Source organism: Excalfactoria chinensis, chromosome Z, assembly GCF_039878825.1.
Source record: "Excalfactoria chinensis isolate bCotChi1 chromosome Z, bCotChi1.hap2, whole genome shotgun sequence".
NCBI classification, from domain to species: Eukaryota; Metazoa; Chordata; class Aves; order Galliformes; family Phasianidae; genus Excalfactoria; species Excalfactoria chinensis.
In genome coordinates this window covers 45,489,172-45,633,350 of record NC_092857.1, presented here as the reverse complement: position 1 = coordinate 45,633,350, position 144,179 = coordinate 45,489,172, and the positions used below count along the sequence as shown (strand labels likewise).

Below are 144,179 nucleotides of genomic sequence, written 5' to 3'. Positions count from 1 at the left end.
CCCTGACATAGAGAGCCACGCCGCCACCCCTCCTTCCTTGCCTGTCCCTCCTGAAGAGTTTGTAGCCATCCATTGCAGCACTCCAGTCATGGGAGCAATCCCACCACGTTTCTGTTATGGCAACTAGGTCATAGTTTGCCTGCCGCACAATGGCTTCCAACTCTTCTTGCTCGTTGCCCATGCTGCGTGCATTAGTGTAGACGCACCTCAGCTGAGCCCCTCGCCTCTCTCCTAATCTCAATACCACTTCCCCAGGCCAATCTCTGGCAGGTCTGGCTTTATCCCCTTCCCCCTTCCTATCTAGTTTAAAGCCCTCTCTACAAGTCCTGCCAGCTCCTGGGCAAGTATCCGTTTCTCTTTCGGAGACAAGCAATTCCCATCAGCCAACCTCAGGTCAGGTGCCGAGTAGACCACCCTGTGATCAAAGAATCCAAAATTTTTGCGTTTGCACCAGCCTCTTAGCCATGCATTTACAAGGTGGCTTTTCCTGCTTATCTCGGTGTTTGTCCCTGCCACCAAAGGAATACTAGCAAACACTACTTGTATGCCTGCTCCATCATCTAACTTCCCCAGCCTCCTAAAATCATTTTTTATAATCCTCAGGCTATTATCAGCAATCCCATCGTTGCCAGCCTGAACTATCAATAAAGGGTAATAATCAGAGGGGCGGATAAGGCTGGGGAGTTTTCTAGAAATATCCCTGACCCAGGCCGCAGGAAGGCAGCACACCTCCCTATGGGTAGGGTCAGGCCGTCATATTGGACCCTCTGTTCCTCTCAGGAGAGAGTCGCCCACAACTATTACCCTTCTTTCTTTCTTGGAGGAGGCAGTCTTCAAACGTGGAGCCGTCCGCCTCACCTTGGGCAAGCTTGGTGGCAGCACTCCCATATCATCATCACTCACCTCTCCCTCTGGTTTCAGTGCTTCATACCTGTCAGGAGCCCTCCCACAAGCTGCCAGTTGCCAGCCCAGGCAGAGCACTGCTGCTAGGTCCAAAAAAACTCTAAAAAGAGCTTTTTTGGTCGCTTTTCTTCACTTTTCTTCACTTCAGTTTCCTTCCCCAGTGCAGTTTTACCTGCTTGAATCTGGTCTCTGAAGCAAATAGAGCAAGGGGAAGCTGGTTTTAGTTTTTGTTTTGCCACTAACCATCCTACTTTATTTTTAATAGGCAATAAGCTAAACTAATTTTCCTGTAGATGAGTCTGTTTTGCCCATGCTGGAGATTGGTAGGATCTCTACATCTTTATACTAGCCCAGCAGATTTTCCATTCTTTGTTCTGCAACTCCCGGACAGCTAAGGAGAGGGAGAAAGAGAGTAGCTGGGTGGGCACATAGTAATTGCCATGGAACACCCACCAAATTCATTCAGCTTTAGAATGTCCCAGATAAGTACATTCACACTACTGACTAAGCAAATTAAAAGAGAGAGAGAATGGGAGAAAGAAAATGGTTGAAAAGGGAGCAATTATTCTAATTGCTTTACTGGTAAAAATGTATTATTAGGATATTTGAAATTCCCTCCAGCCTAAACCATTTTATGATTCTACAATTTGGGTAACCCCTGGAGTCACTTCAGTATACAGACCCAAATCTAAACACTAAAATAAAAATGTATTCTAAATGCTGAAAAAATTTCCAGCCCAGAAGAGTAACTATTCTAAATTTCTTTATGAGTGTTATGTGAATAAAAAACATGTAATGGGTTTGAACTCTTGCTAAGGAAAACAGGTCTCCTGGTTTGTTGGTTTTTTTTTGAGCAGAATAATCAGTGTGTATTCCTATAGCTTCCTTTCTACCTATACAATTACTTCAACATTTTGTGAAGACTCAAACCTACTTCTCAGCACAAGCTAAATAGGCAATTCTTTGCCAGGATCCCTGTCCATTGTGCATTCATGAAAGCAAACATGAATGCCATTGATCCCAGCAGGAAGGCTTGCAGGCCTGACACATTCTGTGCCAAAGCAAGAGCTCTAATTAGTGATTGTTCCGGTTGGGCAGTAAAGGCCTTAACCTTCCTTGGGGAATAATGAGCCAGGCAATGCCTAAAGCACCAGAGTAAGCTTTGGAGAACAGGGAGGGTGCAAAGAACTGTGTTAAATGCACTAAACCGACAGACACAGGTGACCGAACAGTGAACTGTGCACTTGGCGATGAACAGCCAAATGTCTACTATACACAAGCATCATCCAGTTCCTCCTCTGTGCCTGAATTACTAAAAGAATTCTAAGGATCGTATCAGACAGTGCAGTTATTTAAAAGAAAGCAAAACATTTTTTTTTTTGCAGTAGCATTTGTTTTGAGTATCTTCAAACTTTACTGATTGTTTTTATACAAAAGACAGTGTCTGGTGACAATATACAATACTGAATTCTATCCTGCAGAATAATGATTAAAAAAACAAACAAACAAACAAACAAACAAAAAAAAACAAACTCACCAGTTGTAACAGACTGAAAAATAGGCACCACATGTAATTCTGATATTTTGAAACAGTTATCAGGAAAGTCACTTATGTTAATTTCTAAAGGAAATCTATCCAAAAGATAAACCTAAATGGAAAGGCCATTAATTTAAAACATGGAAAACAAAAGATAGCACTTTCAAGATGTCTCATCTTTTCCACTCTAGTTAAACATAACACTAACCTACAGTCTAGCACTATCTGCAAAAATTTGACAAGAATAGACACCTTGGTAGTAAAAAAATTCTGAAGTAAAAATCTAGAAGTAAAAATATGGAGGGCTGTAATCCCCTACAAAGGAACATTTCATTGGTTCGTTTTCTTCCACCTGATTGCCACTTGCTTTCTTTTGTCAATAACTATTATTTAAGTACTAAATATTGAGAGAAAAAAGGAAGAAAAACAGAGTTTTAAAGTACAACATGAAATATCAGTAATAATCTAGAACATAAATATTTCTGATAACTTGAAACTCCAGTATCCAAAGGATATAGCAGAATCATTACTTTGAAGTATGTCATACTCTAAATGAAACCTTCCAGTCAAATTACACTCAGGTTTGTACATATCAAGGAATATAGCTAAATGTGACTGAATAGAACCATACTCAGGGGAGAAAGTAACAGCAAAAATTCTGTGGAGGAGGCACACAGTCTGACCTACCCTAACCCTACTCAGTCTAACTCATCAGACAGTACATAAAACACAGGATGTCTCTTTAGAAATATTGTCATGTTTATTGGCCATGACACCAGCTCCTATAACTAAATCATACCAGATCAAGTTCAGTAAAAATAAAAACTAAGAGGATATAAAATATTTCCTGTTGCACCTCAAAATATGCCCAGTTAAGAAACACAACCAACAGAGTGGATTAGGTAAACGTCTGTGGAAAACTTGTGTTCCTGATTTAAAAAGCAGCAGAAAAGTGTCATAACTACCCCCAGCCTCCAAGCGATCCCAAGCATACAGATCTCTGTATGTAACCATCTCTTCAAGACCAAAAGACTGGAGCAAGAAGGAGTGATCTGATAAAGGCCATGACCAACACAGAGTTACAGTTTCTCCTTGGCCTACTTCAGGAGAAGCTTATATTGAATATTAGAAAGACTTTCTTCACAGAAAGGGTGGTCATTCACTGAAACAGACTGCTCAATGAAATGGTAGAGTCCCTATCCTTGGAAGAACAGAACAGATCTGTAGACGTGGCACTAAGGAACATGGGTTAGTGGTGGAACTCAGTAGGTTAGGTTGATGGTTGGACTTGGCGGTCTTGAATTCTTTCCAATCTAGATGATTCTCTGATTATGTTTAGTTACAGCTGTGAGCAGCAGGTATCTAAACTGGTAAATTAGCCCAGGCAGACGTAGACTTAAAATAATGTATATCTACAAATGTTGGCTTGAGGAAATTTGTAGGTATCTGGCTTCCAAAAAGCTCTTTCATGTAAGTGCAGGTACCACAAAAGCACTACTGAAGAAACACAGCACTGGAAACAACTCTTTTAACTCTGAAAAATCCTATTTTCCTATTTCGTATTTTCAAGAGGAAAGAGAAGCACTGCCCTCTAGAGGAAATTTCTTATTTTCTGGAACTGTGTTACAGCAAAATCAGATTTTGAGATTTTTCTCCATTTCTTCTTCAGTTAATTATCATAAGAAATATGAAAATCTCCATTCAAGACCTTCCCATTTCCACACTTCTCTTTGTCCCACAAAAATAAGTGGAACATACAAATGAAAGGTTATTCTATCAAAAATTGCTAACTTTTCAAGTACAACACATACTGTTTTATTTTTTTGCTTTATAGTTTGTTTTGACAGGCTTTAACATAATGTATCACCCAAAACAAAGTCAAAAGGTTCCTGAGAACTGGATAGAGGTAACAAATTCTTTCTGAATAAAATATGAGAAGTTATTTAGATGGATAAAGGGGAAGCATGCAACACTGCAGTGCTTCATCACAGAAATACTGTTACAGAATGAATCCAGGCCATAAACTAGGATCAAAAAATCACCTGTCCAGCCAGCAGACAGTCAGAAGTGAAAGAAACAACATGGTTTCTAAAAACAAAACAACAACAACAACAAAACAGTATTAAAAAACCCCTCAAACTTAGTCTAGATAAAGCATGTTAGATAGCTTGGATGATTGAAACCAGCAGCTGCAATTAGTGCTCTGATGTACTGCATCTTTCTGCTTCAGTGCCTCTGTGTTTCTAACAGGGCTTTTCTGAATAGAACATGAAACATATTTTTTCCTTATGATCTTTTTGACCCAAGGACCTCAAGACCCTGTGATACTAAGGCACAAAGTTGTAAATGTTTTTGTAACATGCTGCATGAGTAATTGTACACAGACATAAAGTAGTCTTCAGGAATCTCTGTATCATACTCTCACTGATAAAAGCTATTCTGACATCCTATATAAATACAAAGAACAAAAGTGCATATGTAACCAAGTATCAATGCAACGGTACAAGATGGGTCAGAAAAAGATCAGGTCAACAAAGGCAATAATCCTACTCAAATATACATTAAAAACAAACAAATTAACAATCACACCTCTCCCATCTACGGGAAGAAATACAAATCTGTTCCAAACTCAGTTTTGTTTTCGGCTAAGAACAACATAAAAGGTAATATAAATCTAAACAATTGAGTAACAGAAATTTCAACACAGGTTTTCTCAGCTTGATAGCAAGTATTACAGGACTGTTCTAGAAATGCTTCCCATTAGACTATTTCTACCTCACATAAGATCTCTGACATACAGGTTTAACATAGACAGGGGGGAAGAAAAGCACACTAACGCATGATTCAAATCATAGATGTGTCTGTAAAGTACATTTGCATTTTCTACTCAAACTTAGCAGTTCAGTAGGTAAACAGTAAGAGATTTGCAGTTTGTTGAATGACTTTTTTATTTCTCTTCCAAGAAAGTGAGAAGAGGGAAATTATATAGGCACAAATTATAACCTGATCTCCAGGTCAATAGCGAAGAATACCACATCTCTGAAGAAGACAGTCAGCTACTAACTGATACTGCAAATCTTACTCAGGAATCTGCTTAGAAAGGGTCACAATAAATTTTAAAAAGATGGCAAAATAATTAAAAATTGTATTGATATAAAAATAATCTTGCTATCAGCAGTGACAAGCAAGTGACAACCTTGAAAATTCAGCCAATTTTTTAAAATATGAAAATCATTCTGCATATAAGCTCACTAGTACTATCAGTTTAATCATCTGCACATGGCTGCACACTTCTGACAGAACCATCAATAACTGGTAAATCAAAGTGTGACATTTATTTACCAAGCTGCACCAGATGTGGTTAAAGGAAGCCCTATATGCAAGCAATCAAATTCAAATATGTTAAATGTGTTAAAGAACTCCCACATTAATTTGCTCAAAAACCTTGAAATAGAGAGCAACTAGTAGTTTGAAAGAAAATGTTTGCTATTTTAAACAGAAGTCCTTCCTGATTGCATTGTAGTTTAAACAAACGAACAAAAACAGTGTTCAAACTGTGTAGTTGTGACCTTTGTGGACAATAACAAAACTTGCTGTTACAGAAAACATACTGCCCTCTACTGATCCATGTAAAATACAGCTGGTATCAGTAAAACATTAACGATCAGAGGAATATTGCACCTTCCTCCGTTGAACTAGTTACGCAATTCCTTTCTCTACATGAACTTATTTTTCTGAAGGTCATAGAAATTGTCAATGGCTATAAAACTTCCAAATTGGGGGAGTAACTGTAAATAAATCAGAAGACACTTAAAGGAATCACTTGCAGGCAAATTTCCCTAGCTTCCACCTGCAATTTATTCTACTTTTTTGGCTCTTTCATAATAAAAAGGATTATGGTCAGTCAACAGCACTAATTAAAATTCAGTAAGCCAGTAATGCAAACTAGGGCACAGTCTTAATTCTCTTTTTTCTTCAAATAAACTAAGCAAAGTCATTTTTATTAGTAACAGAGGTCAGTCTCTGAAGAGTTCTTTGAACCTGTGGCCAAGATGGATGAATGCCATCTAGTTCCAACCCACCAGCCAAGGGCATTGTTGCCACCCATTGGATCAGGCTGACCCAAATTTCCTTCTAATATATAACCTAAATCTCCCTTCTTTTAATTTAAAACCATTTCCCCCTTGTCTTATCAGTATGCCCATGTAAAAATTTGGACTCCTTCTTGTTGATATGGTTGGACTAGATGACACTGGAGGACTTTTTTGGTGGTCTGTACCTGTCTGCTGAAGACCAGTAGCAACACTAGAATACTGTTTCCTTGATATCTGGAGCTGTCATGAACTCACAAAGCTAAAAATAATTCACCCTTGTCTAACAGTTCATCCAAATCTCCCTGAGCTACTCCAATCCTAGTGTGCCAATCTACTTGCTGATTGCTTTGATGTTCTTTAGTGGCTCAACTCTGGTGTATATGGGCACCTTCAAGACGTATTTGTACAAGTGTATATTTCTTCCCAGGCAGCATCGTCTTTCCATAATGCAGCTGCCAAGATGGGTTTTTCCTCTGTGCTGCCAGTTGTTCTGCTTCTTTGTGAAATCAACAGAGCCTCCAGATCATTGAAATCTTCCATGCCAGAATCTTCTCAAATTAATTTTTGTTTTCCAGTTTATGTAACTCAGTTATTTTCATTAATGTGATTAGCAAAAAATACAGTCTTGCTAGTCTTTAAACGCTATTGACAGCAATTCAACAACCCACAGCCACTTCCATGTTTTGAAGACAGCTTATAAATTGAGAGAATGGGAAGGGAAAATGGATTGAATGGAAACTCTAAAATGTGTAAATTTAATGTCTGGATACATTCAAATCAATCAGGGCAGAGTGGCACCCACTAGTTTTTAAAAATGTCTATTTCTACAGTTTTAGCAGAAGCACCTTACAAAGTTAACAGTCTGTAAGTACTCTCCCTTATCTCCATTTAGAAAGACTTCTGCATGGCTAAGTTGCTCATCAGTCAGTATCAGAGACAGACAACCTAATAGTATTTGGGATTATGATAACAGAAGAAAGAACCAAGGTTTAGGTCTGGGTGAGAGAAGGATACAAGCAGAATAGAATGAAACACATACAGGACTGGGGAAGACAATAGTGGTACAAGAGAGATATATACATAGATGGATTGTTCACAAAGGCTAAATGTCAGTCCCTATCAGGCCTGGACCTATACTGCCCACTTCTGGCATACTTTCCTTGCTCACCAAATGGAACTGAGACCTGCCTGTAACCTATTTGTCCTTCTGCCACTCTACTTTGTAATTCTATAAGAATCCCTGGACCACATTATGAATAAAATCCCCCCTTGTTATTACTATTATTTAAATTACTCTACAGTAAATAATGCAAAGCTAAAAACTGACATAAATTTGGGCTGCTTTAGTAACCTGAATTCAGCCAGTGTGTGTATTTTTATCACAACAGCTTTTTAACTTGACCTCACTTCTCACAGTGAACAAGACTGTATGTGGAGATGCAACCCTCTGGATCTGTACATTAACCAGGCTACAATATATCTAATTGCTAGAGAAGCTAGAAGGTGTGCAGGGAAAACAAAACAAGAGTAAATAGAACGATTTTGATATCATTAGCCTGGTTCTGACACAGTTCACAGTGTTGCAGCAGTAGTATAAACTCACTGTTTCCAGGAGACTGTGGATTCTTCTTTATTTTCAAGGTCCACAAAACTTCTTGTTTCCAACTAGTAGTGACAGATATTCACTACTATATCAAACTTCAGTGGAAGTTCTATTCTAAATATGAGAAAGTAACAGGAACTCAGAAAAGGAAGAAGTAAAAAGAAAGAGCTAAGCAAAATAACTCACACTTTGAAAACTGTGATTTCTGGTGTCTGAGGTTTTCACAATCTCACACAAAGTATTGTGTGTGTATTACAGTATTTCAAAAAGATTAATACCAAAGAGCAGAAATGAAAAACAACTGAAGGCCCACACTATTCAGTTATTACAAGTCAAGGGAACATGAGTATACAATAGAAATAATATGAAATGAAACATATAATTAAAAGGAATGAAAAACATCCAAGTAACTTCACACAAACCAGAAACTCCTAAAATTTTGTTAAGATAAAGGGGAAGAAGTACAAACTATTCTAGCCGCTCGTGACTTTAGGGCTGCAAGCAAGCAATGCTGTCCCTTATTCCTCTACAGAAGCCCTCAGTGCAAGCGATCTCAAAAGGTTTTTGAGATGCATTAGAACAGGATTGTACCCCAAACTAGGGTTTAAATTCTTAACCAAGCATCAGCATATTTGAATACACTTAAAAGTTATAGCTTGGGCCTTGTACCTTGATGCAGCATACAGTTCAGCTGTACACTTTTCACTTTGGAATAATTTGCATAGTAACTCCAGTGGATGCACATGGTTTGGGAACATCATTGAAAATATTCATAGAACAAAAACTTCCGCAGACAGTATTTTGGGAGAAAATAGTAAAATAAATAAATAAATAAATAAATCGAGCTAACAACTACAATTATGGGGAAAACTAACTATGTTTGAGCCATTAAATCTTAAAGCTTGAAATATTTGCCTTTCACTTCATCTTTTAATATAAGGTCTCCTAGCATTCTGAACATTCTGTACATTGTGGAAAGGGATGAAAACGAGAATGACAGGTTTTCCTTAAATAACAAAGGCAAAACAACATCAACAACAACAAAAATTCTGTCAGCAAAACACCAAGGTAAACAAGAAGAACATAACAAGGAGCTGGGGTCACCGCTCCACAAAATAAATTATTCTGTAACCACAGTCAGAATCCTTTTTGCCTCAAAGCTGGAGAAACAATAACACTAACACCACTTTGGTCTCTGAATACAGTTCGCTATTATTGCAAAGCAATGTCAAGCTGTCCTTGCACTCAGTAGATAAAACAAGAAGTTTCTCTTATGAAATACATTCTACAATACTGGATTAGAATGGAAAAGTTCTCATATTATCAACTCTGAAAGTATCCACTGTCCTGATTCAACAGCCTTTCAGGAGATTGCGTTCAGTCAAATTAGGGAATGGACCCCGGGCAGACCTCACACATACTGGACAAGCTACAACTCTAATGGAAAGCGAGCTGTTTGACCACCAGCCAAGGTTCATGAAGTGACCAAACATTTCCTTGAGAAGTGCCAAATGTTGGTCTGAAATTCCAGGTATAAACATGTAGGTAGCATACAGCCACCACTGTGGGCTCCTTCTGCACAGAGAAATCTTTTTTTTTTTCCCTACAAATTCAGGCACCTTAGCAGTATCCTAAACTAGCAACTGGAACATTACCGCAGCCTACTCCCTAAGGAGCCCTTACTAATTTTTATTTGAAATAAGATATCTGCAGCAACAAAATCACTAAGCATTCATATTTATCTTGAGAACAGTAGTTTCCTAAAACTGCAGTGAAAGAGCCCACTGTATGAGCTGCACTGCTCAAACCTTACATTCAACTAAAGCTTTAGGGGATTTATAAGACTGTCCTTAGAAGGGAAGGTGCAGCATTTGTACACTGGGCATATACTCCACTATTCATTAGAAAAGCTTTACAAACACCAAGCTCTTTCTGTTCCCACATTGGTCATTCACACACACACACACATATAAAATGGGTGAAAGCTGTAGTTCTTAAAAATATAAAAAATATAATGTTCCTGTGTATATTCTCTTTAATATCAGCCAGGACCTTAGAAGTATGCTTTTCGGTGAAATGTAATCCTATTTTTATTTTTTTTTTAACAGTTATTTAAGTGTTTATTTTGAAACTCTTTCCAGAGAAATTTTATGATCAATCTTCTTTCTTTCTGAGCATTATGAAAGACTCATTTTTTAATTGTTCTGCTCAAAAATTAACATCCTACTTTACAAGCTCAATTTTCAAGATGCATGCATGCAAGTTCCTAATACAGTTGTGTGGTACACAAAATTGTATTTTATTGGGAGCATAACTGAAGATCTGCTGCAGTTAGAATCCTATCCAAGGCTGCAGCAGCTTGTATCAGAGACAGACTCATGCTCCTATTAAAAGTCGATAATTAATTTCATTTTCAGACCTACTACAAGAGTATATACAAACAGTCACACTCCTACTCATTAGCTATTTGTACAGTAGGTTAAAGTCCTTTATTTTTTTTTTTTTTTTTTTTTTTCCACTGAGATACACCTCACTTGGATACTCACATGGTCATATGTTCCCGGTGTTTCAAGCAGATTTCATTAAACTACCTCATCTTTCAAGGCTGCTTGCTCAAGATACACCAGAGAGAAATTAAGGGTGCACCATTCTTCATCATGTGATGTGAGACCATGGAGAAACTAAAAATAAAATCTGTCTAAAACAAACATATCAAATTTATGCATTTAAGTCAAGAGCATTACTCACATACATCAACTGGCAAACAACATTGCACCTCTTTTGCATCCCTTTTAATACTTTTTTGAAAATGTACTGCAAAAACTGAGGAAACAAATGCCATTAAATGACTCCTGATTACATTTTGTTTTTTGCAAATCAATAGCTCAGAGCACTGAGATTGATTAGAACAATTAGATGTTCCACACACATATATTACTCCTCTTTATTCCTCCAAAGAACCCTAATAGCAGGATAATCTATACAAACAATCAGAAGATAATCTCTTTGCCATGCCATCTTGCAGGAGTGGAGAAGGGGTGGAAGAAAAGTCAAGCAAGCAAACAAACAAACAAACAAGAAACAACTTCAATATAGTCTACAGTTTTCTACAACACAACTGCCCCCCACAAAGGCAGCAGTTCACACTCTACAGCCACCAGTCCACATAGCATATGGGCAGTTATCCACATATACCAGTTACCACCTAGTTTTGGCTATCTGAGTACTATGAGGCACAAAGAACCTTTTAGTTGGAAGCTCTGTCCATTCTGTCCATCTTCATGCTAGTCAAGACTTGCAGCAAGGCAGCACAATGACAGGACAAACAATATGTATCTAGCAAGGAGTGTATCACAGAATCACAGAATAATTGTAGGGGTTGGAAGGGACCTCTAGAGCTCATCGAGTCTGACCCCCCTGCTAAAGCAGGTTCCCTACACCAGGTCTCACAGGTAGGAGTCCAAGCAGGACTTGAATATCTCCAGAGGAGGAGACTCCACAACCCCCCTGGGCAGCCTGTTCCAGTGTTCCTTCACCCTCACTGTAAAGAAGTTCTTGAGTGTAAAGTCTGTGAGAAAAGATGTCAAATGACTCAAGCAGAACTACCCTAAATAAATTGTTCTGTAGCAGTCAACACAGGACAGAACAAAAGCTGATCAACTACAATTATTTAATAGAATCATAGAACAGGCTGAGTTGGAAGGGACCCTTCCAGTTCATCTAGTCCAACCCTTATGCTGTGGGAAAGGACATCTTTCACTACATCGCTTTGCTCAAAACCCTGCCCAAGTTGACTTCCAAAGGCAGGGCAGCCATAACTTCCCTGAGCAACCTATTCCAGTGTTTCACCACCCTCATCGTGAAAAAGTTCTTACGTATATCTAGTCTAAACGTGCTCTGTTTTAGCTTAAAACCATTGTTTCCTACTCAGACACATTCCAATTAATAGACTTTCTTATAAGACATCCTTATATATTGAAAGGCAGAAACAATCACGCACTCACTGATGTCCTTCTACCAAAAAAAATGACAGGACAGTAAATTTGTCGTTGATTTTACAGAATAAACAATGCTCTCATCATTGCAAAGTAATATACAATCCAGAACAGTGCTACGTATGCAGTAACAACGTTTCCCATTTAGTAAACATGAGTTTAGACTGCCAGCTCTCCTTTGGAGTGTTTGGAGGAGGAAAAAAATTATTCCAATATTCCCAACAAACAGTTTTTCTGTCATTTTGCTTTTAAAAAATTTTGATAAAATAATCTATGATTCCACCACGCGGCAGGAATCGTGTCTTTATGCACTTTCATCTCTTTTAGCCCAAGTCCTCCTTAGGGCAACAAAAACAACCCACGGAAAAACCCGCCCTTCACCATCTCAGCAGCCGCGCCCGGAATTCGAACCCGCGGTATTCAGGACGCCACTCAAGCGCAGGCGCATTGGAGGAGCCTCCCTCGACTTCCGGTTGATGGGCTCTTAGCATCAGGTGGCCTGTGCGCAAGTGTGGTTGTAGTAGGGATTGCGTTTCCGCTGGGGAGTCGGTCTGGGCAGATACACTTGCGATCGGTTTAATTAATTACAGCATGGGAAGTGGTCGAGCCAGCCTTTGAAGGCGACTTTCTCTGGTTTCATTTTTGTGCTGATCATGACTCAGTGGCCAGCTCAGCACACAAAGATTCGTCTGAGGACGCGAGCGTCTATGTATCTGCCAGGACCCAGACAGGCCGGCGGTGGTCCGTGCTCTGTGCATGCGCAGCGGTGTCTGAGGCGTGCTGCTGCGCGGACGGGGCGTGAGAATCTGCTGCCATGGGGAAGCTGAACGTGGTCATGCTGCGGTACCTCTCCAAGGAGCACTTCCGAGTCCTAACAGCGGTGAGCGGAGTAGGCGGGAGGCAGGCGGGGAGGTCTTGTCGCTCCGGCACGGCCGCGCAGGCTGCACGCCTGGCGCCTTGCCTGCCCGAGGGGTGTGGGACAGAGCGCTCCGAGCCGGCAGAACTGCTCGTCCACACGGCCCTGGGGCTGCAACCAGCCGGCTGCCGCTTCGTGGTTGGCACTGAACCAGTTTGGAGCCCCCAGTACAAGAAAGAAAGGGAGCTGTTGGAGAAGGTCCAGGGCAGGGCCACAAAGATGATGAGAGGGCTGGAGCACCTCCACTACGAAGACAGGCTGAGGGAGCTGGGCTTGTTCAGCCTGGAGAAAAGAAAGCTGTGGAGTAACCTAACTGCAGCCTTTCAGTACCTAAAGGGAGCCCATAAACTAGAGCAGAGTCAGCTCTTGGAAAGGGTAGATAAGAGCAGGACAAGGGGAAATGAATTTAAGTTGAAGGAGGGAAGATTTAGGTTGGATGTCAGGGAAGTTCTATAGTATGAGAGTGGTGAGGTGCTGGAACAGGCTGCCCAGAGAGGTGGTGGATGCCCCACCCCTGGCAGTGTTCAAGGCCAGGTTGGATGGGGCCCTGGGCAGCCTGGTCTAGTATTAAATATGGAGGTTGGTGGCCCTGCCTGTGGCAGTGGAGTTGGAGATTCATGATGTTTGAGGTCCCTTCTGGGCCATTCTGTAAAGATGGTAGTGTGTATATGCATGAGCAGTTAAATAAGTTATTCATCTGAGAGAAGTGGTTTAGACTCAAGGAAGATCTGATGCAATTCAGTAGTTTAACAGTGGCTAACAGACCTGTTTTTCATTTGCCCTTCTAGGTGGAAATGGGAATGAAGAACCATGAAATAGTTCCTGCCAGCTTGATTGCTTCTATTGCAAGCCTGAAACATGGTGGCTGTAACAAAATTTTGAGAGAGCTGGGGAAACACAGGCTCCTGGCTTATGAACGAACCAAAAGTGAGTTTGGTTTATGTGTTGGGCTCCTTGTTTCACCTTCCTCATGCTGCAGCACCATTGCTTGGCACACATAGACATCTGGACTACTTGCTAACCTCATTTTCTGTGGGGTATAGCCTGGGAGCTTGGATTTGTTCAGCAACAAATGATATTGCTGTCTGCTCAACTGCTGATTCCAGTAGAGCTCATAGGCATGAAAGAGAGGAAAGGAGAGCAGCTAAATCTTTTTTGTTCCATTACAGAATTAATGGAAATATGAAATAAGTGTTGGTGAAGGTAATATTCAGGTGCATACAGAAATCATCCTAAACGTGTTACGGTTTTATCATAGTGCACTAACTGGAAAAGACAGTCATATCACCTGCACCTCAGCAGAAACAGTTACTAAAGTAGTTTTTAGTCCTTCCCACATGTCAAGTAGCAAGCCCCTGTCCATTTCCTTCAACCTTGTAGTTGCATCTCACTTTTGAGTCTGCGTGAAATTTCTTCCCTATTTGTCTCCATTCTTCAGCATTTTAAGTATTGATTTAGAGCCTCACAACAATCTTAAATCCCTGCTATATCTCCTAGGTAATTATCTTCAAAAGTAATGCCATTTCCATGCCATTTGGAGTATCATAACTGCTTGTGCCACTGAGGAGTTGATAATATGGCTTTTATCCAGTTAGCTTTTCTAAGAGTTGCGGGAATTTAAATGTTCCATCGAATTTGGCTGATACTTGCCAAGAGGAAATGTAGTACTTGAGTGTTTTATACCATAAGCTGGAACAAGAAACTAGATTTTGTTTTGTTTTTATTTTTAAAGTACTGTGTCCGCAACAAGGAATGAAATGTTTTATAATTTATTTTTATTTAGCGGTCCAGGGCTATCGGTTAACTAATGCAGGATATGATTACCTTGCCTTGAAAACTCTGTCTTCCCGGCAAGTCATCAGTTCTGTTGGAAACCAGATGGGTGTTGGCAAAGAATCAGGTAATTTAAAAAAACTTTGTAATTTTTATTTGTTTATTTATTGAAGAAAACATGTCAGTATTTTTGCTTGTATTTTGATAGAAGCTTGGAAAATGTATCTCTGGATAGTCATATCAGTTAAACTCTCAAATACCAAGATCTGTGGCTCCTTTCATGAGGCTTTTGACTGCATTTGATTTATTTTTTTATTTGTAAGAGTGTTGTTCCAGTTTGACTATTTTGTCCAAATTTTGATTCATCACTTAAAAAGGTATTTGCTGATAGATGCTAAATGTCTTGTGCTTTGTGAATAATTTTGAACTATTTTATTAAACAGATAACTTCAGTTTTTATGTTCCATCTATAAAATAAAGTAACGTGAAATACAATCAAAACGATTGGATTGCTGTCTTGGTTTCTCTTTCATGTAGGCTGTAATTTGGCACAGCCTGTCTCGCTCATCATTGAAGAAAGAGAGTTGCTGTAGACAAATGGTAGAAATAAAATACAAACTCGTTGTTAAAATTAAGAGGTTGGTCCCTTGGGATTTGCTTCCAGTCAGTGGAGAGTAGGCAGCTTTTCCAGCATGTTACTAAGAACACAGGAGCTTGACATCTGACCTGTGTTTCCTTGTTAGGGAAGTTTATAGTTCCATGCTGTTCAGGTGGCCTGGTGAAATAACTAGTCTGTCCTGATTGTTGGAACCTGTAGTTCTTGAATTGTCTCAGTTTCTCATGCCAGTTACTTTTACCTCCTGGTCTGAAAGATGTTAGATAACATCAGGATTTTTACTAATAGAGAACTACAATCTCTTCAACAAAAATTTCTTCCATCTCATCTCACTAATAGACAATACATAAATGTAGCTCTTTACTGTTGGACTAAGCGTGGTAGAACTTTCTATGCCAGAAATACTTTTTCATTATGGACTTGTCAGATACCATTTATTTCATAGATTTGTGTTGCTGTTTCTCTTCTAGATATTTATATTGTTGCAAATGAAGATGAGCAACAGTTTGCAATGAAACTGCATAGGCTTGGAAGAACTTCTTTTCGCAGTCTGAAAAATAAGCGTGACTACCATAAGCACAGGCATAAAATGTCATGGCTGTATTTATCCCGGCTAGCAGCAATGAAGGAGTTTGCTTACATGAAGGTAGGTGGCCGTTTGCACAGTGTCAACAATTGGTGTAATAGACTGGAAGATGCTTCTCATACTATCTGAAAAACTGAAACAAGTTTTCCTAGAGGATTTCAGTTGTTTGATATTTTTGGACAGATAACATAAAGCTGTCCAGTAATCTGAATATTAATGAAGGCATTTGAGTATGCTGCTTCCATCCTAATGTATTATGTGCTTATCTTGGATTGGAGTTCATCGCGCATGTAATGCTTTATTTTTACAATGTGCTGACTCTTTCCAGGCTTTGTATGACAGAAAATTTCCTGTTCCAAAACCTGTAGACTACAACAGACATGCAGTTATTATGGAGCTCCTTGATGGCTATCCTTTGTAAGTACTGAAGCTTGAATTCTGTTTCACAGAAACCCTAACAGTTATAAGTTCAGTAAGGCAGTAGGGATTGCATTTTTCTTTATCATGTGAGTGAATTCTGACCACAGTAAAGCTGCTTAGCCTGCAATGGCTACTGTCCTGGTTAGTTACAGTCTTACTTCTCTGACCAATTTATCTAAATAAAAATGTGTTGTTTATTCAAAGAAACTAGTGGAGTAGACTTAAGGTATGCATTACACTGAAAGAGCAGTGTGATGCAGATATTAGTGGTGCAGCTGATTTCTATGCAGAAATTGAATATTCTGTTATGTTCAGTACTGAGTTGTATATCCTCTGCATTCTGAGATCAAATTCATGTTGCATGCTGTGGCAATTTAGGTAAGATTACAGCTTCTCAATCCAGAGCTTGTGTTTAAAAATAAAAGGTGAGGGGTAAGTGAGGAGAGTTGCTCTGTTTACTTACTATATAATGTATACTCTTCTTTTTATAAGAATACTTGAATCATTTGAAGCTTTACAGTGATTTAAAAAAAAACTGTATTTGAATGAATAGTTTGGTTTGGTTGCATAGCTGAATGTATTTGATGCTCTACAAAATGTAAAGTAGCATATGTGCTTATCCAGAGATTTAAAGTATAACGTGCTAGAACAAAACAGTCTGTGTTTTGATATGGTAGTGAATATCTAAAATAATTAGTTTAATCAAAAAGTGATTGTCTCAAAATATGACAGTTGAACAGAAACATGGAATAAGTGCCTTTTAAGTAAGTGCCTTTGATGTATTCTGAATCCCCTTTGTTATAAATAATTCCACATCCATCCTTTAGACAGAGTGGTTTCATGTGGGCATCTGTGGTGGAGTTTTACCATGCTCACCCTGTTCTGCAGTTTTAATCTGAAGGAGGTGCTGGGTGAATATTATTTCAAATGAGCAACAGTCTCAGAAGATGCCAGTTACTGTGACTTCCAAATTCGAAGAACAAGGGGTATATTTTATGATGTAAGACCTGTCCCTATAAGAAATACCACCAGTTAATTTTTCTATGTGCACAAAAAAGTTCAGCAGCAGCATGTTTGAGGAGGGTATCACAATACAGACTTCTGGAGCTCCTTTCTAACTTGAATTTTTCTGCCCTTCTGTGAGATTTAAGTCGTATCTATATCTGTTAATTAAGTCCTTCAGGATTCAGAATATTTTATTTGAACTTTCCAGGTGCCAGGTTCACCAAGTGGAAGATCCTGCCTCTGTCTACAGTGAATTAATGGATCTAATTGTAAAACTTGCCAATCATGGTTTGATTCATGGAGATTTCAATGAATTCAATCTCATACTGGATAATGATGACCATGTCACTATGATTGATTTTCCACAGATGATATCAACATCGCATCCAAACGCTGAATGGTAGGTTAAAAAGTTAATGGTATTTTCAGAACAGGCAGGTTAAGTTCTGATAAAAGCAGTCAACTGTGCTTTATGTTTGTAACCTGCCACTCCTACCATTTTTATCATGTGTCCCAAATAACATTACAAGTACAGGTTGATTTATGAATGAGTGGAAATATCTAGGGTAAATTTATGATTAATTGCTCCTCAAAGAGAGTGATTTATTTTGGTTAAGGAATACTTAGTAATAAACTGTATACTATTCAGCTAATTAGCTTTTTCTCTAGATCCCTAATAAGTCATTACCTTGTAAATAAAATGAGTAAAAAACAAGTACACAATAAGATTTTGTCATTCCAATAGATGTAACGACTTCGATTCTTGTTTTTGTGTGTTCCTGTCTTTTTTACAGGTATTTTGACAGAGATGTTACCTGCATTAAGGAGTTCTTTAAGAAGCGCTTCAACTATGAGAGTGACCTCTTCCCAGAATTCAAAGACATCAGGTAGAAAATGCCAGCTAAATCTGAGTTCCCCAGTCTTTGGTGTTTGTGTTAGCTTTATAAAGAGAGCTGATGCCTGTTTGAGATGTTTACAGGAGAACTGTGAAGGGGAGAAAAGTCAAATTAAGCAATTTGAAATATTTTTGTTATTCTTACAGTAAGAAGGTTCCCTGCTTTCAGGGAACTGCACTTTCAGTTACTAAGATGGTAACTGAAAGGTAAAGCATGCCTTAAAATGGTTTGCTTTCTCTTCTGCCTTTCTGCTTGCAGCAGAGGGAAAAAGATCAATGCAAAACCTTGATCCAAATGGTAAATACATAAGACATGTTACAGTGATGCAAAATCAGCTTCTCCCACTCTTAAAAGCCTTAACTGTACTGAGATATTAAGTATTAATGTAGGTTTCAACTTTAAATTTAATTTTCAGAATGGTAGCAAACATGGTGACTTCCTCCTCAAATATTATCTTTGAAGTTTAGACAGTTTGCTTCTGTTAGGCCACATTTTGCTAAGGATTCAAAGCCCCATGTTGTCTCATGTTTCAACAGAGTACACACTTCTTTAATGTTGTGGTAGTTAAAATTTATTTTATGGCACATCCATAGCAGGATTATTTAACATATTGAAAGAAAACCTACTTCTCACTTTCAGAAGAGAGAGTTCTCTTGACATAGAGATTGCTGCCAGTGGATATACAAAAGAACTGCAAGAAGATGATGAACTACTTCACCCATCGGTCTCTGATGAGAATGATAATACAGCAGAGGCATCAGAATTTGAAGAATTTGCTGAGAGTAACCTCAGATTCTTCAGAAGTAATCAGGAAGATAATGCAGAATTAATACGTGAAAAGGATTCTGAAAGCAGAACGTCTGAAGATGCAACGTGTCATAATGAAGAGGCTGATACCACTGAAACTAGTGAAAATCTACAAAAACTGAGTTTGTCAGAGTTGAGTTCTGCCTTAGATAAGGTTGAAGGGCAACCTGTCCACTGTAAATCCAGTGAAGATGCAGAGAGTTGTGTAACTGTGTTTTCTGAGCATGAAAGTGTGCTTGAAGGTACCTCAGAAGATAAGGCAACTCAAGGAGAGTGCTGCATTGATAAGGACAACGAAGGTGATGAATGCCCTGATCTGGTTGACTTATCAGCTTTAAACAAGAAGTTTAAGCCTTACAGGTAAATAATGTTCTTTACTGTCTAACTCTTGTGTTTCCGGCACTACATTCCTGTAAATGAAAATTTTTCAAATACTTAAAATACAACTGCTCTTCAGCCACCATAGCTCAAACTGCAAACTAAACATTTAATTTATTCTTAAAATGGTGCTTTAATGTATTTCCTGATAATTGGTACTGTACATGTAAGGCTTCATATGTATGATGCAGCAGTTGTCTTGTCCAGTACTAGTAACAGACTGCCTTTCATGTGTCCACTATGCAAGTGCCTATTGTGCATTGGTTCTTCCTCCCTGTCATAAATGCCTGTGTTGAACTTAGTGTTAATGTTTCAAATGGAAGTGTTCTGTAGTACTTAGATTATCTGCTAGCAGTTTTCAAATTATATCTCAAAGATATTATGACTAAAATGTGACTATCACGAACACAAAAGGGTGTTAATTTTGCTAGTTGGGATGAAACATTATCTTGCATATTTTAGAAATGAAGATAATATGCTTCATATTGCTGAGAACAAGGCAAGAACAAGGACCACATCAGTCAGCAGTATTGGGAGCTGTTCAACCATTCCACCGGTAATTATTACTGTTATTATTATGTTATTGTTATCTAATTAACTCTGATGCCATCTTAAATTTCACATAGATTTTAGTAGGTATTTCTAAAAATACCATCTGGAATTATTTGATTTTCAGTGATTACTACCATGTGCATGTCAGTTACATGGTCACAGACAAATGGTACTGATAATTTTCTAACTGCTGACATGTGAATTATATCCAACACTTTACTCCATTTGTTGCTCTTTGTTCTGTTACAAAATCTCTACGCTCTTTGTTCTGTTACAAAATCTCTACGCTCTTTGTTCTGTTACAAAATCTCTACGCTTGTGTAAGCAACTTTAATCCACAGTAGCAGGTGTAAGTCATATGATCTTTTCTTTAACCACAGTCTGTACATTAGTCAGTATGGTTACCTCTATTACATTTTAAGAAGTACATTTCCCTTTTGAAGGGAAGAAAGGACAGTTACATGTGTAAATAAATGTATCAAGAAGTGGTATGCTTGGAAGTTGTCTCAAGACATTTGTACAGGACTTCACATTTGTTAGTCATTCGAATTCTTAGTGTAGAGAATGGCTTTGTATCTTCTTAAGGAGACAAAGAATTGGATTTGATCTGTGGAACTGGATAAAGAAGAGCCAGGATGACCTACCAGGAGTTCTTTAATCTCTGAGGTGTGCGGTCTGATGTGTTTTTTCAGTTGTTGGATTTTTGTGTATGTTTGGTTTTGCTTGTTTTTTTTCCCACTTAGTTTGCTAACTGAAGTATGCAGAGTAGCTTTAAATTTCTATAGGAGTTACTTGAAATTATACTTCTGTTCACCATTAGGTGGTAGCAGCGGTCATGATGTAATTCTAGAGACCTGTCAGTGTTTGGAGGGTGTATGTTTATTCTGTACACAGGCACATAACACTTGTTAGAAAATATTCAAATGACATGTAAGTACCTAATATTCTCTTCTAAAGGAAACATAAAAGCACTTTGGCAGAAGAGGGCTTTCAAGAGATGCAGCCACATAAACATCCTGTTTATCCAGTTTGCCTGTCATCCCATTTGTACATTCACACTCTGAGTTAAATGATGTTTCTGCCTGTTGATGTCTTGTTTGAAAGTCTGAATGCTAGAAGTAATTAGTAGAACTAAAGGGGAGGGTATATATATGAGCTATTTGTAACATAAGGACATGATTACAAAACTAAAGTGAACAAAGGCACTGCAGTAGGACCCACTGTGACTGCTGCTATGCTTCTCTATTGTTTATACAGCTTTCTCCATGGAGAAACATATTAAAACAGATTTTCATATTGAACACAGAGAAGGACATGCATAAGCAATAGGGGTAATAGTACTAGGTACGGTCATAACTTGGAGTATTATGCCAAAGCAAAAGCAGTGTGAGTTGAAGAAAATAAAGTATTCCAGAGAAAACAAAGTGTCTGGCTGTGCTTGTAGAAATCTTCTAGGGACTTCTCCCATTTAATTAAAGGAAAAAATGTGAACTATCAGAAAACTAAAATGTAAATTTTTTTGTGTTGCAAGATTTTGTGCTTGAACTATGAATAAAATTGTCTGCTTGCTACAGCGGGAGAAGGAGAGAAGCTGCCTTTAAGGGCTCTAGCTATAAAAAGCAGAGGATGACATCTCTTTTGCTTACATAAGGAGAACATTAGTGAACCAGTTTTAGCTAATTCTGTTAAATTTTCTTCAGGAATTTTTAAGAAATATTTTTAAGGAGAATACACAGGTAATTTCTAAAGAGCTCGTTGTTAAATTCTGATGTGAAACAGACACAACATAAACAAGGTTAATGTAACGTATTGCTTGTTGATAACACTAGAAAGCAAATTACTGAAAGCAAACTAAAGCCACCTTTCCCCCACTCACCCTACTCTGTGTTCTCCCCTCAGACAGCACATGTGAAGATGCAGTGGGTGCTGCGGTCAGCCCACAACACTTCACCTCCCCTGGTGCTCTCTGGTCCCTCTGTGCCCCTGCTTCACGTGGGTCCCCCTGAGCAGTCCCACAGGGTGCAGCTCTCCCAGCATCACTCTGACACAGCCTTCACATTCTAAATGACAAATTTACTACTGTAACTATTACATGATGGATTGATTTTTACTATGGGTACCTTTTGCCATCACAATGCATAGTAGAGCTCAGATTGAAAACAGAAGGGTTAATAGTATGACATTTCTTAAAACTACTGTAGTTTGTTCTTTTTTGTCTTTTTTAACTGGTCCATTGTAATTCAGGTACTTAACACTGAGCTAGATAAAATGCTACTTATTAGCACTATCACTAAAAGAAAATAACAGCACAGGTAATCTTGTACCCCCTTAGATGCTGGAGCCTTGAACAGCATAGCATCAAACTGGAGTCCAGGCCACACACCCATCATGTGTACTTTTCTGTAGCAGAAGTTGTCCCCTTTCAGTCAATCAAACCATAGTCAGACTGTCTTACATGGAAACACCTCCGTTCATCATTTCTGCTGTCAAAGGGAATGATATTTTCATGAGAACTTCTTGTCACTTTATTAGGTAAAGGTGAAGTTACACAGCAGTCATAATCGCTGATACCATCCAGGGGCTGCCTGCAGGCTTCTCTGTTATGAGGAGCTGGCTGAGATTGCCCTGAAGCACAGGGATCTGTGCAGAACAGCATAAGGCTGAGGGCTGCAAGGGTCAGGCTTGAATACACTGAGTTTAACCCTGGCATGGATCACCAGCTTGTCACATAGTGGCCTCCAGTCAGGATCCCTGCTGTATGTCCATGTTAGTAGTGAAAATACAGGATTGCTGTGCTGTGTCTTAGTATCAAATGATTTTCAGACATTTCTGTTACTGAATTCTTTCTTTGTAGGAACTGGTGAAAAAGAAGATAAAGCGTCAGCTGACAAAACAACAAAAGTCTGCTCTGAGACAACGACTGCAGAAAGGAGAGGCAAATGTTTATACCAAACAGCGTCGGGAAAATATGCACAACATTAAGTCAAGCTTGGACGCAGCTAGTTTCTGGGAATGATTTATTGAAACTACTGTAAAAATCAGGAAACAAATAGTACATACAGTTGAAAGAATATTACTAATAAGAAATATTCCTTTTATACAATGGAGCAACAGTTCTTCTGTACAACACTCTGTTTTTCTGGAAGCTAATAAATATCATTCTCATTCCTCTGGCTTTGTTTGGAGAATTTTCTTTTGTGCTTCAAGTTAAAACCACTGACTGTAATTTAAACTGTATCTAGGTGTGATCTTTTAACTATAGAAATTTCCAACAGTATCTTGTTTTAAATTGATTTTTCTGTGTTTATATAGATTAAAAATCTTCCACTTGGGTTTTGGATGTACCTGTGCAGTTAGCAATAAATTTAATTCTTTTACTAACTCACATACGGCAGTGAGAACTGTGAACTTCTCTTTTCAAGACTGCTGCCATGTCTTCTATTATGTTACATCCCAGGGCTCTGAAGACCTAGAAGATCAAATGCTTTGATATATATCTGCACTTGAGATGTGAGGTGGAGTCTTCCTGCAAAAGGATAATGTGGTAAAGTCTGTAGTTTCCAACACTGCACATCTTCTGTTTGCCTGGGGGAAATCAGGAACTTGAATGATGCTTTAGATGTTATGAACACACATCTGATGCTATCTGTTCTACTTTGCCCCTTATACCTGATAACTCAGGCTGTAGTTAGTTGAAGAACTATGTAATTTGAAAAAATTGTCTTGAAGCATGCTCTTGATTTGAAAGCTTCTAGCTTTGGCCTTGCTGTTGCAGTACAGAAGCCAGCATTGTCAGCATCTGTACATGAAACCATGGCAGGCCTGTGATGAGATGCAGGAGATAAATGCTACCTGTAGCATCACAGATGTGGGAAAGCCTGGTGACAGAAGGAAGTCCAATTAAATCGTGGATGTAAGTGATTGCAATCAAGATATGCAAGCCTATTTCCTGATGCAGAGCTCATTTTTTCTGGAGCAGAAGAGAGACCTAAGTTAATTTAATTACATTTCCATTTCAAGCATCAAGGGGAAAAAAACATCCTTTCACGTTTCCAGGCTGTTGCCTTATTAAGAGGTTGTTTCAGTGACAACAGTGTTTCAGTTGCAGCTCTTCATGGTGTGCAATGTTAAGTCTGTGTTGGTAATGGGTTCCAAAAGTACACACAGTCTGTCCCGTTGGATTCAGCTCTGCAGAATAGAAGGGTTGATGGAAATCTTTGCTGTTTATTTTCAAAGCATTCCTTTAAAACATCCATTAGCTGTTTTAAAGATGCTTTAATGGACGGCTGTAAGTTATCATTACCATTTACTGGGATTAGCGAGGGAGGAACAGCCTTCTGGTTACCACTTAATATATTAAGCTTTTTTTTTTAACTTTTTTTTTTTTTTTTTTTTTTTTTTTTTTTTTTTTTTTTTTTTTTAAAGCAGCAAAATTCCTGAAATATCTGAAGTCATTGAAGGTCACAGCAATGTTTACACACGGAGTGAACTTCAGAGTGCTATTAGAGCAGGCTTGAGGGAATGCAGTGGTTAGGACAATAGCGTTATTGACTGCGAGTTTGCTGTTCAGCAGCAGGGAACGTGCATGTGGGTTATAACAAAATCTGTTCAATGTATTTGGGCAGTCATAATGCTGGTTTGTTATCTCCTAAGCAAAATTTGAAAGTGAGGAGTGGATCTATACTGTACAGTATACTTGTTACATGCAGTGGTATGTGTTAATGGAGGTACAAGTTTGTGCCTCGGTTTTCCATCCTAAAAAAGATAAAAATAATTGTTAGAGAATGTGGAAGGCAGGATTATAGTAATTAAACAACACTTTCCTATGGCTTTTTTTCCAAACCAGGAAGACTTCGCAGGAACTGAAATAAAAGTGTTCTGTACCATCAGTGCAGCCCTGATTGGTGCAGCTCGTGGCTGATACACAGCTGTGTGTGGCAGCACTGTGCATACTTCAAGCTTTTGCCATTGCATCTGTGCCTGTCCTGACTGGAATGCTCGTTGAGGTCATTGCACTTTTCTCTTGCACGTTAGTAGTGTAACTCACTGTGTATGGAGTGAGGAAAAGTTTAATTTTGCTATTTCAGTTTATTTTCCTCTGGCCATTAATATCAAAGTCTCATTCCTGCTACAGGACTAAAGGAAGAGGTTACTGTGTGCTGCTTTTATTCCTCAGCAGAAGTCTGCACACTGCTTCCAAAACACTGCATGTGGAGCACCTTTACAAGTTAACGAAGCATCATGTTTTCGATCTTATCCTACAATTTGAGAGTCTCAGGGAGTGAAGGGATTTCCTCGTTCGCTCGACATAAACCAGACCAGTCTTAGCTCCAGCACGCGGTCCTTATCCTGGTGAAACACAGGTCTCTGCCTTCCCTGTCCGCCGGTGGTTGTACTTCGCAGCAGGAAGCTGCACACGGAACGTGCCAGCCGGCTTTGCAGCTCCTCAGCGCAGCGCACGGAGAGGTGGGCCCTTGGAGTGCCTTGGAGTCTGAGGCAGCTCCTGACTGGGAGACGAGGGGGAGATTCCTCAGGAGCCCGGCTCATCAATGAACTGCTGCAGGAAGGCAGTGCAGGGCTCGGCTCACTCGGGCATGAGGACAGCTGGTGGCCGCTGTCTGGTAAAGCAGGACGGAGGTGGACAAAACCCTAGAGTCTTTGCAGCTGGTGATTGCCCGAGTTCTGCCTCACAGAGACCCTGCCGTGGTGTTTAAGGACTGTAAGTACCTGAAAACTGTCCGGCTTCCCTCACAGCGCGTTCCTTATAGCTGAGACTCTGAAAAAGAGAAGTAATAATTAATCTGCTTGTATCTGTGTGTGAATTGCAAGCTATAGTTGTTTTAACTCTGCCCATTGCATTGCTGGTTGTGTTTAGAATTTGCATTTCACAGAATTGATTCGGAACCTTTCCATGGGATACTTAATTGCATCCCTGAAGCTACTCCTGGTGAAAATTTTACTAATGAAGGTCCTGGGAAGCTTTCTGTCAGCTCCTTTCTTCTAGCAGTTAGTCTGTCCTATTAAATTGTGTTTCTTTTTGACTACTGATTCCGTAAAACTAAAAACTATCAAACAACAACAACAAACACCAACAACAAATATCACAATAAATATCACAGTCATTCTACGCTCCAGCCTTCTGATCATCTTAGTGACCCTCCTCTGGACCCATTCCAAGAGCTCTACATCTTTCTTGTGCTGGGGGCCCCTACCCTGGATGCAGTACTGCAGATGGGGCCTCACAAGAGCTGAGTAGAGGGGGAAAATCACCTCCCTCTCCCTGCTGGCCACCCACTTTTTAAAGCAGCCCAGAACACAGCTGGCCTTCCAGGCTGCAAGCACACACTGCTGGCTCATGTCCAGCTTCTCATCCACCAGGAACCCCAGGTCCTGCTTCACAGGGATGCTCTCAAGGAGATCTTCACCCAGTTTGTGTAAATGCCTGGGAATGCCCTAAACCAAGGGCAGCACTCCACACTTGGCCTTATTGAACCTTATTAGGTTTTCATGGTCCCACTTCTCCAGCCTGTCCAGATCCCTCTGGATGGCTTCCTGTGGAGGATGGAGAGTTCAGCTTGGCCTTGTTGAATGCTGACTCACTGATAATGAGGCTCTGGAAAGGAGACAGAAGGTCTGAATAAACAGGGGTGTTTTGTACCTAGGCATAAGATAAGCTCTCTGCTTGTTACAGAACTTGCTTACTTCCTAGCCAGTGGATTATTCATGGAAATGTGCTGAATGTGTATGTTAGAATACAAAAGTCTAGCCTAGAAGAATAGTCATGAGTACACAAAATGAACAAGATGATAGGGATACACAGGATGATGCAGATACACAAGATGATCGTGATCATCACAGCAATAAAGAAATCTTCATGGTATGAGAACCCTGTGTCTTAATGCTGCCTCATGACATCTGGCTCCTGAACAGGGACCATGCACAAGGACTATGAAAAGGGACTTCAAACAGGAGCTCAAACAGAGACTTGGCCTAACTTGAAGACTGACTGGTCCAGAACGCTTTGAGATAAACACAGCAGGTGTTGAAAAAAATATGGAATGCACTGAGATAAACGTAGCAGGTGTTGAAAAAAACAAGGAACGCATTAAGATAAACATGGCAAGTGTTGAAAAAAAACATGGAACATGCTAAATGTGTTGAGAAAAATGCGACAGACATTGAGAAAAATGTGGAAATCCTATACAGGGGAGTGTTGAGATAGATACGGCAGACCAAGGATTCATCATGCCTTACTGCTTCAGTTGCTTCTCGCTGGATGAAGGTAAGCATGCACACTATGGGGAATAAAATGACCCTGGAACAGAAAAAGCCCTAGTCACTTTTCAGTCTATCCTTAAACGATGGGGAGTGTCAATAACATCCCCTGATCTACAGCAAACGCTTGCAAGGGCCACCAGAATGGATCCCTCTTTCACCAGTCAGACAGTTTACAATCCAGAGACTTGGGAAAGGATTGGGGTGAAACTGTGGGATGCATCCACTAAAGGTAATAAGATGATATCTTGGTTGCATGAAACTTGGAGAAAAATTTTAAAGCTTTAAAAAGTCATGTGGACTTGTTGTCGGTTATCCCCAGTCCACCCAAGAATGAAGGAGCCGCAGGGTCCTCCTCAGATTCACCTGCTGTGCCAGCAACTTCTTTGCTACCACCGCTGGGGAGGGGTGGCTTGCCACCCCCACTTCTGAGGGCCTCAACAATCCCTTTGATCCCGGAGGTGGACCAATGGCCCCTATCCCAAGAAAAATTGCTGCAGTTAAATATCCTTGTTCAAGAACAACTCATGGCTGAACATACAGTGCCAACTACAAGCCTGTGGAATTCCTGTCTGTGATCAAAAAACAATCAGGGAAATGGAGACTTACATGATCTCAGAAAGATTAATGCAGTTATTGAAGATATGGGTTATTTGCAACCGGGGCTCCCTTCCCCCACTATGCTTCCACAGTGATGGCTACTAACAGTAATAGATTTGAAAGACTTTTTTTAACATCCCACTGTGCTCTGATGATGCACCATGTTTTGCATTTTTGGTTCCCACTACTAATAATGGGGAACCCCATCGTAGATACCATTCGACTGTGTTGCCTCAGGGCATTAAGAACAGCCCAATCATTTGTCAACAATTTGTTACTGGTGTTTCATCTCCTGTATGCCAAGTCCCTTCTTCAGATTACTGGAAGGAGATCCAGACTTATCATCACCACAACATTTGACACCTGCAGCAACGACAGAGCTGAATACTGCCATCTTGAAGATGACCCAGTAACTGTTGTGGAACTATTTGGTTTGGTTAAAATGGATTATTGTTTGTATTTTAATTATAGTGGAAAGAATCAATCATTAGTTCAGTGAGATAATTCTAGTTAAGCTGCTTATAGAAATTACTCGACTTGATATAATTAAGCCTGTGTGTGTGGATACAGAATGTATTAAAAGTAGGGTTAGCTCTTGCTTTTCTCTGAGTTTTAGTTTGCATTCTTTGCTTATTACAGTGTGTTCAGAAGTGATACGAAATCCTTTAAATCATACTTTTTTCATTAGTAAAGAAGGGGGAGATGTGGGAGATGGGAGGTCAGCTTGGCCTCACCAAATGCTGAATCACTGATAATGAGGCTCTGGAAAGGAGATAGAAGGTCGGAATAAACAGAGGTGTTTTGTATGTAGACATAAGATAAGCTCTCTGCTTGTTACGGAACTTGCTTGCTTTCTAGCCAATGGGTTAATTGTGGAAATGTACTGAATTATGTGTACTGAATGTGTGTTAGAACATAAAAGGCTCACTTAGAAGAATAAGCATGAATACACAAGGTGATAGGGATACACAAGATGATAGGGATACACAAGATGATAGGGATACATGAGATGATCATGATCATCACAGCAATAAAGAAATCTTCATGCCATAAGAGCCCCATGTTGTTGGGTATTGGGTAGGTGGTGCCTGCGTGCACCTGGGGTGGAGTCAGGGAGGTCACGAGTGTCACACAGGGGCGGCCACCTGTACCACTATATAGGGTTTGTTGTGAGGCATTAAACTTGTACTTTTGGCGTTGCACACTGTATGCGAGTCCCGTCTGTTCCCTGTGCGCTGAGGCACGGTACTTTCACACGACAGCCTTGACTTGTCGCCGGATCGGGAGGCGACAGTTGGTGACCCCGACGTGATGTGGTGAGAGTGGTCTGGACTGGTGTGTGTGAGACAGCAACTCCATTATAGTTCTGATTATGGGACAGTGGGTGAGTATGCTGTGGGGGATGGCTTCACGGGTGTGGTGTGAAGTGGATGATGAGGACCGCTTATTAAGTGGATGATGCGGAGAGGTCTGGCTGACAAAGTTTCTCATTGTGTGAGTCGGTTGGCATTAGAGAAAGCAAGCAAGGAGCTTTTTGAGCGAGCTTGTGCAGGGGACAAGAAGGCGCAGAAGCTGCTATCCGCCCTTGGAGCTCTTAGAAAGTTAACTAGATCGGCCAAGGGGGAGCAGGAGTTATGGCGAACCATTAACACCTCGTTGGGGCCTATTGACTACGAGGGGGAGGAGGCGGAGAAGACTCAGCAACAGGAGCTAGATGATCGAGAGGAGACAAAAGAGGGAGACTCGGTAGAAGAGGTAGAGAAACAAAGGGCCTCAGTAGCTGAGGAGAAAACCCCATTATTAACCCCTTTACAGATTCCAACAGCCCCCTCTGCTCCCCCCATGGGACATTTGAAGTGGGGGGAGGATGAGTCAGGAGGGCTCTGGGGTATTGGGGGTTGAGGGTTTATCTGTTTTCCGAGGGAGAAACCGCCAGGACTGGTGGTGGATGCGACTGCCCCTATTCAGCCGCATGTGTTCTCCTCTATGCCATCCCCATACCCTCAACAAAAGGTCTCTGAGGAAACAGACAAGAGAGAGGAAGTGGAACGACGTGGCACTGAGGAGTCCTCGACTAGTGAGGAGGAGGCAGACTTTGAAACGGAGTTAACGCAGATAAAAAAGCTGTTAGCCTCAGGTAGTGAGGCATCCTCGGGCTCTCAAAGTAAAGCTGAGAGCAATCGGGATCTGGGGAGGGAAGCAGCCAAGACTGCAGAACGATGGACCATCAAGGGACAAGAATGCATTCTGACCGGGTGCGATCTGATTCCTGAGATAGATGCCAGTAGATTGTGTTGTTCGGTGCTGGTGGGTTGGGGAGCTGGGGGTCTCCGGGTCTGCATACACATTGTGAGTTTGTTGACTCCATATGAACCTGGAGTTTCTGGTGGATACTGCTGCAGACGTTGCCACACTCCCATTGTGATCTTGGCCTGGAGAGTGGAATCTGGAGCCAACGGTGCAGTTTGTGTGAGGGGTGGTCGAGACAGCATCTGGGGTTGTGGGGGGGAATCAGTGTGCTGGTGCCGCTCGCTGCATGGCTGCAGTTGGTCTGTGTGCTGCTGCTGAAGTGTCACATGGGCGGTTCCAGCAGTCAGCATGGTCACTACACAAGATGTTTTACATTTCAGTTGTTGTTGCATGTGATGTTGTACAGAATTGCCCAGGTTGCCATTCGGCTAACACGTTTCCTGCAGGGGTGAACCCCAGATGTTTCACATTTCAGTTGTTGTTGCATAGGTTTGAGACCAAATAAGGTTTGGCAGATGGATGTCATGGGTTTCCCAGAGTTTGGGTGTTTCCATCACTTGCATATCGCAGTTGACACATGTAGTGGTTTTCTCTGGGCTGTGGCACAATCTGGACAGACTGCCATGCAGTACATAAGAGTGTTGCACATGGCTGTTGCTGTCATGAGTGCACCTCAGGAGTTAAAGACTGACAATGGCCCAGGATATAGAAGTGCACGTTTTGAACACTGGTGTACAGCTTGGGGCATTAAGCATACCTTCAGCATTCCTGGCAACAGCACCGGCCAGGCTATTGTGGAGCGTGCACATCAGACATTGAAGGGGCGTCTTCGTGCGCTTAAAGAGGGGGGAGAGCTGGAGGGGCCTGAGCTGTGCCCAGACGCTCTCCTCCTGCGTGTACTGTTTAGTTTAAATCATCTGGAGAATCGGATGGGAGACCATCAGCTGACTGAACGGACTCCAATAGGTCAGGTCCTGATCAGACCTGATGGAGGGCCATGGCTCCCAGACCCTATGCCACTCCTCGTCATGGGCAGGGGATACGCCTGTGTCGGGACCCCAAGTGGGCCCTGCTGGCTGCTGGCACATTGGGTTAAACTGGCACCAAATAACGAGCCATCCTGTGCACCATGAGGATCCGAACATTTCAGCACCAGTTTTGGTCAACGTCTCCTTGGTTAATGGCTCCAGTGCAGCCAGTGATTTGATGTCAACACTGGCCAGCAGCTTGCTGGTAACAGCACATGAGACAGCGTTGCTCCTCAATGTGCCTGAAGGTACGAACTGGAAATCTAGCCTTCATGCCAGACTGATAGTTCATGAGCAGAGGATTCCTTGTTCCTGGGTAATCCCCCAGCAGTGGACATTTGGAACGATTCTGCACAACAAATATGTTTTTGTCTTGTTATTTGGTTATGGAGTGTGATATTTGTAATGCACACTGGACTGAACTGGAATGCCATGAAGATTCTGTACAATAGTGTTACATTGAACTTGGAAAAACTGTAACTCCATTGTGTACTGTGCTGTTATCTTGAACTTGAATGCATTGTTCTTTTCAAGTTGACTAGGTGTTGCCATACAGCATTTCAAAAATTGTTAGGCAGATAGCTGTTATGTGTTTTCAGGTTTGTAGGCACTGCAGCTGCATCTCTTTGGTATGTTATTGTGACAGCTTAATTGTTTTTCTCATATGTTTAATGTTTGATTTGTTTGTGGAATATCCTTAAATGTGAGAATCACCTTTGGGGTAACAGGGAGTATGCAGGGGAACCTTTACAGGGGCTTGCAGATGATAAAGAGGGGGGAGATGTTGGGTATTGGGTAGGTGGTGCCTGCGTGCACCTGGGGTGGAGTCAGGGAGGTCACGAGTGTCACACAGGGGTGGCCACCTGTACCACTATATAGGGTTTGTTGTGAGGCATTAAACTTGTACTTTTGGCGTTACGCACTATGTGTGAGTCCCGTCTGTTCCCCGTACGCTGAGGCACGGTACTTACACACAGCAGCCTTGACTTGTCGCCGGATCAGGAGGCAACATGTCATGATGCTAACATGCAAAATCTTCCCTTCCCTCCAGCGTATCAACTGCACCACTCAGCCTGCTGTCATCTGCAAACTTGCTGAGGGTGCACTTGATGCCATTGTCTGTGTCACTGACGAAGATGTTGAAGAGCACTGGTCCCAAGGCCAGCCCCTGAGGGACACTGCTTGTGATCGGTCTCCACCCTGACACAGAACCATTGATCATATCCCTTTGGTTGTGACCAACCAACCAGTTCTTAATCCACCAAACAGTCCATCCTTCGAATCCATACCTCTCCAATTTAGTTTTTCTAGATACACAACCTAAACTTACCCTGGCACAACTTGAGGCCATTTCCCCTTGTCCTGTCACCAGTGAGAAGAGACTAACCCCACTCTTGCTATAAGGTCCCCTCTCAGCCTCCTCTTCCCCAGACAAAATAGCCCCAGTTTCTTCAGTCACTCCTCAGTGGGCACATTCTCCAAGCCCTTCACAAGCCTTGTTGCCCTTCTTTGGACCTTCTCCAGCTCTTCCATGTCCCTTCTGTACTGAGGCACCCAAAACTGAGCACGGTACTCGAGGTGAGGCCTCACCAGTGCCAAGTACTGGGATAAGATGACTTCCCTAGTTCTGCTCACCATACCATTTCTGATACAAGCCAGGATGCCGTTGGCCTTCTTGACCACCTGTGCACACTGCTAGAATTATCTTATTAGGTTTTTTCCCCATCCAGATTGCAACCTGTCCTAACAGTTTTCCAACATGGCCACAGAATAGTTGATTTTCATCAGACAGAGCCTCTTCACTTCTGTTCACCCCATTCAAAACCATCAACAGTGGCTACACCACCATAGATGTGACTAACTGTTGCTCCCAAGTAATCAGCATATCTTTGGTAAGACTATGGAAATGCTCAGCCAGGTGTGCTGGGGACTCATGGATATTTCCTCCATCCTGCATGGAGTCCCATTTTTAATGACAGAAGCAATCCTGGGATGTGCCCTGACAAAAGGTTTTTCAAAGTGGTTGTCTTTCTCAGCCCAAACCACTCCACAGTTTTGCTCAGAAATGCCATGATAAATATTTTAGGAGGCATATAATGGAATGTCTTTAAAGGTATTTGGCTGCCTGCTTCACCAAAATGTAAAGCAAACAAAGGCGATCACAGAGCTTGTCTTTCAGATACAGTTGCTATTGGAAAAGACAACAAAGAAAGAGTGTAAAGCAAACAAAGGAGATGACAAAAGCTTTATTTGAGATATAGATGCCATAGAACAGGATAGCAAAGAAAGTGGATTCAACTTACACCTCATAGCAACAGTTTGGAAGAAAGAGGTATGCTGAGGAATGCAGCCTTCTGTGGTTCAAACTATGGCGTGCTAGAAGGAGAAGGGGGGGGGGGAGGGGGAAGAGACCCATGCAGACTGACTGCATACATGCTCTTGGAAGCACTGCTAGGACAGAGAGGAAGTCTCCAACTGCTCCAGGCAATCATGCTCATGTACTGGTTCAGGCTGTGACCTAAGAATTCCACTGCATCTATAGAGCACGACCAATGAGACTGATCATCACAGCCCCATTTGCTTGCACACCTGGGATGACATCAGCTACATGATTATATGCCTACACCGGTTCTGCCCTTGCTGAAAACAGAGTCCCAAGATCCCCTCAGCAAAAGGAGCATAAGGTCCATTTTCCACACAGTCCACATGGACTACAAATTTGTTTTTAACCATCAGAAAGAGACCTACAGCCAGGAGAGCACCCCAATTATACCCAGAAGCTGCATACACCCATGGCAAAAAGTTCAGTGTCCATCTACTTAATGCACCTAGCTGTGTTCCAGTGTTCTCCAGCCCCTGGTGCCCTGGCTGTACCAGGAGCTGAGGCAGCTATTTGGGGATGACTACATGGCAGACTCTGCACTACTCCACAGTGTCATCTCCTGCCTGCATGTCTTCAGACTTGATGAGGAAGAACTGACAATGTGGCTGCGTAGCTCCCTGCGAAGATAGACCACCAGTTTTGTGCAAGAATTTGGATTGAGATGTGCACAAGATGGGTCATCTCCACCAGTCAAGCGCACCCATGCTTCCTGCCAGTCCTCTGCTTCTCTGACCATAAACAGCAGATTAGCAGGGCACTTCCCCCAGTGGGCTTTCTTACCAGCCGTGTCAGGAAATTATCTTCCACACACCCTAGGAACCTCCTAGACTCTGCTGTATTGTAGTCCCAGCAAGCACCATTTGCTTCTTGAATCCTTCTTAACATTCTTCACCTAATTTTGGCAAATGGTGCCAAAATTCAACCTGAATTACGTTTTCTTTCTTCTATCGCTGTTCCTCTGCCACATCAAAATAGCCCTCCAAACATTTAGTGGCAGGAATTTCTTTGGAAAGCAAAATGGAACAAGCTAGTAGTTAACCTCCCACCCATCTCCCTGGATTTTGGAAGATTCTCTTGGAAGCTGATGAACTAAATGGAGAAGGTAGATTTCTCATATTGCAGTGCCTAGGCATTGCTGCAAACGAGGATGTCATTGCCATATTTTTTCTGCCTGGATTTGACTGTGTGTCTACAGGCTTGCGACAGTTGGGACTGGGTTGTACCCACTCAGCTCTTCAAAACCTCCAGGCTTACAGATTCTGATGTCCTCCTGGCATGATTTTTCTGTCTCTAGCCTGATCCTCCCGATTGTAGCTCATGTCAACTGCCTCTTCCCCTTTTCTGCCCCATGCTGAACTAGTCCTGGCCACACAAGCTTTTCCTGCAGCCTCACTGCCTCAGCAGTCTCCAGTGAGCCCCTCTGGATGGGCAGTGTCACTCCTGTCTGCCATCCTAGAAAGGAGGCAGAGCCTGGATTAGGCCTGCTGTGTTCTGGGCAGAGGGGATCACCCTTGCCATGCCTAGCTATTGGAGAAGGATAGGAGAAAATCTCCAAGGGCTGTCTTTGACCTGGTGCGGAAGGAAAGAGTACATGCAGAGGGCAGGGCAGCAGTGCTAGCTTGTGGGGAAGAGTCAGTAGGCCCATGTGCTGCTGCTTCAGAGGAAGACATGGGTTTTGTTGGAGACACTCCAGTGCTGTTTGGATCAGGAGATCTGTCGCGGCTGGGGTGACGTGGGAAGACTTGATCAAAGCCTGAGACGCCACTGTGAAATGCCAACAGTGAGCAGACATAATGGAGGGAGTGGAACGGACTGTGGAAAAACCAGGTGCCATTGTTGGGGTTGGAGTGCTGCAGATGATGATCGCCGGTTGCGATGTCACTGGCACCGGTATGCCTAGGTGAGGGATAGTGACATATGCAGCAGTGGACTGTGACCTCTCGGCCCTCACTGCTTGTTGCTGGGCGCAGACTCTCTCTCAGTCTGGCTTGTGCCTGCACTCAAGCCGAGCATGTCTGAGGTTTGGAGCAAGCAGCAAGGATAGCCTTGGTGCTGGTCTCATGCTCTGTGAGCTGCTGACAGCTGCTCTCAGTGCTCATCCCCAGAGCCACCAGAGCTTCTTCCCCAACCTGCCTGGCTCAGGCAGCCGGGGCACCCAGGAGGCCACAGCAGCAAAGGGAACCAGTAAGGGGACACCTTACCCTGGGCAGCTGGGAGGATTTCCTTGGCGAGGAACCTGGGCACTTGATCCTCCCCTGCAGGCATCAGCGAGTGACCGTGGCCTTCTCTTCCTTCCCTAGCGTGACCCCTGCTGCTGCAGCAGTGGGGTGAGGAGCAGCCCCTCATCCCCTGTGCTCTCCTGCCCACCACAGCAGCTAGAGAGCATGGACACGGAGCTGGATCACCACTGCCCCATTTGCCTGGACACCAGGGATGATGGCAGCTATGTCATGCTGTGCCTGCACCAGTTCTGCTTTGGCTGCATATGGTGCTGGGCTGACAGCAGGCCCACGTGCCCCCTCTGCAAACGCACGGTGCAGTCCATCTTGCACTCAGTGCGTGCGGACGACAGCTTTGAAGAGCTCATTGTCAGATTGCCTGCACAGGAAGGGAGAGCTCCCCAACAGCAACCAGGGGCCACAGGGCAGGTGCCTGCGGTGCCCACCTGGGCAGCCGTGTTCCACCAGCAGCCAGCTGTGCTCCGGCCCCTGCTACCATGGCTACGCTAGGAGCTGAGGCAGATCTTTGGGGCTAACCACATGGCAGCCTCTGAAGTGCTCCACCTTGTTGTCTCCAGACTGCGCATCTTTGGCCTGGACGAGGGAGCACTGTCCCTGTGGCTGCTCGGCTCCCTGCAAAGCCAGGCCACCAGCTTCGTGTGACAGCTGGTAGCCCAAGCTGTGCAGTTGTGCAGCGGGGAGGTGCAACATCTGGAGGCCTCCCATGCTGCCACAGGGCAGGAGGGCAGCCCTGCAGCTACCCGTGGTGCAGCTGCCTCCCCAACAGAGACTCCTGACCCTGGCCCGCAGCCCTCCAGCAGCACCACGGAAGCAAACATGGGGGAGCTTCCTGTCCCCTCAGCTGCTGCCTTTGGAATCCTGACCAGCCTCCATCCATCCCGACTCCGATGCCAAGTGCCCAAGAAGCCGCCCAAGAGGAGCTGGGGGAGGTAGTGCCAGGTCCCTCCAGTGCCAGCACGGGCAGGCAAGCCCCAAAGAGGAGGGCCCACAGCTCTGAGGCCTCTGCACCTCCTGCCAAGAGGCCACCCCACAGGCAGCGCTAGGACACCGCCCCAGCAGCTGGCCAGAACACGGCCGGGCCTGCAGCTGGGCCACAAGCAGCCCTCAGGGGCTCGGACTGTGTCAGACCACAGAGTCGAAGAACGGCCCAGGTTGGAAGGGGCCTCAAACATCAACAATCTTCAGCGCCCCCACCCCGCCACAGGCAGGGCCACCAACCTCCATATCTATTAGACCAGGCTGCCCAGCGCCCCATCCACCTGGCCTTGAACACCTCCGGGGCAGGGCATCCACCACCTCTCTGGGCAGCCTGTTCCACCACCTCACCACTCTCATATTACAGAACTTCCCCCTGACATCCATCCTAAATCTTCCCTCCCTCAACCTAAAACCATTTCCCCTTGTCCTGCTCCTATCCACCCATTCCAAGAGTTGATTCCCCAATAAAATTACATAAAAATTATCCATGTTGCCACCAGTGTATCTGTTAGCACCATGCACAGGGCAGGTCTGACCTCTGCTGGGCCTGGAGGCCTCCCATGCTGCTGCTACTGTTCCCTTGGCACCTCCCACAACACACTGCAAAGGGAAATGTGGAGAGGGGAGGCACTGCTTTACTTCTACTCAGGGCACAAGGTGGGTTACCTCCGCCAGTCAAGCACACCCATGTCTCTACCATGTCCTCTGCTTGCAACCCCAAAGGTTTCACTCCACTCCTACTGTAATGTGGTAACACAATTAACAACGCAGGAATGGAATCCCAGTAGCAAAGTCCTACACTACGGCAAGTGGGGACATGCTCAAATACAGCAGTCGTAGGCAGAGAAAGGAAGGAAGAAATCTGCTTTCCTTTGGAAGGCCCCAGTTAATCTCACTGTTAACCTTCCTTCTGGTTACCATTCAAACCACAGAACCAGCTGTAAGAGCAGAAGGCACAGATAGAGGAACAGCACAACACCCATCTGAGCTTGTAGCCCTGCAGCCAGCATTGGACTCATCCCAAATGGACACATTCAAGCAATGTCTTGCTTCACAAAACCACGCTTCTTCTACCATGAAGAAAAAAAGACCATCACAGAGAAAAGGTTATATTGAAATACTTTATTTCTATCTCACAAAAAGCAATAGTGTTTGCATTACACATGCCTTCCAAATCAGTGCTGGTAATATGCAAAAACAGTTCTCTGAAATATGAAGAAAATAAGCTTTTTCTCCCTTTACAAATGAAACAGATGACTTTGCATATTTTATATATATCTATACGTATACACACACAAACGATATTTGAATCCCCATTTGAAGGCAGGTATTTTACCACCTGCAGTTTTACCACTCACAGAGACAGCTGTGAATTGACATTGTCTTGTATATTACTACAGTGTTTAAAATACAAAGAGCAACCCTTTACAAGTACCTACACTACACAGCATTTCAAATGAACCCATACGGTATTTTCAGGGATACCTAACTTAACCTAGACAGGACTCAGTTCCCACAGAAGAAAGCAGTCTTATGCCTCATATTCAAACTTTTCCAGTCTCCCAAATCTTGGAACAGAAAATCTATGCTTCATTTTTAAGAACTCTCCTCAAATTAGACTTTAAATTCCTTCAGGCTATACCCTTTTTTAAAAGCTGTGTCTTTAAGATTGTGTTATAATTCAGAAAAGATGCCTGTCTCCTATTCTGGATCAAAGTTAAATTATCACATATAAAAATCAATATATTTATTACAACAGCAGGTTTAAACAGCACAACAAAATTAAAGATTTAAATTCTTTAGCAATATGACCTGAGTTTAATATGGTAAATATATATATTTTTTCCCTAGAAACCATGTGACTCCATGCCTCAAAAAAAGTAACAAAAGTCTCTGACCATTTGGTAGCATCTCGATGAAAGCGATAAGCATAAGCAGTATTACTATTTTAAAATCATTTTATGTTTGCACTTTATTGCAAATATCAAACAATGAATGTTCAGCGTGTGGCAAACTGAGTGAACTATGTGACTTGAGGATCAGAGTTCTGTGAGGAGCTAAAATGTCTGTGACCAAACCCAGCAAGTGCATCTAAGTAAGAATGGTCACTTGAGGCAGCATTAATAGAACTTGTGTGCTTCCAGTGGTGCAGTGGTATAAGTTGCTGCTTGCAACACTAGAGGCCCAGGGTTCGAATCCCCCCTGTGGCGTACGTGGCAGAAATGCTGCTCTGCTACACAGAGGGCTCGAATCCCGGGAGTTGGACTCGATGATCTCTAAGGTCCCTTCCAACTCGCACGATACTGTGATACTGTGTAACTTCAGAGTGCAAAGAAAGACACCATCTCCCAGGAAAGCAAAGGAAGGATGGTATAGTCTGTGTCAGACCATGGAATGTTCTACCAAAGGGAGAACAGCTGAAAGATGAACTCAAAACGTTTGCTTAAGAAGAATTTTGGAAGTTACACTTCCTGTATCTGCTGGCCATGAAGATGAAGTAATTACTCTCACCATTTGTTTCCTCACAGCTCTCTCTTACAATGTATGTACAATCTGTCTCACAAGTTTCAAGACCTAAAATTTCTCCTCCCTGTGGAAGACAGTATCTTTCTTCACCTTCTCAGTGCCAAGCCCAGCAGCTAATACAGATTTTACAGCCCAAGCAAGCTGGCTCTCTACCAAGTAAAGGATTTCCACAGACGAGTGGATAAGAAGAAAGTTTCAGGATTAATTTGAAACCTAATGAGCTTGACAGCAATATAATAAATGGGAGTTGCTGCGACATTATTTTCAAAATGCTAATGTATGTGACAGTTTCATAACTGGAAAATTTGTATGCTGAAGAATGGTGAGATCGCATTTACAGGACACAACAAAAGCCAACACTGCTCAGTTGTTCTTCCCCCAGCATGCCTCACTTACCCATGAAACAATCTGTATGACAAGAAAGCACACTCAGCAACGGTATTCTGTTTTCCCATCAGCTCAGGGTTGAGTTGTGCTCAGAGAAACAAACCTTATCAGTCTGCATGACCTCAGCTGGCTCCTGAAGGAAAACAGGCTGTTTATGCTGTCCGGCGTATTGCTTCAATCGCCAGCCATAAGGCACAACAATCATCTCTATGATCAATTACACAGGAAAAAAAACCAAACAACTATACCTATTCTAAACTTCTTCCTTCCGTATGTTACCATCTTTTCACACATTACAAGTCTTACGCTCTGTCCTACATTATTTGTACTTCTTCCATCTCTAAATTTAGAAGAAAAAAAAGGAGGTGAGCTGGCAGAGGGATCAATCCTTTCTCCAGGGCTCAACTGCTTGCTTGCACTTTTTCTAGTAGGCAAATTTTACATCAGAAAATATAAAGAAATATATATATATACAAGCATATTTGATTTTCACCACTATTAGTTCTCAAAAGGCCGCTCATTATGAACTGAGCATACTGGGAACTAACAAAACAAGCAGTGCATAATAGCTTTGAGGACAGTAACTGATGCAGACCATCCAGATGTAAACTGTGCAATTCCAATGTATTAAACAGCAGCATTTCACATTGCAGGAAATGTTGCAGCATCAGCACAGCTTTGCACAGAAAAGATCTTCTGCTGCAAAGTAAGAGAGTCCTAAGATGTACAGAAAACTTTAGCTCTGCAATTTTATTTAATTTCCATAGTATTTTCTAGTTAAAGTGTTGCTGCTGGCTACAATGTGCTTTTCATTTGACCAAAAGCCAAAGAAAGCTCAAAGAACTAGTAAGATTTCATTATCTACAGTAAGGCATGACAGATGTAACTCTTAAAGGGCAGTTCATTGCTCATGCCTTTGCCATTCTAACCCTCGTCAGTTCCCAATAATCTCAAAAAGAGAGGAGCATATTTAAGAACTTCACTTGAAAGAAAGACTCCAGTACAACTTTTAATGAAGTTATAGACTACACGACATAAAATAATATCAAATCCTCTAAAAATGGCATACTGAAAGTATTGCTTAATTAAAAAAAAACAAACAAACACACACACAAAAAAAAAACAACAACGCCACAAAACAAAACAAATAAAAACCCCAAAGAACAGTAAAATGAAAAAAAAAAAATCAGAAATCCCTCTCTCCGATCTTCCAGACTTTCTTGGTACAGTTCACATTCTGAAGATGAGCTGCATGCAATTTCCTTGCAAAGAGCTAACTATCAGTAAAGCGTCTGAACAAAATGTTATAAAATCCTACAGCAGAAGTCAGGAAGAAGAGGGGATCTTCCTCCACAGTTTCCATCTAAAATTTTATATGCCTCAGTACCAGTCAGAGCTGAAGAAAAACAAGTTTGAGAGGATAGAAAAGTGAAAGCATTTAACACTGAGAAGGGACTGCAAAACAAAACTGATAACTATGTACACACAAATATACAAATATGGAGATAGTATTTATGCAAAAGAGGTTTAAATAAGATGAAGAAATAAAACCAGAAGATGTAACAGCTGGCTAATAAAAACAAAGAAAGAACACAGTTAATTACAATTCCATTTTGAAAGGATAGGAAAAATACAGCATGGTTTAAGCTTATCATAGCTTATCGTTTCTGCAAATTAACTGTACAGCCAAGGCTGCAATTTCTTAAATCAATGCCGTCAGTTTGAATTACCTGTAACAAATTCTAAGTGTTACCTTCTTCAGAATTTACTGGTAGATTAAATTTGTTTAGTTCAAACAATTCAACTTCTGTTAACATTTACCCAGCAGTTTACAACTGATCGTGTAATTGACTTGTAATAAGACAACAGGTGAATCTGTTTGCAAGAATCCACACAAGGTGCATTAGTAGTAAAATGGAACATTCAAAAACATCACCACATCTCCACATAAACAAGTACGCTTAATCTTCTATGTGTTGTATGGATATGCGAAGCCTCAAAAATGGCCTTTTTCACTGCTTCTGAAAGGCAGACAGAATGCACAACTGGTATTTTGCCTTTCCAGTGTAGTACATCTCTGCCTTTAGATCCCCTTCTTTTAAAGAATTTGCAGATTTGTCTCACCAGGTTTTTCACAACAGTGTAAGAAGAAAACATTAAATACTAAATGAGAAGATTCCTAGAATTGTGTTAAAACAAGAAACAGTGTACACAATTTGTCCTGCAATATAGGGATATAGGAAGTAACAAGCAAGGGAAAAAAAAAAGTATAAACTTATCCAAACGAAGTGGCTGACACACGCTGACTAACTGCAGAACCTCTGAAACAAGCAATGAAATGATGAAAACTAAACAGTCAGAAGTGGAGAAATCAGTAGTCACTTTAACAGACGAACTACCCTCCTGCCACTTCCAATGGTACTTCTGTGCAGTTGCTCACAGATAACACAGCAACATCAATTAATGGTTCAGTCCACTAATGGGTGTCTTGAGTATGATTTTGTTGTACATCAGATTCTGTAATTTCTGTGGAAGCTACCTGTATTTTTATATTTAAAAAGAATTATTAATTCCACTGATGAGAAACTGGAACATGATTCCAAATTAAGGGTGTAAGTTTCAAATATAAAAATTATGTATCATCACTCACGGGGATGTTTGGTCTACAGACAAAAATGGCTTCGGAATAAATATTTAATCCTGCACATAAACGCTTCAAGGGAAACCAAATTTTATGTGAGACATGCCCTGAGCTATCTAGACTCTCTAATAGTGCAAACAATGTTGCAGCGATGCCTGGTTTCATCCTGGCTTTTGCAAAAGAAATGGAGCAAATGTCCACAGATTTCCTAGTGGCTGGCACACTATAACATTAAGTGCACTACAGCCATTCTTGTAGCTTTGCTAAGTTCGTCTCCATCCACTGGATATTAAGCTGAATTGTGTCAATCGCCTCTTTTACACAATGCAGCTTAGAGCTCTCTTCTGATTTTGACTCAAAAAATGTTTTCACCTGCATAACAAGAGCAAAGAAAGAGTCTTAATTAAAATCAATGCTGGCCAAACAAATAGGTGCAGAAGCAAAGGCTACATACACGTCAGAATGACCCTCCACTCTTTCTCAGTATTATACCTATCAATCAATGGTTACACCTGAAATTCTACCACTCAAATCACGAGCAGCTATCCCTGTCCAATTTTCTGAATGAAAACATTAGACTAAGCCTTAAACCACTCTTAACAGATGAACTTCAGGGCCCTGTTAGGAACGACTCTGAGATTTCTAATGAATATTAACTGGATACTGAACATCCAAAACAGCTTTTTCGGGATTGCTGACAGCTAAAATAATGTAAAGCAATCTTTATGTCCCTGAACACATTCCACAGAAAAGAAAAGCACAGACCATTCACAAAGTCTAGACCAAAGCCTCTCCTTTGAGGACAGGTTGAGAACTGGGGCTGTTCAGCTCGGAGAAGAGAAGGCTGCAAGGTGACCTACTGGCGGCCTTTCAGTGTCTAAGGGGAAGCTACAGGAAAGAAGAGGACAGACTCTTTAGCAGGGACTGTGGTGAGAGAACAAGCGGAAATGGCTTCGAACTCAGGGAGGATACATTTAGGTTAGATACAAGGAAAAAATCTTTTGCAGTGAGAGCAGTGAGGCACTGGCACAGGTTATGCAGTGTTGTGGTGGATGGAGACTTTCGAGGGGAGGCTGAATAAGGCCCTGGGCAGCCTGATCCAGCTGCGCTGTTCCTGTTCATGGCAGGGTAGCTGAACTAGACAGCCCTCAGAAATCCCTTCTAAGCCAAATAATTCTATGATTCTATGATCATTTTTTCTATCACTATTTTGGGAGACAAAGCAATCATTAGGAAACCAAAGCAATATAAATAGATAGCTGTATTTGACTGTATGCCAGCCCTGCCACAGATTCAAAATGCAGACAAATGCATGTTTCTGTATGCACTTCTTATGTGTGGTACAGGATAGGAATATCTGTATATCCTTGCAAAGGGCCTTAATCACTGTAAATAACACATCTTCCTCATCCTCCAATAACCAAAAACAGGATCGGCAATAGAAAATACTATTTTCTGTTTCTTTAAGTCACCAACCTCAAGTAGATGCACCTTTGTTGCAAACTGGGAAGTTGATGAGCTAACGATATTCTGGATAGTATATGAGCCCAGGTGAAACCTGAAATACAAAGAAGAAAAATCAGAAGCCACTTCAATACACAGTTTCTGTGTATGCACGCGTTCTTATTAGTTTGTTTCACTAGAAATCTCTAGAAGCAATTAAATTCAAGTCTACATACCTTTTTTTTTAACAAGGCCTTAAAAATCTAATCCTCAGGACACGTAATACCTCTGAAAATTGAACTTCAGAGCCATGGAAATTTTTCAAACTTCAATGAACAGTAAAAGCTGAAGACACCACACACTGAACAGCAATGTCTGTATTTGTGGTACGCATTCAGATACAATCAAGTTGGCCTCCAGAACTAATTTAGAACCAATCAGTTTTGTAATACTGATTATTAATTAATCCTGCTTGCTAAGGCATGGATTTTCATCTGAGAAGCCTTTTTATCAACATGAAAATGTTTCAGATCAGAACCAGAATGCAGAAATACAGTTTTCCATCTAACTGTCAGCTTATGGAAGATTTGTAGCTCTCCAGCTGGGTACCCTTAAAGGTCAGTGTTGGAGAACATAGTGGTAAAACAAGTGGTATTTTTTGGTTTTGAGGTTACTATAGAAAGAAGGAATAAATGGTGAATTCCCTGGGTCTACTTCTGAATATCTTTCACCACATAAACATCCTACATAATCACCACCGAGTGTACACTTTTAACAGAAATTCAAATCAAGATTTTCTAGAATAACTAATTAGCTCTAGGCTTCTCCAAAGTCCCATCAACTACAAGTGAGATAAAAAAGACACTTTCCAAGTATTTTTGTAAAATCAGATTTTAAAATGGGAATTAAAATTTCAATACAAATATGCTTATATGAAGCAAACTACTTATTCACCGGGACATGATAAGAGTGATCCTTTTGTCAATGGGAGTGTGCATTTCAGCTACATCAAAAGCCTTACTTTCGTGTAAGTTTTTCCCAGTTCTCTTTGACAAAGTCCCAGGCCAGCAAATGTCCAGGCAAACTGTGGCTAATACTTGCTATGATATGCGAGAGCTCCTGCGTCCTGATGACTTCTCCCTCAAGGCTGTTCTGCATTAACCTAAAAGACAAAGTACATGAAAAGGGGCAGGAAAAGAAATCTTACTCCCTATTTTCACATGTACGTCCAGATACTTGTAAGTTAGATGGACAAGACTATGTAACAGAAAAAATAACAAGCAATTTCAGGTATCTGGAGCATACAGATGCTACATTTTATATGCACTTTCATTTCACTTGAGCTTTCATGAACAGAATAACCACAGCTCTTATCCAAGAACATGAGTATTCACTGGTGTTGAGATGAAGTAAATTCTCACAACTTGTAATATAAAAGGCAAATCACTGATGAGAGAGAAAAGCTGTAACCAGAGTCACCTGCCAGGACATGTTTAATGTGCCCCTCACGTAATAATTTAAACTACAAAGAGGCATGGGAACATGGTGTAAGGACAAGGACACAACAAAAAAAGCCAATAGTCTTGATTAAGAAGACATAAATAGAACAATCTGCCATTTGTGTTACTGTTACCACAAAAAAGTTGAATTTTATTTACTACTGCTACAGAGCTTTATGTTCATTGTTTTCTTTGTGTATGTTTCAACTTGACTTACTCCATCATACACATTATTTTGAAGTGAATAATAATATGTTCTTCTATTTATGGAATCCTGTAGAAAACGCCTAGCTAGATTTTATTCAATATGTAGAATTGTTTTTCAACGATAGCACAAAGAAAAAAAAAAAAAGAAAAGAAAAAGAAAAAGATTTTAACACTTAATTTAAGGAACACAGAACTTATTGTCTACTTCATACCACATCATCTTTCTGACATCTTCTGTGCTGGCCAAAGCTTCTATCATTTTGCTTTTCTCTGCTTCAGGAACTGAAGAGGTGTACATCTTTAGGAGGAATTCCCAGCCATTGTTAGTTTTGGCTCCAGTTATAAATATGGCTTTCATGAGATCACTAGGAAGACTACAGGGAAAAAACAAAACAAAACAAGCAAACAAACAAAACAAAACAAAACAAAACAAAAAAAAAGGGGGGGGGAGGGGGAGGACAAAAAATGCTCATCTGAGAAAAGAAGGAAGAAAAGTTATAAAATGAAAAGATTAGCTTGAAAGAGATCCCTCTAATTTCTGCACTTTATTTCCATAGCACTCGTATGCTTGCTGGACACAAGAATTCATGCTATCCTAGCACTTTAACTCACTCAGAATAAGCCATATGATAGCACAGCAAAAGGTACATAACACAGAGTCATTTTCTACAGCACAAAATGCACAAAAACCCAGAGTAGAATAAGTTCTGCAAGATAAAAAGGTACACTTCAACACTGCTAAGAAAGTAATTCTCTTTGAGCATGCAGCTTGCATACATGGATGCAATCTGCGTATGGGTTTGCAGTTATCCTCAGTAAGACTGAAGACAAAATTTTAAAATCTAGCAGATTACCCTCTCATCTTAAACCTTTTAGATGAGCAACAGTGAATGACAGAATGAAGTGCCCTCGGTTGGCAGGGTAACAGGAAGAGGTAGGTAAAGCAGTGAAAGCCCAGTGGTTTTAGTACCTCATTGTTCCATTAGATTTCATCCATTTATCAAACAACTCAGACGCGTTTGTTCTACAGTTTCTTATATCATGGATGCATGCAAAAGTTAGCAGCATTGACCGAAGTTCTCGTTCAGATAACGTCCCATCATCTGTCCAGTGCTGTTGATCAATTTTATTTCCAAGTAGGCGTTCTATTCTGTTCTAAAGGAGGAAAAATTATTAGCAATTGCTAATTCTTACCAAAGGATTTTCCACAAACAACAGAAGTTAAAAAAAAAAAAAAAAAGAATAAAGAACTTTTATAACTGTGGATGTTAAGCATAGTAGTTTTTCTCAAATACATGAGATATGACATACATGTCACAGTCCAGGTCTGCATCTAATGCTACATGTGCAAATTGAAGCATATGTATATGTATTTACATATGTATATGTAAATTCCTCAACAGGTCAAACTCATAGTCACATTACAATCTCAAATAATTATAGCTTCTACATGTTTAACTGCTTTTAACTCCACTCAGTGACAGTAGTGCTCCTTAGTTTAGCACAAACAACAAAGTTTCATCTAAAGCATGCACCTTTTCTGTTTCTGCTTTTGTAGTACTAGCTAGGTGCCCCACCAAATAACTCATTAGCTGAGATATCCAAATGTAAACTGTTATCATCTAATAGAGTCTGTAGGCTGCTTTTCAGAGCAGATAACAACGGCAATATCTTTGAGCAAATACTCAATGAGCAAAATTATTATAGCAGTTGCTTTTTTTTTGTTTTTTTGTTTTGTTTTGTTTCTGTCAAGTTTCCAAGGATCATTTTAAACTTATGCACAAGTACAAAAAGGAAACTTCTAGATAAAAGGGAAGAGCAGGCAAAGCTAAGACTAATTTATAATTTCTGCCACAAGAACTGAACCTAACACCTTCATTTTACTGCTATGTCTTTAGCAGTGCATTATGTTAACCTATCCCTCAGCTGGAATGGGGGAATGATTAACATTTGCATGTTAGTACTTATATAGAAAATAGCACTACCTTTTTTCCTCCTGCAGCTTCTGTATCAATCAATTTGATCTGCAGTCTCCAGCTGCAACAATTCTGGAAACAGTCTTTCTGTACTAGATGATGTCACAGACCCTGCACTATCTTGACCCTTATAGCCCTGTTGTAATTTCCCAGATTCCGCTACCTTACCAGTCCTACAAAAAAGCTGGGGGAAAAAAAAGTCATTACAGAAAACTTAGCACTGCAATATACCATTGCTACCTCACAGGAGTTGCTAAGACTGACAGTAATCTAGAATCCAAGTTTAACTTGATGAGGTTACTGCATGACAAATTCAATAGTCAACTCTAACTTAAATGTAAACGTTACAGAAAACTATTATTTCAAGCTACAATTAACAGAAAACTAGAACATACCATGACACGTGCTGCCAGTTGTTGTTCACCCCTTTTCTCTAGAAGGCTAAAAATAAGACCTAGCTGAAACAAAGCTTGAGTGAGAGGTGCAGTGCTGCTCTCCTCCTTAAGGTAATCGATCAGCTCAAAGGCCTTTTTCAGAGACTCTTTTCCTAGACTGTAGGTCAATGAATAGAAACATTGAAATGGTTTAAGTGATAACATCTGTCTTGCCCAAGTTACAATAATCTCCATTACACTAACAAAGTAATAGGTGAATACAGAGAGTAATAAGAAATGCTTTAGATGTAAACGTTTTTGTATAATAACACCAGCAAGAAGACAGTTACACTAACGTCTTCAATTAACATAAAATGAAATAGGTAGGAAGGTGTAAAAATGACATCCAAAAATATTTATCATAAATGAGGGTACACAGCTAAAGGAAAGTGCTATCCTCCAAGAGGTCTTCTAGAACATTCAACCTCAATACAAGTAGTGCCAACAGTAAAAGAGCAGGGGAGCAGCCAGTAGAAACTTGGAAGACAAACCCGTTTCTTGTCTGAGGAGGGGTACTTATTGACAGAAAAAAAACAACAAACCAGTAGACCAGCAGACAACTAGATAATAATATAATAATGTCTTCTAGAAATGGAAGCTATCAAGTGTCTCTGGGACACAAATAAATGGATGCTGCTCTAAGAAAATTAAAAACAAGAAAAAACAGGGAGATGACACCTCAAACCAATATGGAAGCATCAATGAAACATAAAAAATAAAAAATTGAAAATAAAAACCAGTGAATAGTGTACAGTCTTAAGAAGCTAATGAAGACTGAATAAAAACTTCTTTAAAGCAGCTGCCATTATAACCCAGATTTGATTCTTCCACTTGGAAAAACCTGAAATTCATATTAATTACATTTTCCAATAAGAAAGTCTTACCTTGCAAGGCTGAAAATATTGTTGATCAAATTGGTTCTGTCTTTAGCACTTAAAGCAGTGTGGTTTTTTTTCAACAGATCAATCAGTGTTTGCCAGTCTTCATCATAGTTTACTATGTAATAACCATTCATATCCACATTGAATTTTATCCATTCCACCTCTTCTGGAAGTTCAATGACAGCTAATGGACAGACAGACAGTTAGCAGCAGACACTAAGACATCTGTTCTTTCATACCCAAATGTCTGAAGTAGTATTTCTAGACCTAAGAATTCACTTTCCACTCACTAATACCCCCTACAATGAGGGGGGATGGCTAGCAAAAATATTCCAAGGGAAGGCTCGAAAATATTGAACTGTACTTCTTCATCTTTCCAAGCTACCTCTGACTGAATGAACAATATAATAATCTGCCCCCTGCTGCTGCACACTAAAATACAGCAAAGGGAGAACAATATTGCACGTAACTGCCACAGCACTGTTGCCAAAGCACTGCCAACAATTTTATAAGCGATGCTCTCCTACCCAAAAAACAGACAGGAACACTTTTCACTCATGTTGACTGTGTGTAATAGGTAATAGGGCATACCCTGTTACTCTTGAGATCAGGGCAAGTATTTCAATACGCTAAATCAAGCCTCAGGCTTGATAAGACAGTAACTAAAATTAACACTACTATTCTATAGTCAGGGCTTGTGAGTTATTATGCATTCTACTACTACAGTTAATTTGGTAGAAATTAATCACACCAAAGTAAAAGATTAACAGAATTTATAAGATGCTTTTATACTGAATCCATCGCCACTATTACACCTTTTAACATTGTGCAACCAAACCTGTTAAGTCTCCATAGGCATCTGCAGCCCTTACCAGTTAACAGAGATTTGCTGTCAGCGCTCCTTTCCAACAGCCCTGTCCCTCTCTCACATACACAATTACCAGTGACACATCACACAAACTGACAATTAGGAATGACATTAAAGTGGGTGAAAGGACATAATCTAGTTTCAAAGTCAACTAGATACAAAAAAGGAAAACTTCGGGGAGCAGGAAAAGTTCTTTAATTCAGCTAATACTGCAATTATTGCCAGGTTTTCAACCTGCAGAGCAAATCCAATGTCCTTGAAATTCAGTAAACATTCTACTTGGAACACTTCTGTATGCCTCTCCTTCTCTTATATCCTACACTTCCAAATTTCTACAGTGAACGTACAACTAGTATGATGAGCATGAGATCACCAACAGGAACATCTGAAATCAAGCTACTTACCTATTAATTACAACAAGATCAAGTACACGTTAAATTAAACAACTTTGTTATTCCATTCTGATAATTCACAAAGACTCAAAGTATCCAGGTCAAGTTAAAAAGTTTAGAAATGACTGAGGACTTTGTAAAGGCAACATCAGAAGGACACTACCAATGTACTTATTTACAGCATTTATACAATTTCTAAAGTCACTTCTAAAGGCTGGAAATTTGTAAAATAAAGTAAATAGCAAACATGTCAAGATCAGCTCTATACATCTAATTTTTATTTTCTACAGTTTTATTTCAAATAGCAGAGGCAGGAGTTAGATTTATGAACGAAATGTAATTGCAAGTTAAATACAATGTATGGGAAATTTAATGAAGAAAAAACACTTCTTCATTCAGATGCTGTAAGACAGTGAGGATAAGTCGCTTAAAAACGCAAAAAAATGGAACAAAATGGAACAAAGAGGAAGATATCCAAAATGATTTAAGCACAATTCTACATGACACTGTAAAGCAACTATTCATGTGGCATGGAGAAAACCAGGCCTGAATTTAAAAAAACAAACACAAAACACCAGCACACAGACTTGCAATTTGATATTCAAACTAGCTAATGCAGCAAAAGAAGAGATTTATCTGAAAAGATCAGAGTTTCAAGTTTCACAACAGTTTTCTCAAAAACTTAATCTGTTCCAGATGGAATGCACTCTTGTAACAAGAAACAAAGCAAATAATATTTGAGCTGGAACCAGCTTCTTCAGATTTCAGTACACTGGCAGAGCAACTCTAATTGTACTCACTCCCTGAAGAGTATGCAGCTCAAGACAGTTTGGGTATGCATTAGGAAAGGAAGAGAACAGGACTTAACAAATTCCAGACCTGCCTTTCTGTCAATGTGGTTGTCAACTCTTTAACAACATGGTTTGATGACAGAACTCACCGTAATTTAATCTGGGTCCCTGCAACTATTATGCACTCTATGTAGCTTCATCTTTGCATCCTATGCTCAGAAAGGTCAGTAAACTGTAATACTTAAATTAAAATGGCTTCCAAAGTTTTGAGTCACATACCTGATTTCTGGTCCAGTAAATATGCACTGATGCAATGGGTAAAGTTGCACCTATTAGTCGTGTAGGTGAGAGGAATATCCCAGAGATAACTACAAAGAGAAGCACATATTATGCATCATTTATTATTTGCCTTGAAGGTTGCTGTGTTTTGGTTTTTAATTTTAAGATTTAGCACATTAAAATTACACTGCATGCTGCATAATTAAGTATAAAAAACACTCATATAATCCGAACATGACAGAAGAAAACACATCCATCTTTCTAAATTATTATTCCTATTGTGTTGAGAAGATTTCCTAGAACTTATTTCTTAGTTCCAGCATGCTAAGTACCTTGTCCAAAATAATGTGGACAGAAAATCTTTAGCCGTATCAGAAAAATCCAGTACTATTTTCAGTTCAGTCTAGTGATCTCTCCCTGTTTCATTAAAAACAAACAACAACAACAACAAAACAACAAGAAAACAATTTAGGTTGATTCAAGTACAAGACTCAGATTTCAAATTATGGTAATAGAAACCATAACTGACTGCACATCACCAGTACTGACCGCAAACTGGATGAACAAATGCCAGCTTGCTTCATAATGATGATAAGGACTTGTTTATTTAGAGAAAATATAACTTTAATTGAGGCAAAACAGATTGTAGATATGCATTCTAGTTTGACAGGGGGCCCTTCTGTGAATAACTCACATGGGCCACTCTTCAAAAACTTTCCATGCAGTTCCCAAACTTATATCTGTCAGACGCAGAATAACAATTAAGTCTAACAATCCTTCCCTTCCCTTTCAATCATAAACTGTTCTCCTTCTTCCTCTCAGAAAAAATCAAAACACGTCCCTGTAACTTTCAGCATTTCAAGAGACAAGTTCCTTCCAAGGATCTGATTGTGGAAGAAGATGCAAGGGATTTAGCTCTTAGTAAGACTTCACGTCGTTACTGCATAAAATCACCAACATCTAGAAAAGGATTCAAGCTTATGATACTTAATTTTGCTACCAATACAGTTAAGTTTCAGGTTAGAAGACATATTTGCAGTAAGTTCACCACAATTAACAGCCATCTCACCTCTACTTCTTCAGAATTCATGTATGTACCTTCTTTTATCTTTTGGTACAATTAATATCGCCTGTGATCTATTCAGCTCTTTGCTAGCAGTCAAGCACTGGTGCCATCTTAAAAAATTTTAAGCCTAGGAAGCTTTGGGTTTTATACTTTGCTGTAACGAGGCACAAGATGCACGCTGAACACTGACAGAAAGGAGAAGCAGCTCTACACTTCTAAGGAAAGTGAAACCAACAACTTGTATAGCCTTCTGCAATGCAGCCTTTTACAACTGCTCATTAAGCACACACAACCTCCTGAAATTAAAGGGTATCTTTACCTGTGAAGTTAGGCTCTGGATATCAAATAAACTGATCAGTGCATTCTACCATTTACCACAAATCATCAAGTTATGCTTAAAAGCTTCAGAAAACAAGAAGGAAGCTTACAAAGGAAAGCCACAGAATACTGACAGTTGCTTTGGTGAAAATGGGCATGGATCATCAATTATTTTTCCAATGCAAATATTAGACATGTACATTCCGTGCTAAATTATCTTATTATTAATTACATTACTATCATTATTGTGAGTAAGAATGCCAGAAGGCCTCACTGGATCAACAAGGACCTTCTGGAGCACTTCAGTGCAAAAAGAAAGTCTACAGGGAGCGGAAGCAGGAATGGGTAACCATTATCGGTATTTAACCATAACATCAGGTAGAGCATTGGGAGTTAAAGTGTTAATGCTCCAGTTCCAGTTATCTGTCCCAGAAGAGAAGAAGAATTACATTCCCCAGAGGACTTTGTATTCAGAGCAGATAAAACCCCTGGCAAGGTCACCTGATGCCTATCTTTTCCCTTTTCAGATCATCTAGGCTGCTCATCCTGACCTCATGCCTCACTTCAATATTAATGTAAGGCCTACAGTTTTTGGATGCTCTTTCTCTCATTTAATTTGATTTATTAGCTTCAATTTTAATTACACTCTATTATATTATACTGTATCATAGTGTGTCATCTTGCATTCCAGTATCCTATTTAGTGAATCAATTTGTTCCTCCTCAGATCATTGCTCATGTTTTGTTTTGGGGCCCATCTTTCTACCCTTTTTCCCTTATGCCTCCACTCCGCTCGTCACAGAACCAGGCCAAACCAGCCCATTAAAACACTGACAGGCCCTCAACACAAAAAGGACTCAGACCGTTGAAGAAAGTCCAGAGGAACGCCCCCAATATGATTCGAGGGCTGGAGCATCTCCACTATCAGGACAGGCTGAGAAAGTTGAAGCTCTTCAGCCTGGAGAAAAGAATGCTCCAAGGGGACCTTAGAGCAGCCCCCCAGTACCTGAAGGGAGCCTACAGGAAAGCTGGAGAGGGACTTTTTATAAGAGCATGTAGTGACAGGACAAGAGGAAATGGCTTTAACTGGAAGGGACTAGATTTAGACTAGATATTAGGAAGAAATTATTTACTGTGAGGGTAGTGAGAAACTGGAACAGGTTGCCCAGAGAGGCTGCAGATGCTCTCTTCATTGAGGTGTTCAATTTGAGCAGGGACATGTCCCTGCTTATGGCAGGGGGTTGGAACTAGGTGATCTTAAAGATCTCTTCCAACCCAAACCTTTCTATGATTGTATTTTCTCTGAATGCAAGTAGTAAAAACACAGCACAAAAACACAAGAAAGGTACAAGACAAAAGATATCTCCAAGTAGATTTTAATGGTAGAAAGGGCTATGAAGGTAAGTACCTCGTGTCTGATGTCCAATTATCTGGTTCCACACAATACAAAAATTTTTCCTGATGTAATGAGATGATCTTTCCTTTCCGGTTAACAGTCACTAAAGGAAATCCTTTATGCAGAATCCAGGTTTTCATTAACTTTTTTACATCTAGCGTTCCATTGGTGATCTGTAAAAAAACAAACAAAAACAAACAAAAACCATAACAAGAACATGACAAAACAGGAATACAAATTTTCAAACCTCTCCGCTTAACTTACCAAATAAGTAGTTGCACTATTCTATAGTGCTTTGACACTGAGTGTGCAAATTTCACAAGCAATGATCTAGGGGAGAAAATCTATTTTTATTTTCTGAAGTAGTGTAAATCCTAGGCAAGAAGGGAAAAGAGAAACTGGAAGATTCAGATGGGAGAAACTGGTATGTAGAGAAAATAGAGACAAGAACATTACAGAAGATGAAGTTTAGGAAGCTCTCCAGATCCAACTTGCTCTCCCTGCTTTTCCTGACTCTACTGCTATTACAGTGTTTTGTGCATGCTCCAGAATAAAGACCTTTTCAAAATTCTGACATGAATATTAGAAACTGAATTAATGTGATGACATTTGAATTACAAAATGATAACGCTATCCTTTATATCTTTATATTAAGCATTCTCTTGTAGGAATTCTTCTTTTTTTTTTTTTTTTTTTTAAAACTAGTATCCCACTTAACCAGCCTTTGTATAGCCTAACCCCTAACCTGTTCTGAACTTTCAACATCTGTCTGCACTACAGTATCACCACTGCAGGACAAATACTTTATAATGGCTACATATTGCTGCCTCTCTACTAGCAGAGACAATTGTCCAACCTGAAAAAGACAATATGACCTCTATCTTACAACAGTACATTTTAGGTGGAACTAAGAGGAACGCAAGAAGATTAATGTATCATCATGGAAGAATCATATACCTTTCACCTATTCATGTTGTCTTTTTGTCTGGGTACCCTCATCAGCATCTTACTGCTCACCTTATGGATTCAAGTTGTCTATTCAAGCCAAGATTCAGCATTTTCTTGTTATAAGCTGGAAAAGAGGAGGCTGAGGAGGAACTTCAATGTCTATAAATACTTGAAGGGAGAGTATAAAGAGGACAAAGCCAGGCTCCTTTCTGTGGAGCCCAGAGCCAGGACAGAAGGTAGTGGGCATAAACTGGCACACAGGAACTTTCCCCTGAGCACCAGGCAGCATTTCTGTGCTATGCAGGTGACACAGCACTGGCAGAAGCTGCCCAAAGAGGTGGTTGAGTCTTCTACTTGGAGACTTCAAGAGCCACCTAGATGTGGTCCAGGGCAACCTGCTCTGGATGTCCCAGCTAGAGCAAGGGAAGGAGTAGATGGACCCAGAGCTTCCTTTCAATCTCAGCCCACCTGTGAAAGCAATGAGACATCTAGAACATCTAGATTTTACTGCTATCCAACTGTCTGAGTACAATAGACAGAGAATCTGAAAGTGAAAGGCTATCCAAAAAAGTAAGAGAAAATCCCAATTCAAGATGCAAAAAAAAAAAACAAAACGGGAAGACAAATAGAACACCATAACAATGGAGAATGAATACAGAGACAGTACATTTCAGTAAATTCAAAGAGGCAACAGGTAAAAAGCAGTGGAAAGAAAGTAAGAAAGTTGGTACTTCCCAGGGAAGCAACAGATGCAAGGCACAGATGTAAACAAACTCACTGCAGTAGAGACAAGTAAAGCTAAACAAAAAGAGACACATGAGTGAGTGTACACGAAATGCAGGCTAAGCCAAAACACAAAATTAACAGTATTAACACACACTTACAAAAAAAAATTGTAAAAAAATCCGACTGCAAGCACATGATAGGAAGACACTTTCTGGCAGATAAAACTGACAGTAGGAACTTTGTAACTACTTAATAAGCCCCATATAGAAAGGTTTGTTAGTCATTTAAGTAAGAAATACACTATTGAGTTCTGAGGATAGATGTTACTAAATTGGCTGGAGGCAATTTACTTAACAGTATTAACAGAGCAATAAAGCAATCCCATCACTGTTAATAATTAGTTTTGACTCTTAAAGATGATGACTGAATTCCAACAGACTGGAGAATGAGGCCTGCTGAGTTCACAGAAAAGCTAAACTTGCCCTCAAGACTAACAGCAGGGTTATAACAAAACAAGACTAAAACTGGGTTATTTTTGAAGGCACAGATACAGACTAAGAAAGAAATCTAACATCTTGAGAATGGCTCTTCTTCCATACTGGAAAAGTGGTGAAACCCTGCCTCACGCGGATCAGAAGCAAAGTATCTGCTAGGGTCACCCCATGCTGTGGGTACTACTGCTCACCTCACAGGGCACTCTAGAAATTCATGACTGAGGAGTATTGGTCAGAGGCTGCATTTTCCACCATGTGTAACAGACACTCCTAGAGAACTCTGTTCCCTCCCTATGTCTGAGCATCTTGAAGCCAAGATATCCAGCAGCTTGCACTGGTAGTGATCCCTTTCTTTGCTGTTGTGAATCCCCACTCTCTCCTTCACCAGGCCCTCTCCCCCCTGCTGGGCATAGCCACCTTCCTGCCTTCCAGCTCCAGAGAGGCAGAACTGGACTATCCAACAACCCTGCTCTCCTGCAGCCCCAGCTCTGCTTGCAGAAATAGACATTGACACCCAAAGTTACACAAGGACAGACCAAGATGCAAATATTTCTAGACAGACTTAGGTTTCAGATCCTTTACAATAGAAAAGTTTCGTCCTGCATTTAAGATGACTAATTTTAGTCTGGCTATAACACAGTAACAATGTCACTCTAGAGAATACATATATATATATATGATATATATGATACAAGATGTTGAGTTTTCTAGAGGGCAGATATGGCAGTACATAACCACTTACAGCACTCTTCTAGAATACTATTAAATGGAGTCCTAAAAGCTACAGCATTTTCTGTATATGTATGGCCAGAGTGTGCTGCATCTCTTGATCTGGTTTTAGACTGTGTGTGCGCATGGCCTCCCTCTGTGCTTCTGGGAAGTGCACAAGAAAGGCCTCTGCGGACAGCAGTTCTAACTCAGAAAGTGCTGTGGGACAGGAAGGAGTTGAACTGTGTAAGCACAAGCAAAACTTGCAGGGGCAATTCCCCATGTGTCACATACAGCTCACTACTGGACCCAGCATACCAGCCCAGCCATGAGAAGGGGAATGCCCTTGGACAAAGCCTCATCCAGAAGCACCACAAGACAGAACTATGATAAGCAAGAGTATTTATTTGCAGCATATTGTCTTACTTCTTTCATAAACAAATAAATAACCCAAAATGCATAACACTATCTGAGAAGTGAAAAACAGAACACAAAAGCAGAGTAATAAAGATGAGTACCTCATTCATGCTGTCCCACAAGTCATCACTGCGGGCAGATCCATACTTGTGATTATGCAAATATATCTCAATGCCAGCTTGAAAAACATCTTTAGTGAGATAATGCTTCAGCATCATCAGAAGTGAAGCTCCCTTTGGAGAGGGAAAAAAAAAAAGGTAAGTTACAGATACAGAACTCATTGAAGAACAGGCACATAATAGCCTGTCCACAGCACACACACACACAAAAAAATCAGAACATGGCAAGTTTTATCCCAAACTTTATTCTTCATTTAATTCCAAAATTTATTTTGGGTAATTTTCTTAACACACAGATGCTGTGGAAAATTTTTTTTAATATTTCATAAACTTCAAATACAGTCACAAAGAAGTCTAATATCATATGAATTTCCTTCCCAGTTACTTTGGAAAAATAAGTATTTTGTGCATCTTAAAGTCTCCACATACAGTTACAAAGCAGGACAATAATACTATTTTTCCCCCCAGCTTACTACATCTACAGAACATCATTTTCTAACTGACAAGCCTCTGCAGGCTGACATACTTCATTAGCAATATCCTTCAGCATGGCAGTGAACTGTACTTGTAAGACAGTGACATTTGTATGATTTTCATCTGCGTCAAAAGCTCCCTGAGAGCTGAGCAGTTCCAGTTCCCAGGTAAACAGGAATGGTGGATGGAAAGGTATTTTTTGTTACTTCAGATACATCAAAGCCACTAGTAAAACTGAGGACTTGCATTCTGGACTGCAAAATGTAGATTAGCAGCCATACATCATGAAAAGATAACAGTGCACTGGGTACTATTTTAGAGTAAGGATCGACAAACATTTAAAGGCAGATTTTCATAAGAACATGTATAGTTCTCACACACTCTAAATTCTGTTCTTAGAATTGAAGTAACCTCTTGCCTGAAAGTGAAGGTTGCCTGAACGCTTTTGATTTAATTATTCACTGAACTGTAGGAATACCCCTCACTACAGGTTTTGAAAACATGGCCATTATTTTGCCTCTTGCAAAAATCCATTTGAGGGAAAGCAAGGAGGGAAGGCAAGAAACTTCTCACATATGTTTCACTATAAATTAGAAATGGAGAGAATCTAGTTGAAGAAAAACAGGATATGACATAATATCATGTCTCCAGTTCAGGAAGTCCCTAAAATATTGATTTTTACAAAGCTGTAAAAGAAGAGGAAACAGAGGTTCCATTTTTTTGCTCTTTTCTTGCAAAGCTGTTAGAATCCGCTATCAGAAACAGGATATATGTGCAGTTGGTCATTTATCTTACCCACTAGACCCCTTTTTACATCTTCATAACTTAACTTTGTACTGAAACAAGCACCATATAGATGTGTGTTAAGTAGGCACAAACAATCAATTTTCTTCCTAATTATAAAAACGATGTAGTTATTCATAGACACTAAAGAAAGATACTAGAAGTAGCCCAAAATGACTGCCTGTACGTGCCTACTTACGTAAAATCTTATATTCATGCTTACAATAGCTAATACATCCCTTTCCAATTAATACACATTTTTGATGTTACCTTTATGTAAGAGAGTGCATCAAACATTTCTTCAATTTGCTCTGATGACTGAACAGCAGAAGAAACTGGATGTGAAGAATTCAAGGAATCCTTCTTCATAGCCTTGAATATTAGATTTAGGAAATCTTCATCCTAGAAGATAAACTCTTTTTTAGTATCTGAGAAGCATATACATATACATATACAAGCAGAATAGCAAAACTCATTTTTGCCTCAGTCTTCACAGAATCATAGAATGGCCTGAGTTGAAAAGAACCGTAACAATCATCTCAGTTCAACTCCCCTGCCATATGCAGTGATGCTAACCACCAGACCAGGATGCCCGGAGCCACATCCAGCTTGGCCTTGAATGTCTCCAGGGATGGGGCATCCATGACCTCCCTAGGCAACCTGTTCCACTGCCTTCCATTAGTGTGATAAGTGCTCACCTTTCTGTCAGTGGAGGCAATAAAATATTTGTCACAACCTGCATTCATGAAATCTGCTCTTTTCCTGCCATATTTCAACCAGTAAAATCCACCTCCATTATCAATTATTTATATACAGCACTACTGAAAACAAATGCACCTAATAAACAAATAATTATGTGTTCAATTTCAAATTTAACTCAACGATGTTTTCAGTTCATTTAAAGGAAATAGAAAAACATGATTTCTGTAAAATATTTTAATGTTAAAAGTCTGAAGTCCACGAAAATTATGAACAACAATGATGCTGTAATGTAAACATGATACCACGGGATACTAGTACCAAAGTCTCTTCCTTCTTTCCTTCTAGATGAAGATTTTGAATTTAATACATTGTTAGCATAATGGAAAAGGCTTACCAGAAAAACAGAAAAGACCTGTATGGTGAGATAATCAAGACATCCTTTATGGTTTAACATTTAAAGCTGTTCTCTTTGAGCGGAGAATTTGGAGTGTTTTTTTGTGTTCAACAAAACACTTCGTGGTACCACCAAGTAGTGGAACAATGTGGGTGATGGCACCTTGTCAGGCACCTCTCAGAAAAAAAACCAAAAAAACTACACCAGCAGTAAGTGCAGTCTTGTTAAAAAGGTAGCCAAAAGTTTGGGGTTTTTTTTGTCCTTTTTTCAACACTTACATGCCCCAAAAGCAGAATGTCTTTGGAAACATACTTTTAGTGGTCATCAAACACAACAACCAAGCTAGGTCAAATTAAAAAAAAAATAAATAAACACTCAGTTCCAAGACATAACTCTACTGAACCAAGTTAGGAACTCAAGCTTCTTAATGTACTAACAGTGGTGAATTAAGTACACAGAACTCACACTTAGTTGCAGGACACTGACGAGGACACAACCCAGCAAAGTGGGAAACAATCTGTACCAGTCAGGTTTTTAATCCTGTAACTAATGAAAATTACAAAAGCACTCCTGGAAGTGAAATCTGGAGCCCTAATATCTTCTCTCCTCAGAAATATCCTTGCCAAGGATGAAGAGTCTCTCCCCACTGGCCCCTCCATGTAGTTCCATCAGTCTTCATTTCTCTGCCCACATTCAGCAACAGAGATGCTCTACTGAGGTAGCTTCTACCCTCTCCTCAGTGAGGAAAGATTAAATCCCTCATGTTTTCAAGAGCCTCAGAAATTGTGGCACTCAGTTCCTGAGCAAGTTGCTAAATCACCAGCAGGTTATTACACCAAAAAATACCTCCTCCTTCGGCCACGTGCCTTTGGGAGCAGTGTTTTATACTACTGGTGTGATGCAATACTATATGAACTCACTGGGTGGGGCCACAACATACTTTTAAACCAGATTCTCTGATTTGTGAATCCCAAACTAACTCAGACACAAGCAGTTGCCATAATGACAATAAGACAGGAGTGATGCCAGGCATATTTAGTAACCAAAACCTCTGGTGCTGCCAAAGCCCACAGAGAAAGACAATAACAGCCAACAATGTACCTTCAGTATACAGACTGTATGTTAGTATTTGATACGTATACGCATCTACTCCCTTTAACAGCTGATTAATATTACTAATTCTAATATCATGAAATACAGCGAGAAACTGGGGATACAAGTGGTCCTCAAAGTAAACTTCAAATTATCAGTCGTTTATGGTCAGCGTGAGAAAAACAGATCTTAGTAAAGGTGTAGTAAGCTTAGTTACAGAAAGTACTTACTGAATGTAATTCTGGAAAAATCTCCTCCATCACAAAGTACTCCATGAAAGTGGCAAATCCTTCATTCAGCCAGAGATCATTCCACCACTCCATAGTTACTAGGTTGCCAAACCACTATGAAAGATCAAAAGCGTAATTATTTTCCTGAAATAAAATCCAGTGAGTATAGTGACACTCCACCCATCCTCAACTTTATTTTGTGGTAAAAATAAGTTTATTCAAAATATCAGTACTGCTTTTGCATGAATGATTCCCCAAGTATACCACCACTGTGTACCACCAAAAAACCTCACCACACCTAAATAACGATGACTCAAATCTACCTGATGGGCAAGCTCATGAGCTATCACCGCAGTTATTAGCTTTTCATCCCTTGCAGAAGAAGCATTATTGTCAAACAAGAGTGTTGTTTCTTGGAAGGTGATCAAGCCCCAGTTTTCCATTGCACCAGACTGAAAATCAGGAATTGCTACGAGATCTGGAAAAGATTTGAAAGAAACTGTTGAAAACAGATAGAGCTAAAGCAGATCTCTATTTCAATTCTGTCTGTTCTACTTCATTATCCATAAAAATCTCATTACTTAAATTCTGTGGTGTGAGGACCAGAGGCCTCATGGATTTATAGCCATGTTTCTTGAGCAGTATTTTATACAAACAACTTAAAGCACAATACAGACACTGCCTATAGATACTGCATACACACAAGCAAACAGGAAAGACAGCTGACACTACTGCAGGCAACACGATTTGAAGACTGAGAATTTTCCATCCTCCTATCAAAGCTCAGTAAAATGAATTACTTCTTTTATGTTACACAAAACTGCAACTCAGTGTCAAGAGATTACAAATATTTTCTGGCTTGCAAAGCAATTAATGTTTGCACCTCTGTAAACTGTATTGTTAATTTTTAACGAACTTTATTTCAGAGATATTTCATAATATTTTCTTAAAAGGAAAAATAAAGACATTTGAGAGGAATTTACACTCCCTTCCATTTTTCAGAACAGGTTTCTTTTTACTCTTAAAAAAGTTCAAAAGAACTTACCTAATTTTTCAAGAGGGTAATTTATTAAAAAGTAGTTTTCATAAAATTCTAGAAGTTTCACTGTTGTGTTTAGAGCATACTCTGCTTGGTTTATATGCTGTGGTATGGCATGAACAGACACCTAGACCAAACAGACAAGAGTAAAAACTTTGAAACTTACAGTTGCAAAGAATCTTACTTAAATTCAAGCGGTCAGATCTTTCTGAAATAGATACAACACAGTTTGGACAGTACAGATGCAAGTTACAATAGGTGGTTATAAAGCTGTACTTGAAGATCAGATTTCTTTGCTAGAGTTTATTCACTAGTCGAAATATATACAGACCATCAAACTGACTGATACGTATACAAGAATAATTCAAGACTGACACCTTCAGGGAAGATATTCAGGAAGAGTGTACAAAGAGAAATTGATCCATTTTCTCCTTTTATTCTCCTACATTAACTGATCCTCCTTGCATACTTCAATTAATCTGTAAGTTAGGCTATCAGTATGAGAACACTAGAATCATCTGCAAGAAATTTTCTCAATGGATAATACTTGGCACAAAATTTATCAATATAGTGCAAAAAACATTCATAAAAATTGGTTACAGTCTCCCATTCATGTTGAAGTGACTCTATCAAGAAAATAACTTCCATTAGGATACAGATTCATCCTGATTTAGGATGCCCTTGCATACAGAAGCACAAAAGGTGTTGAGGGTAGTTTTCCTTCTTACAGTCTCCAATCTCGCACATAGAATAACTCACAAGCTGTACTCTAGCCTGATGTGGTATTATCATTTTTATGTTTTCCCTCATTAAGCTGGTAAGTACAATACATTGCTAGACACTGTGTGGTGTCCTATAAAGCTCTGATGGACTTTCTTAGCTTGGCTAAATCTAGCCTGGTCAGAGTAAAAACAAACACAGAGAATAATCACCTTCCCTCCATCAGAATACATCATTCATTCTTTCTCCTCTCCCATGTGCTCTGGCCTACCATAAAATACTTTTAAAATATTGATAATCTATGCTAAAATCTATTATGAAAAAAGGAAAGCATACCACAAATAGTTGTTTCAGGCACTCAGCAAACACAAAACATTGAGTGTTGACCACTTCCTTCCTCCCTAATAAAGAACTGGCTACACTTTCAACAAATTTCAACCACAGAGTTGAACAGAAGTCACAAGGAGGTTTAAAAAAAAAAAAAAGAAGAAAAAAGAAACTTTCTCAAGCTAGATCAAATGAAGTCTGTCCCTCACAGAATGAAGTCTGTCCCTCACAGATACAGTTAGAAACGTCTGTCCAAATTAGAACGAAATTCTACCAAACAGCATGTTTTACATCTTTATATCAGAGAAATATACATCATGATGTTGCTTCACTGGCCTACAAGGTAACAATTCTTAGTATTGCTTTTGAAAAGGGCTTTTTATCCCACTACCCTGCTACTGCTCCCTGTATGATGATGCTCCTTTTCAGCACTAAGTAGGTGCTGACACTTCCAACATTTCACCACAAATGGGCAGTTCCTGCTAGTCATGAAAATTACTGCTTACATGAAACCCCTGGACTAACTAAAGAACATTTCCTAGAACTATCATGTTCTTTATTTAGTTACTTAAATTGCACACATTGTAGAAACTGCTCAGTGACCTCAGATAATATCCACAAAGAGCAATGCAAACAGACTTCCTTTAGGATCTGTACTGTTCCTGTTCATATTCTGAACAACTCATAGTTGTATGACATGAACCTCTCATTGATCAGGCACTAAATCTAAATATTTAAAGCTTCTAATTAAGAAAGCTCCAAAGAATGTTACATTTTATGAGTATCAGCAGCTATTAGGTTCAGAACCATGCTGTAGAAGTCTTCTCAATCTGACATAAACCCAGAAATCAGTTCAATCCACAGCATATGGTCATTGTCTACCACCTGTGATACGCACAATGAAACCAGATAAATACATAAATGGGGGAGGGAGAGAGTCACTCGGTATTGTAGAATGTTTGCTCGCTGATTTTTCCATGTGTTACAGGTTTATTTGAATGAACTGGGAGTTGAATGAACTGGGAGAGGGTGATGTAAAAATAGAATAAACATACCAGACTCCCATTTGTTTCCATGCTGATGTTTTTCAGGTCTGCAACAACAAAAGCTACCAGGTAGCTGCTCATCTTCAAACTCACAAAAAATTCATCTTGTACAATTCCCTTTGTAACAGGAGTAGTGGCTTTCTGCAAATAAAAGAACAATATTAACACAAAAGAAAAAAAAACCCACTAAAATAAATTCAAATATTACTTTTAGGTGGCGAAGAACAGTTTATAAGCAAACTTACAGAATATATTTTAGTTATGTTTCAGTGGAACAGACTAAGGTCTATGACCTTCTCATGGTGTTACAATGCATGTGAAGCTTGGAACGTTTTAAGCCTATATACCCCCCAGATTACTTAATAAGCTTTTAATATGAAGTATTAAGAAGACTGCCTTGTTGGAGACATCCTGTATCTCATTAAGTTCACATAAAGCCCCTAGTTTAAGCTCCTAATTCAACAGAAAGATTAGTATTAATCCACAAGAGCTTTAGGCTAGAGACACAGTTCAGTACTGCCTGCTAAAAATACAGGCACTGTATGAATTAAATATTTGTCGCTTCCTAGACATCTCCTCAAAATTAGGTAAGTAGACATTCATTATTAAAAACAAATAAATAAAACAAAATGATTCTCCTTCTGCCTTCTCACCTACAAACTGAAGGAGACTGCATTTGAAAAAGTGAAGAACTTGTGCCTTCTGGAACTCCCTAAGTACCTTTGTTTTCAGAAACAATCAACATGAGAAAACAAAAAACAAAAACAAACAAACAAAAAAAAGAACCCTCCAGCTTTTGACAGGATTACATCAAACCAAACAATGGCCTAACACTTAACTGCATCCAAAAAATTAAATGCCGGACTGAAAGAAGAACAGGAGCTTCATTCTGAACTGGTCTGACCACCACACAGGAGCAGAAATTTAATCCTGAACCTCTTCAGTCAATTAAAAAATATCTCTTTACCACAGCTTCATTTTCATAAAGACATTACAGAGGTGATACTCTGACAGGAAATCTAATGCGGCTCTAGAGAAACTCTTTCAAAAAAGAAAGAAAAGTCAATTACAAAACACAACAAACCCAAAAGACAGTTTCTTCTAACTTGAATGCATCAGCCACTGAACACTGCCATGTTAGCTGTGCGCGTGCTAGTTGAGATCTGCTTCTGAGCTCTCCTGCTCATGCAGATATTCACAGAAAATGATGAAACTCATCCTTTAACATTCTCCTGGATAAAATAAAAACTCTGATATTAATTCTCTCCATCTAACATGGTTAGTTCTCCAGACCCAAGTTATTCTACAACAATCTGTATTTTTTTCTTAACAAAGGTTAAAGTGCTTATTTTCAGAAGTAAGCCTATCCTAGCAATGATCTAATCACTGCAATGCAATATACGCAACATGATCCCTTCATCCACATTTCATGCTGTGTGCAAGAATTAACAGTACTGCATGGAAAGCCCATATTACCTAACAGAACACCGAACTCAAGCTATATCTAAAATTCAAGAATTTGGCACATGCTAGAACACTTTGGACAGGAAAAATATGGAATAAACCATGCCAATAAGAGGACTTGCATATAGAAACTGATACTGCTAAAGAGAATTTGTTGATAATGGGAACACCTCAGGTAACATATTTTTCCACTGAAACTGTTGAGTCTAATTTCTTTATTTTGTTCAGTCAAAAAAATAGCCTATTTCATGATTGTACTCTGATTCACTGACACAGGAGAACAAGTCCTCTCGACAAATTACAAAACCCAAAGGGACTACTTCCAAATCTATTTAAAAACTGCATTCTTGGATGTAATGTAATAGCAAATGAGTGTGAGTGACAGGATCTTTTGCCTGTGACATACAGACATAGCTAAGCAGAAGAGATAAGTATCCAAGACAGCAGAAGGCAATTCAAGTGGTATGACAAACAGGAGCAAGAATCAAAATGCCAAGAAGATGGCAGAAGGACATCATGTCATTTAAAAGGAAATTTGATGGCAGGATTGCCATCAAGTCACTTGAAGAATGATTCTATGCAGAACATGGTGACAGAAACAAGGAAAGACATGCATGTTTTCTATGTAGTACAGGAACAGCTAAGTCTATAGTTAAGGTGACTGCAATGGAATTGCCAGGACAGAGCCTGAACCAGTGGTTGAGCACCATGTGAGAAGACACGCCTAACCCAGAGAGCTAAGATTCCAGCAATGCACCCGAGTGATCAGAAACCTGTATCCACCACCCAACCCCCCCCAATCTCATTTAAGAGTTAGCAGTGGAGGGTGCAGCATCTCTCTGGATGGAGACTGCAACCCTTGAGCCAATGACTGCCAGTTTTCCAGAAGAGTCTGCATATCGAATCTTTCAGTGAAGAAGAGAACAGCCAGTAAAGTTTTCTTTGGCCTGGTACAAACCAAAGTGCTTGCAATCCCATTAAAGAGAAGACTGAGAATCACCACATACCCACAAAAATAAACATTCACCCAATACAAGCAAGATAATATTTCACAGAGGTATAATTATCAGTTTGGTTTTCAACGAACGGGTAGCTAAATCAGCACCTGAGCCTTTGATAGCCTTCAGGAAACTAAACTGCACAGTGTAATATGTACGTTTCATCAACATCAAGGGTGCAATTTTTTTTTTAATTACTGCTTAGATTAATGTCAATATTAATGAGTTTCTACCGAGTGATAAATGATGATAATGTTTTTGATGAGAGACATTCATTCAGAGATAGACTATGCAATGTCTGTCCTTATGGGCTATCTGAATGAATCACACTTCTATAAAGCTTTTTTCAAACACTTCATGGAATAAATCATCACCATAAAATACAGATATGCTCATATAAAATTTTAAATGAAAGGATCTAGTTGGAGGAGTTATAGATCCTGATTTGAATTCTGGAGCTGAGGCTCTGTTCACAGCCTATTTCCCTTTGCTCTGGCTCAAAAGTCCAATCCCTCCATCTTGCACAAGAACTGTTCCTAGTTACACAAATCACGATTAAGACATTCCAATATTTTGCAAATGTGCAATATCAGCAAACATAGAAACCTCAAAGGGAATCTTAAGGGCTGTTGAGACTTTTTTAGTTAACATCAAAATTCCTTTAGTGGCTTCTTCACACTGAGCAAGAATCACAGAATCACTAAGGTTGGAAAAGACCTTTAAGTTCATTTAGTCCAGCCCTCCACCTACCATCAATATTGCCCACTAATTGCTCCCATAGCCACTCAGCTATCACAGAATCACAGAATGTCAGGGATTGGAAGAGACCTTGAAGGATCATCTAGTCTGATTCCTCTCAGGAGAGGGCAGATTTCAAATGCCTCCACAGAAGGAGACGCCACAATCTCTCTGGGCAGCCAGTTCCAGTGTTCTGTTACCCTTACTGTGAAAAAGTTTTTTTCATATTTATGTGGAACCTCCTACATTCCAGCTTGCACCCATTGCTCCTTGACCTATCACTGGATACCACTGAGAAGAGCCTGGGTCTATCCTCCTGACACTCATCCACTACATTTTTATAAACATTCATGAGGTCACCCATCAGTCCCCTCTTCTCCAACCTAAAGAGATCCAGCTCCCTCAGCCTTTCCTCTTTAAGGAGATGCTCCACTCCCTTAATCATCTTTGTGGCTCTGCACTGGACTCCCTCAAGCAGTTCCTTGTCCTTCTTGAATTGAGGGGCCCAGAACTGGACACAGTACTCCAGATGCAGTCTCACAGGGGCAGGGCAGAAGAGTAGGAGAACCTCTCTCAACCTACAAATGACACCCCTTTTAATACACCTTCGGATGCCACTGGCCTTCTTGGCCACAAGGGCACAATGATGGCTCATGGTCATCCTGCTGCCCACCAGGACCCCCACGTCCCTTTCCCCTATGCTGCTCTCCAACAGGTCAGTTCCCAACCTATACTGGTACCAGGAGTTGTTATTGCCCAGATGCAAGACTCTGCATTTGCCTTGGTTAAATTTCATTACATTTCCACACTCCCTTCTTCCTCCCAGCTCATCAGGCTGACTTAAATCACGCTGGATGGCAGTATAGCCTTCTGGTGCGTCAGCCACTCTTTCCAGTTTTGCTTAATCAGCAAACTTGCTGACAGTGCACTCCATTCCCTCATCCAAGTCCAATAGCACCGACCCTTGAGGGATTCTACCAGATAAAGGCCTCCAACTAGACTCGGTCTCACTGATCACAACTGTCTGGCTTCTTTCCTCCAGCCAGTTCACAGCCCATCTCAATATATACTCCCACTACACAATGTGACACTCTGCACGCCCCTACACAACCCTACATTATGCAGTGTATTAAAGGGTCTACTTTTCTTAATAAAGATACTTAGTTCAAGTCCTTGAGAAACAGAAACTCTTTAATTATATAAAGTCATAGAGTTTGCAGTTTACCTTCTCAAGTTCCAACTTGTATGTCCCTGTAATTTTAAGTTAAACCCCCGGACTTTAATGTAACAAATACAATGCAAGTGCGTAAGAGGATTACCTAGAGGACTGCTCTACTAAAATTCCCATACAATACTAAGTACCTTTGGCATATTCGACAGAGTGGAAAGTTTCTCATCTCTCTTGATCCTGATTGAAAAAGTCGCTTTAAGTGCTGGTTCATCAAAGCATGGAAAAGCAGACCTTGCAGCAAGAGGCTCAAACTGAGTTGCAGCAAACCACCTAGTGAAAAGAGTAAAGAAGAGCAAATTCAGAATTATGATAAGGAGTAAGGCTGTTTAATTATGATAGAACACTGTCACTTTTCCTCCACAAACCCTGTAGCTGCTTGCCATTAAAGTAGCTTTCCAATCTATAGATAAAACAGTTAGCTCAGCTAGAATAAACATTTTATTGGGATTTTGAAGAAAAGGGCTCTTTGAAATCAAATAAATATATTTACTAGAGGACTAATCGCCTTCGTTGCTTTTTGTTTTCTTATTCTACATCTAGAATAACATAACTACAGAATAATTACTGAAATACGTCAATTTCCAGTAAAAATTAAACATTAAAAAAAACCTGAAAAATTGCATTAGTGATCATGCACACTACATGAATGTTTTGAAACCCCAGTAGCAGACAAGACAGCAGTGAAGCTGTTCCATCTAATGATTACACATTTGCCTTCAGACACTCCAAAACTCATCTGTCTTCCTGCTCCCTTCCCTAGCTACTGGATGCTGTGTAAATTCATGCAGTATCTTGCCTCTAATACATATCTTATCACATGGAAATCTCTCAGTGGACTATGTATCTTCTCAAGCATTTTGATATTAACTAGCTGCGGAAATTAACACTTTTACTAGAGAACATCCCTGACTGAATTCTGTTCCTGCAGACAAGAAGATCATAAAACAGACCTCACCAATTTGTCTTCCATTTACCAGAGATAAACAGAGAATATTGTTTTCAACCGTTTTTGTTTGTTCTTTGTTTTTGTGTTTTTCCTCTCCTCAAACCCTTCTACCAGCTTCCCACAAATTCTTAGTTACATTTTCTCTTTCCTACAACCCCAACATTGTGGACATACCCTTTTCTGAGGAGGCACATTGTTGCCAGTAAGACTTCTCTCTATTCCTGCTTTGAACTTCTTACTCCCATCTTTCTTTTCAAATATCGTCTTGATGTTGATACAGGAAGCTTCAATTGTTTTTTCCCCCTTCACCCCAAATGGGATGTAATCTGTTTATAGTGGCTTTTGGTTTTTGCTTTTTAAGTTGCACCTGCCTACAGTTACGTTTTTGGCATTTAATAATTCTAACACTTTCATCTTCAAAAGAAAATTAACTTATAAGAAAAGAAACTATCTTGCAATAGGTTAAATTTTATATTGAAAATGCAAGAAAAACATATGTTGTCAAAATAGTCTGTATCTCTAAAACCAGCTGTACTAAACATACAAACTCTTGAAAATAGAGAAATGCAAGACAAGGGAAATGATTGTATCAGTAAGTTAGTTGGAAAAGATTTACTGAAAAATGCACTAATTAAAGCATCCTGTCTCTGAACAAAAGCTGGGAGCGCTTGACTGAAGGGGAAAATACTCCCCAAAACATACTCACAGAATCTTTTTTCCTCTGCAAATACTCATAAATCCTCTTTCTACTACTGTAAACACAAAGAGAAAATGAAGTTTCAACTACATCAGACTGTAAAACATACAGAAATCAAAAAGCAGCTAATTACAACTCAGCACGTGATTTTGGCTTTCTATCAACTCATTGTAAGACTCTTACCATACTTTAACTTCACTCCATGTTTAATGGTAATGCATATATTTCAATGTTTGTGATGAATTATTTCATTTCATCTTGGGGTTATGTACTCCCGATACAAGTAAAGCCTCTGTGATTCCTTATTACCTAAAGCACTCCACCATAGAAAGACAATTTTTGGCATTTTCTTTATAATGCTTTAAGATCCAGGCACAGCAGAGCTTTCCCAGGAAGCACACAGATTCTACTCTCTGTAATCATCACACATACACTATTATGCTTTAGCAACAAGCTCCTGAGCAGTGTTTTTCTAAGACACTTAATGACAGCATGTCATCTGAAAAACATCTTCATCAGACAGGGGCAAACTGAAAACAGGCCAGTAACCCTTTTGCCTACATTTCCATTCTTCAAATTCTTGATCTCTTCAAGGTCTTCAAGGCAATATCAAGTGAGGTAAGCAAGAACACACTGGAGGGAGGAGGAAAGTTTCAGCCTCACCTCAGATGCTGATCAATTCAAGAATCCAGACATGTTCCACAATTCCTCTGACTGCAAAAGTTTTGCATGTATTTAAAAATAAATGCTGCAGACAACCTATTTTCTTGTACATTTTAGCAGCATATCTTAGCTCCACTGTGACCTAGCTAAGGGGGGTTTAAACAGCCAATTGTAAGTAAGCTTCAGAAAAAATACATAAGCTATGGTTTAAACACCTTGGCACTGCTTAGAAATGCCTGCTGAATCTGAAAGAAAATATACTGGCTTTAATTATTTAAAGAATAAGAAGAAATAAATATTCCTTATGTTCCAATGAAATCACCTTTACAATGAGACACTATTATTTATGAAAAACAAGCAATCCTCGAGGGACTTGAGTAGTTCAAACATTAGCAGTATGCAGATGTTACATATATCTCACTGGAAACACTGTAACCAAATTTTAACACTTTTCTGTTGTAGTCTTCAAGGAGTCTTATTCAAAAAGATCATAACAGCTCAAGGAGTGCTCTTATTTGAAGTCAGTGAAAATAAATAAAAATCTAAATGTGATGATTTTCTCCCGAGGATAAATTACACTGGTGTTAATTATGAAGTTTGTTTTCTCTCAAGAAACAAAATCCATTCGTAAGTATTTGGGGCACTTCTGTACAAATTCTCTGCTGATGCAAAGATCTGTAGCACTGATGACATCTTATTCTTGCTTTTCCCCTTAGTCTCATGTCATTTTTTTATTTGTTTTTAACTTTAGGTGTTGGCATTTCTTTAGCACAAGTTGCTAAGAATTTCATAACTTTACATTATCTCACAGCTGTTTAATGGGTTCTTTACAACAACTTCCTTGGCAACAGAGTGAACTGGCCTATACTGCTCTGTTTCCAGAAACCCTGGATGGATTATCCTGTGCTAACAAAGGCCTGAACAATCTTAAGCAGGCGATAAGCATAAGGAGCGCTGGAAATGAGTGGTGGTGGGTAGCTACATTCTCTAAACTTCTTCGTAAAAAGCACTCATTCCCCACAACAGTGGTTCTATCAACTAGCCAAGTGCATTTTCAAATAAAGTAATCAAAAATCAAACAGAAATCCATGCTAGACTGCCATGTGGAGCTCAAAGGAATCCACATTAAACTGAGGAGGAAGCTGCCTTCATTTAATGAACTCACCCATGAAAGACAGTTTTCAGACAGTGCTGGTTTTAATCACTGTTAAAATCTATCTCCATAGCAGCTTTGCATAAAGTATCAACAACATAAAAAAATCAGATTTTTTTTTTTTTTTTTTTTTTTTTTTTTTTAAATCTCAGATTTAAAACATCAGAAGATTTTTAATTTTATTCAGTAGGAACCAGTCACACAAAACATTCAACAGAAAAAGTTAATCTTGTTATTTCTATCTAGAAGCAACATAAGAGAAAAGCAGCATTTGTGTACATACCTTTGCTTAGAATTCTCATCCTTGTAGGAAATTCTGTAAAAGCCATAGTATGTATCTGATAAATTAGATGAATATACCAAGTTGACAGTGTAATTCTGTCCTGCAAGAAGAGGCTCAGGAGTCAAGACTGCAATCTGATCATGCAATGGATATTCCAAGAATTCAACTGCCCTTTCTTGACTTCCTGCTGTTGAAGTAATAGTTGCCTTGGTGATATTTAGTCCTGAGCTGTGAAGCACAATCTTCTTAGTTACCTGGGTGACATTAACTACTATCTTCACAGAGCCTGTAAATTTCAGGGTAGTTAGGTTTGGATGCAAATCAAGATCATAATGCAGTGGTACTACATCAGAAGGAAGTCTTATTTTTGCCCATGGAAACAGCTTTCCATTGGTTGCCAAAGGGTATATTAGTTCCATTGTACGATTTCTTTTATGGCAGCCTTCTTTGGTAAAGGTACATTTGGGAAGAAGATAAATCACCATTATCACCGAAACTGCAATCACAAGAACACCAGTGCAAACCAGCACGGTCCTCGTAGAGGGCACTGAGCAAGAGCCATCTGGACTTTGTCTATAGACAGACATGTTATTCCGGAGACCCGAGCTTCTGTTAATGAAGGACATCCCCAGCAGTTTTGCTGATGACTCATAATCCTCTTCATCATCATCCATTTCATGCTCCCCAAGGCCACGCACCAAGAGCCGTGAGCTTCTTGGTTCATATTCAACTTCATCGGGCTCCAGGGGGTGTAAACAGGGCTCTTTTGCCAAGTCAACCACATCAGGCTCTTCCTCAAACATACTGTTTTCAATCATGTTTCTGGGTAGCTGAATCTGATCTGAAAAACAAAAACAGAATATGTTACATCATGAACAAAAGACATGATATAATACTTCAATTATAGATCACTGAGGTAAAGAATGGGAAAAGTTTTCACTACACATACTATCATTTTACTTTTCTAATTTGTTTCCAAAGAACATAACCATGTTTTTCTGCCTACTGTGATTGTTTTTTCAGTATCTTGCCCCTTTCTGAACTTCAAGAAGATGCTTCCGTTGCAAATACTCAGTTGCATCTTGGACCATAATTGGGAATCAGCTACATCACTGAATCGTACTTTCAGTTCACTAATACCACTGCCTCATTTGCATTTCCCCTACCCAAATAATTCCCCCTGTATTCAACTAAATTCAGTATAATGGGATAGTCTTTATGTTGCAGGGTAAAGAATAGGCAACCAGAACAGTTCTAATGGTGCTTCTAAGATTCTAGTTCCAGACTTCTTGTTAGAGGACCTGCCGACGTATTAGCAGCTACAAACAAAATATCAATTTTACATTTTCACAATTAATTTTTATACACATATAAAAAAACAACAACAACAAAAACTGAGTTACATGGCTATGGGAAGATGACCACTCAAATTGATCATTTAAGATCTAGCTTACATATCATTTGAAACAGTCTGGGCAGGTAAGAAGTTAAGTCAGAGCCAGTAAGACAGTTAGCATCCATAATTTTCTTCCATAACATTTAACAGGTCACAGAATATAAACCAAAAATTCAAACTTATTTCAAGTTTTGCTATCATGAGATACCCTCATATTCCATATGTAATTTTATTTTAGCAAACTTTTGATTATGTCTGTAAAAAGTAATCTCATGTAAAAAGTTATCTTTCAGCTAAGCCACCCAGTGAAAGTGGAGAAGTTAAAAACACTGATGGGAAGAAGCGTATACAGGTTATTGGACAGAGACACAAAAACTGCTATATGAGTAAGACTGTTTTTTTTCATAATGTGTTTCATCTGGAACATCATAAGCAACAGAGGAGGAAGTTGATTGTTTTTTCTTAGGGCACTGCAGAGCTGTCTGGAGAACAACTCAGTTCAACTGGGAAAGACATCTACGTAGAGATTTCTCACACAAGAAATCTCATTAACTTTTAAGGCCTTTGCAGTCTAGTTAGTACGAATTAGCCCCCCTTCACAGCTTCAAAGAAACAAAGCAAATCTGTCAAACTGTAAGACTTTAGATATGAAGGTCTATTGCTAGCTAGATGTTCACATCTCTATCCTCCATACTGCTTTCAGAATGAGAAAGATCTCTGGATCTACAAACATATCAAAAAGTAGGTTAACTTTCACTACTTTCTGTCAAAAATATACTAATTGCTGATCTATATATAGCCAAAATATCAGAGTACCTATAATACATTACGGATTTGATGTCTATTGCTAAGGTCCTGTTCAATATTTGTGGTTAACCATAGAGTAGCTTGTTTTGGAAGGGATTTTGCTATGGGCAGGTCATTCACCCACCAGCTCAGGCTACCCTGGGCCGCATCCAGCTAGGTCTTGAATGCCTCCAGGAATGGGGCATCCACAGCCTTCCTGGACAGCCTGTGTCAGTGCTTCACCACACCCCAAACAAAAACATTTCTTCTTCATATCCAATCTTAATCTACCCTCTTTCAGCTTAAAATCATTATCCCTTGTCCTGATACTGCACTTAATGGTAAAATGTCTCTCACTTTCTTGCAACACTCCTTTAGTACGGGAAGGCTGCAATGAAGTCTCCCCCGAGGCTTCTCCTCTGCAGGATGAACAAAACCAACTCTTTCAGCCTTTCTTCACAGGAGAGATGATTCTTTTTGTGACTCTCCATAGTTTTCTGCCATTTCTTCCAGAATTAAACTGATAAACTATTCAGATACCTTCAAAATAAATAATAGCTTCAGAAATGGACTGCAAAGGCTTTATAAAAACTGGAGAGGGATTAGGGAGGTTGGAAGGAAAATACAACCTCACATAAATCAATAAGAAGAAGGTGTATTGGTCAACTGAACAAGCAATATGGAGATGGATGAAAGCAGGCAGTTTGCCAGATTTCAGATATACCTGTACAAACTTTGTCCCAGTGTAAATGTGCTGTCCTGTCTATGAATAATACTGGAAGGGCATGGGATAGTTTGGAAGGTACCTCAGGAGGTCATCTGCTCTAACCTCTAAGTTCACAGTACTTCTCATTATAGTGCTCATGTTCTAGCCTTCAACATCTCAGTTCACTTCAGTGGTCCAACACTATTGCTTCTGTGCTGAAGTGTGTGTACTCATAGAGCACAGAGGACAGAAAGCAAGGCTGTGACAGAGAACATGTAGACAAATTTGCGGAGAAGAAAAGGTGGACAGAAGAGTATTATGCAACAGAAGCTCTTTCAAAATTCTTCCAAAATCCACTTCTAGCAAAGTTTCTTGTTGCTTTTTAAATGTGTTGGCTATTTTCAATCAAATCTGAAAAGAGACTGAAGGATAACCAAATTCCTCCAAGTTCCAACCCAACCCCATCCCAAAACAATCAACTGTTATCAGAAGATGCCCAAATTATTATCTGCTATATAGGAAAGGCAAGTATTAGGACTCACATCTTAACTACTCCCAAAGGCAGCAGCCACTCAGAGCACTGCTCCAACCTCAACCATGGCATATGCTGCTGCATTGCCAGCAAGAGAAGTAGAGGACAAGGGAGGCACTGCAGAGGGAAGGAGGAGAAAGATAAAAAGACATAGTTCTGGCAGAGAGTACGTTTCATTAGCTCTGCTTTTTAAAGAGCTTATTTTGCAACAGGTTCCCTCTAAGGCCAACTACCTTAATATTTTCAAAGTTGCATTCAAGCACTAGTAACTCTTGTGGCCAAAAATATGAAAAATCTGAAAGAGAAACTAATAAAAACTAGAAAAGGAAGGCAATCCACAGTTTCAACAGCTAAGATAATTTCTAGGGAAAACAACAGTAAATCCAATTTCAATGGAATTTTTTGTAAAAATTCAAATCAAAGCCTGGATGTTCTGTAGTGATGAAAGACATTGCACTGAACTATCAGCTTGACTGCAGGCCATGAGATGAGAACTGTAAAGAAGTAGGCAGACTATTGTTCTCTACTTGAAAACACGCAAACAAAATAACGAAATATCATAAGGTTACCAGAGTTACTTATGCTGACATACACATTCACAGAAGTATACAAGTCAGACTACTTTACTGAAGAGGAACAATGCAAACATGCCACTTAATGCTCAGTAAAACACTGAGTTCTGGTTCACCTGGATTTGTAACAAAATTGTGTGAATTATCAATCATCTTTCCTTTTAAACTCACAAGCTGCTATGCTAAGCTTAAAGGCCTCCCAAAAGAACAAAAAAATCTACAAGCATGGGGAATAAGAAGCAGACTAAAGAACAATACCGCAACCATGACATTCACCACTGCCTTATATGAAAGCATGGTCAAAAGGTAAGTATTCCAGCTGTAAAACATACTAGAAGCAAAAAATTCAGAGACGCAAAAAGATTATTTCTGTTTCTAGTTACAACGCAGGGGGAAAAAAATAAATAAATAATTTTAAAAAGTCAGGGTATTGCAAGGCCAGTGAAGTTTAATTTATATAGAAGCAGCATGGTTCCAGTAAACTAGCCACACTAGAGGCTACAGGTGCACCATGAGCAGTGTGATCACTCAGTTCACAGCTAAGAAATCACTGACCTGAGTTGCTGAAATGCACCATAAAAATTAAGTCTTCAGACATGGTGGTTTGCTAGCTACAGATAAGCTTACCAAACGTAAGCTTAGCATGACAGCAAACAAGGACATTAAAAAAAGTCACAGGAATGGGCCTAATGCTGCTCCCTAGTTAGCACTAACAAAACAACACTCAAACTGGTTTCATACAGTCACCCGTATCACAGCTGGAAACCTAAACACAGACAGGAAAAACTAAGTTTACAAAACTTTCCCACAAATTTGTAAAATGCAAAGAAGAGGTTGTTAACATCTTTCTCATCAGTACATGATCTGTACCACTTGCAAGAGCAAACAAGATGAACATTCATGGTTTAGAAGCAAACCTGAGAATAGATGTGACATAAAAAAAATATGACACATTCATCCAGAAAGCCAGTATAGATGAAGGCAAGTATTTTTTTTTTTATTTATTTATTTTTTCTAAAATGACTGTTTTCAAAGAAGTCTATTTAGTTCTGGAACTAAAAGTTTTAGGTACCTGAGTACCTTTCACAACCTTATCTCCTCCCTACAGTACTGACAGGACACACAACACTATCAATACATATTTATAACAATAGAAGGGTATAATCCAAAAACTGTAATTTCTTTATTATCAGGCCTTGTGTCTAGCTCGGAACACAAAACTCAATAACTTAAATTCTATTCCCCCAAATTAATTCCCTTTTAAAATATATGCAGAAAACGTTTTGTGGCACTCTTTTTTCAGCTTCCCATATCCTCATTAAGTAGTTATGTTTAAAACAAATAAATAAAAACCAACTCCTAAATCCAAGGCTTCCCAACAGCACAGTCAAAATAACTGTCACTGCTTTTTGAGACTACGTTCAGCTCATCATCATCATCTTCGATCAACAAGCAGGTGTCATGCAGCATTTTTTTTTACAGTAGAAATGTAAGAAGAATCACAGTAACACCTGACACCAAACTCCTACCACAGAGATAAGCATAGGAAACTTCCCATCATCCTGAAGAACCTGGCAGCCAAACAAGTGGGTAGCATGTTGTTACAGAGCAGCAGGTGAGGCAAAACACACAGCCAAAGCAATGGCTCTGCACAAAGCATGTTTAGCAGCTGGAGTAGAAGTTGATACCTTCAGAACATAAACCATTTTGGATACATTTGAAGTAACAGGAGAGAGGGTGAAGAGACAGTGCTGTGCAGAAACAGCAAACAGCAACATGCCCCATCAGGTTCCTCCAGGGAACAAAGAAGAACTGCAATCAAAGGACTTGTTCTGTGACTGAAAGTAAGGCACTCTGTACAGAAGGAAAAACACACATTCATCCTCAGGGCAAGAGACACTAAAAAAAACACGTACTTTCCAGAAAATGGTTCTATGAATTATCGAAATTGGACAGATAGGTTCAAAAATTTAGTATACCATGTATTTAATATTCATTGTCTTTCACTTCGTTTGCCCTATTTTGACAAACAGGAGTACCAGCTTTGTCAGTTATGCTAGTACCAAGGAAAATCAAAAAATTTATGATCAAAAAGTAGTTAGTCCATTATCAATTAAAACAATGTAACTAAAATAAAACCCTCTTTCTCCGCAAGATTCAAGGGAAGAAAGGAAGAGGACAGTGCTCATTACAACACTTCACCATCACAATTCAAATTATATAACAGAAACTGAAATATGGTACTTACAAAGCCGACACTGACACTATGTCAAATAATAATTCTGTGCAAGGAATGACCCCAGGATCAGCTACCAGTGTCCAATAATGGGGTTATTCATCCAGCCCACAATGGTTTTTACACACTTAACTTTTAGATCCATGTTCTGAAGCGCTGAACTTTTCTTAGCAGACAAAACAGCAAACCTCATCAACAAAACACAGGACTTTCTCCCTAAGGATGTTCTACAGCCAGAGAGTAGGAATGGACTGGAACCTTTCAATTTACCTGTACACTGAGGATTTAATATCATACAATCACTCTGGTTGGAGAAGACCTTAAAGATCTTAAAGACCAACCACAACCTAACCATATTACCCTAACTCTAACAACTCTCTGCTAAATCGTGTCCCTGAGCACCATAACCAAATGATTTTTAAATACATCCAGGGACAGTGACTCAACCACCTCCCTGGGGAGTCCATTCCAGTGCTTAACAAAACCCTTCTATAAAGAAGTGTTTCCTGATATCCAACCTAAACTTTCCCTGGTGCAACTTGAGGCCATTTCCCCTCATCCTGTCACCAGTGAGAAGAGACTAGCTCCGCTCTTGCTGTAAACACCTTTTAGATATTGGAAGAGAGTAATAAAGTTTTCCCCTCAGCTTCCTCTTCCCCAGACTAAACAGCCCCACTTTCTTCAGTCACTCCTCATAGGGCATATTCTCCAAGCACTTTACAAGCTTTGTTGCCCTTCTTTGGACCTGCTCCTGCACCTCAATGTCCTTCTGTACTGAGGCGCCCAAAACTGAACTCATTATGAGTTTATCACCTTGTTTTCTGCTAGCCAGCAGAAGTTAAAATACTGAAAACGTGATCCCATTTCAGGTTTGCCCCACTCCAAGTACTGAGGTTGGCAGATTCACACAAGGACTGTGCACCTATTTCCAACAATGGCATACACAGGAACTAACTTGTCCTTCGTCACCCAGGAGCCTGGGTTGGCCAAGCAATCTGAACTAGCTCTTGCCTTACTCTAGTTACTAACCAGAAGTTCCTTTACTTCTAAATCTTCTCCTCTAGCTTTCAGCTCTGCCTCTGCTACTGTGGAAGTGCAGATGAAACAAAAGTGTTGCCAAATTGTCCCATGCAGGAAAAATAGGCACCCACAGACATTCATCAGCACTTGCTGAAAATGTCTGGAGACCAAACAGTGTATGTGAGCACAGTAAGGCAGTGGGTGGTGCACTTCAGCAGTGGTGACAGTGACAGTGGGTCATCCCCAGTGGTGCTGTTAGTAGTACGTAGAGTCTTGTTCACTGCTGGTGGAAATGATTAGCTAATGGCTGTGCCTGTTCTGAAGAACAGTGTTTTGTAGTTGAGAATTTGCTCTATCAAACTTTGTGCTCCTTGTCTGTCATAGTTTCCATGGAAATAAATAGGAGGCATTACTTTTGGAGCTACCTACATGCAATACATGCACACAATAGCAAACTCTTTGCTGCAGAGATCTTTCTAGTAATTAAGATGCTTGAGAATGCAAAGGTTTGAGCAAGTATAAAAACTGATACTGTAACTTCACAGCAAATTTAAAAAGTTATTAAATTTAGCCAGAAACTTTTGTCCTCCTTCTCTGTCTCACAAGCTCTACATCTGCAAAGCTTCCAAAAATTCCAACAGCTTGCACAAGGCAGCAAGGCCCAATAGAAAGGATGTCAGTGAAGGACCCTTATCTCCCTTCTGTATCACTGTGGTTTAACCCAGCAGCAGGTCAGCACTAAACATCCACTCACTCACTGAATCCCCAGCAGGATGAGGGAGAAAAACTGAGAAAACAAAACAAAGTAAATGTGTGAACTCAGTTGAAGATTAGAAAGACCAAATGGGAAGTAAAATAATAGCCACAATATATATGCATAAATACATAGATGTGCGTATTTATTTATTTATTTATGCAACACATAATGCACAATGCAATCACTTACTAATCACCAATCAACACCCAGTCTGGCCCCAAGCAACATGTCCCCTTGCTGTCCCCTTGCCCCAACTACCCCCAGTTTTGCATTTATTTCTTTTTCATGACGCCATCTAGTACAAAATATCCCTTTGCCCAGCTCTCCTGGCTCCACTCTCCCACAGCTCTTAGTGCCCTCCTATCCTCCCTGCTGGCAGGGCTGTACAAGAAGCTGAAATGTCCTTGAGAAAAGTGCTCTCCACAACAACTAAAATATCACTGCCATCACCACTGCTCTCATCCTAAACACGAATCACATCTGCACTCCCAACGCTACAAAGAAAATTAACTCTATTCCAGAGGAAAGCAACATATGTATCTGCTAGTTTGGAATAAAGTTTCTTTCCTCTGTGTCTCCATGTAGATTTTTGCCTCCCCTCTCCTGAGCCTATGGCACACTCTGCAAAGTGCAAAGCTGTGAGCCAATTACTCCCTGTGACTGTGCTGGTTCCTACATGTGTCTGACACAGTGGAGCTCCAGCTTTGCCAGAGCTTTCAGTGAATACCATGAAAAATACAATTCATCATCAATTTCCCATAAACAGGCATTAAGTGTTTTCTACTCAATTTCACAAAGTGTACACTTAGTAGTTATAATCTTGGTCAATCAAACATATCAAGGATGCAAAAACTCAGTTGCATTAACATGTATTCTTAGGCCAAATAAAAATGTTGTGGTCAGTCATCACTGGGGTTCCTCTGGTGATGCTTGAAAATGCTGTACTGCCAAATGCATGAACATGAGTATTTAAGTTGTTGATAAGCAGGGAAAAGTTATTACCAAGAACAGAATGCTTTCTTCAGGGCAGCAATGAAATGTAAATGCTACTAGGAGCGATCCAAGGGAAATAAAGGCCTTGAGGATCCAGAGGAAGGGATCATAAATAAATAAATAAATAAATAAAAAATTAAAAATAAAAAAACTTTAACTGAAAAATATATATTTTAACCATACATTTAAAAAAAAAAAAAAAAAAAAAAAAAAAAAAAAAAAAAAAAAAAGTGCTTTCTTGTGGTTCTGAAATAACACCCAAGAAAAGCTGCACAAGATTCTTAATTTTGGCCTGAAGACAACTGATTTGCAGCAGAGTAAGTAAAGAATCCCTGCTGCTGTTCCTAGGACAGGGCAGACACAGCCCTAGGACACAGCAGCTCGCCAGCAGAAGGGCACTGGCAGAGCTCCTGCAGTTCTCAAGTAACAATCACATTGTATGGGAAACCTATGCAAAATCCTAATGAAAACCTCTTGCTTCAGTAGCTCAGGCAAACAAGACTATTTCTGGATTCCACCACAACCACAGAGGAAAGGGGAACTTCACAGTCTGACTAAAAGTGAATTCCTCATCTTAAGAGACTCCTAGCCCTGAAACTTACAAATTGCCCTATGAAGTGATAAGCAGCACACATTCTATAGATGACAAGTCTAACTTCGTAGACTGAAGACATACAAAGCCCTGTGCATAATTCACAGGTAAACAGACATGCAAAAGAAACCAAACCCTTTGTTACGAAATTTGCCCTTTAAAACACACAATAACCTTCAACACTGGAGTGGTGAATAAGCAAAAATTTAACTCACTTATTTTCCATTCTTTTGCTTCAGGGCTGCACGCTGAAGGGACAGTACTTAAGGTCATCATATTCATCAATACTGCATTACATGACTTCTAGCAGATAAATATCAGTCAGGTATAAAAAGGGGTACAATCAACAAAGCAAAGTTTTCTAAAAACAGAGATTTTCCAGGGAGCACAGCAGACAACTGTATCTTACAGAAACGTTTTTATAAAAGAAAAATGAAGTCATATACACCATAATATTTGGATGTAACACAGATGTCACCTTTGCTGTTTCTACAATTCCAGTGTCAAAGAGATCTCTCCCTTGACAGCTCTGAATGAATTTCATACTACTGATCACAAATAAAAGAAAAAATAATAATAATAACCTCAGGCCTGTCACAGGAGACCTTAACAGTGGCATCCTGAATGCACCTTTACTCTTATTAATAAAGCCTCCAAAACTTGCTTCAAACTGCCACATCTCGGTTTATGATCATTGCCTCTAATCACAACTGTTTAGTTTACATTTTGAGAGGAAGAACTATCTCCTCTGCTGCTATACTTTGAGCTGTCTCCAACTGGCCTGTTAAATACATATATTATGTGTTTTTTGTTTAAGGAGAAAAAAAAAAAAAAAAAAAAAAAGACAAGAAAACTCAATTGATCTTTGCAAACTAGCTTGTTCAGCAACCACAGCTGGTAAGAACAAACATCAGATTCTGACTGAAGTTTTCCCATCTTCTAAGTAACTGATACACGCATTTATATTCCTCTTGAGCAAGGAACTATAATTTAATGCTATACGGTGCAATTATTTGTTGTTAATAAAACAGGAAAGCACGCAATGTCATTCATGTAAATTAAAATCAGCATCTATCCATAGTGAGAAAATATACACTTACAACAGACAGCTCAGAAATAAGACAATCTGCTGATGGTATTCTGTGAAAATCAGAAACCCTACTTGAAATCATTCTGCCTTCATTCCACCATCATTTATTTCACCTACCAGCTGAGCAAAGAGAACAGAATTCTTTTTAAAAAGAAAAATCATGTGCAACATGGCACACCTGAGAACAACTTTGCACAAACAGAATCAGCCAGTCCAAAATTTACAGGTCACATCAGAAAACTCAGTCTGTCAAAAAAAAAAAAAAAAAAAAAAAAAAAACAAACAAACAAAAAAAAAAAACCTGCAGCTCCCAACACTACTAGTTTTGTGCAAAAAGAATAAGATATCTCCCCAGGCACTCACATGCACACAGCAGCTGAAGTCCCCAGCATCAACGAGATCTCCAGAAGTACAACTGAAGGGCTCAGCAGCTGCACCACAACTAGAGTTCAGCTGAACCACCCTTCTCCAGACATGGAGGTTCCCAAAACTGAACCCACAGCCTGTTCACAAAGAATGGGATAAGACCTGCAGGATATCCCAGCTCTTCAACTTTTCTTCACCTGAATGCAGGTTTATCTTCCTCTTGTGGGAGGAAAATCACGAACTGACAGCTCCTTCAGAAATGATGGGCTATCCTCAGACAGAAACACGATCAGTACCAGTGCTGCACATGAGACTGCATGTGCTCATTAAAGGTTCGTGCCAGCTTTCTCATTATAAATAGAACTAAGGCATGACTGTGAACATTTGCTTTGGATAGAAATATCTATGGAAACATTACGTGCCCTGTTCTGAATTTTCAGGCTCCATGTTGTTTTCTGTCACTGCACAGCAAAACAACAGACACAGGAAGCATTCAGAACTGGACATCAGAAAGTAAGATTGAATCACTTCAGAAATTGATTATGGATTTAAATCATTAAAAATGGGGTCTTACACAATTTTCCAGACTCCTCTGAGTATTTTAGTTGCCCCCAAGGCGATCAACACATACAATTAATAGCTGCTGAGCCATTCACAGTTGGACAGTTCAGTTACGCTGAGAAATAGGGTGCAAAATTCAAATAGCAAAGCAGAAATGCAAGTGCCTCCTGAAAACAGTAAAATAAGACAGACCTGCAGAATCCCATATCAGAATAGCAGCCCAGGTGTCCAAGGGTACCTACTGGTTTGTGTACAGAGGATGAAATTTCCTGAAAGCTACTACCAAATGAGCATCTCCTCTGTCTGGAAGGACAATGAGTATCAAAAAGCCACGCCCATACAAGAGCCCTGAAAGTTAAGACAAGCAAACACAACTGAAACACAATGTATCTCACTGCTGCAACGTTTTAAACCCCAATTAAGGTGCACACAGATCAAGACTTTCTTCTGATGACTAGTGAGAGCTGCACACTTCCACTTAAAGACTTTATGCATTGCTTACTGTGTTTGCTAGCAGACTAACAACAGCACTCTGCAGCAATTTGTGACACACACCAGTTTGCTTCATGATGCTTTCGGCATCAGACACAATAATAAAAAAATCTTAAGCCAGTTTGAAACCAAATACAAATGAAGAAGCAGTGAAAATGATGGAAGCGTGTACTACATCAACTTTAAGAATGTCAGTGCACACACTGCACATGATGTAAATGTATCAAATGTTTTTAGGTAAGGAGGAAAAAAAAGAGAGAAAGAGAACACACCAACAGAGTTAAAAGCGATGACACTACTATTCCTAACAGATCATGTCTGAATTTCGTGACATTTGAAATCCAGTCTCAGATTTAACATGACACTAACGTAACCTTCATAAATAGCCTAGCAAGTTCTTTGTTTTCAGCAGGCACAGCTCAGAAGCAACTGGCAATGAGCAGAGACAACCTAATAAAGAGCTCACACAAACACAGTGTTATGTTCATCATTTAATTTTCTTTTGAATATGCATAGTTGACAAAACCTACACAAGAGGAGATTTAATCAATATCCAGAAGAGATTCTACTCCCCATATGTTATATAGAAGCACCTATATAGAAGCCATGAGGTGAGAGTTATAAGTATTCTAAGGAGTAACCCTGAAGACTGCTACAGCATACATACAACTCTGAACAATCTCAAAACTTAACACACCTTGGAAAAGCAACTGCTGTTCACTGAAAACCTGACCAGTTTCCACTTACCAGTCCAGCATTTCACACTGTTCTGCTCTGAAGCAAGCTTCACTTTGGAAATGTGCTAGTTTTGGATAGAATTGAATTAGTTTTCTTCATTATGTCCAGTATGGCCACGTTTGGATTTGTGGTCACAACAGCACTGACAACACATCAGTGTTTCAGTGGTTTCTGAGCAGGGCTGCACATAGCCAAGAGTGTTTCAGTATTTCGGCTCCTTGTACTGTCTGGCCAGCAGGAGGAGCTGGGGGGGAACAAGAAGGTGGGAGGGTGCATAGCCATGACAGCTGACGGGGACAACGGGAAGTCCCACACCATGTGATGTTCTGCACAGCAATGAAATTGGGGTAAAGGATATACTTAGTCTGATTTTTGGGAAGTGCTGTGTGGATCCCAGTTGGACTCGATTATCCTAATGAGTTCCTTCCAACTTCCGATATTCAATGATTGGATGATTCAGAGCAGTGGTGTTCATCTCCCCAAGGAGCTTTGCTGCATGATGAATCCTGCCATCCGGCCTGCTGAAAGGAAGCAGCAAATGAATTCCCTCTTTAGCTTCACTTGCACAGGCAGCTCTGCCTCACCTGGCAAACTGCCCATGCTGTTGCAAGGGGGTTAATGCAGCCTAACTGACTGAGAGGTCAGGCAGCAGCAAAAAGACATCAAGCAGAATTTCTATCTGCTGGTAAAAATCAGCGTACAAGGAAATATCCTTGGGTTCTGAAGGAGGAAAACCACAAGTATTTCAACTTGCAAGTAAAAACTCTCACACCTGAAGTTATTTCACATATGCTGATTTTTTATTTTATTTTTTTTTTTATTTTCAGGAGAAAAACATTTATGAAAAAACAGAAACAAGATAGGTTGGTACAGGACCAATGTGTCCATTTTCACTCTTGGATTAATGAATTCAGAAGGCAGAGAGGAATAACCCACAAGAAGCAGCACAGCCAAGAAGTGCTTGGAAATACAATGTATTACTACAGAAATTCCAGTATCACCCATGTGCCTTGGCTGCTTTTTAGAGACTGAAAAGAAGCAATAAGTAGGCTAACAGCATGCCCTTACCTCCCATGATGCTACAAGAGAACGTATACACATTTTTAATACAAAAAAAAAAAAAACAAAAACAAACAAACAAAAAACAAAAACAAAACAAAAAAAAACAAACAAAAAACAACAACAACAAAAAAAAAACCTGAAAATATAAGCTTATGTACGACTGGGTATAGAAGTGGCATACACCAACACACACACACACACACACACAGAAGCAATGCTAAAAACCTAACATAAAATTAACCTCTCTGAAGACAAGTGAGCATTTTTCTGTCATAGCTAAGAGCTCATCACTCTTCATTCACACAGATAAAGATGTTTCCATTTTGCAAAGTCACAAAAACCACAACAGGCTCTGTTGCTTTCTGCTGTGCAATTACTGAAGTACCAACCCTCTGTACAGTTTTACTGCAAACTTTCACCAAAAGACATGCATTACAGGAAATCTATCCAAGACCAAAGCACTGGCAGTACATCCCAGCGATACCACTGTGAAGGGGATTGATTTCAGCAGAAAAGAAAGGCTACAGGGGCAAGCAAACTGGGAGATATTTTCAAAAATATGCATAGTTACACATATGCCACTGTTTCCCTGATTTGGTTACAATGGAATCACAGAATCACAGGGGTTGGAAGGGACTTCAAGAGAACATCGAGTCCAACTCCCCTGTCAAAGCAGGTCCCCTAGACCAGGTCACAGAGATAGGCAACCAGAGAGGCCTGGAATACCTCCACAGAAGGAGACTCCACTACCTCTAGCCTGTCCCAGCGCTACATCACCCTTGTCATAAGGAAGTTCTTCCACACATTAGTTTGGAACTTCATATATTTTTTAGGTCACTGTTTCTTGTGCTATCCCTAGGCAGCGCTGAGAAGAGCCTGGCCATCCATTTGCCTCTCTCCTCCCTTTAGATATTTATAAACATTATTCAGATATCCCCGCAGTCTTCCACAGGCTGAGGAGACCCAGATCTTTCTGTATGTGGCAGATGCTCCAGGCCATTTAACACCTCCATGGCCCACTCTCTGCTGGACTCCTTGGAGATTCCCACCTTTTCTCATCAGGGGAGCCCAGAACTTAATACAATACCCCAAGCAGAGGATCACATCCCTCGACCTGCTGGCCATGCTTTTTTTAATGCACTCCAGGACAGCACTGGCCTTCTTGGCCACAAGGGCACACTGCTGGCTCATGGCCAGGAACAATGAAGGACCAAAAACAAAATAAAAAAATTTTGGTCCCAAACTAACTTTAACTATTTTTCCTGTACTGCAAAGGAGAACAAATGCTGCTTTCCAAACCAAAACAAGCAAGGGAACGTAAGATCCAAGCTGTACAAGGTCTCTCTATATTTGACATCCTGCCTGTACTGGAAGGGCTACTTTTGCTGCCTTTTATTATTATTATTATCCCACTTTGTAATACAAGATCAAATATTACAACAGCAAGCTCCTACACATAACTCAGAGCAACATTCTGCCAACAAAGCTGGATGATAGAAATTAAAACAATACACGGTTATGTATTTTCAAACTCTCTCTTATCTTAAATTGCCATAAGAAACAAGAGCTAAGAGTGTAATCTTATTTAAGCCACTGTTTATTAGTCTTGGATGCTTCTAAAAGGGTTCCTCAAACTCTTTTCCTGGTTTTTAAGGAAAGCACAAATGTCTTTGGCAAGCTTAAGGGCTGAAGATTCACATAGTTCAATTACATTTCAACATCTGCCAATATAAAGCTCTAAGTGGACTGACACACTATTACTAGCATATCATCTCAAATTACTACTCTGAAACCATCCATAAAATAAAACATTATGAAAGATACAGAGTGGCTATCACTGAACCCTTTAACTAATAATCTAGGAGAACCCTATGTTACTTTTTTCCTAACTTTCCCTAGAGCTCAGTGGGGATTAATAGAGAATTTAAGGCTCGGCATTACAAGCTCAGTCTGAATTTTTATATCCAAAACAGGCATACCACACTCATTCACACTTTGTTGAATGTTTCTGGTGTTTTTAAATGACATCGCTCTTTAGGCACTACTGAGAGAGAAAACCCTACACAAGTCCAACAGCATCAAGTCAGCACACTATTCTCAGTTGCTGACTGGACATGGCACAGGAAAACAGTAGGAGAGCATCAAACATTAGTCTTATAAGACAAGATTTTAGTTTCCTGTTTCCAGTGTAACCAAGCACACGTTTTGAAATTAAGTTGATACGAAAAGATTTAACCACGGGGTGTAACAAAAACAAGCCCTGGAGACTCACAGGAAGTTATCTGAGATGTCTTGAGCCACTGAAGCTCCCACAGCCAGGACTGCTGACTGTTTCCTGGGCTGCAGCTGTGCAGCCATGGCCGATGAACATGGCTGGTCACAGCTAAAGACACGGGAGATAACTCTGCTAGCATCAATTCTGTTGAACAGCAGTTAGAGAACTTCACAAACCTTCTTATGGATTGTTAAGCATACTATAAGACTGCATACAACCTGATGCTGCCTAGTTGTGTATCTTTTTTGTTTGTTTTTGCTGTGCTTTGTCTTCTTATGCTTTAAGTAATACATTCAAACCATCATCCTGTGCAATTTCTAGAAAAACATTATGTGTCTTACAATACGTACTTAATGCTACTTAATGCACATAAGTAAATTTCCATCAGACTCATTTTAAGACAAAACCAAGCACTCTGACAGACACAAGGAAAAAAAAAAAAAAAAAAAAAAAAAAAAAAAAGGCCACATGCCTGCACAGCAGCAGCTCAAGAAATACCAAGATCTAAAACTCTCCAAAGCCTCACACATCTGTCACATCAGTTGACATCAGCCTCGTGACAGCTGGGAAGGGGTAGCCCCAACATCAGGCACTTTCCTGAAGGTACACAGGGATCACCTCTGTCACTGAAGCAGGTGGAGAGCTGCTGACTGTGCAGTGCATTGGGTGAGCATGCCTGCAGAGTCTGTGGAAGGTCTCTGCAAAAATATCAGCAGGGCCGCTCCACAGCCAGCCCTGCTGGGGCTCCAACCGACAGTCTGCCCACAGGAGGCATATTGCTCTTATGACTGCTCTGGATTACTCTGACTAGAACTGCCAGGCTCCCTGTCTGCATCACTATTACTGGATGTACAAGCATTTCAAAACACTTAAACTGTTGCCAAGAGGATGATGGAAGATACAACAGGAGGGAGTGGAGGGGGAGGGAAAAGAAAGAAAAAAAGACAACCCTTGGATCCTCTCTGGACAAAATCTACTTTAAATCATCATTCTTATTTAGAAGAATTTCTGTAAATCATAGCTCTGCCATTGGTACATTCACTTACAAGAACACTTCAGTTCTGCTCCACGTTTCCCTTTCATTGACCTTAATCTCACAACCACTACTTACGCACATGAAATGTTATCAGACTATTGCCCACTTCCTTTGTGAGAGGTGTCCATGTTTGACAAAGACATAATCTAGAATCTACATACTTATCTCCCAGATACTGCACATTAATGGCTGTTTCTGCTTTGGACATACAAGAAGGGGAAGGGGGAAAGGGAAGGAAGGAGGGTGGGAATAAATAAAAATAGCAGGGATGGATAAAAATATCCTTAAAAATAATGCATGCTGATATTTAGGATAGCCTTCAACACTACAGACACCATCCCACAGCATAGCAATAACTGAATTTCTGCCAAATACACCAGCAGTTGCCAACAAGTCAGATGCTGTGATGGTGCTCCATCAGAGCACATAATGCGGAACAAAACGGCTTTCCCAGCACTGCAATGCAGATCACTGTCAAACAGCATCATAGCACCATAACCACAAGAGATATATTAAAGGAAGATTTGTTTCTTCAAATTGTTTCTTTTCCCAATGTTTAGCAGGTTTGCAAGCTCTGAACAACATTGCTATTCTTGTTCCCACTTCTATTTTTAATTGCTGCAGTGCATATTTTGTAGTGTTCCCTTCAATTATTTTCCAGCTGTTTGTAGAACAGTACTCACACACATCTGCGCACTTAAGAGACCAGCCTGTGCCAAGGCCTCATTAATATGCCTGTCAGTGACAAAGTTGGGTAATAAAACTGGCAGCTCACACATTCTGTATTCACAGTTCCATTTTCCCGGGAACTACTTTCTGTCTTTCCTTTATCTGCCAAAGCTTGCAATTCAGAAGCAACGACTCTTTCAAGTATTCTGAAGCTTTTAAGATTCTCACAAATACAAGCCTGGCTGATCTGGAAAGACTGCTTCATGTACATGAAAAACAGTCACAAGGGATCGTTGATATATTAACAATTCATTATTACAGCAGAAAAAAATTGTTTTCAAGTGTCAGATTTTAAATAGAAGAAAGGCTCAAATACAACACAGCATCTGGTCCCACGGCAGTCAGTAAATGAGGCACATTCTTAAGTGTTCAGCACAAGTGGTTCCCTTTGCAGTCAGTGGCACTGGAGGAAATGTCGCACACGGCCTGGAGTGTTTGCAGAACCAACTCCCACAGCATCAAAGAGCAATGGAAGCTGGGGAACAACTCCACACACAACCACACTCACTGCAGAAGGGTGAAATCCACCAAACAGTGGAGCTTTTAGGGAAAAAAAAAGAACACTCAATAACCATGTAATGCCCCAACTCCCCAATAACAAGCCACACTGTAAAAGGCATCTCTGATCTCTGCTGAACTCAGACTCCCACCTGCCCAGCTGTGGTGAAGGCCAGGGCAGAAGTACAAGACCACAAAGCCTGAACCAGCCAGCAGCAGCACTGGGATCTTATTTGAGCCTCTGGGCTGAGACAACACTCAGGTGGGAATGTAGCCCCAGTGGTGCCCCAGGAGGTGGGCAGACCAGCACTCTGAAATTCCTACCTCCAGGGTCAAGTGGATGAGGTCTCCACAGCTGCTTCCTACCCACTGCCTTCTGCCATTCTTCCTGGTTACAAAGAAGAAAATATTTCTGCAGTTCTTACAGGTGAAGGTCAACACACCTCTACCATTTAAAGCAGTAGCAAAAATACTCAAAATGCAGTTATCAACATGTACATACAACTCTTAAGAAACACTCTGAGATATATAAGTCCCAGCTCACAAAAAAGCTGTTGTTTTAAAAGTTAATATGATTTCATTTTAAAGTACTGCTGGACAAAAGTCTATGCAGTAGCTGCTTAGAAATTTCTCTCTCAGACCGAGGGATAATACTGCTTTCACGTAAAGAAGTCAACATTTTTTTTATTTTTTTTTTAAACATGATCTCTGCTATTGTACTTATAAAGAAAAATACTGTCCAGTAGACTGGAAATTCACTATACTTCCTTCACTCAGGTCACTGTGTGAAGAAAGAAAATTCTGGTCCACTGAATTCAGCTCAACTCATCATTACAAAAAACAGAGACATACACTAAACAGAGGTAAATTTGGCTTCTTAGTAGGCAATTGTTATAATAATGCTATTTAATATGAAAAAGCTGATTAGCTGCTTGTTCAGCTAATCAACAGATTTTATTTTAGAGTGTTTTAGTTTCATTAGCAGACTTCATTCTAGCTTTTACTGGGTTTCAACCTTATCTATAGCTGTCATTAAATGACTTCATCTAGTGCACGTGCGTACAGCTTCTCAAGTACCCAACACAGCCACTGCACTATGCACCATCTCACCAGATGCACCATCTCACTAGAAAGATAAGAAGGAAGTCCTGAAACACTTTTCCAGATGACAGAACTGAGGTCAATAACTTTTCAACACTTTTGCCTCACCGTGTATTCCACAGATGCTCAGCTCCATTCACCCTGCAAGCAGAACCTGCCTCCTCAGTGGAAAAGTACTAGCAGGACCCATGACTAACATTTACACTCTGATCTTCTGTCTTTGTTTTAACAGGGCACAAGACTCGCAGCCCCTTTCCAAGCAGCAATGTTTGCTCTTGTCAAAAGGAACACTTCAAGCAGATTAAGTCCCTTCTCTTCCCCTCATTCTTCTGACAATTGTGTCACCTTTCTACCTGTAACAGTTGCTGGAGCACTCTGTTGAGGTTATGCTGCTAATGCAATGCATCCAGTTCTGAGCTTGTACTGTACAGTACCTGTAGAAAAGAGCATGCGAGTCTCCATGTACTTAGACAGAGGCAGGGAGGATTTCTCCCTGCCACACAGACCACACCTGTTTCAGAGCATTCAGTGCTAGACAGAGATCACAGAAGCACAGCAAAAGCAAATAAACACATCCCATTGAGAAAAGGTTCTTGTTTAGCTCAGCTGACATGGGAACAAAAGCCATAGATGTTACAACATGTCTTTGTGGAAAAATACCATCTAGCAATGTGTATTTTGACAATGTAAGACTCACATTTAGAAACAAATAGAAGGAATTAGCTATTTTTTTCTGTCAGCAATATCTGAATAAAGCAAAACATGGGGATATGTAAAACAGAGGGGGGGGTGGGAAAACACTGAAAACAAACCTCTTCCATTTTTACCATCCACCATCCCACTACCACAGATTACTCACTCTGCTGTTTAGGACCAGATAAAGCATATGAAAACACACAGGAACCATTAGTGTCAATGACAGAGGAAGATATAGTACTGACAGTTAAAGGAAAGCTATGCCCATGGAAGACTCATCTCCTCTTGTGTAAACCCTTTTTTTTTTTTCCCCACTATCAGTCCAGCTATGCAACTAGGTTTCATTTCGAAGCTCCCATGCATTGCATAAAAAAGGCCTACAATAACTATAAAAACTTAATGAAAGAGACTGTTATTTGTATTTTGTATTTCGATATTTTATACATGAAAAGGCAAACTCCTTCTGTACTTCCTTGTTTTTGCACATCACCTGTCTCAAGCGTGAAACACTGCGATCTCTCATTTCTGCATTTTCCTTCCATGTCAAATGGGTAGAAAAAGGCTTAATGCTCTGTATATTAAACAGGAAATTGTGAAATGGTCTTCCAGAAACACATATAATCTAAATACAATCTCAAGGTAAAAACAAAAACTTGCAAAATATTTTGCAATATTGTTCAGAACCTACCCCAAATTACATAACATATTCCAAGCAGTCAGAATTTCATTCATTATCAATGCAAACATTCATTTTCCCAGTCAGAAAAAAAGAGAAAGAAGAAAAAAAGAAAAGAAAAATAAAGGGTCTAGATAAAAGATAACTAATCAGAATTAATTAATTCTGGTAATTAATTTACAGTTCCCAATTTAGGGGGATTTGAGATCACAGAGAAAAAAAGTTACATGCCACAGGAAGTCTTCTGTGCACTTCTAATCACAGTTCAATTACTCATATTTCTGGAAAAGATTTAAGAACAGTCGTGTAAAACAGAAGAATTTGCCTCAAAAACAAAGTTCCATTAGCAGCAATTCCTAAAACATTCGCTAATTCAGCTACTCCAGGCCCACAGGCAGATAGATCTATGCTGAACTGCTCCTCCAGCACTTCAGATCTCAATATGCCCACAGCAGAGCTCCCACAAATTGGGCAAGAAGCGCCAGTCTGGAGAGCACTGGACCCAAGTCCCCAGTGGGGAGCTGTGGCAATGGTGAAGCCAAAGAAGGTATCTGATATATTTTTAAGTTATCTGAGTATTTCCACAAGGGAGACTGTCCATACAAGAGAAATTCAGCACATCCTGTAGCATTTAGAAAAAAAAAAGAAGGAGAGAAGGAGAGAGGGAGAGAAGGAGAGAGGGAGAGAGGGAGAGAGGGAGAGAGGGAGAGAGGGAGAGAGGGAGAGAGGGAGAGAGGGAGAGAGGGAGAGAGGGAGAGAGGGAGAGAGGGAGAGAGGGAGAGAGGGAGAGAGGGAGAGAGGGAGAGAGGGAGAGAGGGAGAGAGGGAGAGAGGGAGAGAGGGAGAGAGGGAGAGAGGGAGAGAGGGAGAGAGGGAGAGAGGGAGAGAGGGAGAGAGGGAGAGAGGGAGAGAGGGAGAGAGGGAGAGAGGGAGAGAGGGAGAGAGGGAGAGAGGGAGAGAGGGAGAGAGGGAACATATGGATTAGGGAAACAGTGATCTACCATTTCCACTTCAGTGCATCTGCTGCCTTAAAATACTATTTTAAGATATGCAGACCGTCTCAAACCAGCTCAATATATGTAAAGTAAAGGCAGAAACAGACTTCTCGTCACTTTCGCATCAGTGTACTGAATCCAGCTAAAATGTTCTCTGAAAACCTTAAGATTCATCTGATCTGTTTAACATAAGGGAAAGCCCCAGAGGGCTCAAGATCATTTTGAGCTTCCTGTGATAGCCATCTTCTGAGCTCAAACAGCACCCTGCACAGGAAACCAGCCTACAGATTCACAAACAGAAGTCATTACCACCATAAACATGAAAACCAAAAACCTCCCAGTTACTGTGGAACATGGTTTATTTGAGATATGAAGCTGACAGATCTGCCTTCCAGACCACCAGCCAGGAAATGTTCTACTTAAAAACCAAGCCTGCAACCCTGCAATTTACTTCAGGTTTTAGCAGTTGGGTACAAGACACCTGAAGATGAGCAGAGGAGCAACAACTCTGCTTTGGTATCTATACACTCTTAAGCAGCCCCTCCTTCAGGAAGCCTTTTTTTTTCTCTCAGTAGTCTCACCACCACCCCGGGCACTGGTTTTCACTGCCGGGACCTGGGTCAGCAGCAACAGAAAGGAACTGTATAAGTGGTGACTTCCTCCAGTTTCACAGATGAGGAGCAGAAGTTTCGACTTCTTGTTGCACAATGCAGTCACAGCGGTATTTCAAACCACTGCTGGAGTGACAGCAGCACGATGGCTGCCTCTCCTAAAAGAAGACTCTCCAGGATGACCTAAACAAACCCTGCATTTAGAGACATTTGTCTCTTTACAGCAAATACAGCAGCACACGTTACAACTTTGTGATAATAGTTAGCTGAAGTTGAATGGCCTTCTGCTAAGGCTAAAATTAAGTACAGAAATCTCAACTGCTTGTACGAAGTGCAAACATAGCAAAACACATCCTCCACTGAAGTGTCATTAATACATACACATAAAGGTCGACGTTGCTGATTAAACCAACAGAACAAGCCCTAAGGTCTGCCTGCTAACCTGCGCATTTTGATCCACGCAGTATTCCGGAGACAGGGAGGGCCCCAGGGCACCGAGTGCTGTGAGCCGGGCACAGCGGGCAGCAGCCCCTCTAGCCGCGCCTCCTTGGGCTTACGTCCAGACAATGATGAGAAGGCGAGAGAGCCCTTCTCGCGCCCGTAACGTCTGCGGTCAACCCAAACACAAACGGGGCCCTAAGAAGTCTCCGAGTTCTGCGCAGGTGTCACGGCCACGAGGCCTGCCCGCTGCCCCCCGAGAAACGCCGAGCGCCCGCTGCACACCCTCGCGGGGATGGCGGCCGCACTCACCGCTGGGGAACGGCTCCATCTTTCTCCCGGCTCCTCCTGCAGCCCCGACAGCAAAGCCCGGCGAGGGAGGAGGCGAAGAGGCGCGACCCTTCACTCGTCCTCCTCCCGCCGCCGCATGCTCCCCGCAAAGCACCTCCCTCCAGGCAGAGAGCCGCCGCCGAGCGCTTCCTGCTCGGGCCGCGCCGCGCCGCCCGCTCCTCCCTCACGCAGCGCCTCCCCCGCCCGCTCCGCGGCCCCGACTGCGCGACGCCTCCGGCAGACGCCGCCCTGCTGCGGCAAAAGCGGAACGGCCGGGGCCCTAGGGCAGCCTCAGACGGTCGCGAGGCCACTCGTAGCGGTCTGGCGGGCGCCTGTGGGTGTCTGGGCCTGCGCTCCTTGGCGAGCCCCGCGCGGGGCGGTGTCTTGTTCGCAGTCTTCCTGCTGCCCTTCTTGCCCGTCTGCATTACTCATGAAATAAGGGTTTTTCTGGTCCTGGAAGTGATTGATCGTCTGGGGGGGAGGAAGCTGATTGCTCCTTGAGAATTCCAAATTTAAAAGCCATCTGTTATCCCCCCAAAAAGAAGAAGCTGAAGGCTGCCCCTATGTTTCCCGTGATGTTTGCAGGAAGGCTACAGACACACCGGCTCAGGACCTGTTCCCACTGCCATACCTGTTGCCATTGTTCTGTGAACTTAAAATTGCACTTTTTCACACAAAATGACTTAGTTATATCAATGTGACGGTAGCATAAACTTCATCTTAGTTACATTTCACGTTAGAATCATACAATGCTAGAATATTCTTGGAATTCCGAGTTGGAAGGGACGCACAAGGCCCAACTCCTGGCTCCACTCAGCACCATGCCAAATTTATACCCTATCTCTGAGTAGAGTGTCTGAATGCTCCTTAAGCTCCAGCAGCTCGGGGCTGTGCCCACAGCCCTGTGCAGCCCACCTCCCTCTGGTGCAGCCCCTTTCCCTGACTCAGAGCTGCCCCTCCCCTGGCACAGCTCCATGCCATTCCCTTGGGCTCTGTCGCTGTCACACAGAGCAGAGCTCAGAGCTGCCCTGTTCTCCCTGTGAGGAGCTGCAGCTGCCATGAGGGCTGCCCTCAGCTCCTCTGCTCTGTGCTGAGTGCATGGAGGGGCATCAGCTGCTCCTCTCACATCTTGCCCTCCAGACCCCCCACTGTCTTCATAGCTGTCCCTTGAACTCTCTCTAGTCATTTGTCTTGTGGCACCCAAACCCACACCCAGTGCTGGAGATGAGGCTGCACCAAGGCAGAGCAGACCTGGACAACCCCTTCCCTCACTCAGCTGGCAGTGCTGTGCCTGGTGCACCCCAGGGAGCAGTTGGCCTATATCTTACTTATATTTTACATTGGATTTTAAAAGCCCTGATGCTGGGCCTTCCTTGAATGACACTCCTTGAACCAAGACATAGCAACTGCTTATCCTTGTCAGAAACACTTTTGTTATCAACTTATTAAATCATCAAAGCTTCTAACAGCTTAAAACATCCCAAGAGGTTTCTTTCTAAGCACCAACCCTGCCTGACATATATTTAGATACATTAAAGAAGCATTAATAGCCGCACAGCTGACTCAGCGGTGCTGGGATCCTACATTGTTCCACACACGGTCTGCAGAGAGGCTTGAGTAACTTTTCTGAGCTCCTCATCGTTCTCTTTCACCATTCTTCATTTCCTAATACTTAATTAGCTTAACACATCTCAATGAAACTGAAAAGCCAGAATGAGGTCCTGCTCACGAGCAGAAATTTCTATATCTGAATGTTCCTGTTAAAATCAATTTTCAAAAGGATATGTTCATATGGGTAAAGTTAGGTTCAGAGGTAGTTTCATGGTAGTGCTTATTCACATCTGTCTGATATTAGGCGAATAAGACCTTCAGTATAATTGACAGAAGAACATTTAGAGCAGAGTTATAACTGAAGCTTCAGCTTTGCTGGAGCTGTTAAAAAATGGAAAGCTAAAATTTCTGCAATATTATAAAAATTTGTGTCCAAAAGTTACAGAACCTTTTCTCTGCAAAATACAGTTTTCAGCTGTGGTTCTAGTGGGTCAAGTGATTGATAAAAGTGAAGAAGGTTAAACTTTTTTTTTTTTTTGTCCTTAAGCTAGCAATTTCCACACAATCATGTTATTTAAAATACAGAATAAACATTTATCTAAATGTTTGGACTCCTGGGTGTATCCTCACAGCATATGCAATAACATATTTTGCATTTGTTTGGTGGCCTGCATTCAGCAACATCTTAGCTGACTCTTTTCAGCAGGGTAAAATAGAATTTCTAGCAAGCTTGCCTCTTTCTCATCTTTGAAGGCCAGCTTTCCCTAAACAGTGTTTGAGATATTTCAGCTTTTAAACAGCAGGAAATATGACTCAAGCCTTCTTTGTTCTGATTTGTTTTTCTGGTTAGAAGAACAGAGAGCCGATCTATGAGCATTACAAGTGTCAGGCAGACAGTTGGGTGCCTTTGACGCAGTGGGAAGTCACCGACTGTGTTCAGTCAGATCTGCTACACTGCAGGAGAATGTGGAGATATGTTGTTGTGGAGCTATCAGGATACTGGAGGCCTGAAGGCATGGAAGTTACTACACCAGCTTTGCTAAAATGTGTGGAGGAGAGATCAGGTCTGGGATTGGTGAAGTGTTTGGCCAACAACCTCAGGAGGAAATATGAAGATTGCCCTAGTAAATACTTGTGCCTAAAGCCTGGGCAAAAGCGGGGCAATTCCCCATATTCACTGACTTCGGTGGTTAATTCCACAGACTAAGGTTTTAGTTTTCTCCTTCACATGAGGTTTTGTATTTAAAGCTGAAAATGTTTCATTGCCATACACACAATGGCATAACTTCAACATCTCTCCCAGTAACTACAGCTGTTGGCAGCTAGTGTCTGCTCAGGATATTGTCCCATGCAATTCACAACACTGCTTTCAAAATAGATCATGTCTGTCTGTCTGTCTATCTATCTATCTATCTATCTATCTATCTATCTATCTATCTATCTATCTATCTATCTATCCATCCGTTTACTTCTGTAGGTGTACCTAAAATACGCAGCTGCTTCCACAGAGGAGTTACTGCAGTGTTTCTTTATAGAATCTGCTCCTCAAAAATTCTTTGTAGATCTACATCCCTTCTTGCAGAGGTTGTAGTTAAATGAACGCTGTTGCCTCTCTCTTTGTGTCCTTCGAAAGTTTTGAGCCCACTGATAGACTACAACATGTGTATCACAGGAAAAGCATCTCAAAGGCAGTAAAATTGCTAGTGGATAAACTAAGATAAAACTAGGAAACATACTGTAAGTACCTCAGTTAGAAAAATTATTCTGTCATGAACTGAATACCGGAGAATCCTTGAACAGGGACAGTTACACTTGTGCCCATAAGAAGGATGTAAGAGACGGGGAGTATCTAAGTAACTAAATGCAAGAAAATCTTCCATCAAGAATTTTAAATGACCAAGAGACATAAAGATGACCGCATCTTATTAACTCTGTTGCTCGCAAAATTATTTTCTTTAATTGTGTAGCTGTATATTTTCTTAAGTAATTTTTTGTCACTTTGGGTTCCAACCCAGAGCATGTAGAGGAGCTGGCAGATGATGACCTTTGGCATCACCTTCTGCATGCATCCCTGTTAGCCTGCAGAAATGAGATGTAAGTCATTGTTAAAGCTTTTATCCAATTTGTAATCAGGAGGTGCAGTTAAGGCCACTCCTTAACGCTCCTTTTCTTGTTTATTTTTTTCTTCATGTTCTTACCAATGTGCTAAGGAAACACATGTTCTCAGGATGACGATTTTTTTAACGTACCTCCTTATTCAAAACAAAATGATCAGTGTGGTGAAAAACAAAGCCTGCATTTTTCCAAGGTGGCTTCTGCACAAAACACATCGGTTTGGCAGAACATGTTTTCTGTTGAAGGAGAGCTTCTGCTATGCATTAAATAGCGACTTAATGCAACTGATGCCAAACTAAACCTGTTCAGACTGTCAGATTTCTTTTGAGCCACTGCTTTGACTGTCTGATGCACCCATATGCTAAAAATGATAAATTCCATAAGATTAAACTTTGCAGGGAAACTTGCAGGAGGTATTGTTGCAATCACAAGAGTCAGCCATGGCTGGTTTGACAAGGGAAATCAAGTCTTAAGTAGTTCTTTATCTGAATGTGTTTTAAAGGCCTTGTATTCTATTTACAACAAAGGGACCATCTGTTTTTAAAAGCATGCAGCTTTTTCTTCCTATGTTATTAACTGTATTATCTGAATTTTCTCTTTATTATCTAAACTGTAAATTTTAAGCTGATTTCACAGCAGCTAGAGTTTTCTTTAATGTGTCGATGTAATTGTTTCTGTAGCGTGATAGCTGTCAAGTCTGAAAAGACTGCATAAGAACTCTTGAAATGCAAACATTAAAGGAAAGCTGTGCTCTCTGGAAGAAAGATGATTTGCCAGAGGTAGGTGATTTATTTCTAATTACACTAGTGCCGTATATCACTGTTTTTAATATTTATAATTCCATTTGCAGGCTTGTCCTGTGTCTGTCCTTGGTTTAGGTGAGCTATCAGAATGAAGCACTTCGCCCAATATTATACGAGGTAAAACCTGAGCACAGGCTTCGCTGTTTTGGGGTAGTGTACCACCAAGCTTCATTTCGGTTTCACTAAGCAGCAAGGTTTAATTCTCACATGTGTAACACACACAGAGCAAACATCATACCAGGCTCTAGTGACTGTAACTTCTATTCCAATGTATAATAAAAATTGTGTCCTGAGATTATTCCTTCATTTATTATATTATATTTTTACTGCTTAAAAAATCAAACTGGACTTAGTGTTCTCATTGACTGAGGGGAAAAAAAAAATACTGTGTGAATTTGTTTGAAAAATAAAATAAATAAATAAATAAATAAATAAAAGCTGTCAAAACTATGTATAGAAATTTAAAAATATTTTTGCAACATTTATCCTTACTTTAGGACTTTTAAGTCAACCAAGTGGAAAAGTCTTCCAGAAAGTCCTAAATCCTCCTAGATTTTACATAGAAATGAAAGTAAAGGAAACAAGGCTTGGGAAGAAAGTACAGATTTAAGGAATTTACATCACTTTACACAAATCTAGCACACAATTTAAAGTGTACTATGTGAAAAGCATAGTCTTGAATTTAATAAGGCTTCTGACTTGTGTCAGATATGAGTTCTAATGCATTCTGAAAGTACGAAAGGTTCAAAGAGAATGATTTGTTAATATTAAAGATTTATAGTATGGATACATTAAATTAAAATTAATAGTCTAATTATAAGTATTAGGATCAGAGCAAATGTAGATTGGATCAGAGGAAATGAAATATCCAATCAAACAGTTTGAAATAGGAGCTGAACAAAATATTAAGAACAGCCAAAATTTTCATTTTCGTCCTACAAGATACTAAAGTATTTTAGGTTTCTAAGCAGTCAGCCTGATTCTGTAAGATCAAAATGACTTTTCTTGATCTCATAGACCAGGTAGAAAAAGCTCGTATTTCAAAAACGTTCTTTCTGGAATTTAGACAACTCCAGCTCACAGAAGTATTTTTTTCCATACTTAATGGTACTGCTAGCCTATGTGATTCTGAGGTCACACCTTACCAGTTGAAACTGTTTCACCTCTCAGACTACACAATCCTACTTGTTTATTTGTGTTATTGCTAGTGAATGTGTGGTTGCACCACAAAAATGAAAAGTTGGTGCTTTTTTTCTCTCTTAGTTTCCAGCCTTTTTATTGCCAACACTGACACAAGATATGGGAGCATGCTGTCATGGTTTTGTGCTGTTGCTGTCAATATTCTACATCATGACATCATGTGCAGTATGAATCATTAACTGAGGGTACAAATAGCGGCAAACTATTTTGGTGGTATAAGAAAGTGTAGTTGTTAATGGTATACGGAAGTATAATCGAGGGTATGTGGAAGTGTAACAGAGGGTAAGTGTACTAGAGGGTATGTGGAAGTGTAATAGAGGGTATGTGGAAGTGTAACTGTTGCCGTGTGCAATCATGGTTCAAACCCCCCCTTGCCTAGGTTCTAGCGAAACCCCCACTAGGGCCAAGAAGACCACCGTGACTCAGCAAGGAACGTGGCACAATGGCGTTTATTAGGAGTAATCAGTACCTTATATACCTTAATTACTTCGTCTACGCCCCCTAGGGTGCACGTTTGAAATGCGCGCCCAAGGCACATCACGAGGTAGGGGACGGAAGAGGGGGGGCTACTACCACCGTAACATCCCGAAAAGCCCCGCTACTGCCTACATGCCTACAACATGTATGAGGGTATGTGGAAATGTAATAGAGGGTATGTGGAAGTGTGGAAGGTTCATGCTCCAGTTCTGTGGAATGGTAGCATCGCGAGTACTCAGCTCTTGGAGGAGAAATACATATCCCAGAGGACGACGCGGACAGAGACGAATCACCGGAGGAGGACACATATATAATCTCGCTCCCAGGCTGGAACGCTCTCTCTTTCGCTCTATCTCTCTCAGAGCGTTCCAGCCCTGTCGTCTCTCTCTCCCTCGCAACATTCCAGCCCATTGCCTAGAGATCACAGTAGGCCTCCCGGTTCTCGGGGACTCTTTTTCTCTCTTTCTCTCTCTCTCTCTCTCTGTCTTGTTTGATTTAGTAGTCACAATTATATTGTATCATATTGTGTCATCTTGTATTCCAATATTGTATTTAGTAAAACTAGTTTTCTCCTTAGATTGCTGCCACTGTTTTTGTCCATTCCCCTCCTTCCAGGGGCAGCAGCCTCTATCACAGGTAAATCTAGATAACCCGATTACACATGCAAAACAAATGTGGGAAGGACAATGAGTTTCTGAACTCTTGAATCCTGAGTGATCTCTTTCCATTCCAAGTTCCATAGGTCAGCACCAAAACACACCATAGAAACAGAAAATATTCAAGCTGCTTACTTACATGTGGGAACACATACAGTACTATAATGTATACCGGTAGCATACTTACTTCTCATACTCTTACCTCAGCTTTATTTCCCTGCAGCAGAATGATTTGCTGGTGGACAAACTTAGCAAACTTATTTACAGCCTCCATATAATTTCTCAGCATGCATATTATCATGCTGAAAGCCTGATAGTAACAGCGTAAGTAAATTCAAGACACTTCTATTTTTATTTTTTTTTTTAATGAAGAATTCACCTAAAGAAGAATGTCTGTTATTAGCTTTCACAAAGATTCAACATGTCAGAATTACTTACTTCATGCTCAGTAGTTAGGCTGTATTCACACAAAAGAGTGTGTTGGTTAGTTACAAGGATGAATTGAATAATAATTTATGTGGAATATTTCCTACCTTGTTAATTCATATCATCTTTGCTTCTTGCCGGAACTGAGTAGATTTTTCTCTGTTCAGCAACAGATATGGACAATTTATGTCTATTCAAAAGGAAACTCCAGTCAGAAGCTGGTAACACAGTTCCATCGATACCTACAGGAACAGAATGCTGCACAGTACTGTCCTTCAGAGAGTGACAAAGTATTTAGAAGCAGAACAAGTGCTACCCGAAGTCACGGCAAGTAGGATAACCCAACGAATGAGCTAACAAGACTCAATCAGCCTCATGGATGAAGTCAAATGTTTTCTTGGAAAGGGAAATCATGGAATATATAGGTAGGAAGGACCTCTAAAGAACTCTGTTCCAGCCCTCTTCTCAAGGAGTAGATCAGGTTGTTCAAGGCACGACTTCTCTTGTTCTAATGCTATCTTTGGTCTTTTATCTTTTAATTGAATTTCCTATATCACACGTGTCTGTTGTGTTTCATGACAGCACTGTGCATCTTCAGGAAGGTTCTGGCTTATCTCCACCTTTCCCTATGCCTTCCCCTCAGGTAACTGAAGGCAGCAATTAGATTTCCCATTCAACTTTCTTCATGAGGTCCAACAAATCCAACTGAATATCCAATGTTCCAGCAACATGCCCCCCTCCTTGGCCTTGTCTGGACTAATTTTGTGAACAGCCATGTCTTTCTTGTAGCAAGGAGCCACAGATCCAAAACCCAAAAAACAGTATTTACATATGGTGTTACAATGGCTGAACAGAGAGAATCATTAAATTCTGGAAAACTGTTCTGAAACTGGCCTGCTGGCTACACTCATGCTAACAGAGACCAGCCAAGAAGTGGTTGGCTTCTAATGGTGCCAAGAATGCGTTGCTGGCTGCCACTCATACCCAGCTCAGTATTCTGTAAAGCTCTGATCCTTCCCTGAAAATGCAATTTGTGAAATTACTCTGACCTTACTGAAGCTCTTGAGTGGAGCCACTGGCTACTGCCATGAGTGTTTTTCGGCATTGATTGCACTCTTCTGTTTACAGCTGTGCAGCTGCCCAGCGGCTGAAGGAAAAGTGGGGTGAAAGCACAAACCAAAGGTTTCTTGCTTCTAGAAATACAACACATTAGCCAAGCCCAGAAGAGTTATGTACACTGTGGTTTTATTTTTATTATTATTAATTTAAAGTTAATGTCAACTTGATATTTGTCATATAATTTTTTTCCTTCAGCCTGAGTTTTCTTAGTACTGAATCCCAGCATTTTGGTAAAGCTGAAATCTAAATGATAAATAATTTGCATTTTGCTCTGGAATTAGAATGTTGGGTGTTGTATGAAATCTGAGGTGGGCAGTACTTCCCTACTGTCGGGTTCTGCCTGCTGCTGTGTCCACTCCCAAAAAGGGGTGGATCGCACCGCCCAGTATGATAGTGGACGTGGATGTGGGGGTGGTGATTCAATGTGGGCAGCACAGGAGCCCGCCCAGGGGGGATGTGGTCCCTCAGCACCCACCCATGAGTCGGCCGGAGGAGTTATTGCGCAACGTGGGAAATGTGATAGCAGGGAGCGTATCAGTGAGGTGTTGTTTTCTCTTTGTAAAGAATACTGTGGAGAAAGTGCTCCATCTGTGAAGGAGATTGCTGCAGTACTTGGTTATCTTGAGCGGGACAGGGAACTTTCATCACCCTGCGAGATCCTGGACTATCATAAATGGGATCCGCTCACTGATGTGCTTGCAGAGCATGCAGAGACTACCCAGACGTTTGCAGAGCTTGCGACCTGGGGTCTGATTTTGGGTTCTCTTAAAGCCTCCAGGATGGAGGGGTAGCTTGTTGAAGCGTGTTTGTCGCTTGGGCTTGTACTTGACCGGGACCAGCCGGGAAAAGCAGCTGAGAGATTGGATCAGGGAGAGCAAGTATTACAGCCGGTCGCTGCTCCAGTGCTAGCTGCACCTCCCGGAGAGAGAAAAAAGTTGCAGTCAGCTGCTGCTCTAACGGCGCTGGTTGCACCCCCACAGGGAGATGGCGAATTCCAGTCGACCGCATCCCCTCTCGACCCCTCTCCTTTGTCATTGGGGGGCGGGGAGTGCGGACGCGCGGTTAATTCAAGTGGTTGGAGAAGTAGGCGTGTTCCAGACCCGGGGGGAGCGCAAACGTGGTGCTATCCCGGGGGGGGGGAGCTCGCCGCTGCGATCAGTCCGGGCTGCAGGGCCCACAGCTGCAAGTTGTTCGCTCGCTGTGGCTCCTGCTGCCTGCCTGTCATGCAGGGGACCGGGGATCGATTCGCCGGCGCGGAGCCGCTCCGCCTTCCGGCATCGGGCTGCTGGCTGCTGCCGAGAGTTTTGTTTGCCTCCAGCTTTAAACACAGTGGAAACTTTAACGGTGCATGGCCCTGTGCTCCCTCATGACACTGAAAGCCTCGCATACGTGATTCTCCAGTGGGTGCAATACACACTCTGGAAAGAAGGGTGGATGACAGAGCTTGGGAGAGTGTTGGCTGCTGAGCAGGATGATTCCTTTCACCCTGTGCATGGTATAGGCATGCAGGGGAGGATTAGAGCAGAGTGCTTGGGATATAAGTTTAGTCCTGAGATAATGCAGCTGGTGGGTCTTGATATTCAACCACATATAAAGACACTATGGGATGTGCAGAATATGGTAGGAACCCTCCAGTGGGTTCGGAGTGCTTTGGGAATGCCTTCAGGATTGAGGAAACCCTTGTATGGTCAGCTAAAGGGATCTGATGCAGAAGAACTCAAAAATCGGTCTAACGAAAGGGCTGCAGTTGGGCAAAAGATCGTACAGAGCTGCATGGAAGGATCGCTTGTGCAGCATGAGACTCTTAGTCTCAGGGCGATGGTTTGGCAGGATTCCAACAGTAGTTGGCAGGCTGCTGTCTTCGCAAACAGAAAGGTCAGCGTGCAGATGCTTGAGGTGATGGCTGCAACAGCTGCAGTGCACCTCTGGCGAATGATACCCTCTAACGTTGTTGCTGATTCCATCTTTGCAGTCAAGCAGTTGGCCCAGATGGGCCAGGAGGGTCTCTCAAGTACAGAGGCTGCTGGAACTCTGGAAGAGGCCTTGGTCTTCTGCACAGCTCCTGTTGCACCTTTACGTGTATGTGATCACTCTGGGGTGCCAAGCCTTTTTGCCACAGGTAATGCAACAGCAGATAAAGTTACCAGCACACCTGTCATTGGCCTTGGATCGCTGCAGATCGGGCAAATGGATGTCACCTGGGAGCCTTGCTTGTCTCCCTGCCAATGGTGGGTTATTGCTGTGAGTACCTCCTCTATTGTCATTATGGCCACTCAGCATGTCAGGTCTGGCTCGACTGCAGTCCGATACCATTGGACAATCGCTGTTGCTGTGGTTGGTTTATCCAGCCATGTTAAGACTCACAATGGGTCCTGCTTCATTTCTCGCTTTACTGACTATGAGAAGTGGGATAAGAGTTCTTCCTTTACAGGAGCAGTCAATGGGGAATCTGGTACCTGAGGTTGTTCTGCTCCTGTTGGTCTCAGTGATAAGTATCGCTCGAACAACAAGTGCAGGGACCTTTGGGATTCAGTCTGGAATTGTTGGGTCTCAGCCAACAGTAGATTCACACTTAATCTGTGGTTGCAACTTCACTTATCTCTTAAGGTGTGATCTTCTTATCCTATAGGTTGAGATTCTAGTTACCTAGTCACTACATATCGAGCACGCGTTAATGCAACGATGGTGCATGTTGCCGTGTGCTGATGAGCTGATGGATGCTATCGAGGATATGGACAGAAAGACTTTGACGGATGTTCACCATACAGAGAAGATACATCAAGCGTAAGAAGAATGAAGAGGGATGGAAAACATCGCGGACGAGAATTGCTTCTCGAAAGGTTCCTGACAACAAGAGGAATATTCAATCACTTGCTCCACACAGTTGTGGTGGTGTTTTCATAACATGGTTGTGCCTTATGCTACTAATTATATTATAGAGAGTTTGTTAAGGTTTAGTTAAGGGTTTATATAGAGTACTATATAATATTAGTTATGGTAAGAGTGTATTTTAAGGTTATGCATAGTATGTTAAGGTATAGCAAATAATACGGATAATTCAATAGAGTTTTTTTAGGTATGTCCATTAGAGTATAGAATACCATAGAATGCAGGATAAGCTTTAAGCATTGGTTAGGTTTATAGTGTTGCGTATTGTAACGGGTTAAGTTTTCTTAGCATGGGGAGGGGGAGATGTTGTATTAGGCGAAATACGGGGATATCGGGCTGTCACGCAACAGGCCCTCCCTAATTTCTGGAAGGATTGATGACGTGTACAAGAGAGGCGTACACGAAGAGCATAGTTTATATAAGTGTGTGTTTGCTTTAAGAAATCGCCATTTTGCCGCTCATCCTCTTGGTGTTACTTCGGTAATTGGTCCAGCTGCGGACTTCTAGGGTCTTAAAGTCTTCAGTTGGGTTTGAATTTATTTCACTTTCTCCAGGTCTGCTGGCCTTGGTGGAGCAAATAGATGTTAAGCCCCCTGGGTAAATCCTTTAGGTTTCTGTAGGGGTGGAGGTGGCTCGACCACCTGATCTGCCCAGCAATGCTGGGACTCTCCAAGATGGGAGAATCCAAGCCACTGGGCAGCAGAAGGGCTGGTGAGAATCCAGCCTTTCCCAGCTTGATGGTGGCTAGACCCACAATGGTGAAGGAAACTGATGCAAGGGTGGAGCCCCTGCATAGGCAGTCTGTGCCCAGAGACCCTCAATCTCCTGGTCTCACATTCTCTTATCCTGTGATCCTAGTACATTATTTCCACTTGAGAGTACGCGGGTCACAGCTAGGAGTCATTGAGGGCATTGAGTGCTCCCTCAGTAAGTTCGCAGATGACACCAAATTGGCTAGGAGTGTTGATCTGCCTGAGGGTAGCGTGGCCCTACAGAGAGATCTGGATAGGCTGGAGAGCTGGGCCGAAACCAACGGGATGAGGTTTAACAAGACCAAATGCCGGGTCCTGCACTTTGGCCACAACAACCCCAGGCAGCGCTATAGGCTTGGGACAGAGTGGCTGGAGGACTGTGTTGAGGAAACGGACCTGGGAGTACTGATTGATGCACGGCTGAACATGAGCTGACAGTGTGCCCGGGTGGCCAAGAAGGCCAACGGCATCCTGGCTTGCATCAAAAACAGTGTTACTAGCAGGAACAGGGAGGTAATTGTCCCCCTGTACTTGGCATTGGTGCGGCCGCACCTTGAGTACTGTGTTCAGTTTTGGGCCCCTCACTGCAAGAAAGACATTGAGGCCCTGGAACGCGTTCAGAGGAGGGCTACGAAGCTGGTGAGAGGTCTGGAGCACAGGCCTTATGAGGAGCGGCTGAGGGAACTGGGATTGTTCAGCCTGGAGAAGAGGAGGCTCAGGGGAGACCTTACAGCTCTCTATAACTTCCTGAAGGGAGGTTGTGGTGAGCTGGGAGTTGGCCTTTTCTCTCGTGTAAACAGTGATAGAACTAGAGGGAATGGTTTCAAGCTGCAACAGGGGAGGTTCAGGCTGGACATTAGGAAGTATTTCTTCTCAGAAAGGGTAGTCAGGCATTGGAATGCACTGCCCAGGGAGGTGGTAGAGTCACCGACCATGGGAGTGTTCAAGAAACATTTGGATGTTGCGTTGAGGAATATGGTTTAGCTGGGAAGTATTGGTAATGGTTGGACTAGATGATCTTCTAGGTCTTTTCCAACCTGAAAAATTCTGTGATTCTGTGATTCTGAGTCACAGGCAGCCATGTGCAAAGACATGCTGAAGGCTTCCCCACTGTCACACATGATCATGCTGTTCAAGGCCACATTCCAGATCTCTGGACCAGGTGTGCTTGGGGGTCATCCCTTCGTCCTGTGAATGGAACTTCCCCATGGGGAAATTTCACCAGGTTCCAGTCTTCCACCCCTAGACTCTACTGTCCACCTAGCACTGGAGGGAAACCAGGTGTCTAGAGTGACCTGCCCACTGACTGTAATTTCTGTTGTTCCTGGTGGAAAAGAAACCAGTGTCTGGGAACTCTACCCTCGATTTAAAGTATTCAACCCCAGTGTCCTCTACTTTACAGGCAGCCATAATCTTCCCAGGGAGAGAGTTGTGGTGAGGTGGGAATCAGCCTCTTCTCCCATGTAACGGGTGATAGAACTAGAGGGAATGGCCTGAAGTTGCTCCCAGATGAGATTCAGGTTAGACATTAGCAAATACTTCTTCAAGAGAGAGTGGTCAGGCACTGGAAAGGACTGCCCAGGGTGGAGTAATCATCCCTGAAGGTGTTGAAGAAATATTTGGGTGTTGTACTGAGGAACGTAGTTTGGTGGGAGGTATGGTTGGATTGCATGATCCTAGAAGCCTTTTCCAACCTCGGTGACTCTATTCTGTGATTCTGTACCTCATTCAAAAAAGAAAATAATGTTGTGTTGGATATTACCATTGACAAACAAGTAGTAAAGGAAGGTGAAGGCAGTGCACAAATAGGAGAAATAATAGTAGTTGTCCTAGAAGCCCAAAAATGGAGCAAAAATTATGTGTGTAGATTCTTACACTGTGTGGGCTGGTACCACACAGTTGCTTTGTCAGTGGGAAGCCCTGAATTGGGAAGTAAATGGATCCCCAGTTTGGGGGGAAAAGGATTGGCCGTTTTTAGTAGATGTAGTCAGGAAAACACCTTTTAAAATGGGAGGGGTAAAAGTCCATATCGCCTCCCAATCCAGCGACAAGTTAAGGCTGCCATGTGAAAGTACCGTGCCTCAGCACATGGGGAACAGGTGGGACTCACACACAGTGTGTAACACCGAAAGTACAAGTTTAATGCCTCACAACAAACCCTATATAGTGGTCCAGGTGACTGTCCATGTCAGATACTCGTGACCTCGCTGACTCCACCCCTGGTGCATGCAGGTACCACCTTCCCGATACCCAACATCTCCCCCCTCTTTATCATCTGCAAGCCCCTGTAAAGGTTCCCCCGCGTACTCCCTGTTACCCCACATACTCCCTGTTACCCGAAAGGTGATTTGAGCATTTAAGGCTATTCTGCAAACAAATCAAACATTAAACATATGAGAAAAACAATTAAGCTGTCACAATATCATACCAAAGAGATGCAGCTGCAGTGCCTACAAACCTGAAAACACATAACAGCTATCTGCCTAACAATTTTTGAAATGCTGTATGGCAACACCTAGTCAACTTGAAAAGAACAATGCATTCAAGTTCAAGATAACAGCACAGTACACGGTGGAGTTGTCATGAATTGGACCAAATCCGTTTTCAAATCATGAATAATTTATTGATTTGAGTAAGCGACCGCAAACAAAAACAGCGCTGGGCGACCACGGGAGTCACAGCTCCGCACGTGTGGCGCACCCTCCCCCTGCTGGCCCCAGCTTTTATAGTCTCTCTTGTATTCTGATTGGCTGCCGTGTTGGCCTTCCACGCCTGCGCTCCCTTGTTGCCGGGCAGTATTGCTCCGAGTGGTTCTTCTCTTCTTGTTGATTGGTCCCATTCTTCCCGCCACTCTGTTCCCCGCCGCTATGCTTTCCCGCCACTCGTTGCCACGTGGCGGGTAGACAGAAGCCGCAGAAACAGGGGCGGCAAGTGCAGGAGCCGCAGGGGCGCTTACAAAACCCGGAAGCCCGCTTGACTCCGTTCCGCGCAGCCCCCTCCCCAACAACAACAACAACAACATACCCAACACAATGAACAAACTTTCACCAACTTTTTACAATCCCTCCTTTTTCTTTAAACTAACTTATTTTGTTCATTGAATCTTTGGAGTGCCTGCCGGCTTAATGCATAGATCTCGTCATCTTCATCATCTTGTTCTATGGTCTCATATTTAGCTCCTACTAACATTAAATGAGCAGCTTCTGATCGGTTCTTTACTATCGTGGTTACCCAATTGAAAATACATTGTCCAAAGGTTAACACCATAATTAACAACAACAGAGATAATAATGTGGTGAGCCAAGGTGAGTAATTAAACCAGGATTCATACCAACTTTGGTGAGCCTCATTTTCTTTTTTACGTTTTTCCAATCCTTCCCTCAATTTGGTCATTGTGTCTCTTACCACCCCAGTATGGTCTGCATACATGCAGCATTCCTCCCGGAGGGCTGCACACAGTCCCCTTTTTTCAGAAAAACCAGATCCAAATCAAAATCTTCGATTTTGAAGAACTACTTCTGAAAGGGACCTTATTGATTTTTCTAACGCTGAGATGGACTGTTCAATTTTAGCCAAGTCCTCATCTACAGCAATGCGCAGAGCTGTGAATCCTGTACCAGCTCCTGCAGCTCCTAAATCCTCAGGGTGGTATTGAATCCTTGGTATAATTATCACCTGTATACAAAAATCATGTGATATATTCCTTAAGCCTAATTAGACTCCACCGGAAAGGTTGATGTGAGCAGTGTTGTGCTGCCACACAAAACGTGATTACTGCGAGAACTCCTAAGCACCATCGCTCATTTATATCTCCCGGTTTTGGGGAGTTCAGTAAAGTCCAGCTGGATCCTTGCAAAGGGTCGATATGCCAATTCTCGCCCTCCTGGGATCCTTTTTCCTCATATTTTTCACATTTACCCTCCGGCAGGTCATACATCCATTGACAATCCCCTTTGCTACATTATATACCCCTATACACATATAATTATTAGCAAACTGGTCCACTAAGGCCTGAGTACCCCAATGTGTTTGTTCATGGAACCTCCGTAGCACCTTTGTAGCTACTGACTTTGGTAAAACCTCTCGTCCATCAGGTAGTATCCATTTCCCCGTTTCATTTTCCCGAATCCCCATTTGTATCATTTCTTTTTCCACAGACGTGAAACAAAGCAGGGGAAGGGGATTCTGTCCACCTTCTGCAAACATGGCCGGGCAATCCTCCCTCTCGGTTACCTTATATATACACATAAGAGAGGCCCTTTTGGCCTCCTAGTCAGCTAGATTATTTCCTCTAATTTGCGGATCCAGTCCTCGCTGGTGACCTTTTACATGTACTACTGCAATCTCTCTTGGTTCTCTAATAGCTTTCAAAACTTTAAGGATCAATTCCTGATGAATTAACCCCCTTCCCTGTGAGTTTATAAGTCCTCTTTCCTCCCATATTTTCCCAAAAGTGTGTACTATCCCATACGCGTATTTAGAATCTATATATATTGTACCACTCTTGCCCTTTAATAGTTTTAAGGCTTGCAACAGGGCATACAATTCACAAGCTTGAGCAGACCAGCTCGGGCTTAATAGTCCTGATTCTATCACTTCAAATGTTTTTCCACTTACCAATGCATAGCCTGACTTTCTCTTTCCTTCAACTACTCTAGATGAACCATCTATGTATATCTTTTCCCCTGTAGGTAATTCCATGTCATCTAGATCGGGTCTCAGTTTTATTTGCTCCTCTATACTCCTAAGGCAATCATGTTCTAGGGGCTCGCTGGGTTCACCATAGAGAAACTGAGCTGGGGTCTGCACTGAAGTTGTTTCTAGGGTCAGTTTTGGGGAGGAAATCAGAATTCCCTCATACTTTAACAATCTTGCATCTGTGACCCATTTGTCAGCTTTTTGTTCGTGGCATTCCAGTTCAGTCCAGTGTGCATTACAAATATCACACTCCATAACCAAATAACAAGACAAAAACTTATTGGTTGTGCAGAATCGTTCCAAATGTCCACTGCTTGGGGATTATTTAGGAACAAGGTCTCCTCCACTCACAAACTATCAGTCCGGCATGAAGACTAGATTCCCAGTTCATACCTTCAGGCACATTGGGAGCAACGCTGCCTCATGTGCTGTTACCAGCAAGCTGCTGGCCAGTTGACGTCAAATCACTGGCTGCACTGGAGACATTAACCAAGGAGACGTTGACCAAAACCGGTGCTGAAATGTTCGGATCCTCACGGTGTGTAGGATGGCTCATCGTTTGGTGCCGGCTTAACCCAACGTGCCGGCAGCCAGCGGGGCCCACTTGGGGTCCCGACACAGGCGTATCCTCTGCCCATGACGAGGAGTGGCATAGGGTCTGGGAGCCATGACCCTCCGTCAGGTCTGATCAGGACCTGACCTATTGGAGTCTGTTCAGTCAGCTGATGGTCTCCCATCCGATTCTCCAGATGCTTTAAACTAAACAGTGCACACAGGAGGAGAGCGTCTGGGCACAGCTCAAGCCCCTCTAGCCCTCCCCCCTCTTTAAGCGCACGAAGACACCCCTTCAAGGTCTGATGCACACGCTCCACAATAGATTTGTTAGTGCTGTTGCCAGGAATGCTGAAGGTATGCTTAATGCCCCAAGCTGTACACCAGTGTCCAAAACGTGCACTTCTATATCCTGGGCCATTTTCAGTCTTTAACTCCTGAGGTGCACCCATGACAGCGACAGCCATGTGCAACACTCTTATGCACTGCATGGCAGTCTGTCCAGATTGTGCCACAGCCCAGAGAAAACCACTACATGTGTCAATTGTGACATGCAAGTGATGGAAACACCCAGACTCTGGGAAACCCGTAGCATCCATCTGCCGAACCTTATTTGGTCTCAAACCTATGCAACAACAACTGAAATGTGAAGCATCTGGGGTTCACCCCTGCAGGAAACCTGTCAGCCGAATGGCAACCTGGGCAATTCTGTACAACATCACGTGCAACAACTGGAACGTGAAACATCCTGTGTAGTGACCATGCTGACTGCTGGAACCGCCCACGTGACACTTGCAACACTCCATGTATATTATAGGGGGAGATTAATTTCCCCTCCAAAGGTTATCTTTTGTGCTTCCTCTAGCAAGAGAGCAGCAGCTACTACTACTTTTGCAGGCAACTAGGCCAGCCCCGGCTAACATGATCTAATAATTTAGATAGGTAAGCCACAGGCTTTTTGCCTCCTGCCCAATCCTGGGCAAGCACCCCATAAGCTGTCCCCTCCACACTGTTTACAAACAGAAAGAAATGGTTTCTTTAACTCCAGGAAGCTCAGGACTGGAGGGTGCACAAGTTCCTTCTTTAATTTATTTAATTGTCCTTCATCTGTTTCTGTCCATTTAAGTAACCCATCTTTGTTTAATTTACTATAAAGAAATTTAACTTTTCCACTGTAATCCTCTATCCATTGTCGACAATATCCTATTAATCCCAACAACTGTCATACCTGCCTTTTTGTTGTTGGGGCTTTTAGGGCCAAGATCCCCTCGACTCTCTCTGGGTCCAGTTTTTTGTCCCTTTGCTCAGCAAATGACCCAAATACTTCACCTCTTCCTCCACAAACTGCAGTTTTGATCTAGAAACCCTTAACCCTTGTAAACTAAGGAAATTTAACAACTGTACACTAGCCTGCCTCACGCTATCTTCATCTGTCCGTGCTATTAACAAATCATCCACATACTGTAACATTGTTGATCCCGGTGTTCTATTATAATCCTGTAAAATTTGTTCCAAGGCCTGACCAAATAAATTTGGGGATTCTATAAATCCCTGGGGAAGGACCATCCATCTTAGCTGTTGCTTCCTATGAGTATCGGGGTCTTCCCATTCGAAAGCAAAATAATCCGTGTTGTCCTTGTCTAAGGGGCATGCCCCAAATGCATCCTTTAAATCTATTACACTATACAACCGGTCATCTGGGTGCAATTGGCTTAATAGGGTATGAGGATTTGGCACTACGGAAAACCTGGTTACAGTTCTCTTATTGATTTCCCTTAAATCATGTACCAGCCTGTATTCGCCATCCTCCTTTTTTTCTTTTTTACTTATTTTGTAAACCTCCGCCCTGTTCCGCGGACACTCGGTACCTGGCCCTGGGCTGAGGGAAACGACACGAGGGCCCCGCGAGGTGCCTCCACCCGCCCGCTCGGTCGCCCGACGTCCGGGACGGCGCGCCGAGGGGAAACCCGGCAACCGGCCCCGGCGACCCTCGGGGGAGCGTCCGCCCGCGGGGGCGCACCCGTCGTCCGCCGCCACCACCTCGCCCTCCTCCCGGGACCCGGGGTTTCCCTCCGTAACCCGGCGCCCGCCGGCAACTGCGGCCGGGAGAAGCGCGGCTCGGACCGCCCCGCCCGCGCGGGACTCGAGCCGCCCGGCCACCGATCGGACGGCCCGGACCCGGAGGCGGACCGGACCGGCGACGGACCGGCGCCGCGGGGAGAGCGCGAGGAGAGGAAAGAGGGGAAGACCGCAGCGAGGGGGGCGGGTCGGTGCTCCCGGACCCCGGCGCGACGACACCCTCCCCGCCAACCCCCCGCTTCCTTGGCAGACGGGCCGTCGGTTCGGGTGGGGGGTATGTAGGGCGGTGGTGACACTGGGACTTCTAAATCCCTTATCTTCTTCTTCCGCCCTCCTTTTTCTTTAGAGGGTATAAATGCATAAGGTATCCAGACGTGGGCATACTCACTTTCCTCTGAACTACCCAGTCCTCAGAGGAGCCAAAAAGGGCCAAAATACACTCTCCCCTTTTATGGGCTTATTGCCCCACACTAAATCATTTTGACTTTACTTTTTCCCCGCCTAGAAGGGGAATCATTCCAATTCTTAATCATTAGCCCTAATGGACTGTCTGGGGGAATAGGGGGTATACCTATACCCACACCACTAGTTCCCCCACCCATGGGACCAGAAGGCTTACTCTTCTTCTGTCCCATCTTCCGGAGCACCTTCACACACACTCACAACGCTTCCCCCTTGTCGTGGCCCAGTCCCTCGCGGGATGTGGGAACCGCACTACCGAGGGGTCCGCACTCGCTCCGCCCACAATTGGACGTCTCAGTCGTTGTGCTCCGGGATACCCAACCCCAACCGAACGGATCACCGGCCTATACTTACCCACCCCGTGGGTCTTCGCTCGGTCTTCGTGCACAAAGATTACTAGGGGTTTACCGGTTTTATTTTGTTTGCGTCCTTATTTTAGGTTCGTCGGTGAAGGGCTTGAGCAGGAGTTTCCACTCCTGGGGCCGCTGAAATCAGCGGGGCGCCTCCCCAGAAGGACCCCTGATCAAATCTCCTTCATCCGAGTCACGGCACCAAATTGTCATGAATTGGACCAAATCCGTTTTCAAATCATGAATAATTTATTGATTTGAGTAAGCGACCGCAAACAAAAACAGCGCTGGGCGACCACGGGAGTCACAGCTCCGCACGTGTGGCGCACCCTCCCCCTGCTGGCCCCAGCTTTTATAGTCTCTCTTGTATTCTGATTGGCTGCCGTGTTGGCCTTCCACGCCTGCGCTCCCTTGTTGCCGGGCAGTATTGCTCCGAGTGGTTCTTCTCTTCTTGTTGATTGGTCCCATTCTTCCCGCCACTCTGTTCCCCGCCGCTATGCTTTCCCGCCACTCGTTGCCACGTGGCGGGTAGACAGAAGCCGCAGAAACAGGGGCGGCAAGTGCAGGAGCCGCAGGGGCGCTTACAAAACCCGGAAGCCCGCTTGACTCCGTTCCGCGCAGCCCCCTCCCCAACAACAACAACAACAACATACCCAACACAATGAACAAACTTTCACCAACTTTTTACAGAGTTACAATTTTTTCCAAGTTCAATGTAACACTATTGTACAGAATCTTCATGGCATTCCAGTTCAATCCAGTGTGCATTATAAATGTCACACTCCGTAACCAAATAACAAGACAAAAACATATTTGTTGTGCAGAATTGTTCCAAATGTCCACTGCTTGGGGATTATCCAGGAACAAGGTCTCCCCGGCTCACAAACTATCAGTTTGGCATGAAGGCTAGATTCCCAGTTCGTACCTTCAGGCACACTGGGAGCAACGCTGTCTCATGTGCCATTACCAGCAAGCCGCTGGCCAGTGTTGACGTCAAATCACTGGTTGCATGGGAGACGTTGACCAAAACTGGTGCTGAAATGTTCGGATCCTCATGGTGCGCAGGATGGCTTGTCGTTTGGTGCTGGCTTAACCCAACGTTCCGGCAGCCAGCGTGGCCCACTTGGGGGTCCCAACACAGGCGTATCCCCTGCCCATGACGAAGAGTGGCATAGGGTCTGGGAGCCATGGCCCTCCATCAGGTCTGATCAGGACCTGACCTATTGGAGTCTGTTCAGTCAGCTGATGGTCTCCCATCCGATTCTCCAGATGATTTAAACTAAACAATGCACGCAGGAGGAGAGCATGTGGGCACAGCTCAGGCCCCTCCAGTCCTCCCCCCTCTTTAAGAGCATGAAGACCTTCAATGTCTGATGTGCACGCTCCACAATAGCCTGGCCGGTGCTGTTGCCGGGAATGCTGAAGGTATGCTTAATGCCCCAAGCTGTACACCAGTGTTCAAAACGTGCACTTCTATATCCTGGGCCATTGTCAGTCTTTAACTCCTGAGGTGCACCCATGACAGACAGCCATGTGCAACACTCTTATGCACTGCATGGCAGTCTGTCCAGATTGTGCCACAGCCCAGAAAAAACCACTACATGTGTCAACTGCGATATGCAAGTGATGGAAACACCCAAACTCTGGGAAACCCATGACATCCATCTGCCAAACCTTATTTGGTCTCAAACCTATGCAACAACAACTGAAATGTAAAACATCTGGGGTTCACCCCTGCAGGAAACGCGTTAGCTGAATGGCATCCTGGGCAATTCTGTACAACATCACATGCAACAACAACTGAAATGTAAAACATCTTGTGTAGTGACCATGCTGACTGCTGGAACTGCCCACGTGACACTTCAGCAGCAGCACACAGACCAACTGCAGCCATGCAGCGAGCGGTGCCAGCACAATGATTCCCCCCCACAGCCCCGGATGCTGTCTCGACCACCCCTCCCACAAACTGCACCATTGGCTCGAGTCCACTCTCCAGGCCTAGATCACAATGGGAGTGTGGCAACGTCTGCAGCAGTATCCACCAGAAACTCCAGGTTCATATGGAGTCAACAAACCCACAATGTGTAAGCAGATTCGGAGACCTCCAGTTCCTCGACCTACTAGCACTGAATAACACAATCTATGAGCATCTATCTCAGGAATCAGATCGCACCCGGTCAGAATGCATTCTTGTGCCTTGATGGTCCAGCGTTCTGCAGTCTTGGCTGCTTTCCTCCCCAGATCCCGATCGCTCGCGGCTTTACTTTGAAAGCCCAAGGATGCCTCATTACCTGAGACTAACAGCTTTTTTATCTGCGTTAACTTCGTTTCAAAGTCTGCCTCCTCCTCGCTAGTCGAGGACTCCTCAGCGCCACGTCGTTCCACTTCCCCTCTCTTGTCTGTTTCCTCAGAGACCTTTTGTTGAGGGTATGGGGATGGCATAGAGGAGAACACATGCGGCTGAATAGGGGCAGTCGCATCTGCCACCAGTCCTGGCGGTTTCTCCCTCGGAAAACAGATAAACCCTCAACCCCGATACCCCAGAGCCCTCCCGACTCATCCTCCCCCCACTTCAAATGTCCCATGGGGGGAGCGGAGGGGGCTGTTGGAATCTGTAAAGGGGTTAATAATGGGGTTTTCTCCTCAGCTACTGAGGCCCTTTGTTTCTCTACCTCTTCTACCGAGTCTCCCTCTTTTGTCTCCTCTCGATCATCTAGCTCCTGTTGTTGAGTCTTCTCCTCCTCCCCCTCGTAGTCAATAGGCCCCAACGAGGTGTTAATGGTTCGCCATAACTCCTGCTCCCCCTTGGCCGATCTAGTTAACTTTCTAAGAGCGCCAAGGGCGGGTAGCAGCTTCTGCGCCTCCTTGTCCCCTGCACAAGCTCACGCAAAAAGCTCCTTGCTAGCTTTCTGTAATGCCGACCTCCTCACACAGTGAGAAACTTCGTCAGCCAGACCTCTCCGCATCATCCACTTAATAAGCGGATCAAGGTCCTCATCATCCACTTCACACCACACCTGTGAAGCCATCCCCCACAGCATACTCACCCACTATCCCATAATCAGAACTATAATGGAGTTACTGTCTGACACATACCGGTCCGGACCACTCTCACCACATTATGTCGGGGTCACCAATTGTCACCTCAGCGCACGGGGAACAGACGGGACTCACACACATTGTGTAACACCAAAAGTACAAGTTTAATGCCTCACAACAAACAAAAAAGTGGTCCAGGTGACCTCCCCTGTCAGATACTCGTGACCTCCCTGACTCCACCCCTGGTTCATGCGGGCACCACCTACCCGATACCCAACAGTCCATGCTAAGAATAATGAGCCAGCCACAAGATGGAATCAAAGGGTGGGTGATATAACTAAAATCAGAAAAATCCAGACTGGTATTGGTTGGGAGAATGGCTACATCAGATCTTAGGTCATGCAGGCACTTTACTTTGCTGCACAGAGCAAAGGCTTGACCCTGTAAACTGTTACCACTCACAGAACTGAAATGTACTTAGAAGAAGGATGGAATTTGGATAATACTAACACTTCCAACCCATAGGAGATGCAGGATAAGAAGCAAAGGTAGGTTGTTGGTTGGTCAGCAAGTCCACCCATGAGAAGGCAACTCAAATCTCTGTGACTAAGATTAAATAAATAGATAGATAAATAAATAAATTAATAGTACCACTGAAAGATTGGTCTGTTGGTACAATTTTACATTACTACGACCTGTTTTTGTAGCTTGCATCTGGACTCACCATGGCATAGGACCATCATTTAAATTTAAAATAAGCATTGTCAAATACAGTATAACAACCACTCTGCCTACATTAGCTCCTCTTAGTAATCCCACTGTTGTAAACAATAAAAAACCTCTGTACCCACAAATTCATGAAACTGGACTGTATGTTAGCAGGAATGCAGGCCAACAACAGGAATTCTGTCTTTCTATTTGAGTGAAGTGTGCAGTGCTTTAGTATCCTCAACTAGAATATGACTCTACTCTTCCCTTATAAAGAAGGCTGTAAACCCTTCATGAAAAGGTCTGAGAGACCCCAGAGTGCCAGAATAAAGTTCCTGTAGTGCAGGAAACTGTTCTGAATCCACCTTTGTCTGTTTCCTGTCTTCAATTGCAATTATACTGGAGTACAGCCAATTGGAAAGATTGGCAGCCCAACAGCCTACTGCAATGGATTAAACAAAGGAGTACAGCAGAGTTTCATCTGTAACTTAGAATCTCTAAAAGTGTATATCTGGAAATAAATAATCCTAACACTACTTAGATATTTTGTGTTTCTCATTGCATCTTGAAATACCAGCTGCAAGATTCTGTAGAATACACTTGACTTGTTCCCACTTGCAAGACCAATTACAGGTTAGACTTCCCAGATGTAACAATATACAGGCATTAAGGAATCTGCAAAATAAGCTGAGCATGTATAGAGTGATTTCTTCATCAACAGGATTGGTTTCCAGCAAATAGACTTTATAGGTCTCCTGAACTAAAGTTACTCTTTTATTTTCAACTCAGTAGATTGGGAAACTGCAAATACTTGCTGAGTCACAGTAACTATCTGCTTTATAGAAGGCTTACAAGGTTTGTAACAGACATGCCTGTCTACTTCTGAAGCTTAAAACAAAAACAAAAACAAAACAAAAAAACCATAAAAACAAAAAGGCAAGTTGCTTAATAAACCTTAAAATTCTCCTGTTGCCTCTGATGGCAGTGAGTTCCAAGATGGGTTTGGTTTGCACTGGATTTATCCAGAGGCTTTTTGCATTTTTGAAAGGTTTTCATCTCCTTCCCTTGATCCTGAGTCAAGGGGGATTTTCTTGATGCTAAAGATAGTTCCAAGAAACACCAAGGCCATAGCAGCAGACAACTTTTGTGTAAGCTCAAATGACAGGTCCATAAATCAGCGCTTTCTTGATGATGAGACCAAAGTTTGTTCCCCGATCGACCAGCAGGTGGAAGCAAGCAATGGCACATGTATCAGCATAACTGCAGCACTAGCCAAGTGTAATCATTCAAGTCTGTAATCAAGAGAAGAAATGCTAATGACACTACTCTGCAGGGCTCTTTGTTCTTTAGGTACTTTCTGCCGCATATTTCTATTAGCCATTTCTAAGGGAGTCTCTCTGTTGTTTTCTGTACAATCTGCTCTGCTTTCAACTTTCCTGTTCGCCTTTTTGTTACCACAACTCGGTAGACTCAGTGCTGCAGATGACTCAGAGTGGGCTCTCTGCATGTTGTTTAGCTGACCTGAGGCATATTTTGCCAGGGAGAGAAGAGAAGCATTAAATATTGAGCATCAGTATCTGCTGGTGTTGGGGAACAGGGCCAACCTGGCAGACTGGTGACGGGTGAGGCTGCTGCAGCTTTAGTCCCCACGTCCAACCAGAAACAAGGCCAAGCATATATCCTCCAAACCCACACCTATATATTTATACTACATTTGTATACATAGGCAGAGCACCATACAAAACACCACAAAGCACAGAGCATATGCAAAAATGAAGAGGGGCAGCAACTTTAGCCTGTTTCCCTCTCTAGCAGCTCAGGATAGGAGTACATCAGTGTAAGGAATTGTATGTGTTAAGTACATTGTGAAAGGTTGGACTTGATGATCTTGGAGGTCTTTTCCAACATAGATGATTCTATTGTGTGTGTGTGTGTGTGTGTGTCCAGATCTGTCTGCAGATGAGATGACAGCAGCAGTTAGCTACTGGATGGGCTAGGGGAGTCTCAGCTAGCTTCGGGGGAGACTGTAGAGATGAAGTTTAAGTCCTTCATTGAAGTCTGTGTGGTACTGCTTTAGATTTGTGACCAAAACTGTGTTCATAACACACCAGTGTTTTATCTGTTGCCAAACAATGTTTGCATGGTGTCCCAGCCTTCTCTGTTTCTCAGCCTGCTCACTGCAGTAAGTGGCTAGGGATGAGCAAGATGTTGGGAGGAAACAATGGAAGAACTAAACAAACCGAAGAGATAGTCTGTACCATACAATGTCATGTTCAGTAATAAAACTGGAAGGGAGTTTTTCCAAGGTAGCCATCACTTCAAGCCATAGGGCATTGGACTACATGTAGCAAATCATTTGCTTTGTGGGCTTTGATTATTTTATTCTTATCACATATTAAACTTCCTGAATTTTGACTCATCAGGATCTTCCTTCTTGCTTTCACCCTTCTGATTCTCACCCACATTGTGCAGGGGAAGATGAGTCAGCAACTGTGTAGGGTCTTGGCTGCTCACTGCATGATGATTTTGGAGAAGATATTTTAATATAAATATATATATATATATATTTCCTTTTTCAACAGTGTTTGCTGCATCATTAATTGTGTTCTCATAGGTGGTGACTGTGGGAATACAAGAAAAGCTGTTCAGAGCAGCAGCTGTGGAGCAAGATAAACAGCATGAGAACCAAGGACACCTCTGGAAGGAGAAGAAGGCTCTCACAGCTCTGATTGGATATGTGCCTGCATGGACAGTTGAAAAGTGTTTTGTAGAATGCTTTGTTGACATGTAAAGGTGGTTGGGAAAGTTATAAGGGCGGATGGGAAAGTGAGAAAACAACAACTTGTGAAGGTATATAAGGGATGTGAGAACTTGTAATAAATGATTTGGATCATTCACATCTGAGTCCGTGCCTCAAACGCTGCAGGTGACAATGCATACTGCAGTCTTTGTAAGTAGTTTAGAAGTAATGGATAACACAGATGTCTTCAGATAGTATTTTGAGGTTTCATTTTAACCATTTTTTATCAGTTTCAGCTAGGTGATGACAATTTGAAGGTCATATCACTTTCTAGCTGTTAATAAGCTGAAACTTTCTCCATGTTTTTCCCTAAAGTTCCTACAAACCATCTTGGTCCTCCCATTTGGGAACTGGGACATGTCAAGAAGACAGAGAATGAAAGAGCTGAATGAATGGCTGCATGGATGGTATTGTACTCAAGGCTTCAGGTACTATTAACTTTGACACACCTTCAGAGACTGGGTGTGTTGACATCATATAGGATGCAACTGACCAGGAAGGGGAAAGACGTTCTGGGAAACAAGCTGGCTGGATTGATCAGGAGAGCTTTAGACTAGATGCAATTTGGGAATGGGTTGTATTTCCAAGTGATGGAAAAGAGCCAGGAGACACTGCCACTGTAGGAAGCAGCAGGGGAAAATCTCAGATTTGTTTCAGAGGAATTTGGGATGAATCACCCAAGAGGATTACACAGCTGGTAGCCTGGCTGAAGTGCCTCTGTACAAATGCATGCAGCAAATGAGACAAGCAGGAGGAGATGGAAACCATGGTAGTTAGAAAACTGTGACCTATTTGTTAACATGGATACACAGCAGGACAAATTGCATGACTGGAATAATATGATAGAGGGCTACAAAGTTTTCAGAAGGGATAAGCAGGGCAGGAGTGGTGGGGAAGTTGCTCTCTATGTTAGAAAGTGGCTACATTGCAAGGAGTGGTCTTTGAGAAACAGTCATGATCAGGGTGACAGCTTGTAATCGGGTTATCTAGATTTACCCGTGATAGAGGCTGCTGCCCCTAGAAGGAGGGAAATGAACAAAAACAATGGCAGCAATCTAAGGAAAGAACTTATTTTACTAAATACGAATAATATTGGAATACAAGGTGACACAATATGATACAATATAACTACAACTACTAAATCAAACAAGGCAGAGAAAAAGAAAGAGAGAAAAAGAGTCCCCGAGAACCGGGGGCCTACTGCGATCTCTAGGCGACAGGCTGGAATGTTGCTGATAGAGGGAGACGGCAGGGATGGAGCGCTCCAAAGCGATAGACAGGGCGAAAAGAGGGACGTTCCAGCCTGGGAGCAAGATTATATGTGTGTCCTCCTCCTCTGGTGATTCGTCTCTGGCCGCGTCGTCCCCTGGGATATGTAGTTTCCTCCAAGAGCTGAGTACTCGGGATGCTGCCATTCCACAGATCTGGAGCATGAACCTTCCACACTTCCGCATACCCTCTGTTACACTTCCGCATACCCTCTGTTACACTTCCACATACCCTCTGTTACACTTTCTTATACCACCAAAACAGTTTACCACTATTTGTACCCTCAGTTAATGATTCATACCGCACATGATGTCATGATGTAGAATATTGACAGCACAAAACCATGACACAGCTCATGAGTTAAAATTATAGAGTGAGCGTCTGGTGGTCATGGCCAGGTACTTGAGGGGAATCTGTTGATGGGGCCATCCTGCTTCAGCAACAAGAGGTATCATACACACACTTATCCTGATGCAGAATTTCAGCCATGGATATCTGTTTGAGAAAACAATATGTAGAGCTGCAAGCAATCCAGGAGACTCCTGGATGTATGGAGGATAACTTCCTGGTCCAGGTATTAGACAAGTTGACCTGAAGAACAGTTTTTGTAGGCCTGGTGTTCACATTAATGATAACATTAATGAGTTTAAGACTGGAGGTACCCTGGGCTGTGACAACTGTGCTTTTGTTGAGTTCATGATCTTGAGGAATGTGGGCCTGGCAAAGAGCAGAGCCAAGATCCTGAATTTCAGGAGAGTGAAATTCCAGCTCTTTATGGAATTGTTGAATGAGATCTCCTGGGAAACTTTCCTGTAGGACAAAGGAACAGAGCAGAGCTGGCAGCTCTTTAAGGACATCTTTCTGAGAGCACAAGAGCTCACCATCCTCCAGAAAAAGAAAACAAGCAGAAGAGGCAAGAAACCAACATTGCTGAGCAAGGACTGCTGGTCAGACTGAGGAAAAAGAGGGCCATGAAGATGACCAGAGGGCTGAAAGGCAGGCTGAGAGAGTTGGAGTTGTTCAGCACATAGAAAAGGCCTCGGGGATACCACACTGCACCCTTCTGGTGGAAGGCTATAAACAGGAGGGAGAGCAACTTTTTACATGGGCAAACAGTGATAGGACAAGGGGATATAGTCTTAAAGTAAAAAGGGGGAGATTTAGGTTAGTTATTAGGAAGATTTTTTTTTTCCTCAGAAGGTGGTGAAGCACTGGCACAGACTTTCCAGAGAAGCTGTGGATTCCCCATCCTGGAGATGCTCAAGGCCAGGTTAGATGGAGCCCTGGGCTGCCTGATCTAGCAGATCTGTCTTCAGGAACCCTTCCAAACTATGCCATTCTGTGATTCTAAGTTTCTACATTTCTATGACAGTAGAACAGGAAAGTACTTCTTCCTCTTTATGTCACTGATAGTTCAGTCATGTTGTTAAGAGCCTGGTCTAATCTGACCTTGAATGTCTCCAGGGTTGGAACATCCACCATCTCTCTGGGCAACCTATTCCATTACTTCATTACATTACAAGTTGAGAAGGCCGGGAAGCCTAAAGTATGAGCCACTGGTCTCATACACACAGAGCTTCCCCATTAATTCATTTCCATTTGAAACAAAGTCTAAAAAGAAAGAAAGCAAAAAGAAACCAGTCTTAACTAACCTGCAAGTAGAAAGATGTTTGCACAGATATAACAGTTGTTCTAATGAGTTGTATGTTCTCAAGATGGCTTGTCCTCAACTCGATTCAAATTTCTGCTGTTTCAACTTTTGTATGCTTGTACTCCTTCTGGTTTGGTCTTTAGGATAATGACAGAGTACAGACGTCTTTGTAGTAGAGAAAGTGATTTCTGGCTCTCCAAGAAAGACCCATTTTACACATAAATAAAAAATAGCAAGAATAGTTGGATGTTGCTCTGGCTCACATCTGCTTTCAAGTTCTTCTCAGGTCATGTGAAATAAAATAAGTGACAAGCTGAGCCCTGTAGCTAAGACCAATTAAGTACTCTAGACTTATAAATTATCTTTTTCTTTTGCTTTTGTATGACAGAACTTCACATTAGGGTACAAAAGATCCTTTCCAAGACAGTTTAAATTAGAAAGCAAGCAAACAAAAAAACTTGTATTGTTTAAATTTTGATCACAGTGTGATAAAGCCCAGAAAAATATTAGTTTAGATGGCTTTAGTCCGTAAGAAACTGCTACATATTTTACTGAAATGTGATTACTGTTTCTGCTGCTCTCTTTGCTTTGTTGTAATTTTTATGTGTAATTAAGCTTTCAGAATGTCAAGATGAGGTATTTTCTTTCAGTATTCTATCTATCTCAGTGCTTTTCTTTCTCAGTGGAAATTTCACTGATGCAGCAGAATCACAAATTTACTATCTCTAAGATTAAAAAAAATAAAAATAAATAAAAATAAATCCAACATCAAATCACTCTTTTCCCTGGCACATCTGATAGGAAAGAAGAAGCTAAGAAGAAACTTCCAGAAAGTTTTTTGTTTTTTGTTTTTGTTTTTGTTTTTGTTTTTCTTTGTACTTGCCCAGCATGAGCAAAGAACCCACACACTTTTGTCAGACCAGTTTTTGTCAGTCATGTACCATGTGCTGTTCATTGCCTGGAGATCAGTTGATGAAGTGTTCAAACTGAATTTTTCAGTGGCCTCATTTGTGACTGGGGTGAGGGAGGTGTAAATCTGTGACTTTTGTCTTTGGTTGTACCTACAGTAATGGTAATATAAAACCAATAATAATGGCTTCATAAAGTACAATTCTTTCTTTTAATACTATTGTCCTTTGAGCATGGGTCATTCAGGCCACTGGTATGAATCAGTGTACAAGAAAAATTAAGCTGAATATGTAGAAAAATAAAAACCAATGTGAGTAAATCAAAACCTGTTTCTTCATTACAGGGGGAAACACATTTCAAAGATTTTTAAAGATATTAACTTATCTGTAACATTATTTATTTCTATTCTTCCTTATTTTTGTTCTTAAATTCAACTACATGACAAGTTTTGCTGTGAGGGGGGTATCATAGTATCATAGTATCGTGCAAGTTGGAAGGGACCTTAGAGATTATCAAGTCCAACTCCCGGGATTCGAGCCCCCTGTGTAGCAGAGCGGCACTTCTACCACTTGTGCCACAGGGGGGATTCGAACCCCGGGCCTCCAGTGTTGCAAGCGGCAATTCTACCACTGCGCCACTGGGGCACACAATATGCCTGTTTCTACATCAAATAGGTACTAAATATATGTGTGTGTCAACCTTATGTTGTAATAATTTATGGTAAAGATGAACAGAATATTGGCACTTTCCAATCCAATGATGAAAGTAGACCAAGAGGAGTTTTCTGGGAAGAGCTGGGGTATATGCATGGGGTATAAGGGAGCAGCATTATGTATTAATTTCTTCTGCTCTAATCTTGTGACTGAAGTATGACAAGTATTATAATCCCTCAGATGCTTCATTTACCATGAAAAGTATAAGGGAAGTGCCAGAACAAACACAAGGTTTCTTATAACACGATACATAGAAGCAGTAGCAGAGGTATTTGTTAACTGTGGCTTACTAGTAGACATTATTACTTCCCTTAAACACTGCTGTGCACTCTTTGAAAATTACCAGTAAAATTTTATAATGTATTTGTTTTCACTTGTCCCATAAAGTAATTAAATGAAGCTCCTAAACAAACACTGCAACAGTTCTGACAGCAGAACATCTTTCTCCTTTTCTCAGGTCACTTTAGAAAGCAAATATCTTTGGACATTATCAAATGTGACTTTGGTGCATTTTAGTTATTGAAGATTAATGATACTGTGGAGGGGAAACTGTGAAAGGAGGAGCAAAATGCTGAGAGCTGCACAGGAAGCATTTAAGCAGAAGCGGAAAGAGATGACGTGTTCCATGGACATCAACTTCTTCATGCCATCTTAGCTCAGGTTGTTGCTCATATATGAGACACAGTTCCTCCTGCTATTGGCAATGTGGTTTCTGTTCTGCCTTGATTTAGAGAAAGAAAAAGCAGGCTTCAGAGAGGAACAGAGCCTGGGCTTGCACCTGGTCTTGACTTTCCAGCCCCTGTAGGCCCTACAGGAAAGCCAAGCCACAGCAGAACTGCTTTCTAGGGAAAATGCTGAGCTTTCCCCTTAAATCTTACAAATGGGCTTTAAAATGAAGCCCATGTGACTAACTTCATGTCCCAACCTTGGGACATACGTTACATGTGTAACTAAGTTATTCTGAAATAAGCTACAAGGTCCTTGTTTGCATTTACTGATAGCTGTGTTGCCTTCATTGTGCTTGGACTTTCTGGAAAAGTTAAGTGAGTCCAATCCCATCCAAGCTCAAAATTCCTTTCAGTGTGCTCTCCAAAACCTGCTGTCCAGATGTTCAACAGACGAGGCTCTCAGCCTTAGAAGGTCTGCTTTGGCAAGACAGTTCAGCCATCCATTAAGCCACACCAACCACAGAGCTATATTCCCTGAGGAAGCTGGCAGCAGGCTGGGAAAGAATGCTTTGGTTCTGCACTGGGACCTGTCATGTACAGTGCTGAAGAAGCTTGAAGTTGCTGTGCAGGCCTCAGGCTAAGCTATCAGTAGGGCTGTCATCTTTAAACAAGATAATAAAGAAAATACTTGAGGGATAAGGTGGCCAATCTGTGTGAAGGAAGGAGAGAAACCCAGCAACAACCTTTTGTAAGTTATAGATGGGTATTCTCTCACTATACATCTCATGTACTATTAATATTATTTCTCATTCTGAGCAGCCACCTGAGGTGACTGTCATACACCAGGACAGATGTATTCTCCATCTCAAATACCAGCACTGCATAAGCAAATGGGGAAAAGTTTAAAAAGTGGCTTAGCTACTGAGCTCTGGAGACTCCTGATTCAGTCCAACAGTAATCTCACTGGCTTACGTATTTAGTAAAACTGGGACATAATATAACACTGTCACAATGGACCTAAAACCAGAAAATCCCATTCCCATTATCTTGTGATGCAAAACTCTGCTGGAGCAGTGGAGAGGTAACTTTTACCTATGTAAGTCTTAGCTAAAAAAAGTTCTTGTTTGGGGACAGAGGAAAGCATAGGAGAAGGAAAAGAACTTCTGTCAGCTAAGATGATTGGGCAATATATTCATGGAATTCCTCATGACAGTCCACTTTTATGAGGATACTCTGGCAGTAGCAAGATATTTGCTCTCTCCAGCTACCTGGATCTGTTTTCGTTTACTAGAATATTTGGTACAACATGACTCATGGGACAAGCAAAGACTGAGGAATGAGAACACCCAGACCTCACTGCTCCACACACCCAGCCCCATGCAATCAAAAAAATGTGATTGCTTAACCCATGTGAAGTGATTTTCTGCTGGGGAGGAGCAGTTCTGCTCTTTCCCATGCTTCCACATGTGATGTATAACAGAACAAATTCAGAACTGCTACAGTCCGCAGTGAGGCTGGCAGGTGGACTTTCTCCTGGAAAGCAATTTCTTATTCCACATAGATGGAATGAGTCCTTGGAGCTGTTGCTGACTGGTGCTTCAGATGCAGATCCTTGTAATATATGACAATGATAATGAAAGCTCATGATGGACTCTGATGGGACAGAGGAAAAAACACTTTGGACACTAGAAAATACAGTGTGCACCAAAAATAAATGAAACCATAGATGCAGATACTTGATTCATAATTTCTCTGACTGAAGTAGCCCAGATATTTCTGATGAACACCTGTCATCAAAAGATCCACCTTCAGGAGATGACTCAGACTGTATGGCAAAAGTGTCTTGGGAATTTCTTTTCACACCATTTTTTTTTTCTTTTTTTTTTTTTTTCTTTTGGTCTGGAGTTTTCCTAAGGTGGTTTATGTGAGTGAGAATGGCCAGGACCATATCTGTGAAACAGCTAAGCAGCTGAGAGCATGAGGAACAGTTATCCCTGGTTAGTGAAAAACAAGGGGGAGATATTTGCTGTTTGATGTCACATTGGTTGGTAGGATAACAGAAGTTTGCAGGTTGCTTGGAGATGAACAATGAGTAACAAGGCCTCTTTTCCCACAGAGCAATTGTTTGTAAGTACATTAAAATCAGATGATATCTTTCATAAAACAGAGATGAAAATGCACAGACTGAAGACAGATATTAGATTTTATATACAATTACTTGCCTGGTAAATCTTCTCAAAATAAGACAAAAAATTGTCCTCCTTTTTTAAAAAGTATTTCAGTACCTTCTGTCATAATCAGCTGTGGCCAATTCAATGCAAATTGAGCATTTTTTAACAGAAGATCCTGTAAGCTCTTACAGAGGGTGCTGGCTTTTCCTATTCTGAGATGCATTGCAGCAGCAAAGTCTGAGGCCTGGCTGAAATGCATTTAAGTGGTGATTTCCAATGTAACTAACAGTCAGAGTTCATGCCTTGCCTTTGGCACATAAATCAATACAACTTTTACCACAGTATCACAGTATCATGCGAGTTGGAAGGGACCTTAGAGATCATCGAGTCCAACTCCCGGGATTTGAGCCTTTCTGTATAGCAGAGCAGCATTTCTGCCACTTGCGCCACAGGGGGGATTCGAACCCCAGGCCTCTGGTGTTGCAAGCAGTACCTTGTACCACTGCGCCACCGGAGGCACACCAATTTTACAGAATTCTTCTGTTGTTTAGAAGAACTGAATGTCATGGATACCATTGTGTGTGTTTGTGTTGAAGAGAAGATAAACAGCATTATTACCAAAGTTAAGGATGAGAAACATTGTGATTACTTCAGAAACCAAGTTATCCAGTTAGGCTATGGTATATTCTGTTAGGCTATTTCATTACAATTTTAACAACAATTTCCTGTTCCCATATAATACTTGGGATGCAATCTGAGGGATAAATATGAACTCTGCTATTTCAGTTGGAATGGTACCTTTGGTTTATGTGCAGTTTGTTTCTCAGAGATGGCCAAAAGCATGGAAGCAACTAAATGTCATGAAAGCACATTTGCTATTTGCTCTTCCTAGTGTCTTGAAATCCCTCCCACAGAATGCATCAAGCACACGCAAAACTCTGTAGGATGACTCTCTAGTCCTAGTGTCATAAAAAGAAGAAGGAAGAACAAAAAAGTCAGGGTACCTAAAAGCTAGTTTTAAAGTAGGAAGACATGGGAGGGAGAGAATGACCAATGATCAAGAGAGGAAGAGATGGAAGTGATAGGTAAACAACAGAGCAAAGAATGTGGGGTGATGACAAGAGGCAGAACTTTTAAGTCAGTAAAACAAAGTTGAAAGGGACACATTTGAGGCAATGTACACATAAATAAGGAAGTGTTTGCAGAGCAGCAGTTCAGGAAAAAACTCTCCAACATTTTCTGGGAATTCAGCATCAGTATGTGCCTTTCTGAAGTTTCTCTACACTAAGGCATGTGGTATGGGAAATAAATAATAGGAGGAGTTAGAAGAATAAAGAAAGGAGAATTTATAAGCTTATGTGCAGCCACAGGGTTGCAATGTCTTTGGGTTTTCACAGAGATACATATGGATATCTCATGTGACTTGAAGTAGTACAATGAATGGATAAAAGATTGTAAACTCGTAGAATATTTAAGGTTGGAAAAGACCTCCAAGATCACCCAGTCCAACCATCCACCTATCAACAGCGTATGTCACTAAATCATGTCCCTCAGTACAACATCAAAATGTTTCTTCAACACCTCCAGGGATGGTGACTCTATCACCTCCATGGGCAGCCTGTTCCAGTGTCTGACTACTCTCTCAGAGGAGAATTTTATCCTAATGCCCAACCCAAATCTCCCTCAGCACAACTTGAGGCTATTCCCTCTTGTCCTATTGCTAGTTACATCACCACAACCTCCCTCCAGGTAGTTGTAAAGGGCAATAAGGTCTCCCCTGAGCCTCTTGTCCTCCAGATGAAATAGTAACAGTTCCATCAGCCTCTCCTCAGATGACATGCTCCAGACCCTTCACCAGCTTGGTTGCGCTTCTCTGAAAATGCTCCAGGACCTCAATGACTTTCTTATAGTGGGAGGCCTGAAACTGAGCACAGTATTCAAGATGTTGCCTCACCAGGGCTGATTACAGAGGGATGATTACTATTTCTGATAAAAGCCAGAAAGCTATTGGCCTTGGCTACCTGGACACGCTGCTAGCTCATGTTCAGACATGTGTCAACCAACACCTGCAGGTCCATTTGTTCTACTTAGTCTTCCAGCCACTCCACCCCAAGCTTATAGATTCGCTGTGCGTTGTTGTGACCAAGTGCAGGATCCAGCTCTTGGTTTTGTTGAACTTCATGCTGCTGGCCTCAGCCCAGCTATCCATCCTGTCCATATCACTCTGTAGAGTCTTCCTTCATCCAGGCAGATCTGCAAACTTACTGAGGGTGCACTGAGAGACCTCATACAGGTCATCAATAAACATATTGAACAGGACAGGCCTCAGTTTCAAACCCTGGGAAACACCACTCCTGACTAGTCACCAGCTGGATTAAACTCCATTCACTACCACCCTCTGGCCCAGCCATCCAGCCAGTTCTATACCTCACCAGAGTGTACCTGTCCAAGCCAAGGGCTGCCAGCTTTTGCAGGAGAATACTGTGAGAGACAGTGCCAAAGGCTTTGTTGAAGTCTAGGTTAACTGCCAACAGAATACGTCACCCACCAGGCAGGTCACTTGATTATAAAAGGAGATCAGGTTGGTCAGACAGGACCTGCCTTTCATGAACCTGTGATGGCTGGGCCTGACTCTCAGTTGTCCTGCACATACTGTGTGATCCCTCTGCTCTATAAACTCAACAGGGACTGGTGTCAAACTGACAAGCCCATAGCTCCCCGGATCCTCCTCGCCACCCTTTGATATTTACAAGATGTTTACATCCCTTTCTTTCTGACGGTATCATTTCCTGGTACCAAACAGCTCCCATGCCATTTCTGCAAAAATCACTGTATGAGTTTTTTACACATCAGTATGAATAATAAAAATGGCTGAACAGCAACAAAACCAAACAGTGCATATTCTCTTGTCTTAAAGAGCCCCTCAAAGTGCAAATCAGCTGCTCAGCATCTCAGTAGTTGTAGGAAGGAACAAAGGTATGCAGCTCAGGACATGACACTAATTTCTTTTACACATATTGCACAGTTCCTTGGGTTTAAGATTGCTTATAAAATGTAAATGGGTACATCTGTAATAATAAAACAACCTGATGTTTTAAACCTTTCTCACAGACTCCCTTTCTCCTGCATGGCCTGAGAAGTATGATTCATATCAAAAGCTGCAGCGGAACATCTGCATGATCTATATCAGATATTTTCTTTACTCTTTGCAGCCAAACCAATCCCTAGATCCATTGAATCATGGAACAGTTTGGGTTGGAAGTGAACTCTGGAGATCATTCAGTCCAACCCTCCTGCCATGGGCAGGGACATCTTTCACCAAATTAAATTATTGAAAGCTCCATCCCAGCTGACCCTCAACACTTCCAGTAATAGGGCATCCATGGCCTCTTTCTCCAATCTGTTCAGTGCCTCATTACCATCAATGTAAAAGAAATATTCTCTATATCTAAAGTAAATCTATCTTCTTTCCATTTAAAATCATTGTCCCTTGTCCTGTCTTTACAGAGTCTTGTAAAAACAGTATGAGCTCTCATGATTTATTGAGAAGCTGCAGTGAGGCCTCCCCAGAACCTTCTCCAACACAAACAGTCCCAGTTCCCGCAACTCTTCTGCAGCCCTCTGATCATCTTAGTGGCCCTCCTCTGGACCCGTTCCAAGAACTCCATATCCATCCTGTGCTGGGGGCCCTAGGCCTGGACACAGTACTCCAGATGGGGCCTCACTAGAGCTGAGTAGAGGGGCACAATCACCTCCCTCTCCCTGCTGGTCATTGCTTTTTAAATGCAGCCCAGAACACAGTTGGTCTTCTGGGCCGCAAGCACACACTGCTGGCTCATGTGCAGCTTCTCATCCACCAGGACCCCCAAGTCCTTCTCTGCAGGGCTGTGCTCAAGGAGATCTTCCCCCAGTTTGTATAAATACCTGGGACTGACCCAACTCAAGCGCAACTCCTTGTACTTGGCCTTATTGAACCTCATTAGGTTCTCATGGGCCCACTTCTCCAGCCTGTCTGAATCTTTCTGGATGGCTTCCCTTCCCTCCCCTCCAGTGTATCAACTGCACCACTCAGTGTGGTGCCATCTGCAAACTTGCTGAGGGTGCACTCAATGCCATCATCTGTGTCACTGATGAAGATGCTGAAGAGCACTGGTCCCAAGACTGACCCTTGCAGGACACCACTTGTGACTGGCCTCCACCCTGGCACAGAACCACTGATTACAATCCTTTGGCTGTGCCCAGCCAACCAGTTATTAATCTACCAAACAGTTCATCCTTCAAAGCCACACCTCTCCAATTATGAAAGAAGGACCTCTTAGAGACCCACATTGCAAGAAACTAAATCACCTGCTCAACATTAGTTTCTGGTGTTGAAGTGCAGCTTTGTCCTGTCGTCCAGTAGAGGCACCTTTCTTTAAAAAGTATGGTCACAGAGTTGTGGTAGTAGCAAGTAGGGGACCATCAGTCCCTGCTCAGCTTCTCTTCTTGGTGCCATGGTGAGCCAATTCATCTGCACAGACAAACCTGGCTGCTCAATTTCATCAGGAATAATAAAGTGTGTTCAGCATCATTCAATAATTTTAATTATTAGTTTTTAATCTCTAGAAACAAAAAGGATGGGAAGGAAATTTAGCTACAAGTAATATATTTTTTACCTATAAAGTTATTACAATGCTTTTTGAAAACCAAATGCAGAAAAGCCTTAGATAGGTTTACCTGCTCATTCTGAGTCCATTTATGCCCTTATCTGTGTAGACAAAGTGGAACTACCTTCATTGTTCTGAAGTGCAAGTACATGCAGCCAGCTTGCAGTTGCACATACTGGAAATTCAACTTTGGTAATTGACAGATCAAAAGATTAAGGATAAGTAGGATTTGGGATTAGAGAGGGGAAATAATCAAGTGTAACATCACTCCATCATAGAGAAATAAGGAAACAAATGCTTAGATGTTCAGAGACTTTCATTTGATTGTGTTTCCCTCTTTGGTCACACTTTTAGTCCACAAATGGAACTTCCCTCTTCATGAATAACAACATGCAAGAGAAAATCTCAACAGAAGTGAGTCCAATTCATTGCTTTCTGTGGCCCCTTAATAGTCTACAGGATGTGGAAATGATCTATTTAAGTAGCACTGGCTATTTTCATAAGTGCAAAAAGCAGAGGATTACTGCTTTTTTCCCTCCTATTGTGTTTTGTCCCTTCCACCCAGTCTTTCCAGCATGCACAGCTCTTCCAGCACTCAGTATAACTGGGAAAAAAAAAAAACAAAACAAAACAAAAAAAAAACAAACAAACCAAAAAAACAAACAAACAAAAAAAACCAGAAAGCAACTGTTTCAAATGATTTGAATTCTCCTGCCAGTCTGTCAGTCTGTGCACCTATAGGATGAAGGAGACATTTGTGTCTCTAAAGAAATCAGTATGCTAATCTCAGATACTAATTTAGATGCACAGGGAAACCAAATTTCTGGACACAGGAATCAGCTGCCACAGACCCTGAGGAAAGATATAAATTACACAGTGCATGTAAAAGGGCTCACACTGGGTATGCTGGACCAGAGTGGAATCAAGGTGTGTCATTTGGCTTTGATGTCTACCAAAGGGCAAGTGGCAAAACCATCCGAAGACACACACATCTCAGAGAGGAGTACACTGCAAATGTATAATTTGCTCTCTCTATAGATACATTCAGGTAGCAAGTTCTTTATTGCTTTGACATCCAAATTCCTGTTAAGGATCTCCTCCCATGCAAAAATTACAAAGATTAGACTGGTTGTTGAGGCAACCTCTTATCTGCCACTGAATGTTTTCAGCTTCCTTTGAGGGAGGTGAATCATCCTGCTTTTATGCATAATAGCAGTGATCCACAGTTACCCTGGATATTTCGACAGCTTTGTCTTAAGTACCTTTTTACCTGATCCACTGAAGTCTTACCTGTATTAATCATATAGTTGGGAACACCTCATTGTGATTATGGACCAGAAGGAACAGCTGTGGGAAATGAAGGTGAGATGTCTGTATGTTTAGGATGAAGAACAATGGTCCTTTTTCTGCATCCTCACAGTTGCTTCAGGACTGTGTGACTGTGTACTGTAACAGAGTGCAGCAGTTCACCAGCAAATCATCTTGGACAAGGGGCATGAGCTCTATTTGTCTTCTTCCAAAATCCAGTAATCTTCAACTGAGAGATAGGAATGCAACCTGCAGGCCCCTCTCACTTAAGTCAGAAATCTCATGTTCTGCCAACTCCAGATGACTGACCTTTCCCTGCATGGCCAAATAGTTCTTGTAGCTAACTGTTAAGTTGTTCCTATTCTTGGTTCAGATTAAGTTGAAAAGTGATTTCAGGAGTAATTTCATCCTTATGAAGGATATTTCATAATGAAATAGGCAGACCATTGTGCAGATTTATTATTTGGTGAAGGAGAAATTCAAGCTGTAATTGTTCAGCAGTGTTAACTTGTGACCAGCAGATAATCTGGCACGGAGGACAATAAAGCCTGGCTGCAAGATGGGTTAAGCTGATGGGGAGCAGTAATGCCAAAGCAGAACAGCTCCATGCAGGGAGTGAAGTTTCCCTCACTGCTGAGATGAAAAATGACACACTTCTGTCCTATGGAGATCACCCACTCAGACCCACCTCTGAGCAGGAGAGCTACTGCTGGGGGATGAACTCAATGCCAGGTGAAGGCTCCCCATGCCCATGCTCATGCTTGATGCTGAGGCAAGTGTATGTAAGGGATATGCTCATGGCACATGTTTGCCAGCTCTTTGTAGAACTATACGTGTTGGTAGGATTTTGTCTAATGCATTGTTCATTAAATGTCTTTATACTAAAGCACAGATAAATCTAATTCTCTTTAATGGGTACAATAAAAATTCCCCAGTAATTTGGAGTAAGGAATTAGATTTCTACAGTTTTGTAAGGGCTCCAGTGCCTGAAGGATTAGGCTCTGAAAGCTTTTTATTTTTGAAGTGCCAAGTCTAATCTAAGTCTTCTTGGGTATGCTCAGACATCTCTATCTCTTTACCACAAAAACTTTTTCTGTCTTACTAAGAAATAGTACTTTGCCTTAGCTTTGCATTCCCCAACTAGAAAAGTCAAAGACTAATTAGGAAAACACGTGAGATTCCTCCTATCTGGTTTCTAAATGTCCATAAGGCTCCATGTGCCACAATTATGACATAGGACTGGGAGGAAATGGGATCAACTGGTAGGTCCCATCTTCCCTACAGTGGGGAAGTTATACTCTTCCTGAAGAACTACAGTTTCTGGAGAGATCCTGATCAAGTAGCTTAAGCTTCACAATCATCACAAAAGAAAATAAATGGAGACAAAGGAATGTTTGTTCTGTTGTGGTACGAAGAGGCAGAAAACCACCAGCAGAAACCCACAATAGCTAACATACATGGCAATAATGCAAAAATGAAAGAACATATCAGAAAGATGAAATTAGGTGAAAATCAGAATAAAAATCCTTTTAAAACTTCAATTGTGGCACCTAAATCAGGGTGTCACAACCAAGATTAGTACTTGGTGTTTATTTATAATGTGCTATCCCTGACCCTTCAGCAACACCAACCATCCCACCTTACACCCCAGGAGGAGCAGGGATGGAAGAGGGTCAGGCTCCTCGCAGAGCTACCAAAAGAACAGAAGAGTCTCTGATGGTACTCAAGTCACTTGCTCACTGTTTCAGCAAAATAATATAAATTAGTAGAAATACAGCTGTATGTCCTAAACCATGGTGGTCATTTGTAAATTTTCAAGTTGATTTTAATCAGATGTCTAAATGTTGTCGTTTTGCTTGTGTCACTTTAGGTATTTTCTCAGGATGCTTAGAGGCCCACTTTGTAAATAGTCAGGTGTAACTGTTGCAAAAAAAATAAAAATAAAAAAATAGAAAGTTGCTGGTAGAACTAATTCCTGTATATAATATTCCTGTAACACTATATAGCATTCTCCTAACACATTTTACAGAAAACTGATGTAAAAATTTTATACAGCCTGTCAAACAAAATGAAAATGTCATTATGCCTATCACTGCCAATCCAGGGGATCTGTAAAGAGGAAAAACTGATCTTTGACTGCATGGAAGTTAAAGGTGCTTAACTTTTGCATATATCTGCCAATTAAAATCTTGGGAGGCGGAATCTCTATTCAAGCTGCTTCTTATATATTTACTGAATGGGAAACACTACATACCTGGACACTTCAGACATGCTTCTTAAAATCTCTGACATTTGGTTTTCAAACCAAAACCTGACAGATAACAGTCTTCTAAAATATGAGTGTTAATGAAATATGCAAAGATGCTCCATACACCTGAAAGGAGCTTTTCCAGAATGCATTGCTGAAGTGTGTCACTTCTCAAAAACTGGAGACTGGATCTGCTTGAAGTTATACCAGTGAAAACACACACTTTGGCTGCGCTGGAAAGAACCTGATTAGGTGCCTGTAATTACTAATACTGCAGTAAAGTGCAGGGGTGTGTTCCGCTGGGTCTGTACTTCCTGGAGTAAAAGGATCACATCACCTTCAGACACAACACAGGGTGTGACACCTATGACAGCAGAGCTGAAGGATCAGTATGAACTTCTTTTGATCAAACCTTGACAACAATATAACCTACAACTCTGCAAACAGACTTTGATGACCCTATTGATATCACCATAATCTGTTGATTGTTTATAGAAACTGTAGGTTTGTTTGCTCTAGGATTATGCATTGTGTTCTTATTGTTACTGGTCATAAACTCACCTGTCAGAATTGTTACATGATCATATCTCAGGAATGAAGGATTATGAGTATATGTGGCTCTTAAACCTGTTACTTTGGCACTTGATACAGTAGGATATACTTTTTATTTTCAGTGCATTCAGAACTCTTCTGGAAAGATTTGGACAATTTACCTAATGTAGTAAATGAAATACTAAATGCTCTGTGCAAGATCTACTAGTTACTTGATGAATGGGCTTCCATGAGTTTTCACAAGCACTTTCATCTCTGTTAATAGCATCACAGTTAGAGGATGTTGGTTAACACTATCTCAGCCTTAAATTAGCAATAAAACAAGCATCTCAAGAAACCCTTCAAAACAAGACTACCTTAGACTACTTCAAGTCATATGTGTATTCGTTCATAGCATTTGCTACACACATGGAGACCATGGTCAGAGAATAGAAATGGACATTCATAAATGTGAGGTAAACTTCAGATATTGCATTAAATATCTTAAAAAAAAAAAAAAAAAAAAAAAAAAAAAAAAAAAAAAGGGCTTTTTTGTTTTGTTTTTGGGAAGTACTCCCAGAAATAGAAGGATTGTTAAGAAAAAACACTAGTGATGAAGTGTATCTCGTTGGGACTGTTAACTTTGGTGGTCATATATATATATTGGGCCAGTTGATTTTATCCTGTAGCAAACTGGTATAAGAGAGGATGGAATGAGACAGAAGACATGTAAGGATGCTGATTATGTTAAGGGATAAGAAACAAGAAAAGGAAGAAGTGCTTGGACTAATGACTGTAAACAATTATAAAATCTAGAGTCAAGAATGCATGATAGGACAGCATGATCTATCCTGGATTTCCGGGACAAGTGAGCAGGATGTCTGTAGGACTACACTGCCATACTCTCCGTATTTAGAGAAAGATAGTATGACATGGAATGATCCTCTCTTCCTGACAACATAGGTCAATGTGGAAAAGCAACTTGTTGAAAACACAAAATTACAATGAGAGAGTTTTCTTGAATTCATTGGAAACATAAACAGTCAGTCTATGTTATCATTAGCAGAGAATTAATGGCCTGTTCCATACTTTGACATTAGCAGGTTCATGGAACACAAATCCTTGGATATCTTGAATAATAACTCAGAATTGGGAATTTAAAGAATATTAACCTCTGACACTTTCACTAATGATCTAATACTGAGCCAGTAGTGTGAAAGGCAAAGTGGTATTTCATAATGAAAGAAATTCTAAAAGGATAATTAACAAATTGATTGTCACGTTAAAGCTTCTCCCAGGTTACTATCTTGGAAGATAAATATACCTGTATTACTTCCTGTTCATTTTGGCAGCAAGAGTTGTCCCTCAAAGCAGGGCTCAGTTACTGGAGACTCACTCATAACATGATGCTTTTTCCATGAGTCAGAGTTGGGAGGCATGTGCTAGGAACCGCTGTGGGAAAACAGAATCTGTCTCCATTCTATAATCCTCTAAAAATCTCCTTTGTTCCTGACGCTAAGTAGAGACAAGCTCAGCTCCTACTGCTGTGCTATTAAACCTTTTGGGTATGCAGTCAGTCAGCTCTGGAGCGGCCTGTTAGCACAAGTCTTTTGCTGTGGAGAAAAAAGTTCAATCCAAACACATACCGTGGCCCCCTTCAGCAACACTGCTCCACCTGGTGCCAGAGGATGTAAAACTATTAGAGTGTGTCCAAAAGGAGGCTATGAAGGTGACATCTGGAGGAGAACATGTGTGAGAAGCAGCTGCAGACCTTTGGCATGCTCAGAGCAGAGCAAAGGAGCTGAGGGGAGACCTCATGGTGGCTGCAGCTCCTCACAGGGAGTGGAGGGCAGCACTGAGCTCTGCTCTGTGCTCTGTGTCCCTCTGTGACAGGGCCTGAGGGAACGGCATGGAGCTGTGCGAGGGGAGGGGCAACAGGGGGTCAGGGAAAGATCTGCACCAGAGGCCAGTGGGCATGGAATGGGCTGCACAGGGCTGTGGGCATGGCCCTGGTGCTGTTGGTTGGTAGTATTTGGACTTGATCCTTATTTGTCCCTTTCAACTCTATTTATGATTGACACTGCATGGCTGTCTTGGAGAACCAACAATGAAGCTACAGGTCTAAAGAAGTCAAAGGTCCTAGAGAGCACAAAGAGTATGTGCTGCCTTTTCTATGGGGTTTACTTGCAGCAGAGGAGCAATGCTGGGGAAATCTGCCAGAGAACAGTGAGGTGCACCACTGTACAGCTCGGACAATGAGCCATCACATGAAGCTGGTGGCCTGGCTCTGCAGGGAGCTGAGCAGCCACACAGTCAGTGCTCCTTCATCCAGGCCACAGAAACGCAGGCTGGAGATGACAAGGTGCTGTGCTGCAGAGGCTGCCCTGTGGTCAGCCCCGAGGAGCTGCATCAGCTCCTGGTGCAGCTGGAGTTGGGGGCAGGAGGAAGATGCTGCATGTATTGGTTCCTTCCACACCAGGCCAAAGATGGCCTGTGGCTCACTCTCTGCTATATTCTCCTATCTTTCTCCCTTAGTGGGGGCAGCAGTGTTGGTCACCTCTGCCCAGCACCAACCAGGCCTAATTCAGGATTTGCTTCCTTTCTAGGATCACTGACAGGAGTGACAGTGCCCAGCCAGAGGAACTCATTGGAGACTACTGACACAGTAGGGCTGTGATTTTATGTTTCCAGGTCTGTTTACCCTCTCTGCTTACCCTCTCAAACCAGAATTGACCATAGATGATGGAAGTTGTAGAAGGCCATGCTTTTCCAGGTCTGCCTCCTGGCCCCTCAATCCTGCTCCCCCATCTGTCAACTATGGCCAATTCTGGTTTGAGAGGATAAACACAGAGCAACCAGGATGCTCTTCTTGGTTAGGGGGAAAAGAGTAAACTAGAAATAAGTTATCTGTAGGTTAGCCATGGCATTTTAAGGATATGTTGTAGTGGTACTGTGTTTAAAACAAACAGTAAGAACATGTGGGAAACATGGGTTAAATACCTTATAGGAGTAATTTATGGGAGTAATTTATTAAAGGAACAGTTTCTTTTGTTTTACTGCAGCGTATGTACAAGTCACTGAACAGTTTCCTTCCCTGGAATAGGGAATTCAGGTGTTTGCAGTGGATTTGTTTCTGTTTTCTTTGCAGGAATTTTAATATTGCAGAATGTCTTGGTACAGCCTGACGGTTCTCCTGTTTTGTACGAACTGAAGTAGAAAGATACTTGACTAAACATAAGCATAGGGAAATGTAGGCATTGAGAGGCAACGTCAACTTGGTGCAAATTTCTGTTCCTGCAAGTTCAGGAAAGATGACAGAGAAGTTGTGAATCGTGAACTGAAGAAAGTCTTGAAGAACAGCGCTGTCTTTGATATCAGTGGATGTTTCTGTCAGTGGCTAAAAACACAGACAGTATCTGGAAGTGTGTTAGGCCACTGCCAGTCAGAACTTGTTTACCCCTCAAAGTCCACCTGGCCGTACAAATGCACTGCAGATGACTGCTGCTGACCCTTGACAGTACAAAGGCAGTACCTGGTCAAGATAAGCAGGAGTAATATCATGCTTCCTTAGATCCACAAGGAGTAAGGAATCAACTGCAAAATCTGTACGCCTGTCTCCTGACAGGTCTAAAGGTAAATGTATAACCAACGTAAAAACTCAAGCTGGAGAATCTGTAATTGTCTTTCTGTGGTTACTGAAAGGTCATGCAAGTGAGGTGGCACAAGACCTCTAGAAGTCATTAATCTACCCCTCTACTTAAAGAAAGGCAGCGCTAAAATATGGTACAATAAGTGAATGTGCCACTTGCTTAGTAAAGTTGAGTAATGCTAGAATTAAAGTTGCATGCAGAAGCTTAATTTAACAACTTTCTTATAGGTCCGAGTATAATAATTCAGCCTTTAATTGCAGAACTGTATTGTGTTTCCATAGAACTCGGACTCAATTAGTGCACCATCTGAATGAATTGCGTGCTGAGAGCCCATGCTCAGTATTAAGTTCTTTCCTTGATTCCCACATGGAACAAGGCCTCACCTACTGTACAGTCCATCTCTGAAAACAAGATCATAGAATGTCTTATTTTATTTTATTTTATTTTATTTTATTTTATTTTATTTTATTTTATTTTATTTTATTTTATTTTATTTTATTTTATTTTATTTTATTTTATATTATTTTATTAATTTTTTGTCCAAGTAGTTGCTGCTTGTGCATTTCAGAAGCATCTGTAGATAATTACTTGTGCAATTGCTGAGGCTGAGGTCAGCATGCTACACTATCTACTTCAGCTTTTTTAAAGGCCTGTAAATGTTCATGGGTGGATGCATTCATTTTCTGGAGTCTCTGGATTTAAATTTTACCTCTTTAGCTCCTTGAAGTGCTATTAAAACAATTCATACACAGAATCACAGAATTATAAGAGCTGGGAGGCACCTCTGGTGATCATATACACGTTAAACTTTTCTTCTTGTTCAGAGAGTTAGGGTAGTGTGGTTAGGTTGTGGTTGGATCTGGTGATCTTTAAGGTCTTTCCCAACCTGAGTGATTCTATGATTCTAGGTTTCTGTTCCAGTTCTCTGCTGAAGAAGTGCCTAGCAAAAATGGGTTATTAATAACTTATGAAAAGAATTCTCCTGACACCTTTATTGGAGAATTACAGCAACTTCTATGAAGTGCTTTTCCTTCATTGTGGTGGGGCAGTAGCTGGGGCCACCAAAATGGAAACTGCATGCAATGTCCCTGTGCTTGCAGGAGAGGGGTGTGCTTCTAAACCCCTAAGGTCTTGGCCCTTGGTGAAGGAGGAGGATGACTTGCCTCCTTGTAGGAAAAACACGAGGGCTGGTGTTAAGCTGGTGGCTGTGGAAACACCTAATAGTAGTCACAAGGCTATTAGGGCTGCTGCTGATCGCAAGGAGGCCAAGCTCAGGTGCCTTTATGCTAATGCACTCAGCATGGGTAATAAACAAGAGGAGCTGGAGGCCATTGTTTGTTCAGAAAATTTTGATATAGTTGCCATCACTGAAACATGGTGGAATGACTCCCACACATGGAGTACAGTGATTGAGGGCTACCAACTTTTTAAAAAAAATAGGCTAGGTAGGAAAGGTGGTGGTGTAGCTCTCTATGTTAAAAAAGATTGTGAATGCGTGGAAATCAATAATGGTGATGACAGGGTTGAAAGCTTATGGATCAGAATAAAAGCCAAGGCCAACAATACCGATGTTATTGTGGGAGTTTGCTACAGGCCACCTACCCAGGATGATGAGGTGGATGAGATGCTTTATAGGCAATTGGGGGAGGTCTCAAGGTCACTCCCCCTCATTCTGGTGGGGGATTTCAACTTCCCAGACATCTGCTGGGATTACAATACAGCAGACAGGGAACAGTCTCGGAGGTTCCTAGAGTGTGTGGGAGATAACTTCCTGACACAGTTGGTGAAGGAGCTGACAAGGGGAAACAAAACTCTGGACCTGCTGTTTGTTAACAGAGATGGTCTGGTGAGGGATGTAAAGGTTGGAGGCCGTCTGGGACAAAGTGATCATGAAATGCTAGATTTCTCGATCCTTGTCAAACCGCGGAGGGGAGTCAGCAGAACTGCCACCTTGGACTTCCGGAGGGCGGACTTCAACCTCCTCAGGACTATGATTGAGAGGGCCCCCCTGGGGGGTATCTTTGGAGAGTGTGGGAGCCCAGGAAGGTTAGGAATACTTTAAGGAAATTGTCCTAAAGGCGCAGGAGCAGACTGTCCCAAAATCGCGAAAGATGAGACGATGGGTG

General features: G+C 41.6%; 2 protein-coding genes across 5 annotated transcripts; one reads left to right on the top strand and one right to left on the bottom strand.

The window, feature by feature from the left end:
• Positions 1-12,816: 12,816 nt before the first annotated feature.
• RIOK2 (RIO kinase 2) lies at positions 12,817-23,255 on the top strand. The gene is made up of 10 exons (XM_072359533.1): positions 12,817-13,012; positions 13,837-13,975; positions 14,832-14,948; positions 15,908-16,083; positions 16,352-16,440; positions 17,657-17,848; positions 18,243-18,335; positions 18,984-19,511; positions 19,992-20,085; positions 22,936-23,255. Exons 1-10 carry the CDS (start codon positions 12,947-12,949, stop codon positions 23,095-23,097), a joined length of 1,656 nt encoding a protein of 551 aa, XP_072215634.1. The 5' UTR covers positions 12,817-12,946; the 3' UTR covers positions 23,098-23,255.
• Positions 23,256-37,944: 14,689 nt separating this feature from the next.
• On the bottom strand, positions 37,945-95,806 carry LNPEP (leucyl and cystinyl aminopeptidase). Of its 4 annotated transcripts, none has more exons than XM_072359282.1 (18): positions 95,596-95,806; positions 72,331-73,171; positions 68,720-68,858; positions 64,167-64,298; positions 62,071-62,191; positions 61,349-61,503; positions 61,026-61,139; positions 58,878-59,009; positions 57,333-57,464; positions 53,951-54,111; positions 51,160-51,248; positions 48,833-49,013; positions 47,910-48,066; positions 46,509-46,693; positions 45,751-45,912; positions 44,854-44,994; positions 43,866-43,947; positions 37,945-42,761 (listed from the first exon to the last, which is right to left on the bottom strand). In XM_072359282.1, exons 1-18 carry the CDS (start codon positions 95,612-95,614, stop codon positions 42,630-42,632), a joined length of 3,075 nt encoding a protein of 1,024 aa, XP_072215383.1. In that variant the 5' UTR covers positions 95,615-95,806; the 3' UTR covers positions 37,945-42,629. The 4 variants fall into 4 exon arrangements, with proteins under 4 accessions (XP_072215383.1, XP_072215384.1, XP_072215385.1 ...); XM_072359283.1 differs by lacking the exon at positions 95,596-95,806 and adding an exon at positions 75,761-75,865; XM_072359284.1 differs by having other exon boundaries at positions 42,632-42,761; positions 44,934-44,994.
• Between the last annotated feature and the right edge of the window lie 48,373 nt (positions 95,807-144,179).

Bases quoted from the DNA above. Each gene is read 5' to 3' on its own strand.
- RIOK2 (XM_072359533.1), top strand. From the start codon at position 12,947: ATGGGGAAGCTGAACGTGGTCATGCTGCGGTACCTCTCCAAGGAGCAC. The intron at 14,949-15,907 runs GTAATTTAAAAA...TTTCTCTTCTAG, and splicing joins GGGTGTTGGCAAAGAATCAG to ATATTTATATTGTTGCAAAT. The intron at 17,849-18,242 runs GTAGGTTAAAAA...TCTTTTTTACAG, and splicing joins TCGCATCCAAACGCTGAATG to GTATTTTGACAGAGATGTTA.
- LNPEP (XM_072359282.1), bottom strand. The intron at 51,249-53,950 runs GTACTTACCTTC...TTCTCTTTGTAG, and splicing joins AATTGGACATCAGACACGAG to TTATCTCTGGGATATTCCTC. The intron at 45,913-46,508 runs GTACTAAAACCA...TTTTCCCTGTAG, and splicing joins AAATCTAATGGAACAATGAG to TCTTCCTAGTGATCTCATGA.